General features: G+C 39.7%; 1 protein-coding gene across 1 annotated transcript; it reads left to right on the forward strand.

Moving 5' to 3' along the window:
* The first annotated feature begins 44,747 nt into the window (after positions 1-44,747).
* On the forward strand, positions 44,748-110,634 carry LOC126267892 (potassium/sodium hyperpolarization-activated cyclic nucleotide-gated channel 4-like). The gene is made up of 4 exons (XM_049973202.1): positions 44,748-44,834; positions 90,358-90,531; positions 97,402-97,620; positions 110,461-110,634. Exons 1-4 carry the CDS (start codon positions 44,748-44,750, stop codon positions 110,632-110,634), a joined length of 654 nt encoding a protein of 217 aa, XP_049829159.1.
* The last annotated feature ends 33,545 nt before the right edge of the window (positions 110,635-144,179 follow it).

The raw sequence follows: 144,179 nt of genomic DNA on the forward strand, positions 1-144,179 counted from the left end.
GGTCATATTGGGGATTTTCCAGTTTGTGCCTTGAAAGCGACAGGTGTTTACTTGTTGAGATATCGGAGATTTTTTCTGAACTTATCTGGCAGAATTCTCACAATTTACTAGACCATGCAAAACGCTCGTAAAAACTTAACTTCTTCTTGGGCAGTACGTCGGACATCATTATCTGCATAGTTCCTAGTCAATAAATTGATGCAATTGATATGTTGACAACCACATTTTTGAACCATAAGTCTTTAAAATCAAAGACTACATCGTAATACCATCGCCACTGCTATTGAGTCTGTGTCCTAACCATCAGATAGTAAATTTACGATGACAAGTTCAAGGCATCCTTCCATCTTCACCTCCAAACCAAAATCTTTTTCCTGAATCTTTTCAGTGCTCTGCACACAGCGTACCCATGCTGAAGGGCCAGGGGTTGTTGTCTACTGCTTCATGGCTCTGTACACTATGGGACTTAACATCTGAGGTCATCAGTCCCCTAGAACTTAGAACTTCTTAAACCTAACTAACCCAAGGACATCACACACATCCATGCCCACTGCAGGATTCGAACCTGCGACCGTAGCAGTCACGCTTGTCCGGACTGAAGTGCCTAGAACCGCTCGGCCACCGCTGCCGGCCTACTGCATCATGCAGAAGCGATTTTTTTCACTACCACATATCCTTTAACTTGTGCTATAACTAATTCCATTGGGTTATACTAACAGTAGGGTAATAGCAATTCTAGCACTCTCTTGATATCAAATTAATTACACAAATTAAATAACTGATCAATTAATTACACCTTTCCCCTGATGAAGTCATGGGTTTTCCCTCATTTGCATGTGTCCCCTTTCCCCACCAGCTCTCTGAGAAATGCCTGCCCCTTACCTCGAGTCCCCCCCCCCCACCCACAAAAAATACCTACAGTGTTGGCCATACAAACTACAGTCGGTTTCTGGCCTCACCAGTTAGCCTCCTCCAGAGTCCTCGGTCCATGTATTCTTCTTTAGACAGCCCCAGCTTACTCATATCCTCTCTGACCTGATCAATCCATTGGAGTCGTCTTCTTCTCTATGGTCTTTTGCCTCTAATATCTTACTCCACTACCTGCTTGATGATCTGGGCTTCTTGATGCATTATGTGTCCATACCACTTCAGTCTTCTTTCTTTGATCACTGCCATGATGTCCATCCACTTGTATAGCTCCTGCAATTCACATTTCTTTCTTTTCTTCCATTCATCTCCATCCTTCACTGGCCCAAAAATCTGTCTGAGGATGGCATTATCAAAAGTCACGAGTTTTGTTTCCATCTTTTGGGTGATGGTCCAGGTCCAGGTTGTATTACTGTCTTGTAGATCTTGGTCTTTGAGATTCTCGATAGAAGTCAGGACTTCAACAGCATTCCCAGCTCTTCTCCATATAAGACTACAGGTTGTATTATTGTCTTGTATATCTTGGTCTTTGAGGTTCTCGATAGAAGTCAGCACTTCAACAGCTTTCCCAGAGCAAACCTTGACCTGTTTCCTGCTTGTATTTGTGCAGTAATTGCCTGGTATGTCTCGCTTGTTTCATTGGTATAGCCCCAAGATATTCAAAGTCTTTTAACCTTTCAAAGACTTTGTCCTCCACCTTCAGGGGTTTGCCATCATTTTCTCTGCTAACTATGAGGTATTTTGTGTTATTCATATTCACCTTCAGGCCTGCTCTCTTTGCCTCTTTCATTAATGTTCTTGTCATCTGATCCAGGTCTTGCTCTTTCTCTGCTATTAAAACTACATCATCTGCATAGGCCAGGGTGTTGATCCTTCTTCCATGTTGCATTCCTGTCTCTAGGCTTGCTTCCTTTCTCAGGGCTGTGTCCAGAGCTACGTTAAACAGGACAGGGGAGAGGCAGTCTCCTTGTCGCACTCTATTCCTCACCTTGAACTTCTTTGATATGTTTCCATTTACTTTCCAGAAAAAATGGCGAGGAAAATCACTCACTCTGTATTGGACTGCTGAACTGAGAGTATCTCACAACAGTGGGCTAGTATTTAATCAGTCACATTGCATTAAATCGTTTAAGGCATTGGAACATTGTCCAAACATTTTGCAGTGATGTTGCTTATTTAAACAATTTTCAGGAGCCAAGGTAGTGCAGAACATTGTTTATTTAAACAATTTGTAGGGATGGCTTTCACACGGTTTGTTAATTTCTAAAATCGCAGTACAGATTGTCTTGACAATGTCACACACCTGGTGTTATCCTGCCAGAAAAAATTTTGCAATACTACTTGAAACCAGAAGCAGGCAGACTCAAAATAAACAGTAACTGTGCATAGGATTCTCCCTACACCTACAAATCGAAATAAATGAAATGCTGAGTGGATTTAATTTATACATTTCGCTGGAGTCAGAGGTGTTCAGGCTTTTATTTGTTATTTCCCTTACTTTTCGAAGCACATTCCCACAGTGGGAAACCCACACTGGTCTATGCACCGATGGGAAACTCAGAACTATTACATATTTAAAAGTTCATGATGTATTTTGAAACCCCCAACAGATCGTGAAAAAAACCCAGACATACAGCAGATCAGATGTCTAATAGATTCTCCTAGAATTCAGAGCACTGTTTTACAGACGAGAAAAATGGATGGAAATTTCCGTAAATTTTCGATGTGCTAGAAATGCTGGTCTGGAGAGGTTCCAAAGCCACAATGGCGGGTTGACGATAGCATGCCACGTGTCTGGACCAAATGTTGCTTGTTGCCTCGACTTTTCTCTGAATGGTCGAATAAAGAATACAACACATGGCCCTGTGACATCATAGAAACTGCTGTAGATACCTTGTTCTGTCCTTGTCTTGTTTGAACCAATCTGTAGAGACTACTATGCCTCCAGACAAAGGATGTCTTGTGACTCTCTGACGTCATGAAATTTCCAGTGAATGGAGCATCCTGACTGGTTCTTACTGAATTTACTCGCCGAACGTAACTGCTGGAGTGGAAACAGTATCCACCACTTTTTACAGATGGACAAATTACGAGAATTTTATAGAAAAACTATTTTGCACAGACCGAAAAGAAACATACAGCAGTCATATTGCACTGACGGTTAAAACCTGCAACAGCGGTCTACAGATCATGAAATATGGAAACTATTGCCAAAGACATTCCGTTAGATACACTGCTCTGCTACTGTCGAGAAAGGTTTGAATTTTTCGGCGTGAAACCGATCTCCAACCAGGCTATATCACCACAAACAGTTATACCACCATGCTATATCGCTACGTCGCTGCTGTAAACACAGTTGATAGCCCTCCCCATACAACGTCATCACCTCCTCATTCTGCAAAACTGTCGACTACCGGGCTCTTCTACATATACCGCGAAGACACTCAGATGTCAAAGACAGAAGTACATGCACCGCACATAGCCATAGAGCCAGATATCCACTGCGAGGTCGGTCGGTCAGGCACCGCGGCCAACAGCCACGAGGCAACTGTGTCTGCAGACGCTGGCCTGATGATGTGTGATTGGAGCGCCCTCTGCAGACAACGGCTACTCTCCAAAATGGTGCACAAAGGCTGAGATGGTTCCCCCAGTTCAAAGGCGTCCGCTAACAGTATTGTTCCTGGCTTGGACTGCTTACTGCTGTGCTTTCTGCAACAACTTGCGACAATGTCCAGATTTGGGTATTACAAGAATATTTACTTTCTAAGCACTGTCGATGAGAAATTCTTTATCAGTTGCGAATTAATTTAGCGATGTCAGCTGCAATATCCAATTTCACACGGCAAAAAACGACGATACTTCTTACACTTCTATGCAGAAATCATCAAGTAGCACATAAAAATGTCCAGTATGTAATGTATTTTCACTTAGATTGGCAGAATATCATACCATTTATCCTACCGATCACTTGTACACTATAATTATGAGGAAAAAGAGTGGAAATTATATCTCTAGAGAGACGAAACTTTTTACGTGGGATTTGCTGCAAACCACTGATTAACAAGAAACTTTTCTTGTCTGCGAAGACTTTTACAGGAAAATTCGAAAATAGAGGAAACTAGTAGTTCCACTCATATTATTTAACGATTACCAATGTTAATTATATCGCAGATTCCAGATCGTCATTGTACTTTAGACAGCCACCTTAGGTTTTAATACTCATAATCATATGTGTTTCTCATGACTATAAAACCAGCACGTATCTCTTCCAACTGTTTCACCATGTAGATGCAAACAGCACAGCACAGTCGATGTTCTCTCAACCAAATAAAGAAAGGGTAATGTATAGAATGGCAGTAAAAGTAGTCAACTGTTCCATTTAGATAAGGGGGAGGGAATAATTGTTCAGCAGAAACAATCGCCATATTGAATCTTCTCAAATTTTCACATAAAAATCGGAGAATACTCGCAACACACGCGAACACAAACGCTCCCAATACATACTAAGTATTATTTCGCTATGACCCACCCAAGGGGTAGCACGGTTAGGTCAACAGCATGCTTGTAACACGCTTGTCCCGTTTGGGAGACTCAGCTGTCACTCGTGCCTTAAGTCACAAACATTGATTCGTTCTGGTCACCGGCTACCTCCGCTATGCGCCTGGACGCCAGGCAGAGTCGTCCTAGGAAACAAGCCACATATTTATCAGTGTAATTACAATTAAATATTACGACTATAGTGCCAATCTGGTGATGTCTGACAAGTACTGGAAATACCTACTCCTTCGACTGTTGCTCTGGAAATATCAATCTCCCACATTTCAGACAAGCAGTCCCATTATCGTTTGTATGTGTGTAGCATCTGCAAAAATTATGATATGTACACACTGGTGCCGGCTCGGTGTCTCGATTTTCCTCAGTTCTAAGTAATTATCCGACGTTTAAATCTTCCAGTCAGTGCTTCCAGAACATGTTACATCTCGCCAAGACTACCTCAGACAAGTGTTGTAAAGCACAGGCGTCTGGCACTATGTGATAATCAACAATGTTCCCATTGACGAAAGGGTGTAAGGACTTTACCAGTATGGGTTGGTATACTGTAATTTGAAAGTGGGACGTCTATGATTCTGCTGTGTGCATAAACAAACTCTGAGTCTAAGATATTATTTTCGCGAGTAGTTGCGAGCGAGTTGTTGTCAAGGGGAGTTGGAAGCGGTTGGACGTATGGTGCGTTGGAGAGAAGCTGTGCAACATGAGAGGTCGAAGTCAGCCGTGACCATGCTAGAAGCGCTGGAGAAGACATTGGTATTAATTGTGGATTTTTTGTACTTTGCCTTTTCTGCTGCACGTAGTTTGTTGGTTGCTTGTGCACTGGAGTGATTTTGTCAGATTTATGTAGGCGTACAGTCAGAGTGATATTCGTATCTTTGGTGTGGCGATAAACGTGTTTATTTAATATAGACGTAGTGGAATAATTAAAAGTCTGCGTAAAGTTTGCCAGCATTTAAATCATCAGTTTTCTGAATGTAGTAAATTATTGCTTTCTTTCGTTTTTATTTACATCGTTTATGGTTAGTTGGCCAAACCCTTCCTCATTATCCAGGTTCTATGTATAAAAGCATATAAAAGTCCCCCCCCCCCCCCCCAAGAACCATAGGCCTTGCCGTTGGTGGGGAGGCTTGCGTGCAGCAGCCTTTTCAGTAGTTGCAGGGGCAACTGTCTGGATGATTGACTGATCTGGCGTTGTAACGCTAACCAAAACGACCTTGCTGTGCTGGTACTGCGAATGGCTGAAAGCAAGGGGAAACTACAGCCGTAATTTTGCCCGAGGGCATGCAGCTTTACTGTATGGTTAAATGATGATGGCGTCCTCTTGGGTAAAATATTCCGGAGGTAAAATAGTCCCCCATTCGGATCTCCAGGCGGGGACTACTCACGAGGACGTTGTTATCTGGAGAAAGAAAACTAGCGCTGTACGGATCGGAGCGTGGAATGTCAGAGCAGAATAACTGATGATGGTCGAAGTAGACTGGCAATGGCAAGGAAACCGTTTCTGAAGAGAAAGTGTTAACATCGAGTATAGATTTAAGTGTCAGGAAGTCGTTTCTGAAAGTATTTGTATGGAGTGTAGCCATGTACGAAAGTGAAACATGGACGATAAATAGTTTAGACAAGAATAGAATAGAAGATTTTGAAATGTGGTGCTACAGAAGAATGCTGAAGATTAGATAGGTAGATCTCATAACTAATGAGGAGGTGTTGAATAGGATTGGGTAGAAGAGAAGTTTGTGCCACAACTTGACCAGAAGAAGGGATCGGTTGGTAGGACATGTTCTGAGGCATCAAGGGATCACTAATTTAGTATTTGAGGGCAGCGTGGAGGGTAAAAATCGTAGAGGGAGACCAAGAGATGAATACACTAAACAGAGACAGAAGGATGTAGGTTGCAGTAGGTACTGGGAGATGAAGCAGCTTGCACAGGATAGAGTAGCATGGAGAGCTCCATCAAACCAGTCTCAGGACTGAAGACCACAACAACAACAACAACAACATGTATAAAAGTATGGCAGTAATTCTTGCAATTATTCCATGCATTGTGTTGTAGCATGTTGCTGATCACCCAGTTGCAGCAGCAAGACGAGGTAAGTTATTTGTTGCATACAGGAGCATTGCAGAACAGTTGTTAGGAGACGTTAGAGGGCATTTTAAAACTGGCAGACAGATGGCTGAGAATTGATTTCTTAACAATTCGTTGGAGGTTTATTTTTGTTTTCAATCATAATGCCGTTCTTTTCAGAGACAGAGTGTCACACACGTATTTCCGTACATATCTTTTAAAATAATTACCATAAGAGTTTCAGAGCGAAAAAGGACGTGTGAGGATCTGCTTAGGGGAGGCGATAGAGGACTTTCTGTGTATCCATTTTGTTACAGCTATACTGCATGGCCTCTTTGTACACTATAACAGATCCAGTTGAACCCTTGCATTGCTATATTGTGCAGCTGTTTACAAAATGAATCTATCATCAATTATGGTCGATATATTCCTCAATGCGTTCAAATCACAATTTCCTACGTCAAATCTATCCTCCCATAATGGCTAGACAAGTAGTAGGACAAGGCAGTGTGGCCCAACTCTGCATTGGTACCAAATTTTTCAAAATGGTTGCCATAAATGTGGCAACATTGCAGCAACGCCATGGCAGGAAGTTCATATTTTGGCAGGAAAATAGGTCAATTGGGCTACCACCATTAACCTAACCCACTAGCCTCCCCTCTCCCTTCCCCTCCCTCATCTGGAAATTGGCAGGAAATGGACTCAGTACTGGGCTGCCAGATATAACAGACATAGGTCTTCATTTTGCAACTATTGTGCCCCTGGTCTCCCCTCCCACACCTGGAAATGGTCAGGGAAATTCCTCAGTCTGTGGTGGGCTGGTGTATAGGAAAGATGTAAATATAGATTGTTTATTTAAACAATATATTAGCCTACTGCTGCGAGATCCCCCAAGCCCTCGTTGGCCCTTTCTATTAGAGCAAGATAAAGAAATAGAAAAAAGAAAACCAAATACCTCACACGAAAATGAAAAAATTCGGTGCAGAAAAAAAGTAATGTTGGGAGAGCACACTATACCTTATTTTGAGTATGTTTGTCCGATTCTTTGTTCTATGTATAGTTCTCATATTTCTAGTTTTGTGAATGTTAAGTGGTAGGCTAACTGTTGTTGACTTATCTGTCTCAGACTCAAAAAATGGAGGCAAGCTGCAACACATCTTATTAAAAAAACCTCCAAAGAACACCACATGCCATGACGAGCACATGGGGTGCCTGTCAAGGCTGAAAACAAAGAATGAGTAATCAATTAATGTTAAATCAGGTGTCAGATTCAGGACCTTCCAGTGAGAAAGAAACCACTACTGTAATAAACTGCTTATCAATTTTATTTCGAAATAGCTAAAATTCAACTGTTGATTAAAGGATCAAACTAATTACAGTAAGGAAAGAGACCTAACAACAATAATAATTTCCTACAAAGAGAGGAAAAGAAATCTGTAAACAAATTTCGGCTGCCGTCATTTGGAGAGGAATTAGTAGGATTCAAATTTAAATGGAGCATCTTCTTCGTATTGAGATACGCACAAATGTTGAAAAGCCTGCTATTCCAACAGCCAAGCCTATGCCAGATTAGGAAACGTCGGGAGCAAAGAGGAAGTGGCCAGTTCTATTACTCAGTTTGAGAGAACTAGGCATGTAACTATCCAGCAAGTTGGCAACGGAACTTTTTTTTCAGGTGTAGGCACACAAGCGTTAATTGTCAGCCAGATAATAAAACCCTTACCGCCGCCACACTAAGGCCATTCTGCGAATTCATGTTGGAAGGACCAGCAGTTGCCCACAAAAGTGTTTTCGCTACAGGCATGCGCTGATCTGCTGCAGTAAAATATAACTGTTCGTTACTTTGGTCACAGTTTAGTAATGGCGCTCGCATTCGATCGCTGTTTTTGCAGTTTGGCGATATCGAGGTTTTCGTTATACAATAGGAGGACAACACCGCAATCCATCTGGCAAGATTCATGTAAGTCTGCCACACACATTTGTTGCCTAAATCCAGTCATCTCAGATCAGAATTCCTTCTCCGATGTGTTCTCACTCAGCTTGTGTCATTATGGGTCAGTGCTCTTTCATTACATTGTTTTGTCAATGTGTTTGTGTCACTGGACGCAGCTCTCAGTTAACAGTACCTTGTTCTGTTCGAATTTCAAAATACATGGCTGTTGTAACACTTTTCTATATTTTTTTTAATGTTGTGATTTCTATATAATCTCTCCACGGTATCCATACAAATTAGTGCTCCCTGCATTTGTGCGGTACTGGATACGATACTAAGATGCAATCCCAATAGCCTAATGAATAATTTCACCCTTTAGCTAGGACAAGCTCTTTTCATTTATTACACCTGCACAGTCAGATTAGGTCAGGTGGCGCAGTCTTCACAAACATAAAATTACAGTAGAATCTTACCAGAAGCTGAAATGCTGTTCCACCAAAAAGGCATATAGACAGCAATGTATCATTAATTCTTTCAAGCAGAGCAGTATTGTAACATTTTACATATGGCAGCCAAACCATATATATCATGACTTTAGTAGAACTTGACAACCTGAAGATAGAAGTCAATGTATCCCCAATTCTTTGAAGCAGAGCAGTATTGTAACACTTTACATATGACAGCCAAACCATATATATCATGACTTTAGTAGAACTCGACAACCTGAAGATATTGTTAGAATGAAGCTAGTTGTAGCACAATAAATATGTAATAATACAGCTGTGAAATCATTGAAATAATAATGATAGTTGGGGGTAATTTCCACATGTTGACTGAAAAGCGGAGGATGTAACACAGAAATCAAAAAGTGGACATAGCAGCTTCAGAACCCATTCATATCAGTGCATGCAATATATATATAGTGTGTATGCCCCTCTGGGGTTAACCCAAATAACCCTCACTACTAAACAAAAATTAACTGACAAGTAATCACTAAGCAAGCCCACAGTATTACCATTTCAAGTCGTATTATTGTATGATAAACAGCACACTTCTCAAATCATTACATCATCGCAATATTAATATCTAAATAAACACAAAAATGTCTGGATCAGGTCTACCCAACTACAAATCATATCACAAATCGAAAATCATTAAATGATCAAAATACATCACATTTCCTACCATAAATAAAAGCGAAATTTATCACTGAATCACGCACCATAAATACCCATTGAATCAGCACAGTCAAAGACATTCACTAACTCTAATTATTACATGCCACATATTTCTCTGAATACTACTTCATGTAGACAAGCCATAGTCCTCTGATGATCAAGATGCAGCCTATTGTCTAACATTAATTAGCATAAAGTAAAAGTCATCTTCTTGAAGCCACTATAATCCGTCACAGCAGTTGTACAAATCATCACATAGGATGAACAGTATGTTACTTAGCATGGCTAACCCTCTAATTGTTATTACAAAAGATAATTCCTAGCAATAACTAACTCCTAACACAATCAGTCAGTCTCTCAGCATAACAAATTCCTCTATTGGCATTATGTCCAAAACATTTACTAGCATTAAACACTATTTAGAAAAATTTGCAAAATTAACCTGCTCAAATAATAACTTCTTGGAATGCAAAACATGAAAAATGTCCCATTAAACATTCTTACTACAAGCCATTACATAACATAATCTGTAAATCAGCCTACATTAAAAATCACCCAATCAATATGAACCATAAGTAAGGCAAATGCATTGAGTATCTGCAACATATCATTAACACTACTACAAAAGTATCAAAAGCTTGAACTAAGTAAAGTTCAGCTTAGAATTACTTCTTGAAACAGCTGCTATTAAAATTTTTTGTCATCAATTTTCACAGTACAGTTTAACTCCTAGCATTAAACTGTCGGGTGTAATGGATGAACTTTAATCATTCTTAGTAACAAACACACCTTGATTTAAACCTCAACATTGGAAAAAGTAGAAAGTTTTCTAACTCTCTCATGGATATAAATGTTTAAAAATCACTTTCGTTTCTTTATTACATATTAATCTTTTAGGTAGTTCCAAAGATTTTCTAGTTGTCGCTATCTGTGGTACCCTTTCCATGATATTACACATAATTATGATTCTACAGTTTACAACTAGTACCCTTTTCACACCAGATTTCAAATTGAAGCTGTTAAGCTTCTGCTTAGCGAAAAACATGCTTCAAATTTCATACATACCATTTGCATTTTATCGTAATGAGCTTGATAGGTCAAATTTTCGTAATTTGTGATTAGGACTATATAGGGTGGGGCAAATAAAAGTAGCCCAGAAGAGTGGACATGACTGCACTTGAAGAGAGAGTAATATGTCGTCCGACTATTCCCGGAAAGTGCTCTCTCGAAATTTCAGTAGAAAACCTCTATGTTATTCACATCGCCTCTCTTGTAACGTCTGCCAGTGGCGAGGCGTTTGTTGACCATCTCAGTAACGCCCTCCCACAGATCAAACGATCCCTTGACGAAACGCTCCGTGTTCATTGTATCTTCTGTAACTCTTATATCAGTCCTACCAGGTAAGAATCCGATATGATGAACAATATTCAAGAATCGGTCGAACAAGGGCCTTGTTAAACTACTTCCTTAAGAGTCTTCCTATGAATCTCATTCTGGTATCTGCTTTTCTTACTATTTGTTTTATGAGGCCATTCCACTTAAGGTCACTCTGGATAGTTACTCCTAAATATTTTACGGTAGCTACTTTTTCCAACAGTTTCTCATTAATAGCGGAATTGCACAGCAGTGGTCTTCTTTCCTATTTATGCAAAATATGTTACATTTATTTATGCTAAGGGTCAACTGCCAGAGACAGCACCATTCGTCAGTCCTCTGCAGACCATTCTTCAAAGCGACACTGTCTTCTGAAGTTACTACATTGTTACAGACAATCGCTTGATCTTGTGAACAATCCTAAAGAGCATCCGGCACTTTCTACTAGACCATTTATATATATTGTAAACAGGTCCCATCATACTTCCTTGGGGTACTTCGGCAGTTATCTTCACATCTGCAGATTTCTTACCCTAAAGAGCGACATGTTGAGTTCTGTTTGACGCCAAAAAACAAGCGGCGCCAACCTGAGTGCTATGGATCTCCTGAAGGAACAGAGCGAGTTCATTTTTTTAAGATATCTATTTGCGGAATCCATATTGATTTTTAAAGAGGAGATTTTTATTCTCCATAAATGGGTTTCGATTCTCCAACATATTACATGTTCCATAATTCTACACAGATTGACGTCAACGATATTAGTCTCTAATTGTGTGCATCTGTCCTACAGCCCTTCTTGAAAGCGGGAATGACCTATGACCTGCGCTTTGTTTCCTGTTCCTCTTATCCTTCATTGGTCCAGCGATCAACAATAAACTCCTGCTAGAAGAGCAGTAGGTTCTTTCGCATAATCTTTGCAGAATCTTGTTTGTATTTCATGTGGTCCTGATTTCTTTCCACTACTAATCGATTGCAGTTGCTTTTCTATTCTGAAGTTGGTCATTTTAATATCTGCAGTTTCGACGTTCGTACGATAATTGAAATGGGGGACTTCATTATGGTCTTCCATGGTGAAACAGTTTCAAAAGACCGAATTCAGAATTTCGGCCTACTCTCTGCTATCGTCCGTTTCGGTGCCAGTATGTTCTCTAAGTGAATGAATAGATGCTTTCGAACCACTTACTGAGTTTACATATGATCAAAATTTCTTATGATTTTTACGCAGATAGGCTGAAAAAATTTACTTTAAGTCATTAAACGCTTCTCGTATTGCTCTCGTTAACGCTCGTTTTCGCTTCGTTCAGCTTCTGTTTGTCAGCTAGGTTTTGACTTCTCTTGAATCTGAGATGAAGATCTCTCTGCTTTCTAGGAGTTTTCTTACAGCTCTATTAGACCATGGCGGGTCTTTCCCACCTCTTAATATTAATTGGTTGCTCAGAGCATATTTGTCTAAGGCATACTGAACGATGCTTTTGAAATTTTTCCATTTTTGCTCCACATCGTCGTCCTCCTCACTGGTTATTTGATGCTGCCTACTCAGAGCCTCTGCATTTTGTGTCCTGTCGCTTTCGCTAAGCAAGAATATCTTCCTATCTTTTTTAACATTCCTTGTACAAAAAATAGTCATAGTTGCTGTCACAGCCTTCCTCTGCATTAACTGATGCAGTACCAGTTAAGGCCTGTTTGTTTCTATATATATGCCTTACACTTATGAGTTACTAATAATACTAACACAAGAAATGCATATGGATAGAGTCTACATAATCTCTGCTCATTGTCCTATCTTGCTAGAAGGAAAATTAATTCTGAATCATGTTGTGTGCAGCTTTCTGTCCAGTTCTCTTATGTAAGCAGACAAAATAACTTACCTGAATTTGTGTTTATATAGTGAAGCTATTTTCAGTTTATTAAGGGAGAGCTTATTTACAGTTTTTAAATGAGCATTTGTGGAAAATATGTCCTTCTGAAGAGTGGCTGAGAATTCTATGATTTGTAAGTGTCCTGTTGTCTGTGAGCTTTGTAGGCTTGATGGGAAAGGGATTGTATTGGCAAATGTGCCACCTTCCTGCTGTATGTCATTGACAGTGAATTGCACAGTCATGTTATTGTGTTGTAGTCACTTGGTAGTTAAATAATTAATGACCAGAAAGTTACTGCTCGTCTCTCGTCATTGTGTTACTGGTAGACTGCATAAATCTCTTTCACTCATGCATTGCTCTCACTTGCAGAGTGGGCTGCACTGGCAAGGGGTGGGCATGACTAGGGAAATTCAGACTGTAATTAGGCCTGGCTGGCTTGTAGGTTACCTAAAGTGTGTTATCCTGTAGCAGTAGTAAGATCCACTGGACCACCAGTTCCAAGAAAAGAGGTCTTAAAGCTTTACCTACTCTTTACACAATAATTTAATGAACACATGAACTTGTATAAAAATGAATGAAAATAGCTCATTGACAGCATGAGTGATTTTTAATCCACTGATCTGCATTCAATCCCACCTTATGCCAATTTTTTCTTTAGTAATAATTAGAAGGATTTTTAAATAAAATGAATAACCAAAACTATCATAAATGATATAAATAATGATATTATTTTATACACTATGCAACTGTTTGCTAGACCTAATGAAAGGAGTTGAAAGTTATGTCGATTTTTAAAATGGTTAAGTAACAGTAAATTTAGTATTTTAGAGGATTTTCTTATTGAACTGTTGGTAGATGTGAAGAGGTGACCTTATTCGTTCACACCTTTTTTTAGCATGTTTGTTCCATGGAAGATCTTAATTGTTGATCTGTTATTGATAGGCAGATATCTCAGAATGTCTGAGTCACTACAGAATTAATTCAAATAATAGTACTTAGCACCTATAGTGTATAGTCACATTCTACATATTAACTGGTTATACTGAATAAACGTCAGACACCATATCTTTCGGCTGCTTAAAGATTCTCTATGGGGAACAGACTTTGAAGGTGATGAGAGAGTCAGTCAAGCAACGAAAATATGGTTATGCCTACACGACAAGAGCTTTTGCCAGCTCTTCCACAAAATTGGCATATGGTCACAGAACGTGATGGAGACTATGTTAAAAGATAGGACATGGAAAGAACATGCTGATATATATTGTCTCCAAATTCTGACTCTTAACGACAAATATGATGTGAGAAAAAAATGTCGGACATTACTTATTGAATGACTCTCGTATATCCAGATAAGAAGAAGAAACAAAAAAGGTGGGATTAACCTGTTAAATTTTCTGAGAGTGTTTGATGTGATTTTCACAACATCCAACTATCATTAACTTAGTTTAACATTTCAGTAACGTGAGCTCCTACTCTCCCCAAGCTATATGGATTACCTAAATTCCGAAAGGAAGGTATTCCATTTGGACCACTTGTTTGTGCTGTTGGCTCTCATATCTACAGGAAGTCAAATACTTAACTAATTTAATGATTTCGGAAGTTGGCCACTACAAACATCACGTTAAACACTGTCAGATGTTCATTGAGAAAATTAAACAGATCATAGTTGATCCAAATGATATTTTAGTCAGCCTGGAGGTGGTTTCATTATTTACAAAAGTTCTTGAGGCAGACACATTGAAACTGTGGGCAGAGAATTTTTCTTTTGAAAGGACAAAATTATTCCATTGTGCTACAATGACCACCTACTTCTTGTATAGCAGTGCATTTTACTACATGATGAAGAGAATGTGTTCCCTGTTGTCTCCAGTAGTGGCCAACATTTTTATGGATGTTTTTGAGGACTACATATTTAATTTCACCCCCCTTCATCCATCTTCATTATATTACTATATTGACAACATATTATGATCTGTTCACTCAACCTAGAAACTCTTGAGCATTTCTGGAACATATCAACAGCAAACATCTAGTTGACATCGAGACAGAGAAAGAAGGAAGGCTGCCATTTTTAGATGCTTTGGTACAACAAACGTCGTGCAGACGTCTCCACCACTCAGGGTACTGCAAGCTGCCTCACATTGATATGTATCTTAGTGCCAAATCCAGAAGAGAGGAGTCTTAAGTACATTGGTACATAGAACAAAAACTGTTTCTGATGAGGACCACTTGTATTCCTAAATAAATCATCTGAAGTACGTGTTCTGAAAGAAAGGCAGTGGTTCATGTGAAGTCAGCATTTTCGAAGTAAAAGAATGTGAGAATGTTGAACTTACATGATTGTATTCCTTCATTTCAGCGATGCTACATCCAGCAACGTAGGCAGAGTCTAGGAAAGAAAAGGTGGAAGACGGTCCTGAGAACATATAGGAGATTCTACACACTGTTAATATCACTCTTGGACTCTTATTCCTTGTGATTTATACCATCACTTGTGGGTCCAGAAGCAATTTCATAGGTCAATCCATCTATATCGTTTCTGACGTTTGTGGAGCACATAAAGCACATATTAAAAATCGAGAACTGTAGAAATTCGCAGTTGCTGAGCACAGCCTCACAAACAAACACAAATTATTGTTTGATGAAACAAAAGTGTTATGCCATGCGCCTACATACTGGAATCCTATAATTAAATATGAGTTGACAAGTAGAGCATTGCCTCTGAAATCATTGTCCCAGAGAAGTTGGGAAGTGCCATGGATCCGTTCAGCTACTAGTCTCTTTGGAAGTGTTTTCAAATCTTCATTGCCTTCCTTCTGAAAAGATATTAATTTACTTTTTAATTACAAGAGTGATTCTGATACAATTTCACCCAATTGTGGGCACAAACTTACATGTTATTTCAGATAAATATTTTGTGATTAGGTCATATATAATTTCTAAGTTGTTTAAAAATTTTCATGTTCTCAGACGTTCCGAAATGTAGCTTTATGTAAAATCGTAATAAATGGCAACTGTATCTATACTCTTTAAGTATAGTACAATAACATTTGTAAACTAGTGAACCATCAAAATCATGAATGACAAAAATTACCAGTAATGACAAGAAATACCAGTAATTACAAAAGTCGCCATTCCTGTCAGTTATGTACGATGTAATCCATTACTGATTATCTATAAGATCCAACAGTAAGTCAGAAACATGTCAGTGACATAGTAAGCTGGTTCTGTTAGTCACTTCTTCTACTAATCTAAAGAATATTGTGACCTGAGCGGTCTCCCAATAACTGGATACAATTTTTTGTTTAAGAGATGATTTTATTCAGTGACATCATCGATTCTTTGCGTTCCATGGAACCACTTGTGCTATTGAAACTGGGACAAATAACGCTGCTTACAATCTTGTATTAGCTGTGTCATACTACTTGCCTATACATGCTTTTTTGTATCTAATCTGCATCTGTCCTGCTCAAAATCTCATACTTACAGACTTTTCATTCCATACTGTTTATATTTCTCATTGTCTCTTTATTTCAGTTATTCATGATGGAGTATTTCGATATCTGGAACGATAAACTAAATATAAACGTCTTTCTTATGAAATCGGGATACATAACCATGTTTATATCAGTGGCACTTCATTTTTATGCATGTAGCTACCCAGCTTTAGTTGGTATTACATCACTAACTCATCTGGAAAATCTGTCATCAGGTATGTTCAATTGTATTCTGATGTTTCTCTTTAAATAACTAGTATCCGACATTATACGAAAATATGAATATGGGTGGAATTAAAAAACATGTCATGCAGTCGATATTACAACTGATATTCAATATGCACTGCAAAATAAATCATATTTAGTTTTCGCACTGAAACCTAACAGTTTATAAATGTTTGGATATTTTACAACTCTACAGTATAATTTAAAGGGAATGGGAAAAATGTGTTTTGATATTGAGAAACATCAACAGTTCCAACATTTAAATGATGTATGAAGAAATAACATTATAAGTACAAAATGCACAAAAAGGCATTAAATGAAGAATGCAGGAGACCAGTCTATGAGGTAGAGACTGGGTAAATGAAGAAGTGTATTTCTGACAGTTTGAGTTACTTATTTTATCAATCATCTATGTGCATCACATTAACTAAAAGAAATTTAGGAATGTGGATGTTTAAGGAAATAAATTGACGAAAGACACTCAAACCATAGAAGCTTAATCTGTCCATTGCACTAACAATTACGAATCAGTATGCGCCCCTACAGCTTGACGTTATTCATGCTTACATAATCTAAATGTAACTTACTGAATTAGAAGGCCAGCCACTACTTATAATATTCAGACAAATGCTGCTTCTTCTCCTGTTTTAAAATTTCTGCTGTTTATTTTCTTTTAGATGCTTTACATTTGCGTGATCACTTTGTAAACATTCCAAGAAAGTATCATATCTATAAAGACAAACACCTGTTTACAAAAGAATACTAAATCTTATACAGTCACCACAACCTACCAAGACACTAACAGACATATTAATTCCTTGAAAGTTTATAGCATTTCGAAGGAATGGCTCAATTTGTAATCTTTGATTTTGTTTTGATCTAGTAAAAATTCTCACTTTCCAGCTTTATGTCACATGGGGCCCTGATATATAAGTCTATTTTGATTACCATGGAATAATATAGATTTTACATGATTGTGTAACTTAAAGTACAGCTGAAACTGATACTGGCAGTAGAATAAATGTGGGGTTCTAGTGACAGAGCACATTTATTAAAATTTGTTGATAAAAAACCATATTTCAATTTTACTGTATCCCCATTTTAAAAAACTTGTTTATACCTATGAAAGAACTTTTCATTTCATTAAAAAAACAAAAATTCCAATACTTTTTCTTTATAAATAATAAGAAAAACTCACAGGTACATTTCAATGATACACTATTTAATTTTAAAAATCGCATTCTTTCATAAATAAATATATGGAAAAAATTGTATTCCAAACTAGATTTACTAAAAGGCTTATGAAGGTATTGTAAAGAAAAACACTTCACAAATTATTCTGATTTATAGAATTATTGTAAAAGTAAAGATCTCATAGAATATATTACAAATTTTAATAAGAATGAAATGAAGATAAATGACTTACACATAAAACTAGAAAACAAACCTTCAACAATATGTAAAACAAAAATTTAACAAAATTATGCTAACCTTGATAAACATTAATTAATCGGTTTTATCAAATAATCTGAGTGTAATATTAATAAAATTGATAAAGACAACTTTTTCAAAAGCTTCCAGTTGATAAAATCAAGAAATCAAATAAAAACCTATCAGACAAGTTTTTCAGGTTACAGCTTTCTAGATGATGATTTTCTTTAACAAAAAAGAATGAATAGAAAAGCTTCTACTTTCCAATCAAGAATAATAATTTACATATTTAATGATGATATTAATATTATTTAATCACAAGTATTTGTTAAACAGAGTAAAGAAGTAGTAATCACTAAATTTAAGAATATTTAATACAAAGACGATCGATTAAAGTTACATGCCAATTTATTCAGGTTTCAAAAGAAAAAAATTCATGAACTGCATTTTAAAACAAGTAACACAGCTTTTTAAGATTAACTGATTTATAAGACTATTCAGAGGGCAGTTATAAGAGTTGAGGGACATGAAAGGGAAGCAGTGGTTGGGAAGGGAGTGAGACAGGGTTGTAGCCTCTCCCCGATGTTATTCAATCTGTATATTGACCAAGCAGTGAAGGAAACAAAAGAAAAATTCGGAGTAGGTATTAATATCCATGGAGAAGAAATCGAAACTTCGAGGTTCATCGATGACATTGTAATTCTGTCAGAGACAGCAAAGGATTTGGAAGAGCAGTTGAACAGAATGGATAGTGTCTTGAAAGGAGGATATAAGATGAACATCAACAAAAGCAAAACGAGGATAATGGAATGTAGTCGAATTAAGTCAGGTGATGACGACGGAATTAGATTAGGAAATAAGACACTTAAAGTAGTAAGGGAGTTTTGCTATTTGGGGAGCAAAATAACTGATGATGGTCGAAGTAGAGGGGATATAAAATGTAGACTGGCTATGGCAAGGAAAGCGTTTCTGAAGAAGAGAAATTTGTTAAAGTCGAGTATAGATTTAAGTTTTAGGAAGTCGTTTCTGAAAGTATTTGTATGGAGTGTAGCCATGTTTGGAAGTGAAACATGGACGATAAATAATTTGGACAAGAAGAGAATAGAATCTTTCGAAATGTGGTGCTACAGAAGAATGCTGAAGATGAGATGGGTAGATCACATAACTAATGAGGAAGTATTGAATAGAATTGGGGAGAAGAGAAGTTTGTGGAACAACTTGACCAGAAGAAGGGATCGGTTGGTAGGACATGTTCTGAGGCATCAAGGAATCACTAATTTAGTATTTGAGGGCAGCATGGAGGGTAAAAATCGTAGAGGGAGACCAAGAGATGAATACACTAAGCAGATTCAGAAGGATGTAGGCTGCAGTAGGTACAGGGAGCTGAAAAACCTTACACAGGATAGAGTAGCATGGAGAGCTGCATCAAACCAGTCTCAGGACTGAAGACCACAACAACAACAAGAAGATTATTTCCAAAGTTCAGCAAATAAACTATTAAGTGAATTAACAGTGCAAAGAGCAATCAAAAATGTATTATATATTCAATAAAACCAGTTTTAAATAAAGCAGATGGCGGTGGCGAAAGAGTTAGTGTGTATAACAATATTTGGTCCAAAATAGATGAAATTTTTGAAAAACAAAAAATTAATTTTCCTGATCAGTTAACAGATATTCCAAAATTAGAAAAACAGGAAAATTTTGTTGTATATCTAATTTACCATAAAAAATTAACAAAAACCATATTTATCTTCTTTTAATTCGAGATGAAAAAATGCTCATTAAAGTAGAATGATAGATTTATCTAGAATTGTTAAGCCACAAACAGATAAACATAAAGAAAAAATTTATCCTTGTGATAGATGTTTGTGATGGTTTAATTCACAAGCAAAATTTGAATATCATGTAAACGTTTGTAATTAGTGAAAATAAGTTAAGAAATATGACCATAAAAAGTGAAAAAATTTAATTTAAAAATTATCGTAATTCCTTAAGGGTACCTTTTGTAATTTCTGCTGTTTTAGAATGTCTTTTAGGAGTTTAACAAATGTCAACAAAATCCTGAAAAATCTTATATTAACAATCATCAAACACATGTACCATTTTCATTTAATTACTGTACCAATTATTCTATAGGCCATTATAAATAGCCTGTAATGTATACTGGTAAATATTCAGTGGAAAAATTCGTTGAAATGTTAAAACAACAATCTACAGGAATTGAAAACTTATATAAATAAAATGTGCCAAACCTCTTGACTCAAGCAGATAAAATAATTATTAAAAATTAAAAAACCAGTTTAGTTTGTGAAGAAAAATTTATTAAAGGAGAAAAAGTGAGAGTTCATTGCTATTTAGCAGGAAATAACTGAGGAATTGCAAATGGAAATTGTCATCTTAAATATAAAAATGCTTCTATTTCATTTTATATTTGTCGTTTTACCAATTATGACACTCATTTATTTATTAAAGAAGTATCAGTAGATAATCATAATATTAATGCTATTCCAAATAATGAATAAATATATATTTCCTTTAGGAAAATGGTTGAAAATGGATATACATTAAGATTTTTTGATAGTTTTATCTTCATGGCCACAAGTACTGCGCAAATTGTCTTCCAATCTTGAAAAATATCAGTTGAAAGAAATGTCACATAGTTAATCAGTTAGATTTAGTAATTAAAATGGTGCTTATCCATGCAAACATATGGAATTGAAAGTAAAAAAGTACCTAAAAAGAATGTTTTTATTTAAGTCTTAATAAGTTTAATATTTCTGATGAAATAAAAAAGGCCCAAAATTAAGTTCAAAGAAGTTTAATATTATAATTGTAGATGAATATACAGATTTTATAACGAAACTGATATTTTTATATTAGCTGATGTCTGAAAATTTTGGAGATACTTGAATTAAACCTTATTAATTCGATCCAGCTTGGTATTTCACTGTTGTAGGTTTATCTTGGAATGCCATGTTTTAATCAGATTTATTAAACGGTTATGACGTGTTTTCATTTATTTAAGAATGATTTCTAGGAGGAATTTAACAAATTATTGAAAATACAACAAATGTATTATCAAGTACATCAAAAATTTTAAATTAGGAAAAGAGTCACATTACATTACACATCTGAATGCAAATCATTTATAGAGCTTGGCTATGTCTTAATTTTTGCCATTTAGTAATTTCTTGTGGTTTGCTCCACAAAATTGTAAAACTGAAAACTACTTGAAACATCAGATAATAGTTAACATGGTTTTATTTTAGAAGTTTGTTTAGAATTTCCAGTTCAATCACACAATTTACACGAATATTTACATCTAGCACCCAAGGAAAAAGGAAAATTACTTATATTTTAAGTAATAAAGAAATATCTTTTAAATTACAGAAATCTTAAACTGTGTCTAAATATTGGATTAAAAGTAAAGAAGTCCATAGAATCTTGTCACTTGAATATTCATATAGGTTAAAAAAACATTTATTTTAAAACATAAATGAGAAAAACTGCACTAATGAAACTGAAAAGGACATTTGTAAACTAATGAATAATACCGTTTTCGGTAATACGATGGAAAATATTACAAACAGAAATAATATTAAAATAAAAACTGATCAAAAAATAGAATTGTTATAATTCAACACCAATTTGTGAGCATACTGCTGTACTTTCAGAAAATCTAGTGGCAGTTCATATAAAAGAAACGATACTAAAATTCGATAGACTCATTTACATTTGAATGAGTATTATAAATATTTCCAAAATAAAAGGTGTGTTTTTCATTTTAATGTACTGAAATGGAAATAAGGTGAAAATAATATTTTGGTTTATGGACACACATTCCTTTGTTTCCATTATAAGAACTGAAATTTTATATAGACATAAAATTGATGATAAAAAATTTTGATGCAGATGATTATTATAATGAGAGAATTTACGAATTTCAACAAGTAACGAAGTTTTAGGAAACAATAGAAAGATACAAATTGTGGAAAAATTTTGTTAGATTGCACTAGTTCATGATCTGAAATGTATGTTTATAGAGCAAAGATAAGGATTCTAAAAAATCAAAAGGAGTTTAAAAATCTGTAGTTCAAAGTGAAATTACATCTAATGACTATAAAAGCTTTTTAAATTACAAAATAAAACAATATAGAAAAATGAATCTCATAAGAGCTGTTAAATGTGAATTATTTAGCATTTAATGTAATAAAATTGTTTCAAGTTCTGATGATGATAAATGGGTCATATTTCTAGATAGAATAAATGCTTCATCCCATTGTCAAGAAACAAAATTATTGAAATAGTTTCAAAATTTCTACGGTCCTGAAATATGCCTATCAAAAATATTCATCCAAATACAAAATTTATTAATGAAAAATGATTATTCATTAAAATCTGTTCCAGTGGCGTAATTATTGAATTGTGTTACAATACTTAAACATTAGGGAACTGTAATAAGATTTTTAACTCTTCTTGTTGATATAATTATTGAATTGGATTAAAGTAATTAAATATTTATTAATTCTAATGAGATTTTTTACATTCTAAATTGCTGATGTAATTACTGAATTGCTTAAAAATATACAGGTACTCAGGTATTCTACCAAAATTGCTTAATTCTTTTTCTAAATAATGTTCATAACAACATATTTTTTTCAATTGGTCTTTTAGATTCACTATACTTTCACCAAGAAAATTAACAGAACTTTTACTTCAATAAAAACTTCTACATAATACTTTATTAAATTGTTTCGTTAAAATTTCTGATTTCTTTATGAAATATAGTAGTTAAATTTAACAATTCTATATTTACATTTGATTCTAATGCTTGTTTTTTAAAATTCTGTATGAATCTCTTTTGTTAAATTTTAGAATCCTCTATTAACAGTGTTTATTTTTGTAAAAGCAATACTTAATACATTATATACTTTTTTCTAATTATTGAATAAATTTTTAAGTGTATGTAACATCCTTCTTATTATCAAAACTATCCATTTATTATGCTTCAAATTTAATTAAAGTTGATTCATTTGTTTACAGTTTTCAGACAATTAAATACAAATGGCAAAAAATACATTCATTAAAATTTAATATTATAATGTAACTTTTTTGCGAAATAATTTATCAGTTCTTTCGGTACATTATCACTGAATGTGTCAAATAAAATTTCGACTTTCTCGATTTGTAATAATAAATCCAATGATTTTTGTAAATTAACTATTCAATGTTCAACATATTTTGTATTATTGTCTAATTCATCAATTATGAATACACCTTTAAAATATTTACATTTTAAGTGCTTCTTTAATTCTTCTATATCAAAATTAGATAAAGAAATATTTCCTTTTTTGTTATTTCTTTGAAATTTGTTTTACTTTTTTCAGTTCTTTTCCTTTATTCTCAGTTACTATATTATGTCTGTTTTCTTCTTCTAAATCCTTATCTGCTTTTGTCATCTTTATTACTACATTTGCAATGGCTGCAGAACCACCAGCTAATGATCCAGAAGTTACCATATATGGAATGCCAACAGTCATGCTAACAGTCCTCCATAGTATTTTCTTTCTTTCTTTCTCTTGTTAGATATTCAAAAAATTTCAAAATGTGAATACCTAATATGATAAGGAAATTTCTACTAATTTTTATCTCTTTTTTAATACTATCAATATTGTTTAATTGTTCATTGTTTAATTTAACAGGTTTTTGTTTAATTTCTCCACTTGAAAGTAAAGTATCATCAATTGAAAAATTATTGATTTATATGGACTAAAAATTAATAACGAATTTTTTAACACCTTCCATCATCAGTTTCACAATTGCTGCAGTATCTGAACTGTCTCACATACCTAATTTTCTTTATCCATATATTATTCCTCTAACTGCTGTTGCTACCAATTTTTCATCACTCAAAGAATCGTTAGAATACATTTTTCCTTTTGCAGTTAATTGAAGTGCTTTATTAGATTGTGTTTTTTTTCAAATCTTCACTGTCTCTAGTATAAAGTCGTGATTTTACAAGCTTTATCTAATAAATTAATTCCTTCATCACCGCTAGATAATCTTCCTTATAACCTTGTTCCAGGACCATAATAACTTTAACCAGGAATATATAATTCAAATACTAATTTATTAATTAAAGTAGTAACTAACTCTTTTTAAAATTTTTCCGATATCCAAAACGTGAGGACGACTATCCAAAATGTAGTCAAATACGGGATTTCTTTTGGATTATTAATAATAAAATCACTTAATTTATTTATTAACAATAAAGTTATCCTAATTTTTCCATTGTGATATTTATTATTTCCACATACTTTTTCTCCATGAAGTATTGTTCATCTGTCGATTAAATCTTTAACATCATTTATCCAAAAATAATCAACTGGTTTTTGTTTACATTTAATCGGTGGTACATCGATAAATACTTCTAAATAATGTTGGTGATAACAAACCATTTGCTTTTCAGCTTCTGTGATTTCTTCATTCCCTTTTAACTCACTATCACCTAACTTTTATTTCTTGTTTAACTTGTTTTATTGTATTGACAACTAATTGCTCTTCTTCTTTCAGTTTTTCTTACTTCATTGTTTTTTTCATTCATGAAACTCTTCTTTTAATTGTACTTTTACTTTTCTATTTTGTTTAGCTTTTTTAACATCTGTCTTTTAATTGTACTTTTACTTTTCTATTTTGTTTAGCTTTTTTAACATCTGGATCGAGCAACCAGGTTGTATTCAGTCCTCTATAATCATCATATTTTGTAAACATTGATTAAAGATAAAAACATTAATCAGGTTTTTTAATGTTCAATGTTTTGTGTTCAACATTTATGATTAATGTGTATATTCAACATTTATGTTTAATATTTAACTTCAATGTTTAAGTTCAATATTTATTCACACCATTAACTTCAAAGTTGACATTTAATATTTATTTTCATTGCTTATGTTCAACATTTATATTCATTGTTTGCATTCATTATTTACATTCAATACTTACATCTGTCATTAAAAAAATTATTTATGTTTTCTCTGTATTTACAGTTATTAATTTTTTCGTCATATCTATTGTAATAAAACCGAATCCATCACTATTCCGATATTTATTCCATAGTTCTTTAAAACCATTGGATTTTTAATCAACTCAACAAACTAGTGATAAACGTGATTTAAATTTGTGTCATCTAGTCTGAAAATATTTTAAAATTTAAGATTGTCTGTGACTAATTTTTCAGTACATTTGAATAAGTTTGAATTAAATTATAAACAATCTATTCTTTTATATTTAACTCTAGTAAAATACTCTCTGATTACAACCTTATTTTTGAAGATCGAAATCGTGTACTACAACAACTTATTATGTTCACATTTATCTAACAGAATAATTTATTTGCTATTTCCAATAAAAGTAGTAATTTTTTTATTTTATTTTCAATATTTCACACCTTCCCATAATTTTTTGGCAGTTTATATGATCTAAGCTTGTAGAATAAATGTATACATGATCAATTTCATTCCAGTTCAATCATACTAGAGACAAAATATAATTATCCATCATTATTGTCGTTTTTCCACATCTGCTTGGACATGTGATGGAACACTGAATAGAATTTCGTAAAAGTTTACTGTGTTTATTTTTTGGTTTCTTCTCCGGAGTTCTAATTTTTGGTTCCCATTTAGTTATATAAATTTCATTATTAATAAATGAGTATGTTTTTCAGCTGAGTGCTAAATAATCTGATCTTAAAATTAGGTTAACAGTTCCTTTATAACTACTTATAATTATGTTATATTAGTGGTTTTTATACAAACTTTTAACACCAAATATTGAAATGAAAACTAATAAATATATGTTAATGAAGAAATGACAGTAATTCCTATCTCTCAGGAGACCTTGAACTACTTGGAAAAAAATTTTAATCTAAAAACCTAATATTCGCATTACAGAAGTTAAAATCTTAAGCAGAGCTAGTACTGAAAGTGAACCATGGACCTTGCCATTGGTGGGGAGGCTTGCGTGCCTCAGTGATACAGATAGCCATACCACAATAGAGGGTATCTGTTCAGAGGCTAGAAAAACGCGTGGTTCCTGAAGAGGAGCAGCCGCCTTTTCAGTAGTTGCAGGGGCAACAGTCTGGATGATTGACTGATCTGGCCTTGTAATACTAACCAAAACAGCCTTTCTGTGCTGGTACTGCGAACTATTGAAAGCAAGCCATAATTTTTCATGAGAGCATGCAGCTTTATTGTATGGTTAATGATGATGGCGTCCTCTTGGGCAAAATATTCCAGATGTAAAATAATAACCCATTGGAATCTCTGGCGGGGACTACTCAAGAGGACGTTGTTATCAGGAGAAAGATAACTGGCATTCTACTGATCGGAGCGTGGAATGTCAGATCACTTAATCGATCAGGTAGGTTAAAAAATTCAAAAAGGGAAATGGATAGGTTGAAGTTGGATATAGTGGGAATTAGTGAAGTTCGGTGGCAGGAGGAACAAGACGTTTGGTCAGGTGAATACAGGGCTATAAATACAAAATCAAAGAGGAGTAATGCAGGTGACAGTTTAATAATGTATAAAAAATAGGAATGCGGGTTAGCTACTACAAACACCATAGTGAACGCATTATTGTGCCCAAGATGGACACGAAGCCCACACCTACTACAGTAGTATATAGCAACTATCTCTGTGGATGACAAAGAAATTGATGAAACGTATGATATAATAAAAGAAATTATTCAGATAGTGAAGGGAGACGAAAATTTAATAGTCATGAGTAACTGGAATTCGGTGTTAGGAAATCGCAGAGAAGGAAACGTAGTAGGTAAATATGGATTGGGGCTAAGGAATGAAAGAGGAAGCCGCCAGGTAGAATTTTGGACAGAGCACAACTTAATCATAGCTAACACTTGGTTCAAAAATCATAAAAAAAGGTTGTATACATGGAAGAAGCCTGGAGATACTGACAGATTTCAGATAGATGATATAATGGTAAGACAGAGATTTAGGAAACAGGTTTTAAATTGTAAGACATTTCCAGGGACAGATGTGGACTCTGACCACAATCTATTGGTTATGAACTGTAGATTAAAACTGAAGAAACTGCAAAAAGGTGGGAATTTAAGGAGATGGGACCTGGATAAACTGAAAGAGCCAGAGGTTGTATTGAGTTTCAGGGAGTGCATAAGGGAACAATTGACAGGAAAGGGGGAAAAGAAATACAGTAGAAGAAGAATGGGTAGCTTTGAGGGATCAAATAGTGAGGGCAGCTGAGGATCAAGTAGGTAAAAAGACGAGGTCTAGTAGAAATCCTTGGGTAACAGAAGAAATATTGAATTTAATTGATGAAAGCAGAAAATATAAAAATCCAGTAAATGAAGCAGGCAAAAAGGAATACAAACGTCTGAAAAATGAGATCGACAGGAAGTGCAAAATGGCTAAGCAGGAGTGGCTAGAGGATAAATGTAAGGATGTAGAGGCTTATCTCACTAGGCATAAGATAGATACTGATTACAGGAAAATTAAAGAGACGTTTGGAGAAAAGAGAACCACTTGTATGAATATTAAGAGCTCAGATGGAAACCCAGTTCTAAGCAAAGAAGGGAAAGCAGAAAGGTGGAAGGACTATACAGAGGGTCTATAGAAGGGCGATGTACTTGAGGACAATATTATTGAAAGGGAAGAGGATGTAGATGAAGATGAAATGATAGTTACGATACTGCATGAAGAGTTTGACAGAGCACTGAAAGACCTGAGTCGAAACAAGGCCCCGGGAGTAGACAACACTCCATTGGATCTACTGGCGGCCTTGGGATAGCCAGTCCTGACAAAAGTCTATCATCTGGTGAGAAAGATGTATGAGACAGGCGAAATACCCTCAGACTTCAGGAAGAAAGCAGGTGTTGACAGATGTGAAAATTACTGTACTATCAGTTTAATACATCACGGCTGCAAAATACTAAGGCGAATTCTTTACAGCTGAATGGAAAAACTAGTAGAAACTGACCTAGGGGAAGATCAGTTTGGATTCCGTAGAAATATTGGAACACGTGAGGCAATACTGACCCTACGACTTATCTTAGAAGCTAGATTAAGGAAAGGCAAACCTACACTTCTAGCATTTGTAGACTTAGAGAAAGCTTTTGACATTGTTGACTGGAACACTCTCTTTCAAATTCTGAAGGTGGCAGGTGTAAAATACAGGGAGCGAAAGGTTATTTACAATTTGTACAGAAACCAGATGGCATTTATAAGAGTTCAGGGGCATGGAAGGGAAGCAGTGGTTGGGAAGGGAGTGAGACAGGGTTGTAGCCTCTCCCCGATGTTATTCAATCGGCATATTGAGCTGACAGTGAAGGAAACAAAAGAAAAGTTCAGAGTAGGTATTAAAATCCATGGGCAACAAATAAAAACTTTGAGGTTCGCCGATGACATTGTAATTCTGTCAGAGACAGCAAAGGACTTGGAAGAGCAGTTGAATGGAATGGATAGTGTCCGGAAAGGAGTATATAAGATGAACATCAACAAAAGCAAAACGAGGATAATGGAATGTAGTCGAATTAAGTTGGGTGATGCTGAGGGTATTACATTAGGAAATTAGACACTTAAAGTAGTAAAGGAGTTTTGCTATTTGGGGAGCAAAATAACTGATGATGGTCCAAGTAGAGAGGATATAAAATGTAGACTGGCAATGGAAAGGAAAGCGTTTCTGAAGAAGAAATGTTTGTTAGCATCGAGTATAGATTTATGTGTCAGGAAGTCATCTCTGAAAGTATTTTTATGGAGTGTAGCCATGTATGGAAGTGAAACATGGATGATAAATAGTTTAGACACAAAGAGAGTAGAAGCTTTTGAAATGTGATGCTGCAGAAGAATACTGAAGATTAGATGAGTAGGTCACATAACTAATGAGGAGGTGTTGAATAGAATTGGGGAGAAGAGACGTTTGTGGCACAACTTGACTAGAAGAAGGGACCGGTTGGTAGGACATGTTCTAAGGCATCAAGGGATCACCAATTTAGTATTGGAGGGCAGCGTGGAGGGTAAAAATCGTAGAGGGAGACCAAGATATGACTACACCAAGCAGATTCAGAAGGATGTAGGTTGCAATAGGGACTGGGAGATGAAGAAGCTTGCATAAGATAGAGTAGCATCGAAAGCTGCATCAAACCAGTCTCAGGACTGAAGACCACCATAACAACAACATGAATAAAGAAGCTAGTAGTAGAAAACGTAAGGTCTGAATGGACTAGTCTCTAAATCCAATCAGAAAAATGTTGGTAGTATTTAACGAAAATAATATTGTTCCAAATCATAAATTTTAATCTGGTTCATTAAGTCTGCTGATCATTTTAATCATGAAACTATCATCATTTCTTCATTTAAACCGAGGCTGTATTTGGAGGATCAATAATTTAAGAACCAAATCATCTTATACATGTATTTATTTTTGATACTATTCAGAATTTAGAAACTACCTTAACTGATGAAAATTAAATTTGACTGACTTTAATGGATCAACTGTAACAGATATTTTAAAAATGTCTTAATACATTTTTTTCTTTATACTGAATAGAATGAAGACTATCAATTTTACTCTTTTCCCGTTAATGAATAAATTTGGAATAATTTTAATATTCCACACAAGAAAAGAGAAATTAATGTTAATGTTGGGAGGCATGAATTCACCCTAATCATTCAAAGCTTTATATGAGTTTCAGTATTAAAGTAAGTGATGGAACAGATTATCCAACTTATGATGGAAAATCCTATGAAAAATTAATTGATAATTATCATTATTATATTATTACATTATATATTATTATAATTATTCGAAAATCTGTTTAATGTTATCACAATTAAAAAAAGAAACAATATTGTTTCTAAAATAAACATATGTTTATTTCCTCATCAGTTCTTATTTGATTGGCTTTATCAAATGAATTAATTATGAAAGGACATATTTTTAATAATGGCAAGATAAAAAGTAAGAAAAATAAACTACTTTATCTGTTAGAATTACTTGATAGATTTTAAAGATTCTAAAGAAATAAGTTCAAGTTATGGAGATAATTTTCTTAGATAGTGTGATCATGCTGATGCTGATGTTGAAGATACAATCACACTTCCAAAAATAGGTAAAATTGTTACTGAATCGATGGAAATCCATGTTCCAGTCATTAAATGTGAACTGTAAGATTCATTTGAACAATACAACTGAAAAATCCAAAATTCCAGTTTCTTTCTTTGAACCACAAACCATTCAAATTGTTACAGTAAGTGAAATAAACTGGATATATCCAATTCTTATTATTATGTAGAATTTGATATGCCCTACTTTAATTTCACTGCTTTCCAAACTAGTCGAAAAATAATCAATTAATTAATTCTTCTTTATTCGATCTTGTTAAATTACAAAATACCTATATAAACAATGGAAAGAACAGTGTTTTCCCCCAAGAATGATGAAATCTTGATCCACCGAATAACTTTTTTAAAGCTTACAATGCTTTTCAAGATTTTGATACATTCACGTAATGAAATAACGATATCAACGGAGGTCCCTTTAATTTTATTGAAAATTATCCTATCTATGTCATAAATATGACTATATGAATGAAGGTTATAACTACTCAAAAATGATGAAATTATATGCCACTTTTCATGAAAAAATACTGAATGACATTTGGGTATGTAATTATCTTTGGCATGAGAATTTAACTTCTGATTCACAATGCAGAATACTAACTGACAAAATTTTAAACTGGAAAATCCAGTATTTTCAAAAATTAAATTATTTCATTAAAGTTTTAATTTTTTTTAAATCAATATTTTTTATAGAAAGATAAAACTAAAATGTTATATATATGATAGAATTGAAAATCTATTAAGCTAGTATACCATTTATAGTAATCGTTACATGGAATTGTTTATTAAATTACCAAAACTGGCACTGCAGGCGATGTCAGGTCGCTACCAAAGGCACTTGTGTTATTCGTCTGTTGCCATAGCCCATTAACCCTAACAATGTCAATGTGTTTTCCACAATGCGTAATACCAAGGATGGAGGTGGATGCTACTTTGTGACCCCCACAAAAAAATTAAAGAAACAAACAAACAAACAAACTTTGTGTGTCGTAAGTAGGTAATGAGGTATTAACATAAATAAGGTACAGAAACTGATTTTAGCAAAATCACCAAAGTACTTTCCGTAATGTTTACATCAAGTGGACGGGTGCTTTATGAACATTACAATGAAAACTTAAAAAAATACAAATTTCGTTAGTTGTCGTTGATTTGCGTACACAACATACTTTTTAAAGTCATACAAATCTAAAAGGAGGGACCGGAATCTGAAAATATGTTTGTGACATTTGTTGTGAAAACCCGTATTCACTGTTATGATTTAATAGTTTTAGTTAAGTTTTATGAAAAAAAATTAAAACAGTTACAGAATGTGATGTAAGAAATCATTAAAAACAATAAATACTTTTGAAAATTCTAAAATATAAAGAACCAGACTAGATAACGATATTTTCAAATATGGGCAAAGTAACCCCTCCTCCTCGCTTGGTAATCAGATGGTTAACACCAAATTTTCGCCTGCCGCTGTGACCGAACGGAGCTAGGAGCTTCAGTACTGAACAGCGCGATCGCTACGGTCGCAGTCTCAAATCCTGCCTGAAACATGGATGTGTACGATGTCCTTAGGTTAGTTAGGTTTAAGTAATTCTAAGTTCTAGGGGACTGATGTCCTCATGCTCAGAGCCATTTAAACAATTTTTAACAATATTTTCCACCACTGTCCTAATTAATACGTTCGTCGTTCGTCCCAAATTGATTTCTGCAATTACTTCATGCAATGTTGCTTGTTTGTTAACAGTGATGACTCTGTACAAACGCCGCCTTTCTCGGCCATTAAGTGAAGGCCATCGAGCACTGCGTTGTCTTTGGTGAGAGATAATGTCTGAAATTTGGTATTCTTCACACACTCTTGACAATGTGGATCTCAGAATACTGAATTTCCTAATGTTTCCTGAAATGGAATTTCCCACGCATCTATGACTAGCTCCAACTAGAGTATGTCCATTGCCGTCGAGAGCCCGTAATTACTTATAAACCTCTTTACATGAATCACCTGCATACAACTGACAGTTCCACTGTCCATTTATACCTTGTGCATGGGACACTACTGCCATCTCTATATTTGCATATCGTTATCCCGTCACTTTCGTTAACTCAGTGTAATACATTACGGCATTTCAAATGGTGAAGCAAAGATACAAAGACATCCTCCTCGCCTTTTTAACTTCATCTGTCAATGAGGACACTTTCCAGATTCATGGCGGGAGGCAATTTTAATTCTGCTTTTAAAACCTGGGAAGGGTCGTTCATATGTGAATACTTGTCATAGTATCACAGTACTTGAAAATTTTTGGTATCTCAACTGCAGATTTTTCAGCACTCATTTAACTTTAGGACTTTGCATCTCAGAATGAACAAAAATGAACTTGTATCACTATTGAAATAAGCCCTTCATATGGTATAGCCACAGAGATTTTATACTTCTTCGAAATGGTTTCCTGTGCTTCCTTGCGAATTTTTTCAAATATTTCTCTTGCTGTCGCACTGTCGCTTCCAGGTAGGAGAAATGGTAACTTCGCCTTGACACCATGTCTTGCAGTGACGAACTTGGAGAATTAACTGCGTAGATAATAATTAAACGATCCACACATTTCCTTCTTTAACATTACAGATCGTCCCTTCTCTAACTGCTCCTGACAGTCTCCATGATCGCAGATTTTAACTACCATAATATTATCGCAAAATGGTTCTGTAATATGAGTAAGCACATTTAAATTCTTCTTGCTAAGGAGAGTACCATTTTCGGTATAATTTAAGTTACCAATGTCAGAAACAAGATTGCCCAGGTTCTCCAGTAGTAACCATAAACCAAAGCGTTCGTCGTTTGGTCTCGTCCTCCTCCCTAATAGCTGACGTGTGTTAAGCATTTTGGAGGATTCCATGTTGATGCTTTCAACGATCACAGAAGACTGATTGGATGTGGCCGTCATGCATCCTTTTATACTCTAAATATCGACGATGGCGGTACTTGCGGTCACGTGAACTTCCGGTCATACATCCTAAATTTGATTGTACATGCAGTTCAATAAATGAATTGCGCTATTTTGTGTTCAAGGTGTTCATGGGAGGGAGGGCGACAGGCACACACAAGTACCACCCTTATGTGTAGGTTGGGGCCTGAAAGAGTAACGCCTTTGTGCTGAGGGGAAACGAACAGCACTGCTTGTCTGAAATGTGTATATGTTGCAGTGTAAAGTTACAGTGGCTTATGTACCGGCATGTCCAGAGAAAATGTCTGTAGATCCAATCGTGAGAGAGATACGGATTTGATGTGAAAATTGCGACAGCCATAAGGGGAATGAAAGATTTTCTTTTTTATGTGCATTATTATGTGCAATATAGATACTGAGATTTGTTCCAGAACCACGACCGTCAAGAGGGAGGACTTCCAGCGCATCACTCGGTGTCAGACTGCAGCAGTCCTATTTAATTTTAGTTTCAATGATAAACATGTGCCTGCTAACCAATATACCTGTAAGTCTGGAGATGGCCATAGAAAGCGTAGCAACAAACAAGCAGGTCGAAGCCAGAAACAGCATCTCAAGGAAAACCTTTGTTCCAGGCTGGGGCTTGCCCATCCTTTGTACACTAGTTCAGAGAGTCAGAGAAAGCGTTCGAACTCTACCACTCAGATCCTCCTGGGGCAGGGGTCGTACATGGCTGACTAGCCTCTCCCTGGCTGACAAGTGCTTCCACGGCTGCAGTCATGGGCCGCGTTTACAGCGGCAGTATCCTCCATCGGCGCTGCACTGCGGCACAATGTGTACATGGTATGCATTTGACTATCTGTAGACCACTTTTGCAGGGTTTAACTGTCAGTGCAATATGGCGACCTGTACAAAATAGTTTTACTGATGAAAGTCTCGACTGCATAAACAAATGGCGGACAGTGCCCCCACTCTAGCAGCAGCAGCACTTTGGCAGCTAACTCCATTCATTCACATGACAGCCTTTGTGCTGGGATATAGGAGCCTCTACAGACTGGTTCTAACAATATGGGGACGAGGTATATACAGTGGGAGGCTGACCCTCATGTGCCATTGTGGCATTAGGACATCTCCAGAGGAGTAGCTATGCGACACTTAAAATTCCCGCCGTTTTTCTCTTCTGTAGAACAGTGCTTCGAGTTCTGCTTGCGTAATTGTTTTGTGCTTAGACAGTGTTTTTTTCCGAACAACAGGAATGCTTTTATGATCAACGGTGTTTACGCAAGTGTGCACAGACATGATGAAGGCTTTTCGTGGTGAGAAAGTTAACCATTTCTGGGACTATGTTGAAACCAAGACGTTATGATTTCTGGAAAGGGCAACGCGTGAATAGTCGTTAGGACCACCAGAAAGAACGCAATCGGTGTTATTCTGTACTATTTTCGTAAACAGGTCCTGTTAGGACAATAATTTCCATGCAGAAAAGCTAAGACATCACAAAAGCTCCTACAACAACAAAAGCGACTATTTCTGTGACACTTTAGAATTTCCGAGAGGTCGACCTGGCTGTTATTTACATAGACATATGACATCAGTATACCACTGACAACCTTTTACATGCGCCTGTGAGCAAACATATCGCTGAGGGTGAGCGCTATATGAACGTCTCACTGGACAGCAGGTACAAAGGCTACGCGTCATCGCACCAGCAATGGTACCTAGGTGAACACGTGTTTTGACAGGAATTTCTCAGGTGTCAAGTATGAAAGGGATGCTGCTGCCTCATGCTTGCGGGACTTGAACTGGCGCCTGCACATGTTCCGGCAGCTGACGGCCACATCGTCGCTTTGTGGGGGCCACAGGTGCATCCCGACTCACGGGAGCATATGATGGTGTTATGTGTGATGCAGTGTGGTGTGTGCTTCACAATCGAAAGATTTTTATCCGTGTAATTACGTGTGATAGGTGTTTTGTGTCGGTATTCCTTGTGTGATCAGCATAAAAAGAAGGGCATTCGATTTAATTACTTCTTACAAGACCATCTTTCTAAACAGTAGAGAATGATGGGCAAGAGAAATCCAGGCCCTGCAGACTGAATATTTTTTTATAAATAAACAATATACCCTTGAATTTCCCTTTGTGTGATCCTTCCTCTCCACTGCAGAGTCTCCAGTTTCCAGCTAGAGGAGGGGAGGGGGAGAAGTGGGAGAGGGAGAGGGGGTTGGCATGGGGTTGTTGTTGTTGTTGTTGTTGTTGTTGTTGTTGTGGTCTTCAGTCCTGAGACTGGTTTGATGCAGCTCTCCATGCTACTCTATCCTGTGCAAGCTTCTTCATCTCCCAGTACCTACTGCAACCTACATCCTTCTGAATCTGCTTAGTGTATTCATCTCTTGGTCTCCTTCTACGATTTTTACCCTCCACGCTGCCCTCCAATACTAAATTGGTGATCCCTTAATGGTTCAGAACATGTCCTACTAACCGATCCCTTCTTCCGGACAAGTTGTGCCACAGACTTCTCTTCTCCCCAATTCTATTCAATACTTCCTCATTAGTTATGTGATCTACCCATCTAATCTTCAGCATTCTTCTGTAGCACCACATTTCGAAAGCTTCTATTCTCTTCTTGTCCAAACTATTTATCGTCCATGCTTCACTTCCATACATGGCTACACTCCATACAAATACTTTCAGAAATGACTTCCTGACACTTAAATCTATACTAAATGTTAACAAATTTCTCGTCTGCAGAAACGCTTTCCTTTCCATTGCCACTCTACATTTTATGTCCTCTCTGCTTGGACCATCATCAGTTATTTTGCTCCCCAAATAGCAAAACTCCTTTACTACTTTAAGTGTCTCATTTCCTAATCTAATTCCGTAGTCATCACCTGACTTAATTCGACTACATTCCATTATCCTCGTTTTGCTTTTGTTGATGTTCATCTTATATCCTCCTTTCAAAACACTGTCCATTCCATTCAACTGCTCTTCCAAGTCCTTTGCTGTCTCTGACGGAATTACAATGTCATCGGCGAACCTCAAAGTTTTTATTTCTTCTCCATGGATTTTAATACCTACTCCGAATTTTTCTTTTGTTTCCTTTACTGCTTGCTCAATATACAGATTGAATAACATCGGGGAGAGGCTACAACCCTGTATTACTCCCTTCCCAACCACTACTTCCCTTTCATGCCCCTCGACTCTTATAATTGCCATGTGGTTTCTGTACAAATTGTAAATAGCCTTTCGCTCCCTGTATTTCACCCCTGCCACCTTTAGAATTGGCATGGGGTAGGGAATCGATTTCCTGAAAAAAATTTAAGAAATAAATAAACTATATTCCATACACTGCCTTGAATACTCTAAATTGTTTAAATAAATAAGTTCTCACCCTTTGTCTAAACTGTTGAAATTGTGTTTCAATGTTTCATACACCACAATCGAATTCCCTCCAAATGACTGATCAACTGAGTCTTTTTCCCACCAATTTCCAGAAGGGGTTTAGCAGTGGGGGAGGAGTTAATTAATTGATCAATTTGATTATGTAGTCAATCAAGTTGATAAGAGTGAGAAGGGCTATTCCAGTAACTCAGACCTGAAAGTGTACCTGTAGCATCGTGGGGAGGGGGTGGGTTGGAGGTTTCCTGGGGGATGGGGCAGGGGGATGGAGTGGTGGAATAATAGGTTAAGGACATGTCAACCAAAAGGAAGGACCCTTTTAGCAGAACAGTAGGTTAAGGACCTGTCAATCAAGGGAGAAGAATAGGTTAATGACCTGTCAATCAAACGAGAACAATATTTTTGTCCCTTAGTGCACACCTACCCCTAATGTAGGCAACGCACACTAAAAATTGCGCTGGTGCCTCTGTTGTCCCACTACTGACATTGTATAAACCATAAATTTCTTAATTAATGCCACACACCATTCCATGAAATAACTGAAATACCTTTCAGCTACAAACCGACATAATACTTTTGATTGTTAATTCCACTGTCTACCAAATTCTTCAAGCAGCAGCCGCTGGCCAAGACAAGAGCAGCAATATGGAAGTTATCGAATTTGCGATATTTTGCGAGTTCCTAAACAGGAGCGAATTATATAGTTTCATCTGTGAGCTTTAGTAGTTAGTTTTTAAATTTCTGTGAGTCGATTTAATATTTAATAGACACAATTCACGCGTTTTCGTTTTTGTCAGAAAGTAAACCAATTTTCTGACATGTTACAAATTGTATATTACAAGCCCCCAATCAGGAGTGAATTATTTAGTCTCACCTGTGTGCGCTGGTAGTTTAGTTTTTGAATGTCTGCATGTTCATCTAATTTATTAGACACACTATTTGTTTCTTCATGAGTGTCTACAGTAGAGTTCCAATGCACATGTCAATAGCACGTTGGTTGTCTGTGTAATGCAATTTTTCATATCTTTAGTATGGACAGGGACTGTGACTGCTGTGTGCAGGTGCGAGCTGAGTTGGTGAAATTTCCCTCTCATCTCCAGGCTGTGTTGGCTTTGGTTACACTGCTTGAGGCTGAGTGGGTGGGCATCATTGTTGTGGGCCACCTGTGGGCATCGAATCAGGTCCAGTGCGATCCACAAGTCCCCCAAATGGTCTGCACCGGTGGCCAGCCCAGTTACTGCTCGCATTGAAGTTGACCCCTCATGTTTGGTCAACTGAGAGGTCGCCTCAGGGCATGGCAGGCTGCAAAGACTTCTCAGGGGACCGAAAGTAAGGCCTCTCTCGTTAGTCTGTCAAGTAGGTTCCAGGTGCTGTCTGTAACGGACACTGTCCCTGAGCCAGTTGCAGTCACTTGTCCTGTTTCAGAGGAAACTGCAGGCTACAAGATCTGGGCAATCACAGAGGGTGGGGTATTGGTAGTTGGGAGCTCCAATGTTGGACGTGTTAAGTGTCTGTTTAGGGACATGGCTGCCAAGGAGAGGAAGAAAGCTAATGTGCACTCCATCTGCATACTGGATGGAGTTATTCCAGACATGGAACTGGGCTTGGCGTGGTGGCCGAGCGGTTCGAAGTGCTTCAGTCTGGAACCGCGTGACTGCTAAAGTTGCAGGTTCGAATCCTGCCTTGGGCAATGATGTGTGTGATGTCCTAAGGTTAGTTGGGTTTAAGTAGTTCTAAGTTCTAGGGGACTGATGACCCCAGATGTTAAGTCCTATAGTACTCAGAGCCATTTGGACCACGGAACAGGTCGTTCCAGATGCCACGAAGAGCACAGGGTGCAAGCAACTGCAAGTGGTGACTCATGACAGTGCCAATGATGTGCGTTGCTTTGGATCAGAAGTATGGCAACATTTGGCCATTGTGTACAGAAGCTCAACACCAACTCTTCTACACATTAGACGTGGCCAGTTTTCGTTCATTTTGGGGAACTAGTTCACTGGAGGTCATTCCTCTTTGGGAACCGTTCATATATACTCATTCACCGTTTCTTTTTTTCTAATTGTGCATGCTATATGGTCCAAAGAACTCGTTAGTGTATGGAATAGAGCCATAGGGAAAGAAGTTTAGTAGGACTTCTCAGAAAACATCACCTTAATCAGGTGATGTGAACGGGCCAGTGACTGCAAGCTAGGTGCTTGCAAGTTTCACATTTATTTCAAAGAGAGAATATGACACTAAGGAAGACTCTAATTTTTTAGTTTGGCTATGTCTTTGTGTGGGAAATGAAGACTTATTTGGAAAAATCCCAACTTCTGACACAGGAGCTGAGAGACTGCATACTAAAATTAGAAGCTTAGTATCAATGACTACATAAATATGCTGGAAGATTGTTGGAATTTCATATGTAAAAATAAACAAGACTTTTCTCAAAACCATGATGACATAGCACAAATTTTTGATTTGAAGGCCTTTACAAACGTTAAGGAGAAAACATGGAGGGGGGGGGGGGTACTTCTAGCAGTTCAACGCCTAATGTGATGAATGGGGATGCAAACAATGCTAGACAGGGTTACAAGTGCATGTGTCATCATGATGTCCAGGCAATTGGAACCAGCAAGATTCTCTCTTTTACGCATATGAACAGCATGTAATTGGATGGATTACACCATGATGACATGTGCAGAAGTGGCACCCTCTATGTTCATAGATTTTACTTGCTCTCTCTATCTAGCATTGTTTGCAGCGGCATCCATTACATTCCGATGTGAATGCAAGAAGTATTTCTCCATGTATTTTCCTTGTCAGATGCACACTTCCATACATTGGTAAGTGCACAGCCAGTGTCTCTAGTTATTTCGATTCAGAGCATGATGGTTGCCCCCTCCCTTTTCAGCTATTGGCTGGGTCAAAAACTGTTTATCTTTCTTGATGGTCAAGTTCTTGAAAGTAAAGAAATGTGCTACATCATCATGGTTTTGAAAAAAGTATTGTTCATTATCACACAGGAAATTCTGACAATCTTCCAGCACATTTATGTCGTCACTGATACAAAACTTCTACTTGTAGCATGCAATTTCTCAGCTCATGTGTAGGACATTGCTTTTTTTCTAAATAAGTCTTTATTTCCCACACAAAAACATAGCCAAACTGAGAAATTAGAGTCTTCGTTAGCATCATATTTTATTTTTGAAATAAATGTGAAACTTGCAAGCCTTATGTAAACTTTCATCCATTACAATTTAAAAAACTATTAAAAGTTATGTAGTTATTTTAATAATTAATCTTTAAATCAAGCAGATAAAAACTAAAAGAATTATGAATAAAAAATAATTGCCTTGTGACTGGTTTGTGTTGTAAAGTTGATCTAAATGACGAAGAGAAAAACAGATTTCTCTGTTTGTTGCCCAAAAGATACATATACGACATGTAATTTAATATTTATGTAAGTTAATATTTACTGGTCATAGACACTGAATACACAGAGTATGATAATGAGGAATGGAGGAACTAGAACAAGGAATACGACTGGCTGCAGAGAATGGTGAACAACCTTTCCAGAAACGAGACTGACCACAACCGCACTAAATGGTGAACGAGCACTCCTTAGAAGTCATCACTCACTTGTTCCATTCACTTTAGTGCACCATTCCTTTGGACCCGTTTGCTCACAAATAACTAGTCTATTGGACACACCAAGATGGCATGCATGCTCTAGAATTAGGGCATTATTGCCATTGTATACCAAGACAATGCACTCTCATAGAAAGAGCATGCACACCTCTGGAATTTCCAGAAACAAACGATAAGTAATAAGTAAAACATCAGTACATTATACTCTTAACATCAAATACAGCAGTAATCCTTACATATCCCCCCCACCTCCAGTAGAAGTTTTTCTAAAATGGAGGAAAATTTTTTGAAATTCCAAAGGGAAATAATACATATCCCACAGAAGTTTTGGCCTGCAACGAGATCCAAACAGAACAAATAATCGAAGAAAAATTCAGGAATGGTTTTCTCCTGACTGTTGTGCTGTAATACAGCAGAAATGTCAAATAAATTTTTATCCCGTCCATCCACTGAAAATTAAAATTTTTACGTTTTTGTTAATGTATGTGATATGCATACAATGAAGGTGTATAGAAATCAAATTTGCTATATATCTAGATTAAATAGCAACAAAAGTGTTGAAATGATTTTGTACAGACAGCCATGTAAAATGTGCCATGAAAGTTACATAATACAGCCTGTTTTAATGTCTACTTTAATCTTGTTACTGTTAATGCATTTCATGTAATTTAAAAAGTTAAAGAACACTTTTCCATGCTTTCCTGATTGTCTTACACTCGACCTGAATTACCACAACAATAACTACTGGTATTTGTTCCGTTTCTGAGTAGAAAGCACAAAACATACGCCAATCTAACTTCCTCCAGGCAACATCTGCCACCCGCCAAATAAAAGGATTTTTTTTACTGTAACTGTCGGTTGTTGTGTTGCGGTTTGATGCTGCAAACTGTGTCCCTCCCTTGTGTCGTCGTGATAGTCGTCGCAAACAACTACAATACAAGATGATGCAGAACTCCTCTTGTTGCCTCGAACCACTGCAATACCAGATGCCATAGATTTCAATTTCACACACAAGCTGGCGCACTATTGTTCGAAACTTATTATTGTATACCGCCTCCACACTCTTCTTCACCGAAAAAGCAATAGTTCACGTACAATATGCCAAACATAATATTTCTGTGGCATTGTGATAACAAAATATAAACTGCGTCCTGTTGTGCAGACAAATGTAATATGTCTGTCCCTGTCTCTTTATTTTTGATAATTTTTAGCTATAGAATTCAAGATTGGTGACTTTGCTGGGAGATCACGCATTATTATGAAACGTGCATAATACGAATATGTATGTCTTTTACTTTGCAAATATTAAAATTATTTAATTAAAGAATGAGAAATGTCACTTTGAAACTATAATAGTACAAGCCAAATTACTTTGGTTTATCGCTCCTTTTGATTGTAACACACTTTCCTAACAATGACTGTGCTCGTTCAGTATCACTTAATAGCTATGTCTGTTTTACAATCAGACTGAAATAATCGTTCCTACTTCGCATTTCCACAACATGAAAGCACTGATCGCAAAAGCCTTTTCATTTAATTTCTACTATCAGTATGTTTCTTCATGACCATGAGTGAGTCTCAGATGTGACACTGTATCAATCATAAATCTCTTGACTAATCCCACACCCCTTTCTGCAAAATAATGAAAGCATTTTTCTTCTACAAACCATCGCAACACTTTTAACTATTAATTCCATTTTCTATCAAATTCTGCACATTTCGTATCCATGGTGCAGCAACACATGACCACTTTGCAGGGAAGCTCAACACTGTATCTTCTGCACACGCCAGTATATCGCATGACTACTAGCTCTGGAGCATTGTTGTCATCATGCAGCAAGACAATGCTCCCTCATAGATAGGGCGCGCTCGGCTCCTAAAGTTCAAGAAGCCAGCGATGTTTATACGTTATGCTGTGAAAGATAGCAGAACTACTTACACATTCCTTACTAAGTCGTAAATTTTTGGGTTACATTTTGCTGAAAACTTTAAATCAATTACGAAATCTTGGATAAGATATCATTAAGAACAATAAACATTTTTTTTTCAAAATTTTAAAATGTAAATTGTATGAGTAGATTACAGTATTTTCAAAAGGTCAGCATAAAGTACCACCCGCCCTAGAGATTGTGAAGGTTAATTAACCAGCTGTCCCAACCTGCTAGTTTCATCTCCCCCACCTCCCTTTACAATCACAAACATATAAAATATGTCAGAGATTGTGCAATCATGATGATGCTCCTGTTATGAACTTTAATTCATTTCATCATCCCATTTTAATGATAAAAAGTAATATTTAACAAAATTTGTCATTTTCGCTTTAGACATAACATCACAGTAAGAGTTTTGTCAAAACTGTGAAGTAATTTTTTCAATAATAACCATATATATTTTTGTCAATGAGTTTTGATAATAAATTAGTTTTTTGTAATTAGATCGATGTTTTAACTAAATGTTTTACAAGTTTTTTTCTGCACGAGATCGGTGTAATGACTTCTTGGTAATATTTATTTAATACAGGCTCATTCTGTGAGTGATATTTCCCATGTTTTCTAAGTCCTCAGAACAAATAGTATCGAAACAGCATCGGTGTCAGGCTGCAAAGTAATGTGTTAATGTAATCATAATCTTTAATTGCGGTGGTGGCTGGACTAACATTTAAAGCTTGGCCTTTCTTAAGTGACTAGACTAAAATTTAATGTTTGGCCTTTCTTGACAGCTGTATAACTGACTGCACTAACATTTAAAGTTTGGCCTTTCTTGACTGATTATATATTCTGCTAGCATTAATATTACACACGCACACACACACACACACACACACACACACACACACACACACACACACACACACACACACACACACACACACACACACACAAACAAACAGAGAGAGAGAGTTTATGAGGCGCTTGTCCGCCTGATTCTTGAAGATCGTTCATCTATCTGGGATCCCTATCAGGTAGGGCTGATAGAGGAGATAGAGAAGATCCAACGAAGAGCGGCGCGTTTCGTCACGGGATCGTTTATCTAGCGAGAGAGTGTTACAGATATGCTTAACAAACTCCACTGGCAGACGTTACAAGAGAGGTGTTGTGCATCATGGAGAGATTTACTATTCAAATTTCAGGACAGCACTTTTCAGGAGGATTCAGGCAGCATATTATTTCCCCTCACATACATCTCACATATTGACCTCAAGGCGAACAAGAAATTACAGCCAATCCAGAGGCTTACCGACATCATCCTACCCACACACTATTTGCTAGTGGAACAGGGTTGGAGGGATCAGATAGTGGTACTGAAAGTACCCTCCACCACACACCATTAGGTGACTTCTGGAGTATGATGTAGATATATACTGCACATTCACGATAACAATCTTTCAGAGTGGAATTTAAAGAATTCAGTATGCAACTGGATGAATGAATAACACTAGAAACTCAGCAAAATAACAAAGTAATCAGGCTATCATCAACTTCTTTGCTTCTGAAGGTTTATCAACAACTGAAATTCAGTTGACTACTTATAAGTATTCTGCTTCTTAATTTTCCAGGTAAGATTTTATCAGCTGAATTCAAATGTGGTCTTGCAGAGCATCCTAAAACAATAACCAAACATGAATACATCAAGTAAGTTCTCTGTTTGGCAGTGACAGAATGTTCTATAGTTAAAAATATGTGAAAAATCTATGGCATATCAGAAGAAAATTAAGATTCGTTTTACATGGAAAATTTACTATGTAAACTTTTTGTGCAGAATTAATGATACTTTTTTATTATGACCAAAACTGAGAGTGAATACAAATTTCTTAGTAGTGTTCCATTCATTTTAAAAGACTCTGTGACATGAATCCATCATGTTAGCAAAACAGCTATCTTAGCTTAGATCCCTTTGAATTCTGTCTCTTTCCACAGTTAAAGAAATCAGTGGTTTGCAAATGTGATTAATCCAAAGATTAAATTATAGAAAGTGTAGATGGCCAAAATATTTGATGAGGCAAATATCCACAGTGGGCTTCAAAACTGGTCTTGCAATAAATAAGAAATTACTGGTATCGAAAGGGGATTTTTTTAGTTTTTTTAAGTGTGGATGAGTATTTTACAGACCTCTCAGAAATGCACTTCTGCCAATTGAATCAACTCAACGTATTAAAGTTGTTAAAAAAAGAGATCACATTCAAAAACGAATTCATTTTTTCCTAAAAAAATATTTTTTCACAGCAAGAAATATATTTTCATCTCATAATTTTAAATCAGAACATGTAAAACAGTATATTTTGCACAACCTTTGCAGTACAATCAGCCACTCATCATCTGTCACATAAAGACATTTTAACTGCATTATTACCATAAATGTGGAAAATCGTCCATATTGGATCTTCTTTACATTCCATTTCCACTATGATTTCTCACCTGTAGACATCAGTTACATATTAATCTATGTTTTTATTTCCAGGAACTAAACTGAGGATATATTGTGAGACAATGTTTTCATGTGTGCACATTTTCACTACTACACATTTTTATGGAACTATTCCACATAGACTGCCAACAACAATTTTTTTGACAATGATGATCCACTTCAGTCAACTGTCAACCATGATATTTATTGGTGAAATTTGCTCACTGACAGAAATAGTAAATCATAGTATGTCCAAATATGCCAGAAGTATTATTAGTATAAAGGTAAGCTATCTTCAGCTAATAAAACTAACAACCCAGTAGCTTCCCTACTTTCATTGTACAGATTTATTTGCCCGTGTAACAAAATAAACTGCTTGCACAAGTCCCATATCCTAGATTTTTAAGAAAACCCTCAACAAAATATTTATCGTTTATGTATCTGAATTGATTCTAAATGTTGTATGATAACATTGTTTTTTAGCTTCTCCCTCTCTAATTAAACTCTAAGACAAAAAAGTTATACAAATGGGAAACAAATTAATACATACAGGTATTGACAGAAAATGCAAAACCGTAAACCTTAGGGGAGGCAGATTGATGAATGTGTGACAATGTTGTGCAATTTCACTGTTCTGTTGACTAAGACAGTAAACAGGGGATATGTCGATTGGAAGCTACAGGTCTTTGTGAATTTCGTTCTGTGTACTCAGTTTGGCAGTAGCCCACGAAAGCCTGTTGGAGTAATTGGCGAACTCCTCGACCTATGAATATAAGCAATGCCACTTTTCCACATTTTTTGGAGGAATGGGTGAAATATGACTGAACACAGTGTCAAGAAGGAAGTGGTCGACCTAGGGAGACGACAAAATGTGAGGAGTGATCAGTCGTCACAGAGATTCATCATCATCGATCCTACATGCAACTGGTGCTTTAGTGACCACAAGGACCATTAATTGGTGGCTCACAGAAAGGACGCTGAGCTCATGACACATCTTGTGCCAACTACCATTGACTTGTATGGCAACAAGCCCATTTGTAGTGGTGTGTGGCACATTCGGACTGAATTCATTGGGGTATAATCGTCTCAGTGATGAATCCTGCTTCGAACTCAGCCATGATGACCAGGGAAAATGAGTCTGGGGACCTCCAGGACATGGTGGGATACCAGTCTCATTGTCACCCACCATATGGACCGAATACCAGCAGTGATAATCTTGGGTGCCATTTTGTTTCTTAGCAGGACTCCTTTCGATGTCATCCACACGCCTCGTACAGCACAGAAGCACGCTGACCATGTTATAAGCCTGGTTTGATACCCTTTGTAGCAATCCATCGTGGGATTACATTTCAATAAGATAAATCATGCCTGCACAGGGCGAGCGTTTCTACTGCTTGTATTCATGTTCGCACAATCCTACTTTTGGCAGCAAGATCATCAGATCTCTCCCAAATTGAGAACGTTTGGGGCATTATGGGCTGGGACCTAGAATCAGTTAGGGATGTTGGCGATCTAACGCTCCAATTGGACAGAATTTGGCACTATATCCCTCAGGAGGTCATCCAACAACTCTTGTCCATCAGTGCCACGTCGAACAACTGACTGCATAAGAGCCACAGACGGACCAACATATTACTGACTTGTTCAATTTCTGAAGCTCTTCCTCTTGAATAGATCATCCAATTTTTCTGAAATTCTAAGTCCGCCATATGCACTATCTGGCAACATTGTAGGAAGCAGAAGTGTGTGGAGGAAATGCTGTCATTCTTTGAAAGCCATGATAGAGCTTTATTTGCTCGTGGTCTAGTGGAAAACGTCCAGCATTGTAGAAACAAAGTAACGAGTTAGCGATTCCTCAGTGCCTTGCCTTTTTTATTTATTTGTTTTTTAATCATATTTCGGATGTCTGCTAAAGTTATGTCTGATTCAACCTCAAAGATAATTCGCTTCACTGTCTAACCGACCAGTAACAGCAAAAACTTCCATACACGGTTCCATCAGACAGCTCGTGGCTGCCTTAAGGTCAGAACAGATCGCATTCTAGAGTTTCTTTGATCCACAGCGGTCACCAGCCACCAGCTACCGGCCATAAGCTACCTGTCGCCTTATGCCAGAACCAAGCGTAAACGGTGCGGCACTACAACTTGCCGTATAGGTATTTATCTTGCAGTTACATATTGCATTTTGTGTGCTTGAAACTTATGAACATTGTTCAAGAGTTGTAAAACTGAATCGCAAGTGGAAAATGGTCTAATATATGAGACGTTTTATTCACTATGGATTTAATAGAAGGCTGGAGGCAACATAGCCAGCTCGGAATCTTTTTATTGTCCGAGGGGTGAGGGCGTTTGGGATTCAGTTGTACTACTAAAGGGGAGTAATACCAGCCAACGTGTTCCTTGAATTGCCTATAAAGTAACTATACATTCTGTGTCGGCAATGCAGCTGCTGAGGGGCAGAATACCAATAGTATAAGTCACTGAGTCTTATTCGAATTTCTGTAAATTGCTTTAGGGAGTAGACCAAGTTACTAATAATACTCAAGTTCACTGACTGCAAACTAAACATCGTAAATCAATAATTGTTACAATGATTTGTGTATTTCTGTATTAAGAATACAGCAAACAAAAAGCTCTCCAAAAGACATGATTCTCATTTTTGGAGCATAGCCATTGTTGATGCTATCAACTTTATGAGGAGGAAACACACCTTTTTTTTTAATTATAACTTCAGAAAACATTTTTCTTGGGACTGTTCTCACTGGCCCTGTCCCCAAAAGAGAGGAATGAAGAGGCATTGACTGCAAAACATTAACTGCAAACCAAAAACACCCACAGGGAGACTCTGCAAGCTACAAATGAGAAAGTTCCAATCAAGGAAGGCTGGTGTACAGGAAACCACACTCAATAATAGAAAATATTGGCTCAAAAAGCTATTGAAAATTAAACCAGTCACAGCTAGTGAAGCATTAATAATGTGAACATTCATTGCTACAGTAGAGTCAAAGGTAGAGAGAAGCAAATTTCCCACAATGTAAAAGACAAGAGACATTGTGATTTACTCGTAAAATAACCTTCTTGCAGTCGAAAACGCACATTTCAAACTCACTGACACTTATTTAGCATGGAATGTTCAGACTATTTCATCAAACTCACGAATAAGTATATAGCGAACGTAGTAGCATAATTCAGCTCCAGTCCTGGAAGTCCGCCGGCTGTCACTCAGGCGCCAAACATGTTATGGATGGCACTTTATGTGTAACTGTTTTTCGAGACGATACTAGTGATTTGCGAATTGTTTTGTGATGCCGTTAATTCAAATACATGTGAATCAGAATGCAGCGCCTATATACTCAAATAATTAAAAATCGGTATGTTTCAGGACATTAGAAACAGGATTTCAGCGAGCTTATTAATTGGCTAACTGTAACATATAAAACATGTGTAGTGGTTGGTTGTTTCGGGGAAGGAGACCAGACAGCGAGGTCATCGATCTCATCGGATTAGGGAAGGACGGGAAATCTGGATGGCCGGACGCGGGATTGAACCGTCTTCCTCCCGAATGCGAGTCCAGTGTCTAACCACTGTGCCACCTCGTTCGGTCATGTGTAGTGACTGTCATTTTAGTTGCATAGCACTTGCTAATATTTGTTAAGGAGTTATCTGCAAAATTAATGTAATCATCGCAAGAATCAACTCTGTGTCTGCTTCCTGGTAATTAGACAAGTGCTATGGATACTAGACTGAGCACATTGACGAGTGTTTCTCTTCAAGCGCTAAGAGGCTTTGGTTGCATTCTCTGCTTGTACCCGACGGAAACGTGAGCCATTGAAGCAGGGTATGTGTTCCTAGCCACACATCTGTGTATAGTGTATGACTGCTCGTAGGGAAGAATGAAGTAAGTAGATCTTAACCAGAATTGTTGTTCATAGGAAGCGTTATTGCTCCACGTTATCTCTACTTACTCGTAGGTAGTCAGCGCTAGAGTAAGTGTGTCACCACTAACTGTGTCATTCAAATCAGGTGGACAGCGTAGCATCACCACATTGAGCACCCATAGCTTTCTGATCATGCAGTCGTTACTATCATTTACATGCAACGGTTACAATACTTCGCCAAGAAAAACGAAAATTGGCTTATAATGGGGATTTCTATTTGCAGTACGCCTATGACTGACGTCCAAAATAAAAATAACAAGTTAAGGGGGTAGGACATTAAATGGGCCGACTTGTAGCAGGAGAGCACCATAGGACATTTTAATTTCCAGTGTCTATACTTTTACAAATAAATTCATAAAAATTAGTCAGAATGACCAAGAAGTATTCAGGATTCACACTGATAGCTGTGGACTTGAAAAACATAACAAAAGCAATTTGTTTTATATTTGAATTCGACCATTTTTTGCTTTACCATTGGCTGCATTAATTGCTTTAGGTACACTTTTCTTCATAAGTAAGAGAGATTCTTCAATGAATTTTCCACAGCATACAAATCATACTTAAATGACTATGTAACTCTAGAATTTATTTCATTTATGAAAAAATGACTGACTTATTACATTTTAAACTTCATGTTTAGAAAAAACTCGACTTTTATAGTTAATTATCCCAATTTTTACCACAATTTTTAATAGATTTGGAAAATTCTAGAGTTTTGCATTAAGGATTTTGTGTTTAATAAGCATACCAAGTTTGATAGTAATAGGATATTTATTTTGGATGCTACAAGTACCTAAGTACAAAAAATTGTGTTTTGCAGAAAATGACCGTTAAAGTTGTATTTGGCATACTTGTAGAACTGTCCAGCACGATAAGCAGGTTCTTTCTCGTTTTCAATATCAGTTTCCTTCCTCTTCACATTCCTATGATGTACTCTTCTTGATTTTATGACCTCCAAAAATGATTTATCTGCTTTCACTACACGCTCTCTGTCTATCACATACAAAGCTTTGATACAGTTCACTCTGGCCTTAATTCCCATTTTCTCTAATACATATTTCCTTCTTTGCACACAGTCATTAAAACGTGAAACCGCATCATAAACACCAATAGCATGTGTATTTCTTCCCACAAGATCGGTTTTTGGCAATCTTTCCCATAAACATTGGTTAAAACTTTCATTTGTGTTTTGGGTACCACCATGAAGGCATTTCTTCAGTAAGTTTTCATTTGCAAAGTTCCTGAATATAGGTTTGATGGCTTCCATTACAGCAGTTGGTAGAGAATTTCTATGATGATATTCTTCAGCACCAGCAATTGACCCTTGATAGCCACACCAATATTTACTTCCTTTTGGGCGTAAGTTGTGGATAGGGTTATTGTCTGTGGACATTTTGTGGAAGTATAAGACCCAAACTGCTTCCTTCATATTTTTCAAGTCCCCTGTGTTCCTTCTTATTGCCATTCTACATCCGTCAGTCGCCCTCTCCCTTTTATTCCCTTACCACCAGATAATTTTTTTTCCTGACAAATCTTGTCTCAGCCTTCTAACTCTAGTTCCAAGTCTTTTCTGTACATGTCCCACACATTCTAACTTCTGCATAATAGTGTCAGCTCCATATGGTGCACACTTTTGAACCTCAGGGAAAGCTTTACTGTCACCATCACCGAGGTATTTCACGTAACGCAGGCCATGGGAGGCAACAGATCTGGTAAACAAGGCTACAGCTCCCTGCACTTCCATACCTCCACTTGAGCCTTTATAGTTCATATTACATAAATGATCTGCAATCCCTTTCACACAACTATGACAAAATTTACTCAGCACTTCAACATCTAGTACCTTACCAGTGTCAACAGATGTTGCTGTTACATCACCATTCAATGAAGTGTGCCCTCTTTTTTGTCAGGTACCATCAAAAGCAGCCACTATGTCCCTGTCACCATCATTTTCGAGAATAGATTTCTTCTGCAGCACTTTTCATTGAAGATTCTGCAACTTCTTTTACAGCTTCAATCAATAAGCCATAATACCTCTCAAACTTTGCTGGAGGAGGAGAAATATTCATCACTGCACGAAGTGGTCTTGCTGTCTTCTGTCCCTTACCAATACAGCACATGCCGTATGCTGCCCTCAAATTCACATCATAACCTTTGTTTGCGATTTTAGATGTCATGCAAAACGCACCAACGTTGCATTTGCTGCATATCACAGATACGTTCGTAGCAAGGCCTTTTCTGGCACTCTTATCTTCCACCAAAGGAACACACTGAACACCAAAGCAATGCTTGAACATATCATTGTCCAATATTAATTATGACAGTACGTTAACATCCCCCCCCCCAATGAACCATGGACCTTGCCGATTGTGGGGAGGCTTGCATGCCTCAGCGATACAGATAGCCGTACCATAGGTGCAACCACAGCAGAGGGGTATCTGTAGAGAGGCCAGACAAACATGTGGTTCCTGAAGGGGGGCAGCACCCTTTTCAGTAGTTGCAGGGGGAACAGACTGGATGATTGACTGATCTGGCCTTGTAACAATAACCAAAACGGCCTTGCTGTGTAGGTATTGCGAACGGCTGAAACCAAGGGGAAACCACAGCCGTAATTTTTCCCGAGGGCATGCAGCTTTACTGTATGATTAAATGATGATGGTGTCCTCTTGGGTAAAATATTCCGGAGGTAAAATAGTCCCCCATTCGGATCTCTGGGTGGGGACTACTCAAGAGGATGCCGTTATCAGGAGAAAGAAAACTGGCGCTCTACGGACCGGAGCATGGAATGTCAGATCCCTTAATCGGGCAGGTAGGTTAGAAAATTTAAAAAGGGAGATGGATAGGTTAAAGTTAGATATAGTGGGAATTAGTGAAGTTCGGTGGCAGGAGGAACAAGACTTCTTGCTCAGGTGACTACAGGGTTATAAACACAGAATCAAATAGGGGTAATGCAGGAGTAGGTTTAATAATGAATAGGAAAATAGGAATACGGGTAAGCTACTACAAACAGCATAGATTGTGGCCAAGATAGATACGAAGCCCACACCTACTACAGTAGTACAAGTTTATATGCCAACTAGCTTTGCAGATGACGAAGAAATTGAAGAAATGTATGATGAAATAAAAGAAATTATTCAGATAGTGAAGGGAGACTAAAATTTAATAGTGATGGGTGACTGGAATTCGAGTGTAGGAAAAGGGAGAGAAGGAAACGTAGTAGGTGAATATGGATTGGGGCTAAGAAATGAAAGAGGAAGCCACCTGGTAGAATTTTGCACAGAGCACAACTTAATCATAGCTAACACTTGGTTTCAGAATCATGAAAGGAGGTTGTATACATGGAAGAACCATGGAGATACCAAAAGGTATCAGATAGATTATATCATGGTAAGACACAGATTTAGGAACCAGGTTTTAAATTGTAAGACATTTCCAGGGGCAGATGTGGACTCTGGGCACAATGTATTGGTTATGAACTGTAGATTAAAACTGAAGAAACTACAAAAAGGTGGGAATTTAAGCATATGGGACCTGGATAAACTGAAAGAACCAGAGGTTGTACTGAGTATTGCTGAGGGAGAGTATAAGGAAACAATTGACAGAAATGGGGGAAAGAAATACAGTAGAAGAAGAATGGGTAGCTTTGAGGGATGAAGGCAGCAGAGGATCAAGTAGGTAAAAAGACGAGGGCTAGTATAAACCCTTGGGTAACATAATAAATATTGAATTTAATTGATGAAAGGAGAAAATACAAAAATCCAGTAAATTAAGCACGCAAAAAGGAATACAAACGTCTCAAAAATGAGATCGACAGGAAGTGCAAAATGGCTAAGCAGGGATGGCTAGAGGACAAATGTAAGGATATAGAGGCTTATCTCACTAGGGGTAAGATAGCTACTGCCTGCAGGAAAATTAAAGAGACCTTTGGAGAAAAGAGAACCATTTGTATGAATATCAAGAGCTCAGATGGAAACGCAGTTCTAAGCAAAGAAGGGAAAGCAGAAAGGTGGAAGGAGTATATAGAGGGTCTATACAAGGGCGATGTACTTCAGGACAATATTATGGAAATGGAAGAGGATGTAGATGAAGATGAAATGGGAGACACGATACTGCGTGAAGAGTTTGACAGAGCACTGAAAGACCTGAGTCGAAACAAGGCCCCCGGAGTAGACAACATTCCATTAGAACTACTGACGGCCTTGGGAGAGCCAGTCATGACAAAACTCTACCATCTGGTGAGCAAGATGTATGAGAAAGGCGAAATACCCTCAGACTTCAAGAAGAATATAATAATTCCAATCCCAAAGAAAGCAGGTGTTGACAGATGTGAAAATTACCGAACTATCAGTTCAATAAGTCACAGCTGCAAAATACTAACGCGAATTCTTTACAGACGAATGGAAAAACTAGTAGAAGCCGACCTCGGGGAAGATCAGTTTGGATTCCGTAGAAATATTGGAACACGTGAGGCAATACTGACCTTACGACTTATCTTAGCAGAAAGATTAGGGAAAGGCAAACCTACGTTTCTAGCATTTGTAGACTTAGAGAAAGCTTTTGACGATGTTGACTGGAATACTCTCTTTCAAATTCTGAAGGTGGCAGGGGTAAAATATAGGGAGCGAAAGGGTATTTACAATTTGTACAGAAACCAGACGGCAGTTATACGAGTCGAGGGACATGAAAGGGAAGCAGTGGTTGGGTGGTTGGGAAGGGAGTAAGACAGGGTTGCAGCCTCTCCCCGATGTTATTCAATCTGTATATTGAGCAAGCAGTAAAGGAAACAAAAGAAAAATTCGGAGTAGGTATTAAAATCCATGGAGAAAAAATAAAAACTTTGAGGTTCGCCGATGACATTGTAATTCTGTCAGAGAGAGCAAAGGACTTGGAAGAGCAGTTGAACGGAATGGACAGTGTCTTAAAAGAAGGCTATAAGATGAACATCAACAAAAGCAAAACATGGTCGAAGTAGAGAGGATATAAAATGTAGACCGGCGATGGCAAGGAAAGCGTTTCTGAAGAAGAGAAATTTGTTAACATCTATTATAGATTTAAGTGTCAGGAAGTCATTTCTAAAAATTATTTGTATGGAAGTGAAACATGGACGATAAATAGTTTGGACAAGAAGAGAATAGAAGCTTTCGAAATGTGGTGCTACAGAGGAATGCTGAAGATTAGATGGGTAGATCACATAACTAATGAGGAAGTATTGAATAGGATTGGGGAGAAGAGAAGTTTGTGGCACAACTTGACCAGAAGAAGGGATCGGTTGGTAGGACATGTTCTGAGGCATCAAGGGATCACCAATTTAGTATTGGAGGGCAGCGTGGAGGGTAAAAATCGTAGAGAGAGACCAAGAGATGAATACACCAAGCAGATTCAGAAGGATGCAGGTTGCAGTAAGTACTGGGAGATTAAGAAGCTTGCACGGGATAGAGTAGCATCGAAAGCTTCATCAAACCAGTCTCAGGACTGAAGACAACAACAACAAAAAACAACAACGTTAACATCAAGGATAATAATACATGAACCTTCGGATTCATAGCCTCCATTTTCATTAGCACGAAAAACAAGCTTCCTTTTAGAAGCACTCGGTGGTGAATTGTTTACTGGCACTGAGAGGTTGCAGTCTTGAGCCACTGATGTAACATTTGTTGTAACACCATTTACTGTGTATCTGTTGCCGTGGTGACGTTGTTTACTGTTGAAGCAACGAATTCTAGGTATCCTGTGCGATAATATGCCACAAACGAACACAAAACAACACAGCAAAATGAAAATTGTGTCAAATACCACAGTACCACACTGCACGCCTTTCAAAACATAGAACAAACAAAAGCAGCAATCAAAACAATGCATGTCGATAGCAGCAGAGAAAGTATCGATATCGATAGTCCTTTGTTTCACATATGACTATCTTTGGCACAGATATTACATTCGAATTCTACAGAGCGAAATACACTTAGGTATGACAGAAGAATGCTGTGCAGAGGGGCGTGGCGCTGCATCCTTATACAGTTAAGACCAAATTACGTACCTTATAACTCCTCAAATATATATGTTTTACACATCAAATGATTCAGGAAGATGTGCGCTACACAATAAGCATATTTTTGAAAAATTATTATTTTTTTTTAATTTTTGGCATCCTACCCCCCTTAAAAAACTGAACGGGGAGCAGAACATATGCTGGTTGTACGCTCTTACTTGGTCCCTTTGAGGTCGATGGAAGTCGGCTGACTTCGAGCCGTTCAGGAATGATTTTGCTGGTTGCCAACCTTAGCTATAAGAGTATCGTTCGGCGTAAAGATAAGGTAACCATTGTGGATATGGTTGCCATATGTAGTGGGGACCTCGGTGGCACACTCTGAGATGGCGGTGTACAAAGGAACTGAAAAATTCATGTATTATAAGTTCTTTTTTAGAACACAATTACATGGAACTTGTTGCTGCTGAAATAGTTGGTACACTATGTTTTCTAGAAGATTTCACCTTTTTCAGCTAACAGATGGCGTTACTTCGGTTCTTGAGACAAGCTAGTAAGAGTATTTTGCAAAATCGGTGTAAAATTTGGTCTTGTTGGGATGTCGGGAAAAGAAAGTCCACAACAGCGACGGTCCCGATGTATCGGAAAGGATGGCAACCCTAGCCGTGAATAGAGTGTTGCTCTGTGCGCGTTGTTGCAGGTAGCGACTCGCCATAAGCTTGGGTGTCGCTTCTGCGACACAGTATTCCATTACAGTTGGTTTCTTTTAGACCTACACGCTAAAAGCTGCCTGCTCTTGTCTCATCAGCCAGTGTGTCAGGAGGCTAGCGCAAGCTTCCGTTCCCAGCATTCTCCACACAGGGGCCAAGCAAAAGTGTGCGATCTATAGAAATTTTCTCGAGTTCTTGTAGTTTGATTTTAATTAATTCCTGACAGTCGCACACTACCTGGTCCTTTCAGCTACCAGAATATTCGGATGTATATTATCAAAGTTTGATTGCTGTAACACTCTAATGCCTTAAGCAAGTCTCCATTTTGGATCGAATATTATTATGAATGCAACGTTAATTTGACTTTCAGTCCATCTCCAGACGACTCACAGAATGATGTCTGAAATATTCTGACAGTCGTGTTGACTTTCGCTTGAGCTCTGGAAAGAGTTGTGGCATCCGGCAGTCAGTGGTGAATGCAGATGCGTGAAAGAGATCACTGCTGTAAGGAGTACTACGCTTTGCTGCACATTCCCCATACCGTAGTTAGTAAATAACAAAAGGTTCAGTGTGATGACAGACCCAGTGTCCGCAGGTCCTTAAATAAAAATCAGTGAGCAGTAGTAATGCATGAAAGGAAACAGCCTGTTGGATGAAACAATGGAGAACTCCCGATTTCTGCAACGTTTCTGACTTGGACTACACTACGAATGTCCTGTCACATTATGCTTCAAGATCCTAAAAGTTTAACTTTCTCATTCCATACTAAAACAAGTGGAATGAGATGAGAGGAAGAAATGAATTATATGCTCCTGAGAAAAGTTGTCACTTGTGTACTACTACAGAGTGCAGAAAAGTTCCTTATTTCTTTTTTGTGTGATGTGTAAATTTTGGTACCAGCCCTTCTTACTTTTTCTTAGGATCAAAATAGAGTGGACAATCTGTCACTGGTCAGTGCTCTGGTGACCAATTTCGTGCGCTGGTCCCACTTGCTTAATTGAATCTGAGTTTCTCGTTGGCTACTCCACGAATGTGCAGAGCCTAGATTATGTCTTTCTGTTTATATCACAGCATCTACTGTGTAGTCGGTGCGTCACTCTACATAAACGAATTGGACACTGCTGATTGCTACATTTCTCATGAGTCACGACCCCAAGAACGCTCTCTATCTGTGGTAAATATATTTTACACGTAAAACACCCTCCAAGAATTTTGTGAACGTAACATGCAGGACACAGGCTGAATAAAAATTAACTTTTGTAACTTGCCATTGCATTAAAATATTTCACAGTGACATTAAATGCAATTTTTAGTGTTGCCTGTCTTTTGAATCTTAATGGCATCTGTTTATACAACGCGTAAACGTGAACAAATGCAAATCAGACAGATGTGCAGACACACACACAGTCACTGCTTCCAGTGTGACTGACGACCAATGTCTATTCGGCAATCCATTCCTTAGTTGCCATCAACTGGGTGAATTTCTCAGCTTCCTGGCAGTGCAGGAACCGTGAGGATGAGACTGAATGATTGCTCCGATACTGCTTAAAGCAACGCTTGACTGATTATCAGACGATCGACTGCATGGCACTTGCGGAAGAGTGTACTTCTAATCACCAACTGTCTACTATCATTACGTAGGATTCATCGAAGGTGCCATTGCATTGATCCCGCTAAGTGTGTGACATTTTATCTCCCAGCACGAATTTTCTATATTCGTCCGAATACCACTAGCTTTTATACATCCAGATGGAAATGACGTCGGTACCTCTGCCCACATATTCTCCATAGGGTTGAGGCCCGACAATTATGCAGTGGATGCTATTAGCTTTGTACTGTTCTGGCCCTGAAACCAATACTGAATAGCTCTGCTCTGATGGATGCGGCTATGGTGCTGTAAATAAGTTGTTATCTATTTATTTCATCTATCTGCATTTAAAAGTGTATTTCTAACTGGCACACTGTATCACCAGTTTCTGTTGTATTTCATAATGCAGATACTGTCAAAGCTGAGAGTTGTGGATTAAACAGTACGATGAGGAAAGTGGTTTACCGAGTCCATGATATGATGAGAGTCGTAGCTTGCTGAGAGCCAATTAAGACAAAACGGCTGACTGATATAATATCGAACTAAGAAATGTAACACATTAGACGATTTTTATCTCTGCGTGACAACCATACTGTGCGAAAAGAGACCCTCGATGTAGTAACAAGCAGAAACTTTACAAAAAAAATTAAAGAATTTGACTTAGCAGTTGCAAATTCACGAAAAAGATTAACGAGATAAACATAAATCCGAAAATGTCCGATACTACAGCTAACCAAACCTCTTCAACTATGTTGGAAGATGCTTAACAGATGTTAATAAAAGAGTAACAAACCAAGCATTTATGGTTAAGAAAGTCAAACAATATAACATATCAGAAAAAATACATAGCTCTAATGCAAAATAAAAAGTACACGATTTATATCACTATGAACCCTTAGGAATGAATCGGCTGAAAGCAACAGCAATGTACATTCAGAAGACAAAGTCTAGAACAGTCTAGATCAAAACAATAAACATCTGAAAGCTCTATGTCGAACAGAGAAGACAAAATGAACACAAAAAAGGAAGATGCAATTCATTCCGTACACCCTTAAACAAATCACTCTCCTCATCACTCAGTTTAGAACAATTATGAAGTTAGAAGCTATGCAGGTAACAGAGGAAACTACTTTCAGGGCATCGTGATCAGAACGAAATGCAACAACAATGTTGGGGACATCAGGAGAATACGAAACGACAAAGTAGGATGGTTGGTTCGAAAAGTTGTAATCTCTAGGATATAAATGGTTGAATATTTGAAAACTATCAATAAATTTTTGCGCTATTTGCTATTCATATCTGCAGAAAAATTGATCTTTGCTTGAAGATACAAAAGAACGACACTTGCTTTCATTATGTATTCTATAATATTAACATAGGTCTCTCCGGTGTGGTGCCCTCAATTTTCCACAGGTGCCCTGCTCATCGAGCCCAGATGTAACCTCAAAAGTCAGCAGGAAAGCGACCACTTCTCTCCATTTCCACGAGATACTTCCGACTGAAGAGCTCTCCCCATAACCGGTACACCTGGTAATATCAGAACTGTTTGCCTCTTAAGAAAACCGCTCACAAATTCATTTATTTTACAAATGCAAGATGCAACACGAACAATTTTATAACAAGGGAAACATTTTATAGCGGGTGTTCTTCGCTACGTTAACGTAAAGCCAATTTCATTTAAAACATTTGCATTTACGAGACTATATACTATCAATTTATTGATATCTCGCCTGATCTGCGGCATCGGTAACGTCAGAAAATATTTCCTGCTCAGAAAATATAACACTGCTTTAAAGTCAAACGCCACTCCGCAAAAGTCAAGCAGTCGATTTTCTGATAAAGAGTCAATCATTGCTTTATATCAGCTCTTCGGCATAAAATCATGCTATCGTTCAGTCTCCTTCTCACAGTTCTTGCACGTCCAGGAAACTGAGAAATCTATCTCTTTGACGACAACTGAGAAATGGGTTGACACTGAGTGGTCGAAGGCTGCAAGCTCTCAACTGATACACATCCACTGAGAGGTAAGTTACGTGTTTATCTTTTTCTGTGTTTCCAAGCAGTACATTTATTAAATTTCATGCGTGTTTCAAGAGGTACAATCTCGCGTTTTTTATGTGTAAATTCGTTCAGTCTTAAGCGCTCACTGAACAGCCAACTGAGTAGCTCATTAACGCTTCAGCGTCCACCAGGTGACACATCAGAAGGGTAGCTAGTTGCATGTCTAGGACTGCCTGCTTTTATAGTCGCTTCTTCAGTTAGCCTTGCTAGGATGGCTGTGTGTGGATGCAGGAAAAGCTGACCGCAGTTCGCCTATAGCTGGATGTACTTTTGGCTATGGTCACTCACAGTCAGGCTGCTGCCTTGGGGTGTAGCAGTGGCAGCGTGAGGGCCAATGTGGAGGGGACTGGTCATCTGGCCTCATCCAGTCACCCTATGAGTGGAGATCCGGCCAAGACACTTCGACTCGGACGATTTTATCAGTAAACTGTCAAACTATTCGTAATAAAGTTATAGGATTTATTGTCCTGCAGGAAAGTTCTCCAGCTCATTTTATTCTTGGGACCGACAGCTGACTGAAACCCGAAGTGGAAAGCTCTGAGATATTCAGCGAGTCGTGGAACGTATATTGGAAAGACAGATTAGAACCATAGGAGGGGAAGCATTCATTGCAGTTGACAAAAACATTGTCTCTTGTGAGGCCCAAGTTGAGTGACAGTGAAGTTATCTGGTCGCGTATAACAGGTGTGGGTGAAACCTAGATAATTGTTGGATTTTTTTACTGATCACCTGATTCTGCTGTGACAGTTATAGAATGATTCAAAGAATGTCTACGGCCAATTCGCGTAAATACCCAGATCACGCTATACTGGTTGGAGGCGACTTTAACCTGCCGAGTATAGACTGGGATGTCTCTGGATTCATTGCAGGGTACAGACAACAGTCATGAAAAATATTATCGACAATGTCTGTATAGAAACGGTGGTTAGTCATCATTATATCATTATAGCAACTATGAATACGAAAATTAAGAAATCATTCAAGAAGGCTAGAAGAGTGTTTCTGCTAGATAGAGCATACAAGCAGTTGTTAACAACTCACTTAGACAGTGAACTGACTTCACATAGTTCAATAAGATGGATGTAGATGAATTATGGGCAAAGTTTAAGCAGACTGTTGATGGTGGTCTTGAGAGTTGTGTGCCTAGTAAGTGGATGAAGGATGGAAAGACCCACTATGGTTTAATAACGAAATTCGGTGGATGTTGTGGAAGCAGATGCTGTTGCACTCTCGGTTCAAAAGGGAACACATGAATGACGACAAGCGAAGGTTAGTAGAGATTCGTTCGTCTGTGAAAAGACCTATGCACGGAGCATACAACTACCACCGTCACACCTTAGCAAAAAATCTGGCAGAGAACTCGTGAAAATTCTGGTCTTAATGTAAAATCGCTAAGCGGGTTAAGACTTCCATTCAGTCCCTTGTTGACCAGTCTGCTATGGCAGTTGAAGATAGCAAAACGAAAGCTATAGTTTTAAATTTCACGTTAAGGAAATCGTTCACACAGGAGAATCGTACCAACATACCGTCATTTGGCCATCGGACAGATTCCCGTATGGACGATAGTAATAAGCATAACTGGCATAGAGAAACAATTGAAAGATTTGAAAACAAATAAATCACCATGTCCGGATGGAATTTTACAAAGAATACTCTACGGTGTTGGTCCCTTACCGAGCTTGCAGTTATTGTGAATCTCCCGCCCAGCACAAAATCCCGAGCGACTGGTAAAAGCGCAGGTGACTCCAGTATATAAGAAAGGTTAAAGAATGGACACACAGAATTACAGAACAATATCCCTAACTTCTGTTTACTGCAGAATCCTTGAACATATCCTCAGTTCGAATACAATGAACTTTCTTGAGACTGAGAAGCTTACGTGCAAGAATCAGCATGGTTTTAGAAAGCATCGCTCGTATGAAACTCATCTTGCCCTTTCGTCGCACGATATACTGAGAACTATCGATGAAGGACTAGAGGCAGCTTCCACATTTCTAGATTTCCACAAAACATTCGACACGGTGCCGATAGCACTATGTTAACGAAGACACGAGCATACGGTATAATCTCACAGATATATCAGTGGCTCGAAGACGTCTTAAGTAATAGAACCCAGTGTGTTGTACTCGACCTCGAGTGTTCATCAGAGACAAGGGTATCGCCAGGAGTGCCCCCGGGAAGTGTGGTAGGACCACTGTTGTTCTCTATGTACATAAATGATTTCGCCGACAGGGTGGACAGCAATCTGCGGTTGTTTGTTGATGCTGTGCTCTTGTTTGTTGACGATGCCGTCGTGTACAGTAGGATATCGAAGTTGAGTGACTGTAGGAAGATGCAAGACGACTTAGACAAAATTTCCGGTTGGTGTGATGAATAGCAGCTAGCCCTAAACGTGGAAAAGTATAAGCTAATACGGATCAGTAGGAAGAAGAAACCTGTAATGTTCGGATTCAGTACCACCGGTCACGGTCACGGTCAAGTCGTTTAAATGTCTGCGCATAATGTTGCTAAGCGATATGAGGTCACAAACGAGAATGTGAGAATTGTTGTGGGGAAGGAGAATAGTCAGCTTCGGTTAATTGAGAGAATTTTAGGAAAGATTGGTTCATCTGCTAAAGATACTGCATGTAGGGCGCTGTTGCGACCTATTCTTGAGTACTACACGAGTGTTTGGGATCCGTACCAGGAAGACATCGATGCAATTCAGAGGCGGGCTGCTAGATCAGTTACCCGTAGGTTCGAACAACACGTAAGTGTTATGCAGATGATTCAGGAATTCAAATGGGAATCCCTGAATGGAAGGCGACGTTCTTTTCGAGAAACACTATTGACAAAAATTTAGAGAACCGGCATTTGAAGCTGACTGCCGAACGATTCTACTGCCGCCAATATACACTCCTGGAAATTGAAATAAGAACACCGTGAATTCATTGTCCCAGGAAGGGGAAACTTTATTGACACATTCCTGGGGTCAGATACATCACATGATCACACTGACAGAACCACAGGCACATAGACACAGGCAACAGAGCATGCACAATGTCGGCACTAGTACAGTGTATATCCACCTTTCGCAGCAATGCAGGCTGCTATTCTCCCATGGAGACGATCGTAGAGATGCTGGATGTAGTCCTGTGGAACGGCTTGCCATGCCATTTCCACCTGGCGCCCAGTTGGACCAGCGTTCGTGCTGGACGTGCAGACCGCGTGAGACGACGCTTCATCCTGTCCCAAACATGCTCAATGGGGGACAGATCCGGAGATCTTGCTGGCCAGGGTAGCTGACTTACACCTTCTAGAGCACGTTGGGTGGCACGGGATACATGCGGACGTGCACTGTCCTGTTGGAACAGCAAGTTCCCTTGCCGGTCTAGGAATGGTAGAACGATGGGTTCGATGACGGTTTGGATGTACCGTGCACTATTCAGTGTCCCCTCGACGATCACCAGAGGTTTACGGACAGTGTAGGAGATCGCTCCCCACACCATGATGCCGGGTGTTGGCCCTGTGTACCTCGGTCGTATGCAGTCCTGATTGTGGCGCTCACCTGCACGGCGCCAAACACGCATACGACCATCATTGGCACCAAGGCAGAACCGACTCTCATCGCTGAAGACGACACGTCTCCATTCGTCCCTCCATTCACGCCTGTCGCGACACCACTGGAGGCGGGCTGCACGATGTTGGGGCGTGAGCGGAAGACGGCCTAACGGTGTGCGGGACCGTAGCCCAGCTTCATGGAGACGGTTGCGAATGGTCCTCGCCGATACCCCAGGAGCAACAGTGTCCCTAATTTGCTGGGAAGTGGCGGTGCGGTCCCCTACGGCACTGCCGTAGGATCCTACGGTCTTGGCGTGCATCCGTGCGTCGCTGCGGTCGGGTCCCAGGTCGACGGGCACGTGCACCTTCCGCCGACCACTGGCGACAACATCGATGTACTGTGGAGACCTCACGCCCCACGTGTTGAGCAATTCGGTGGTACGTCCACCCGGCCTCTCGCATGCCCACTATACGCCCTCGCTCAAAGTCCGTCAACTGCACATGCGGTTCACGTCCACGCTGTCGCGGCATGCTACCAGTGTTAAAGACTGCGATGGAGCTCCGTATGCCACGGCAAACTGGCTGACACTGACGGCGGCGGTGCACAAATGCTGCGCAGCTAGCGCCATTCGACGGCCAACACCGCGGTTCCTGGTGTGTCCGCTGTGTCGTGCGTGTAATCATTGCTTGTACAGCCCTCTCGCAGTCTCCGGAGCAAGTATGGTGGGTCTGACACACCGGTGTCAATGTGTTCTTTTTTTCCATTTCCAGGAGTGTACATTGCGCCTAAGGACCACGACGATAAGATACGAGAAATTAGGGCTGATATGGAGGCATTGCGGCGGCGCGGTTCTTTCTGTCCTTTTACGACAAACCTGCACCTACCCGTGAACATTGTCTCAGCAGATCATCAGTAGGAAAGCCTAGTGAAACTTCGGCGTGAACCAGGCTGCAATTTAAGTCGCTGATCTACATTTCGGGAGAAAGTTTCACAAGAAACGAAAGGTTGGAAATTTTGTCCCCAATTAATATATTCTGAAACTTAGGTGACAAAGTATCACTGCCAAGCCCGTGCTAGTCTTAACACAGTCACTCACAGTCCCTTTCACTCACGTTAGCAAGTTTATGGTGTTGCATTTCCTGAAAACGTAATAGCTACAAAAATACTGATTGTTTTTTATTGAGAATGCTCGCCAAATATTACGTCTGTCGGTACCAAATGCAGTCACAGTTTTTAGCCACCGACCTTCTCAATACCCCACGCGGAATATATGTCTTTTCTCGTCACAAAATTCACTTAAAATTTCGAAATTTCTACACGCCCATCGGAATAATTATGCCGTCGTTTTACCACACTTTTGATGTATGAAACACTGCTAGATCGGGCAACTTACCATTTCCATCGGAACTACTACTACACACGTCCGAACTGTTTCATGGCTAGTCTCCCACTCTTCTCTAGAATACTCTAAGTCTTCTCTACCAGCAGAGAAAGGCACGCGAAGAATATTGCTTTACCTTTGGTCAGTTTATTCAACAGCCAATAGCAAAACAACATTCTCCCGCGTCGTCCGCGCTTTTCATCAATAACCAATCGCAAAATAGTAAACCTAACGACTACACTTTTTACCGACGTAATTATCTAATATACTAAAGTTTCGCTTATGCATAAAGTTATTTATTATTGTTATTTATACCTGAATTAACTTTCCCTTTACCATAAACTTACTTTCCAAATCTGTTCTACAAAAATCCCCTTTGCCCATATCCATACTTCTTCGAAATGTTCCCCTCACTAAACCCTACTACATAACTCGTTAAACAATTATCTTCATATTAACCTTAAAGCACACTGACGCATCATTCATACTGCTAAAACACATTTGTAACATTTTACATACACAAAAAGACATAATAACACTTTACGAAAATACTAGAACAGTTTATGAAAAATATTCTATTATTTTAGTGCACTCTAGTGGGCACAATCGAAACTAAAATCACAGTCCCTCTCCAGTATTTTCCTCTATTGGCTGATACATAAACTACGTGCGCGTCCAGTCTCGCGTCACCATCTGTCACTACCCAGGTCTAAGACACATCTTCCACTTAACCGCCTCCAAGGCAGGATCGCATGAAAGGAAACAGCGTGAGATGTGGCGGTGTACTGTCATAACACTGCGCACGTTCAAGCTGATACTGCCTGTCCAAAGATGGTACGAGATGTGGCATATCGAAAAGAACGGCTGGGCGTTGGTGGAGTGCCTGTGTAGAAACAGGCCATACCAGGCAGGATCAGCATATAGATAGTCGTTTTTCCATCGCTCTATTTGTGAGCGCAACAGGAAAGGATATTACAAATAGTGGTACAGGGAACCCTCCGCCACGCACCGTACGTTGGCTTGCGGAGTACAGGTATCTATCTAGGTATAGATGTAGATGTGGAAGATACATCGGTCGTCCCTCTCACTGAAAACACGGGGTCCATCACTGCCACTTTTCTGCCCGTATGGCCTGTTTCGACACAGGCACTCCACCAACGCCCAGCCGTTCTTTTCGATATGCCGTCTTTGGACAGGCAGTATCAGCTTGAACGTGCGCAGTGTTATGACAGTACACCGCCACATCTCATGCTGTTTCCTTTCATGCATTTGTAGAGGACAAGGGGTAATTTTTAGGAAACATGGTGCGAAATTGTGATTTAGTGTGTTTCAGCGTGCGATGCGCCAGCCTCACGACAGACGGTGGATGAAGGCTGGCCTGCGCGCTATGCAGGTGACACAGTTTTGCAATGAGCGTCGGTATGTGTGTACATGCGTGGCAGCCATCAACAGTCAGAACGCACCATTAGCAGAATTATGTAGGCGCAGGCCGCGTATGGCGCGGTTGCATTAGCCTACTCATCGAGAACGTTCTAATAAACACTGCGCCGTGTAACCGGCAGATTCAGCAACAGTCTGCACTATTTAAGGGCATCAGAGGTGGGCGTCGGCATTCGGTTCGACCGATTGGGCGTTTGGTCGCTGTTACGTCGTCGTCATCTGTGACGCTGTCCCCGAGGACCGGCCAGTGGAGGGCTTTGCCCGCTGCTGCACGGCGACTCCCGGCGTGTCACGAGCATCTGCAAGAGACGCGCTAGGCTGGGCTTCGTGCTGCTAACCTCCTATCGCCTGCACAGCCGCCGACCGAGCTCGGCGTCGCCTTCCCTGGCTGCATGCATCAGCACGTCTCCACCACGACACGAGCGGTGGGGCTGAGCTACCGGAAATTGTATTGGAAGAACCAACAATGAAGAGGAAGAGTGCTAAAAACAGCTACCCTCTTCTACCCAGCCACGCCCTACAACCCCAACCACGTCACCCGCTCCGGTCATCCTATTACACATTACTACCACTCGCAGGTGGAAGTCGAGTTCTTCAGCAGAATGAGCCTCTTGTCACTTTACTAATTACAGCATGGGGAACGTTCAGGAAAGCAGTGGAGATCTTCGCTCATATCTGCTTCAGCTCCGACTACCACATGCCACAACTCTTTCGAGAATTCAGCTGACAGGCAACGCCTCTGTCAGAACAGATCAGACATCATTCCGTAAGTCGTCGTGAGATGGACTGAACGTCAAATTAACGTTGCGTTCAGAATAGTATTCAACCGAAAATGGAGACTTGCTTAAGGCATTGGACTGTTAAAGCAATTAAACTTCGATAATACACATAGAATATTCAGATAGACGAAAGGGCCCGTTAGTGCACAACTGTCTAATTAAAATCAAACTGCAGGAAGTCGAGAAAATACATAGGATGTCTTCTTCTCTCACTCCATTTTTTAACCTCTTATTATTATTTTGGAACTCAGTCTTCGGCGTACTGCAAATAGAAATTCTCGACCATAAGGCAGTTTTTGCTTCTCTTGTCAAAGCATCAGAAGCAGTTATGTGGGGTGTTCAAAAAGTCCCGTCACAAACTTCTAGAACTTGTAGATGGGACTGAGTGCATAATATTTGGAGCAGGAACCTATGTCTGCATACGTACCATTTCCGTTCTATGACGGTTTCAATGCAGATGTGTAACAGGTCCACGTCTGCTGAGGAACAGGGGAAAGTCTCAGAGTTGCCTGTCCTGGTATAAAGAAGGGTAGACAAGTACTACGTCAGACGGACATCTCACGTCACTTAACATCTGCCTTGATGCCAGACCTACTCAATGTCTGTGCATCTCCTATGCAGTAAACAGGGTACGGTACAAGTTTTCGGGATACACACACACCCTCCTCCTATACGAAGAACCTCGAGGTAACGGAAGAGCTGCTCGTCCTCTGTATCACGGTCGTTTTTCACATCGTCGGACGACATAGCACGATTTTTTTCCCCAACTTACGCAACTAGTCCGAGAGACAGGTACCTTCGCCGTGAGGAGGCAGGACTGAGGTGCCCCATGGAAATGCCGCACGCCGAATTTGAAGAAGATGAGCTGCATCGCGTTGGAGAGAACGTGTCAACGAGTACCCGAACAACTGCGCGAGCAGTGGATGTTAGACGTAGTACCGTCTGGGACGTCCTGTGTGAGCAAAAGTACCAATTACAATGTATGCAAGCTATGGCTCCAGCCGATTTTCCACAACGCGTTGCCTACTGCACATGGTTCCTGCACCACTGCATTGAGACATTCCTGTTTCCACGTATGGTTCTGTTCACGAGAGACTGTGTTTTGAATTCTCGAAACAGTCATGTACAGGCAGACGAAAATTCTCGTGCACCAGTTTGGTATTAACATGTGGGTAGGTATTCTGCACGGTCATGTGACTGGGACATACCTGCTTCCACTCCAGCTAACTGGTCCTGCATACTGGAGCTTCCTTCAAAACGTATTGGCCCCGTTCTTGGTACCTGGGCCACTGAATATCTGGCAGGAGCTGTGGTTTCAGCACAACGGCGCACCACCTAACTTCTCACATGCTGTCTGGAGACATCTCAACAGATGATATGGTGAAAGATGGATAGGAGAGGTGGTCCAACCTCATGGTCGCCACAATCGCCAGGTTGACTCTTATGGACGACTACTTGTTGGGAGGTCACATGCAAAGTTTAATTTACGAGACTGCTCTACAGACGTAGAAAGATCTGCTGGTTCTCGTCCTGCCAGCTGCACTAGAAACTGAAGAGACACCAGGTGGGATGGAGAGTGTGTACCAAAATATGCTTCGTAGATCCAATGTCTGCAACAACGTTGGTGATCGCCACATCGAACCGCTATTGTAACGCATCAGTACTGTCTCTGTATGTACTGTGTGCTTGGTTCTTTTTTATGTGGAATAATGTAAACATTTAGTGTTTAAGCGTTGATACAAAGATATGTACTTGAGTCACAAATGTCTGTTCCATTATGTTTTCTTTAGAATTATTATCCAGTACTGTACTGTGCCACACCTAATTCAATTCCACAAGCAGAAGAGGATGAGTTAACATATCTAAATAGAAACCATCGTGGAACGGAAACGCTGCGTTTCCTGGCATCGGTTCCTGTTCAAAATATTTTGTATTAACTTCTCCATACAAGACCTAGAAGTTTGTAACGGGGATTTCGAAACACCCTGTTCAGTAACCATTGCATATAGAAGACAGTAACAATTGTGTGATGGAAAGGTTTGGGTGCTCAATGTGGTGATGTTACGCAGTCCAGCTGATTTGAATTACGCAGTTAGTAGTGACGCACTTACTCTAGCGCTGACTACCTACGAGTAAGTAGAGATAACGTGGAGCAATGGCACTTCCTATGAGCAACAATTCTGGTTAAGATCTTCTTACTTCATCCTGCTCTGCGAGCAGTCATACACTACACTCTGATGTGCGGCTAGGAACACATACCCTGCTACAACGGCTCAAGTTTCCGTCGGGTACAAGCAGGGAATGCAACCAAGACCTCTTAACACTTGAAGGGAGAAACCCGTCAATCTGCTCAGTCTAGTATACGGACCACTTGTCTAATTACCACGAAGCAGACACTGAGTTGATGCATGTGATGATTAGGTTAAATCTGCAGATAACTCCTTAACAAATATTAGCAAGTGCTATGCAACTGAAATGACAGTCACTACACATGTTTTGTATGTTACAGTTAGCCAATTAATAAGCTCGCTGAAATCCTGTTTCTACTGTTCTGAAACATAACGATCTTTAATTATTTGAGTATATAGGCGCTGCACTCTGATTCACATGTATGTGACCTGAATTAACAGCATCACAGAACAATGAATAAGAAAAGGATACCGTTAAAGTGTTATTACACGGATCGCAAGGCAAATGTTCGCAAATCACTAGTATCGTCTCATAAAACGTTACACATAAAGTGGCGTCCAGAACATGTTTGGCACCTGAGTGACAGCCGGCTGACTTCCAGGACTGGAGCTTAATTATCCTATTACATTCGCTGTATACTTATTCGTGACTTTGGTGAAATAGTCTGAACAGTCTATGCGTAATAAGTGACAGTGAGTTGGAATGTGCGTTTTCGACTACAAGAAGGTTATTTTACGAGTAAATTACAATGTCTCTTGTCATTTACACTGTGGGAAACTTGCTTCTTTTTACCTTTGCCTGTATTGTAGCAATAAACGTTCACATTATTAATGCTTCACTAGCTGTGACTGGTTTAATTTTCAACGGCTTTTTGAGCCCATATTTTCTATCATTGAGTGTAGTTTCCTGTAGGCCAGCCTTTCTTGATTGGAACTTTCTCATTCCTAGCTTACGGAGTCTCCCTATGGGTGTTTATGTTTTGCAGTCAATGTTTTGCAGTCAATGCCTCTTCATCCCTGTCTTATGGGGACAGCGCCAATGACAACAGTCCCAAGAAAAATGTTTTCTGAGCCTATAATTTAAAAAAAGATGTTTCCTCCTCATGAAGTTGATGGTATCAACACTGGCAATGTTTCAAAAATTTTAATCATGCCTGGTGATAAGCTTTTTGTTTCCTGTATTCTTAAGACAGAAATACACAAATAATTGTAACCAATATTGATTTAGGATGTTTAGTTTGTAGTCTGTGCACCTGAATATTATTAGTACTATGTTCTAGTCCCTAAACCTAGTTACAGAAATTCAAATAAGAGTCAGTAACACATATCTCCGGTATTCAAGCCCTCAGCACCCACATTGTTCAAATAGAATTTGTAATTACTTTGTAATCAACTGAAGCAACGTGTTGGCAACTATTCTTCCTACCACTAGAATAACTGAATCTTGGCAAGAATGTAGGATATGTTTAGCAAGTCTGTGAATGACGAGTTATTTCCTGGATGGCACCGAACTATCCAGCTAAATTCTCTTGATCTATTCCTTTCACTTTCACTGAATTACTTGAATGATTAGCACTTAAAGTGTGTTATCGATTTATGGTTTTCAGTCCAGGAGAGTCGTTCCATGTGGAGATTGCAACTAATCCCGCATTCCACAGTGCCGTTTAGCTGTCGTAGTGATCACTGAGACAATAAGGAAGAGCCGGATGCCGTTACTCTTCACAAGCTCTGAAGTAACATGATTGCCTGTGAACAAAGGCAGCTTTGCATCGTATTTCAACGCACGCTGAGGGTCAGATTTTTATCCTTTTTGTGAGAGAATTACAGGGAGTCGGATGGTGAATCAAAAAGGGAAACTTATGTATTTTATTTATGAAGTGCCACATTCGTATTACTACAGAGCACAATCTAATATCATTTCCCATTATTGTACATCAGAGAGATATTAATCAACAGATCATTCTCTAACGTTATCTTAAACAGTCTGAAGGGTTAAATATGTTCGTCAAACCAGGTTTGAAGTGAATTTTTGTTCAAGAAGGTGATTGTTTTCGAGAATGGTAAAAATATGAGGGTATAATATCAGAAGATTAAGAACATGAGGTACTACTTGTGGAATCAACAGTGTGCGCAGTTTTGTAGGTTGTTTTTCGTACATTGCGACAGAAAGGTGTCTTAGTTCCGACAGGCACGCCCCTAGGGGGGGGGGGGGTTCTTATTGCACAACACCCTTCCTGAGCCACTAGAAGCAAAATATAATGTTGAAATTGCCCTTCGCTCGGGTACGTGTCTTTTGTTAGGATTCAGCAATTAATTTTTTCTTAAGACGTTAACCAAGACATCGTAACTCATCACCAGCAACAAAATTTCATAGGAATTCTCAAGCAACAAACTGATGACGTTCACCCCTCTAGTAAACCCATGGTGAGTAATATGCCTCAAATGTTAGACCTTTCTCCACTTGCGATTCTAGTTGACAGCTCTTGAACAACGTTCATAAGTTTCAGTCATGCAATATCCAATGTGTGACTGCAAGATAAATACCGGAACTGCAGATAAGAAAATAACAGTTGATAATACTGTCACAGCGCTCCGTGTTGGACTGGTCTGACGGTGCCTGGCGCTAGGTGGTGAGCGATGTATGCCCTGCAGCCAGCGGTCGGTGACCGCTTTATTATGAATGTGAAGTGTTCTATTCTTGACGCAGCATCGAGCTGTTTGACGTAATTTTTTCTGGTAGTTTTTGCTGTTAGTCGTGGGTTAGACAGAGAAGCGGATTATCTTTGAGGTTCCTTCAGACATAACTTCAGCAAACATCCGAAATACGATTTGGAAGGAATAAGTCGTGGATGAGCCGGCAATTCGCTACTTTATATCTGCATTGCTCAATGTTTACCACTAGACCACGAGCAAATCGACTCTGCATCGCCTTGCGAAGAGCGTCAGCACTTCCTCCATACACTTCTGCATCCTATAGTGTTGTCAGATTGTACGTATGGTGGACTCTGAATTCTGAGGGTTGGCTGCTTATACTGGCCGCCTTAAATGAACGACTCGGATTTCGTCTCTGCGGCGGTTGGGTTTTATATCTATGGCTGTACACACTGAAAGCGTCCTTTTGGACTCTACAACTGACCAAGTAATGACTGTGCCTCATGTCCCACTTCACTCTGTTGACATACTACTCTCTGCAGTCTTTTTTTGCATTAATTCACACAAAGCATTCCATAACGACTCATGTCGTTGGGCAGATGCCAGGATGCAATAAATTGTGATGCTGTTCGAAGACGAACTGTCGTCCTACGGGACGGCTGTAATTTTACGGAAAATCGCGCAAGAGCTATTTATCTATGCCCAGAACTGGGCAACATTCCAGCCGTAAGTTGGTCGCGGAATTGTAGAGTAAATCCATGAGTTGTTGATAGTGCAGCTGAGGCTCTGCCATAGTCGATATGAACAGAGAGGATGTTGTGCAACAGGTTAGCCTGCCACAGTGTTTTCTGCACTGTGCAGGAGTCCAACATCATTCATGAAGCGTGCTATATAATCGAGGTTGCGAAATCTCCAAGGCCACGTATCCTTCGTAGGATTACAGATCGAATACGCAAAAGGTCGATGTTTTGATGTAGATAACGAGTGGTCTGCCTTCCATGTCGTAATTGAGCTGATGAACTGCTTTGTACACTGGTAGTAGTTCACAGTTGTAGGCCAACAACTTGCATTGTAAATCTGTCAGTTTATGTGAAAAGAATGAGAGCGAGTGATGTATGCCTGCCGTTTCTAGTTGCAGAATTGCTCCAGTGGTGATGTGGCTCGTGTCAGTAGTAATCGTCAGTTGTGGGTGCGGAAGTGGGTGTGCCAATCCCATAACATGCACGATGCAATCTTTTACTTGCTTCACGGCGTGCGGCATGTGAAGGGTCATTTTCCAGTAGTATTCTTGCCCATGAGAACTTCTGTGAATAGTACCTGCATGGTGACTGCATGAGAGAGGTGGCGACTATAGAAATTATCATCCCAAGGAAATGATGTAACTCATGGTGCGGAAGACGTTTCTTTGCCGCAGTGTATAGAAAGGCGACTTGAATGCCCTTTGTGATCTGGTGGGCCTATTCCAGACTGTATAAACCAAGTATCGGTTCTGGGCAGTGCCGCTGAATTGCGTGCGGAGGCCTCGAAACCATCCTCATACTGGCATCTCAGCGCGCACGGCGCAGTTGCCAGATCTACGGATGTTTATCGTGGTCGCATTCCCTGCAGCAGAGGTGACATCACATTCAGTGGATGGGTGAGCTCGGACCGGCTCGGGATCGACTGTAGCGGGGTTGTTGGCGTGGCAAGGGAGCTGAGGGAGCTGTGAGCTGTGTTCAGAGCTATTGTTGTCTGCAGTATTCACACATTGTCGATGCTGTAAAATCGTAAAGACTCTGTCCACCAGTTTCAACTTGCCGTACAAAGATTCATGTACATACAAAATCATTGCGTGTTTAATTCCAGGAGGGAGTTTGACAAACCACAGAGTCCAGAACATGTGGTCCGTCTTCAGTTTGGAACCCACTAGCATCCATAACCAGCGCATCTGGGAGAGATGTTAGGGAAGAGCACATTTCATGGAAATGTGTATATTATCAGCTGGTGGTGAAAGAATAAAGTCACCGATTACATCTGCTCGTTCACTGAGGTGACAGAGTAATGTAACGAATTTGGCACTGCCATTTTGTGTATCTCAAACAGCAAGGATGCTTTCGACAATCACGAAACAGGTAGGGGGATGATCCAGGCGAAAAGATGCCAATTTACGTTGAACACTATAACAGGTGATGGTGTCATTGGTAAATGGTTCTGCTGATGACCAAGGTGAAATTCGAAGTGGCACAGAGGATGAGTGCTCAGCACATATGTATACATAGGTGCAGCAGGAACATCTGTAAATTGTCTGTCTGGCTGCCCCAGATGGTATGGTGCAAACAGGCTGAACGAGTTTGAATGTGTTGAAGCTGACAAGACCAGTGAACACTAGTGAATGTGACCATTCAAGCAACTGATACACAGTTTTATCTGGTCCACGTGGGTACAGCCTGGAATGAAACCACTTAGTAAATAGTGTGTAGGATTCCATTATTCAACACCACTGTCCACTTCTGTGGCACTGCACTGATGAAACTCATATTTGTTTTTGACGAATATGGGTTAATGTGGAGTCAGCTGCAAAATACGTCTGTATCGAAATCATTGTTGAGCCTTAATGACTGTGATGGGCAGCAGCTGCACAATGATTGCATTGTCTTCCAGATACGTATGAACGTGAAAATAATCCATTCATAGTCATTACGGATCTCCAATGTAGAATCTTAACCCCACGTAAAATCAGGATGACAATTGGTAATGCGATGCTGGCTAGACGCGCTTTACTTATCACACAAAGCGATTACAAAAGGATGTCACACTGCTTGACAGCCAAAGAGCAAATTGAGTCCACCTTCCAAAGATATGATTGACGAGAACACAGGAGATGGTCAGAGAGGCTCCTCTTCTGTGGTGTCCCTACATAGCTACAGCTTGCTTTTGTTTTCAGCAATAGTGATGCAGAATGTATTGAATTCAATACTCAGTGATTTAAATTTGAATCGTCTCTCTCATGGGAACTTGTCTTCTTCTCCTTACAGAAGACTAACTCTTGTCTCTGTAGCTACAGCTTCCTCTCTTCAATAGTCTTCTTCATCTCCATATATGATTAATATCCCACCTCACAGATCACACATTTTTTTAAAATGGTGTGTTCTCCATTGTCTCCAAATTTTCTTCCCCACGATAACATTTCGAAAATGTTTTGTAGAAGAATATCTTAACTAAGTATCAAACGCGGTTTGTTTTGCTCTGGCTCTTTTTCATCTCCATTATTTCCTGTTGAACTATCTCATTGCAATTCTATTTAAAATATTTTGAATCTCATTCAACAAATTATAAAGTGCCGTTAGCAGTAGGCTCTACTTTATTGTATGATTATGTCTCTTCCTAACTGGTGGGTGTAAACTCTTTATAATCAGTGTTGTGTATTTCCTGTTGTCCTCCAGTTCTCCATCATGTCAAGTTCCAGTTCAGGAGTTCTAACTATCGACTCACAATTTTAAGAGAACAAGATCTTATACAACCTAAAATGAATGTCAGAAATAAGCTGGCTCGTAGAGTACGTTATAACAAGCAACTCTCACATAGCAAGCCATGTCTGAATCCCCAGCACCAGGCGTCATTTAACAGTATCACGTGCCACTGGGAAGGTGAGCACACAACCCACCATACAAGTCGACATGATAGCAGGTCTACAGGAGAAGGGTTTGCATATCTTTGTGAGATCAAGACAAAAGAGAGATGGAGTTGACGTTCCATTACCTTTACTACCTTTATTTGCAAACATTTACAAAAACTGCTTGAAATTACGCACTCCTGCTTGAATGGATACTGTGCAATAACGCCTGAGGAATTGTCACACCCTCTTAAACAGTCCGTCAAAGTGGGGACGCATCAGACGTTGCCGTAATTCGCTTTATCAGCTTTTCATCCGTCTCGATAAGTGTTTCGTAAGCAATAGTTGTCAGGTATCCGCAGATGTTGCAGGAACATATAGGCCATGCAACCGGCATATCGCATCCTATCCAGTTCTCACCAGACGTCTCATCCAAATGATTTTGCACCATACATGCGAAGTGCACAGGTGCATCTTCATGTTCGTACCACGTGCACTGCCACACTTTGACTGCGACATGTTCCAATAATTGTAGCAGTTATTCCCTTAAGAGGATTAAGGATCTGTTTGAATTCACTCGTCAGGGGAGTATTATTGGACCAGTCAAATTATCGCCTACCAAACCATCGCAAATATGACAGTGAAGTGCTCTTTGTGAGCATTTACAAAGGCGGCATGCAGATGTTCCCATACCCACACATGTTGGACTGTTGAACACACTTTCCATTGTGAAGTCGGACGTTAGTTCCCAGTGACAAGAAAACATTATTTGGACCTGAAGAACAAATTATCTACGTAATTCTTCCTTTAATTACTTTTATTTTCTCAATGAAATGTAATTAAATAATCTGAAATAGTATATAGATATATTCAACTCGAGCGTCAGGATGCCAGAGAAAACTGTGCTGTCAAAGATTAAGGACGAGTTACGAGTAGTCTTTGAATAAGATGGTTGTATCTCTGAGCTCAGTTATTCTTGCTGTGGTTGCTGAGCCCAGGCGGACGTCATGGACTGTCAGTCGTGAGTTGTCAGGTAGTGGAGCAGCATGGAAATGGGAGGCAATGTTGCCTCATATTGTGTATAACTGCAGCGGTGCATGCCGTTTCGAAGCTGATGTTGAAAGCGTGTACTTCCATGAAGAGAAATAACAAGAGGAGAGAAATGCGTATCAAAAATTATTTGAAGTAGTCTCCCAAAAGAGCCTTGTAGGAAAAAATTCTGCAACAAGGAAATGAGACCATATAACTGCACGGCGGCTGAAGTTTTACACAGCATCTGACGAACAACTCGTGTGTCATCGCCTCTTAAACAAAATAAGAAATACAAGATACTGCCGTAACTAATTAGCAAAACTTACAACAGCAGAGAATGTTTCTGCATTTAAAAAAGATACTCTGTAGGAAGCCAGTTTAATTACGCTGCGATTGGGAATCAAATGATGGTATTATAGGACTGTATGCACAGTTATCACAACTTCCAGTTCAACAAACTAAGTACAGATGTATATTCTCATTTGTATAATTAAATAACATCTTTCCATTAACCATTTTTATAATTTAATTACATTTTTATTAGATCTTCCTACACTTGCAAAGGGTGACTCATCTGTAAGTTGAATAGCACACTTCTGCAAAAACGATTGCCAGAAGTCAGTTCGATGTGAAAAATTTTCTGGGTTAAGGGCTTGAAGTTTCTGAAGGTGGAAAGAGTGCAAATCATCTAGATTCCATATACGCCAGACCATGGAATGGCTTACACCCATTTCTCGAGCAGCCAAGCTGTTTGGAGGCGTGTTTAGCAGCAGTGTTAGCGCCTCTTCTTCAAACTCTGGTGTAGGCACTGTGCATGACGACCGCTTCCATCCAGCCATCGCACGTCTATCATAAAATGAATGCATTTGGTTTTGATGTAGGCCTTAAATGTTCACACACCATTAAAATACCTTATCAGTGGACAACTAAACCTGAACATACTATTGTTGAGCAGTGAGAGCGTTTCCATCTGCCACCCCACAAGCACGGTGCACGTCTGTCCTTTCCTGCCAAGGAAAGTGCGCTGTTTCCCATCTGCTCCGCACACTACCCAACACAAGAGTGTCCCCTTTGCTGACACACTGACGTAAGGCGACCAAACTCTGCAGTGTGCACAGGTGCTGCCTTCAGTGAGACGTAGTTACACCATTGGTGGAAGTCACACCAATAAGAGACTTCACAGCTAGAACAGTAGCCAAAGCGTTCATTGATATCTGGATCTCATGATTTGGTTGCCCCATTTCTATTACAAGTGATCAGGCATGTCACTTTGCGCCCACCTTACTCACAGAACTGTGCTTCCTATGTGGCACCTACAGATACCCACACCACAGCATACCAGCTGCAGAGCAATGGGCTGGTCGAATGATGGGACTGGACCCTCAAGACTGCTCTGATATACCATGATGAATTGTGGACTGAGGCCCTTCCACTGGTGTTGCTGGGGTACACACAACCTATAAAGAGAACCTTTTTGTCTTCCCTGCAGTGCTCCTCTATGGTGAAACTTTATGCCTCCCTCAAATTTCCCTACCCCAGCCACTCCAACCTCCCACGACTAGTCGCAAGTGTGTGGCAGTATATAGTTTTTGTTCACAGCTCACAGCTCCAGGCGGTGTTGGCTTCTGTCACACAGCTTGAGGCTGCAGCAAGAGGCCTCACTGTGGGGGGTCGGGTGCAGGGATGCGAGGGACGTCGAACACGTCCCTTTTTCCCCCAATCGGTCCACTGCTGTGGCCACCCTGGGTGCTGTCTGCACTAAGGTTGACCCCTCACCCATGGTTGAGTGAGAGATCATTCCAAAGTCTGGCAGGCAGCAAAAGACTTTCCGAGGGGCCAATCATAGGGCATCTGCTGTTCGTTTGAAGAACAGGTTTCAGGTGTTATCTATGACTGACGAAATATCAAGCCAAATGCAGTCTGCCACTCTGTTCCAAAGGAAGCTTCTCAGCCCACAAAGTCTGGGCTTTCACAGAGGGTGGGTTTGCTGCTAGTTCAGGGTTCCAACATTAGGGAGTAATGGGGCCTCTTAGAAACTTGGCTGCAAAAGAGGGTAGGAAGCCAGTGTGCACTCCATGTGCATACCAGGGGTGTCATTCTGGATGTGGAAAGGATGCATCCAAATGCCATGAGAAGTATGTGGTGCAGCGAACTGAAGGTGGTTGTTCATATCAGTACCAATCACGTCACTTTGGATTAGAGGAGATTGTCTCTAGTTTCAGGTTGCTAGTTGAAATGGTTAGGACTGCCAGTCTTGCTTGCAAGATTAACGGAGAGCTCACTGTCTGCAGCACCACCGATAGAACCAGCTGTGTTCCTTTGGTACATAGCCGAATGTAGGTTCTGAATCAGAGGCTCAGGTGGTTCTATGACTGTGTAGGCTGCAGATTCCTTGACTTGCGCCATCGGGTGGTGGGTTTCCAAGTTCCACTTAATAAGTCAGGAGTCCACTACACACGGGAAGCGGCTACATAGGTGGTGAGGGCTGTGTGGGAGGGACTGGGTGGTTTTTTAGGTTAGAGTGCCCAAGGAAAACACAGAAAGGGCGTCTGTCTAAAAGCGTGCAGGTAAACACAGTATGGTACATTACATTACTTTTATCATTTTCCATGGATCCCTTGGAGAGGAGTCTCTGGGATGTGGAAAGAGCCAAAGAGTTTTTTTCTTTACTCAGATATATGGATATTGTACAATTCTAATGCAGACAGAGTTATGAGCTATAATCCTGGTGAAGATATTCATCGATGGAGTAGAAGGAGTTGGCCAACAGGAAGTTCTTTAATTTACACTGAAACCCATCTTTATCACTTACAAGATCTTTGATATTCTCTGGTAAGTTACTGAATGTATGAGTACCCATGTTTCTGGCTCCTTTTTGTGCTAATGTTAATCTTTTATAGTCCTTATACAAATTGTTTTTGGTTATGGTATTATAATCATGTTTTGCACTATTTTGTCTAAAAAGAGACATGTTGGAAATGGCAAGGGACTTCAGTAAGTATATGTACTGAGAAGTAGCAGTTAGAATACCAAGTTTCTTAAAGAGGTCTCTGCATTATGATCTAGGGCTGTAACCAGATATAATTCTAATGACTCGTTTCTGAATTTTGAAAATATTCGCGCTATGAGAGGAGTTTCCCCAAAAGATGATGCCATAACTCACTACTGAATGGAAGTAGGCCGAATAAACTAATTTCTTCATTTTTAAATCACCTATTTCTGCTATCATGCATACTGCAAATGTAGAAGAACTAAGGCGTTTCATTAAGTCTAGAGTGTGAGTTTTCTAATTTAGGTTGTGGTCAATTTGTAACCCTCAAAATTTTACACTGTCTGCAGCTTTAGTTTCATTGTTTGAATACATTATACTTATAGGGTCAGGTATTCTTTGTGAGGTACTAAACTGTATGTACTAGGTCTTGTCAAAATTAACTGACAATGCACCTATTGTTCATTAGATGAATGCTCAGTGAGATCATGGGTACATTGCAAGTAGACAAAATTTGCATTTTGTGACACTGCATATGGAAGGTCATTAATATATAACAGGGCACCCTTTGTCTGATGGTTTTATATTTTGAATTACTGCTGTTATGTCGTAAGCCTACAGACTCACACTGTTTTCTATTAAAAAGATAGGATGAAAACCATGACCCTGTTAGTCCTGTTATCCCATAATATTTTAACTTTTGTATTAGGATATCATGCTTTCAAAAGCTTTAGCCACATCACAGAATATTCCAAGTGCTAATAACTTTTGATTTATTGATTCTAATATATCATCTGTAAAAGTGAATATAGCTTGATCAGTTGACAATCTTTCCAAAATCCAAACTGATTGTGAATGAGAATATTTTTCTGTACTAAGTGTTTATAAAGTCTGTTGTATATAACTCATTCAAACACATTTGAAAACATTGCCAATAATGAAAAGGGGCAGAAGTTTTCCACTGGTGATTTGTCTCCTTTTTTGTGTAATGGTTTGACAGCAGCATATTTAAAGCTATCTGGAAAATTACCATTGTGAAGAGATTCATAAGTAACTAGTATGTCACAAAGTTTTGAGGAGCAATATTTAATTACTGTACTGCTGATTTCAATTTAAACACTGAAACATTTGTTTTTAATAGAGCTAATAATATTAGAAATCTCTTTCAGTGAGGTAGGATATAGTTGAATTTTGTCAAACTTATGCAGAAATGCTTTTTTTTAATATTTTAAGTTGTCTTCTGAGGAACTATGCAAACCTAAGTTGTCGGCAACCAAAACGAAAAAGTTGTTGAAAGTTTCTGCAACTTTGGACGTATCTCTAATCAACTCATTATTTAAATTTAACATAATTTCCTCATTTGACTGATTAGTTTTTCCTGTTCCACTTTTTACTATGTTCCATATAGTTTTTATTTTGTTGTTAGAGGCATTAATTTTTTTCTTGAAAATAAATACAATTTGAGGTTCTGATTACTGTGTTTAGAATTTTACAATATAATTTGTAATGTGATTTAACTTTGTAGTCATCGTTTTTCCTTGACATTAAGCACAGTCTTCTTTTTGTTTTACAAGATACTTTTATTCCATTTGTAATTCAAGGTTTTGAAACATTTAATCTATTTGCTTTGATTACTTTCTTAGCGCAGCAGGTTTAAATGTGACCTATGACCGTATTAGAAAAACAGTTATATTTTTCATTTATCCCAGGTGAATTGTATACATCTTTCCAGTTTGTATTCCTCTAACAGTTTTTTATACCTTCAATTTCTATTTCATTTATTATTTGTATAATTTCCCACTTCCTGTTATTAGTTGAATCATACCCCACAAAATTAAATGTATGTAACTGGGCATCATTATCTGAAAGGCAATTAAATATTGGGTTTATACTATGATTTGCTAGTGTGGTAGTAACTATGAAAATGGTGAAACTTCCTGGCAGATTAAAACTGTGTGCCCAACCAAGACTCGAACTCGGGACCTTTGCCTTTCGTGAGCAAGTGCTCTACGATCTGAGCTACCAAAGCATGACTCACGCCCAGTCCTCACAGCTTTACTTCTGCCAGTATCTCGTCTCCTACCTTCCTAACTTTACACAATGAAAATGTTATCAATAGCAGTGCTACTGGTACCCATTACCCTCGTTGGAAACTGTACGAAGGAAATAAGATTAGACGAAGTGGTAAGACACTCTAGTATGGATCTTTAGTGACTGTCCTCCTGAAACTTTAAATTAAAATCTCCACTTAGTATGAATTCATTATTTTTAGAAGTTAAGAAATTTAATACTGCATCAAGCTGTTTAGTGAATAGCTGGAAATTACCAGTTGGAGTACTGTAATTGTGACTATAGTTATTTTTCTTTTGTGTATTTATACTTGTGTGGCACATGCTTCAAAATGCTGATCATTACAGAATTTAAGAGTGTCAATGTTTTTATGATTGTGACCCTTTCTAATGATAATATCAATAGGATCTGTAGACTGTAGCTAATCTAAACAGATCTGAAATTCATTAATTTTGCTTTTAATCCTCTGATATTTTGATGTAGTAAATTTAATGTTACTTTTTTTTGTCTTCACAAGTATTATACTTAACATTTTCAGATACATCTTGTTTCAATATTGAATGTGTAGATAATAAGTTTAACCTAAAAAAGAACTACTTCCATGAGTTGCAGTGTCCCACTTTAAAGAATTTGCTATCAACCTAGCCTGTATATCCTTCCCTATTCTGTTGAGAAACAGGCCATGAGAAGTAAAGCCCCACCTACAAACAGTGTCAACAGGAACCAAGCCAATCCATGACCCAGCATCAGCCCGAAGCACTCTATCCAACTCCATATTGACCCTCTTCACAGAGCTGTTCAACTGGGATCTATCGTATCGCTTGAAAACAGGCACAAACTCAACATTAATATGGCTCATTGCTGATGCTATTTTTGCCAGTTTACTGTCAATACTGTAGCCCTGGTCCCTATCGATGCTGTTCCTTGCTCCACCCACTATTACAACATGATCCTCCTTAGTGAAACCTTTACACAAAGACCCTATGCTTGACAATCGGACTAAACTCTTAATTGGATTGTTTTACCGACCCCCCGACTCAGAAGATATAGTTGCTGAACAGTTCAAAGAAATGTTGACTCTCATTTCAAATAGGTACCCAACCCATACAATTATAGTCGGTGATGACTTCAATCTACCCTCGATATGCTGGAAAAGTTATACGTTTAAAGCCGGCGGCAGTCATCGAACGTCATCGAAATTTTACTGAATGCTTTCTCAGAAAATTATTTTGAACAATTAGTTCACGAGCTCACTCGAAGCGTAAATACGTAGTTGCGAAAGCATACTTGACCTCTTAGCAAGCATACGTGACCTGTTAGCAACGAATAATCCTGGACAAATAGGGATTATCATGACGGATACAGGGATAAAAGCGTGCCAAATTTAAAAGAACCGAATATCCCTAAGATCGGTACAGTTTTGAAAAAGTTCGAAATATAGCGCTTACTTCAATGCGAGATGCTTTTAATAATTTCCACAACGAAACTCTGTCTCGGAATCTGCAGAAAACCTGAAGAGATTCTGGCCAAACATAAAGCACACCAGTGGCAAGACGCAATCAATACCTTCACTGCGCGATAACAAAGGTGAAGTCACTAATGACAGTGCCACTAAGTTATTAAACACGGTTTTCGGAAGCTTCTTCACTGAAGTAGACGAAGTAAATATTCCTGAATTCCAATCAAGAACTGCCAAGATGAGAAACATAGAAGTAGATATCCTCGTCCAGATTGTTTACCAGTCAGGTTCCTTTCAGAGTATGCAGATGCAACAGCTTCGTATTTTGCAATTATATACAACCGCTCTCTCACAGAAAGATCCGTTCCTAAAGACTGAGAAATTTCTTAACTCACACCAATACCCAAAAAGGGAAATAAGAGTAATCCGCTGAGTTACAGGCCCATATCACTAACGTCGATTTGCAGTAGTGTTTTGGAACATATACTGTGTTCGAACATTATGAATTACCTCGAAGAAAACTATTTATTGACACATAGTCGGCACGGATTCAGAATCCATCGTTCTTGTGATACACAACTAGCTCTTTAGATTCAGGAATTAATGAGCGCTATCGATAGAGGATGTCAAACTGATTCCATATTTTTAGGTTTCCAGAAGGCTTTCGACACCGTTCCTCACAAGCGTCTTCTAACCAACTGCGTGCCTATGGAATATCACCTCAGTTGTGCAACTGGATTCGTGATTTCCCGTCAGAAAGGTCACAGTTCATAGTAATAGACGGAAAGTCATCGATTAAAACAGAAGTAATATCCGGCGTTCCCCTAGGAAATGTTATAGGCCATCTATTGTTCATGATTTGTATTAACGATATGGGAGACAATCTCAGTAGCCGTCTTAGATTTTTTGCAGATGATGCTGTCATTTATCGTCTTGTAGAGTCATCAGATTACCAAACCGAATTGCAGAACGATTTAGATAGGATATCTGTATGGTCCGAAAAGTGGCAATTGACCCTGAATAAAGGAAAGTGTGAAGTTATTCACATGAGTACTAAAAGAAATCAGCTAAATTTCGATTACTCGATAAGTCACACAAATCCGAAGGCTGTAAATTCAACTAAATACTTAGGGATTACATTTACAAATAACCTAAATTGAAACGATCACATAGATATTGTTGTGTGTAGAGTAAACCAAAGATTGCGATTCATTGGCAGAACACTTAGAAGGTGCAACAGGTCTACTAAAGAGACTGCTTACACCACGCTCGTCCGCCCTATTCTGGAGTATTGCTGTGCGGTGTGGGATGCGCATCAGGTGGGACTGGCGGATGACATCGAAAAGACTGGGTGTTCTGTGATGTCCTTGTGTTAGTTAGGTTTAAGTAGTTCTAAGTTCTAGGGGACTGATGGCCATACATGTTAAGTCCCATAGTGCTCAGAGCCAAATGGTTCAAATGGCTCTGAGCGCTATGGGACTTAACATCTGTGGTCACCAGCCCCCTAGAACTTAGAACTACTTAAGTCTAACTAACCTAAGGACATCACACACATCCATGCCCGAGGCAGGATTCGAACTTGCGACCGTATGCGGTCACACGGTTCCAGACTGAAGCGCCTAGAACCGCACGGCCACAAAGCCAGCACTCAGAGCCATTTGAACCATTTTTGACATCGAAAAAGTTCAAAGAGGGCAGCTCTTTTATATTAGCGCGAAATGGGGGAGATAATGCCACAGACATGACACGTTAATTGGAGTGGCAATCATTAAAACAAAGGCGTTTTTCGTTGCGATGGGATCTTCTCATTAAATTTCAATCACCACTTTCATCCTTCGATTGCGAAAACATTCTGTTGGCACCCTCCTACAGAGGGAGAAATGATCATCACGATAAAATAAGAGAAATCAGGATCTGCACAGAAAAATTTCAGTGCTCGTTTTCCCCGTGTGCCGTTCGAGAGTGGGACGTTAGAGAGACAGCTTGAAGGTGTTTCGTTGAACCCCCTGCCAGGCATTTTATTGTGAATAACACAGTAATGATGTAGATGCAGATGTAGACTGCTGATGACGCAGCCTCTGCCATGACCCCATCTCCTGTGGTCTCATCCCAGACAACGGCAGATACCAGCACATCTCGCTTCAGACAACAACGCCGTTTAACACAGCACTTGCAAGATAACCACCTTAACATCATCTACCAATTACAGCCGGTTTTTCAACAACATACATCACAACCTGAAATGCACCACATAGATATTGTTGTGGGTAGAGTAAACCAAAGACTGCGATTCATTGGCAGACACTTAGAAGGCGCAACAGGTCTACTAAAGAGACTGCTTACACCACGCTCGTCCGCCCTATTCTGGAGTATTGCTGTGCGGTGTGGGATGCGCATCAGGTGGGACTGACGAATGACATCGAAAAGACTGGGTGTTGTGTGATGTCCTTAGGTTAGTTAGGTTTAAGTAGTTCTAAGTTCTAGGGGACTGATGGCCATAGATGTTAAGTCCCATAGTGCTCAGAGCCAAATGGTTCAAATGGCTCTGAGCACTATGGGACTTAACATCTATGGCCATCAGTCCCCTAGAACTTACCACTACTTGAAACTAACTAACCTAAGGACAGCACACACATCCATGCCCGAGGCAGGATTCGAACTTGCGACCGTATGCGGTCACACGGTTCCAGACTGAAGCGCCTAGAACCGCACGGCCACAAAGCCGGCACTCAGAGCCATTTGAACCATTTTTGACATCGAAAAAGTTCAAAGAGGGCAGCTCTTTTATATTAGCGCGAAATGGGGGAGATAGTGCCACAGACATGACACGTTAATTGGAGTGGCAATCATTAAAACAAAGGCGTTTTTCGTTGCGATGGGATCTTCTCATTAAATTTCAATCACCACTTTCATCCTCCGATTGCGAAAACATTCTGTTGGCACCCTCCTACAGAGGGAGAAATGATCATCACGATAAAATAAGAGAAATCAGGATCTGCACAGAAAAATTTCAGTGCTCGTTTTCCCCGCGTGCCGTTCGAGAGTGGGACGTTAGAGAGACAGCTTGAAGGTGTTTCGTTGAACCCCCTGCCAGGCATTTTATTGTGAATAACACAGTAATGATGTAGATGCAGATGTAGACTACTGATGACGCAGCCTCTGCCATGACCCCATCTCCTGTGGTCTCATCCCAGACAACGGCAGATACCAGCACATCTCGCTTCAGACAACAACGCCGTTTAACACAGCACTTGCAAGATAACCACCTTAACATCATCTACCAATTACAGCCGGTTTTTCAACAACATACATCACAACCTGAAATGCACCACTCACGCCCTGCCACACAACCAGCCCCAATATGCGCTGTCATATATGGCCACAAGAAGCACCCCAACACGACAATGCCCAGCGCCACCTATCCTCCATATTGTGGGGGTGTGCCTTTGTCGGAGTGAACTAATAACATCACTGCTGCAACGGAAAAAACCTCTCTGGTTTGTGGTCACATTTTGTGTATGTTCTTATACTCATTAATAAATTGTCATGTCTAACAGTCATATGTGTATTAATTACGTTTCTAAACCCACAATCGTGGCTAAGAATTACATAGTCTCTCCATGCCACTTACATCTTCAGTGTCACATAGTAGTTTCCCATTTTTGTCTCCCATTATGTTACTGTTGGTTCTCCGTCTGCGTTGCATAAGTTTCATCTTGAAATAAGCTTCAGCCCATTCCCTGTGTTTAAAATCATTTTCCATCTCTTCATTAATTTTTCCAAGCCACTTTTCTTTCTTAAGGATGTTATCTTGTTTTTTGTTGCTGTATACTGACCAGGGCTTTTTTCTTTCAGAGTGTTCCTTTTATCAAAACTTACAACATTTCTGGGGCCATCAAAGGCATCCTAGGTTCTAACTTCCTTATGCCTAATACAGCTGTGGCTCAATTTTTTATATTTTACTTGATAATTTTCCAACTACTTTCTTCTCTGCCTGATTCCATTGTTGCTCGCTTGAATTCCTTTGCAACTTAGATATCTTTCAATTTACACAGTGGAAACTTCTAGAGATATTTCAACTGGCACTTCTTATATCTGATATTGCACTTTATTGCAAAAGTATGGCCACTAACAGTATTATCACATGGGTAGCTATAATTAAAGTTTACTCCCTTCCATTATCTCAGTTTTACTATTATATAATCAGTCACATATATCCCATTATCACCATGTGTCCTCTACATGTAGCGTCTTGTCTTTGGATCTTTATAACACGTGTACATTTTAATAACTGACTCACGTTGTTCACAAAATTCTAATAATTTATCTCCTCTTGAATTCATTCTATCCAACCCAAACTCACTAGCACATTGATTGTTCACTTGTATGCTTATTGATGCATTTTCTTTTTCCTTTGATGTTTATCGTTTCCATTAATTCTTCCTTGGAATCATAAATGTATTATATCTCTTCATCGTTACTGTTTGTCATTGGTAAACACACCTGAATTGTTGTTACATCAACTGACCTTGGTTTTAACTTTTTCAATAATGTCCTATCACTGACATGGCAGGTGTTCATAATATTATGCATCTATTTCTTTGTTAATACAACAGCTATTCCATTCTTTCCTGACTGTTGGTTTCCACTACAAATTATTCTGAAATCTTCTTATCTAAAGTCACCATTTGCAGCTCATCTTCTCTAGAACTGTTCCAAATTATCCATCTGACACTTTGGCATAATCTTATGACTTTCTCCAGTTTTCAAAGATGTAAGATTATTGGCATTTCCCATGTGCCAAGGTTAAATTTAGTTCCTTCCTTCTCTTTCTCGTCTTCCTGAGCCTTCTATGAGAGCATTTCTTGGAACAATGACCTGAGAAGCCTCTCTACTTCTCCTGCCAGTTGGCTCCAATACCCATGATCAGTGAGGATACATGCACTATTAGATTCTGCCATGGTTTCTACGGATCGGACATCCAAATAGATCTTTTATATGATAGTTTTCCATTGCTTCCAACATCACCTTGTCATTGGCCTTGGTTGCTCAACCGCCTACAAGGAACAAGGGTGTACCCTACTTCTACTCGCTCATCTGCCCTCCGGGGGCAGAGCCTAACGCCACATTCTGGGAGACTTTGGTCCCCACCTACATTGACAGCAATTTATTCGAAATTGCAAATACGATTAGACTGGAGCTCCACAATTTATTAGCGAGAAATGAAAATCCATGCCGGACCAGGACTCAAACCCAGATTTCCTGCTTTACACAAGCGGTCGCTTGAACCACTTTGCCTCTCTGGGCAAGCCTCCAGGACCAGTCCTAATCTTCATATCTTACTGAGTGTCCATCGCTGTGCTCAGCCCTTGTGAGACAAACTGAGGAGCTACTTGATTGAAACTGACAAAATGGCCTGGTGAGCGGCGTGCTGGCCACATGCCCCTCCATATCCGCACCTAGTGATGCCTGTGGGCTGAGGGTGACACGAAGGTTATTGTGTAGTATGTTGAAAAACACAGACACTGCATGCATACACATCGAAAAGAGATTGCACAGTACATGAAAAATACGACCGGTACAAGTAGTATTACATGCCTAGACAGGTTGTGACAGTAATAATAAAGTCTCTCACTGTGTGGGAATTACAGAAAATGTGCGAGTGCAATACATGGATGGTCATTGAGGTATGGAGATTTGGGTCGGTCCTCGAGGCCCGCTCAGATAACTAAATTCGTTAAGGCAAATGCAGGTGTAAAGGGGGAAATCCAGGTTTGAGTCCTAGTTTGGCTCAGACTTTCATTTGTCACTAATAAATTGTGCAGCTGCAGTCTATTCACGTCCGTAACTCTGTATACATTTGCATAGTACACCAGAGAACAAACGGTGTCAGTGGCGCACCTGCACTGGCTACTTGAAGTCTTGCCCATCCCCCACCACCAGGAGGTGCAGGTTGAGATTTTCCTCACACCTCTCATCAAGGCAATGAATAACATTTGTCTGAGTGTATTAATTCATTCCATGCTTAACAATGCTGTCAGTTGCCTTGCATTTGCTGTAATTTTTAATTTTTTATGCATAGCATATCATGTTTGCCTTTTTAATGTGACGCTAAATAATTTTAATATACTTTTCATATGGCAATTTAAGTCTTGTTTAGAGCTAGTCTTCTGCATTAAATAAAGGTGAAATGGCTACTCCATTTATAAAGGTCAGGAAACATGGTTCCACTGAGGAAGGGTGCTGGACGAAAATTTTCAAAACTAAATTTTATTTCAAAATGCTTTCATGATGGGCTTTTTCTTTTATTCCTTGATACTTATTCGCTACAAACACAAAGGCACCTAACCTCTACTGTAATTTTACGACAGCTTCCATCATTCTAAAGGTAGTCATCATTTCAATTATTAAGAAAGATTCACTTCGAATTATTTAAAAAATCCGAATTCGCTTTAAGCAAATATTAAGAACAGGCATTCACTTTAACAACTGAAAAAAAACCTTCAATAAAATCTACACGTGGCAAATTTCAAGGGAACAACTGTCTTCATAAACGTATGTTCAAACCACGTTACTCCTGAACAAACACGCTGGTTGCCTATAGAATATTTTTCCTTTCTTTACGACCAGTACTGGTTTGTTTTGAGTGCGCCCTTTTCCCTCAGGCCAGACACAGAATAATCAAGCCTGTCCTAGGTCACCTGCAATCACAAAAAACCGGTGATCACACTGAAGGCAAAATAGTAAGGCTTTTAGAACACACAGGGAAGGGACATTAGTTTAGCAGACTTGACACACAAATGTGCTTCCTCTCGTGCATTTGGATAATTCAGGAAAACAGTCTTTGGGAAAAGTACTGAGGCCACAAAATCGTAAGAACAGCTTCTCCCCTGTTGAGCTCAAACGCTTGACGATTTAGCAAAGGTTTCTGACAAGTCAGCACACCACACAGTTTCTATTTGAGGCTACTGGTAAAAATTTCATCTGCTGCAATCAACACCCGGTATATGTTTAACCAAGTTAGCGTGTCGCCACAAGTCCACACAGTTGTCAAGAGCAGCTCACCAAGTTATCAGTTGTCTGTATCTGCAATGATGTCCTGCTGGACGACACGGACTTGCACAACCTCGTCCCAGCCTATATCCATGCATACCAAAACTGAACGCTGTGCCCGCTTCGCAGCCGCATCTCGCTACTTCTGCAGGCCGCCGGTCAGGTCAACCGCCAGCACTAACGCGTTCCGCGTCTCCTCGCTGCCTCCTCGACAACAACTGACCGCCCTCTGTGCATGTGGCTTGCTGTTTCCAAAGTTTCGTGCTACACAGAGCCTATGTCCATGAGTGCTATATCACCGATATCACATAGTACAAATCGATAGGGCGGACTCGATGTGGACACAGGAGAAGGTCTTCTCTCCTCACACAACATTTTTTGATTCCAGAAGCTAGCAACTCGTTTTGGGCTTGCAGTGTAATTTCCCCTAACTTTTGCAAAGTAAAACTTTATTCGCTGTGTTTCAAGAAATTTTTTAAGGAAACAATCAAATTTCTCCTCTTCTGTTTGTCCCTGATAAACATTTTCCTATTTTTCGTCCTGTAAATCATCCCTGAAGTGAGTCAGCATTTACAATTGCGTTAAATTTTAGTTTTTCTTTTTTAGTGAAATGAGACTGCGATATTGTTGCCATTTGAACAATGACTGACAATTTGAGAATCCTATATCAAGGTTTCTCTTAGCTCATCATCACCTGTAGGTTCAATGCTGTCTGACCCATAATCATGCTGCCAGCAGTACTCATGCTTCCTCCATCAAGGTACTCTGCCCCATGGTGGGAGCAGCTGGATGGTGGCTCATTAGCTTATGTGCAACAGATTTTCAAGAACAGTTAATAACAAGATTTTTCCACACTGCCAGCCTTTAGCCCATCACTTAGTAAACATTTTCAGTTCATTCCTGCAATAGCACATTTTAAGTTAACCCTTTCCTGGGGAATAAAAAAAAAACATCAGGCATGGAGAATATAATCAGAGCACAACAATGGCTTAAAAATAATAATTACTGTGTATTACCTAACCATGATGTCCTGTACCAGACTATGACTACTCACTAACAGAAGCACCTATTTGGTCTTTTTCACATTCTGACTGTAAGTAGTCTTAACTTTAACTTTCCTCCTGTCTTCTCAACGCAACTTCAGTGAACCATTGCAAAAAACTGATGAGCTTTTACCTAACAGCAATGAAGTGATACACCATGAATGATAAGTAACACTCAAGAATTCAGAAATATGAAGTCATTAAATGTTTGTGGAAGGATGAACTGACACTTTCTTCCAATGTTTTAGAAGTATGTGTGCATATTCTGTGGAGTAGATAATAAAGTTATTTCTACTCTTTTTCAGGGCTTTCTGAAAGAGTACAATGTTTATCCAGCTGTAATAAATCAGTATTGGAAATATGTATGTCATTTGTGGGAAAGTACAAGAGGAGTACAGTTTCCTACATTTTTAAGTGAAGCTCCATACCATCTACAAGAAAGCATCAAAGTATCTGCATATGGATATCATATTTATTCTGTAAGCATGTAGTCTGCATTTAATGAAATGTATAAAATAATTTTAACTTCATAATACTCTCACCACTATAATCTAGACATTAGAATGCATTTTTAAAATTGTAAAGAAATGAGAGTGAATTTATTTGGAAGGATAAACTCTTTTGTAAATATTTGTGAGAGATATTCAAACAATCTACTAAGAAAATATTAATTTCATTTTTCTTTCTCTTGAAAGAGTAAAATAGATTTTGCTAGTCAATTTGCACATTAAAGATGTCTGTGTGGTGTTAACCATGAAAGAAAATGTTCATGCATTATAAAGATAGGAAAAAATTATTGTCTCAGCCTTGGCAGCTTAATACATTCCTTCAATGCCTGTAAGAAGTTCCACATTTTAGCAAACGTCACTTGTAGCATTTTGTGCTTACTGTTATGCAAGTATTCAAATACAACATCATTTTCAAACACCACCAAACTTCTCCTGTTCATCATTCTGTACAGCTAAATATAGAAAAGTATGTTGATGTCCAACAACTACTTCTTATGTTTCAAATTTAAAAGTAAATGAAATGTGTTACAATGATATCATGACCTGAAAAATAACAAAAAAATTCTCATAGCAAAACAAGAAGGAAGCACCAGCTACAGCTACATGTTAACATTGCAAAGAAAAATACTAAGTGTATTGTCATATCTGTGTAATTCAACTTTTCATATCTTTGTTACATTATTTCATGGAACCTTTGCACCATTCAAGCTAGTAGCATTTTGGTACTGTGTTGTTGTTAATTATTCCTTCCAAGAAGCACCGTTTCCTATTGCTTGTTTTTTGGGCATTAAAGTAAGTAATCTCTAACATGTTATGGCTCAACCCACACATTGACAGCTGCAAAGCATTTTTTTACCTGTAAAGCTTTTGTTGTTACCAGTAAGCAAGTTTTTGACATGAATCTGCCCATCTCTATACAACAATAATGTTTACATTCATAGATAACTACAAAGTACAAATGAATAAACTTGAAGCACGTACAGACTGATGAAAATGAAAGTGGCACGTAGGCCTATTAATGTTATTGTGATCATTTGTACTTGAAGATATTGTTTCCAGTTCAGATTGTTTATTTGACATTGACAACATATAGTGGAATAGGCTGTACTTGGATTACACGATATAATAGCAATCACGTTGTTAATTAATGTGTTACATGTATAAATTATTTGTCCTGGATTAACCACTTGCACAGAATTGCAATAATATCTTAAAGCTCAGTTTCTACACTGCAATTATCCAATAATTTCCTCAAACTGTAAAATAGATTGTCTATTAACTAGTTATACAACTTAGTATTAAAATTATAGTAAGGCATACTGAGTGCGGAATGTGGCATTTTATTAAAAAAATTCAAACAGTTCGCTTTGTGAGAGCTGCCTGTTTCTGTAAGGTATGCCTAGAAATATCAATATTCTTTTTATTACCAGTATCATGACAATGTATATTCTCTCATGTGTAAAACTCTATTATGTTGTTTTTAGCATGTATGGTATCAGTGATGGATAGATGTAAGAATTTATCACTGTCAATATTTTGATCTAAATGATGAAGGACGGTAGTGTTTCTTTGGACCAATCTTACACACTATTTGTAGCACTTCTTTCTGAATCAGTGACATTACATGAGGAACCCCTTAGCGGAGTCTCATAAGATATGGCGAGACTTAAGAAGTTCTAAGATATTTATTAATCACTAGATTAGCTAATTTCCATCTGAGTTAGGACATCCAAAATATGTTTTTTTGCAAACTTGATTAATGTGGGGTTGCCAGTTCAGTTTGGAATAAATATGAATTCCAAGCAGTTTTACCGAATTTCATTCTTAGCTAGTTCCAGCTGTAGATGCTGAGTTTTCCTTGGATTAGACAGCAAGTTTCTTAAATGAGAACCAGTTTAGTGCTAAGGAGAAAGGATCCTGTGATTTATGGCGTGAAATTTATATATTTCAATATGTGGTGACTGAAGTTGTAGTGTCCACATAGCAGATAACTGACTGAAGCCCAACAGAATGTGGCAAATTTTTAAATATAACAATGAAGAAGAATGTTCCAACAACAGAGCGTTGAGGCACACTAGATGAGACTTTCTTCAGGGGAGAATGCCTATTTTCAATTGATACAAATCTTCATCTGTTTTTTATACAATAATAAATTATTTCTAATGCTGTGTTAAGTATTCCCACTGGTAGCACGAAACTGCCCCATCCTAACTCTGCCCTCTCCATCCCCATTCTCCACCTTGTCTATACCCTCACCGCCCACCTCACTAAAGACTGCTGCTTATCTCATACAAAGGCATAGTAGGGTCTTAGCACTTACAGACAACAGTGTACATGTGTTTGTAAGTTGTACTTGTGTGAATGAATGTGAGTTTCCTTTGTCTGATAGGGGAATTCTCATACCTAAATATAGCAAGCATTTTATAATGTGCCTGTCTGTTACTCACTTTTCCTGTGTGTGGTGAGGAGCAATACTTTTTTTGTATTGTTGTTGTTCTTTCCTAGGTTACCTATTGTTTGAATTCCTTTAATAGCATCCATATTTTTAAAACAAACTGTGACAATGACGCATTTGGTTCCCTTATTTATGAAATGTATTTATTCTCTATTTTTAGACAGTCAGTTGGCTTGTAGTTTTCCTAATTGGATAATGTTTAATAAACTTACGAAGCACATCTACCATCTAATAACAACAGGACTCTCGTTCTTCTTTTATACAATATTTTGCATTTGTCTCTGGCACATTTGATTATTTGCTCTCACCAGTACAGTTGTCACAGCTTGAAATTTACTTCCTTATCTTCTTTCCATGGTATAAAAATAAACATTTTGCTGTGATTTTTGGAAACATTGTTGTGCACCAAAATGACCATAACTTCATTTGTGCAATTTATCAGTTTCTCTATAAACTACTCTGGTCAACATAACTTCCAACAGTCTTAATCTATATGTGTTCATTTGACAGGATACCTTTGCAAACTTTATAAAATGTGTCTGCTTTCTCCTCCACCCTCTTTCGTTAAAGGCTTTTTCCAGTTTCCAATTGTTGTCATGGTTTTGGTCCCTTGTGATGTCACTCCATATAGCCATAATAGTTTTTTCATATTTTACAGCCTTCATATAAATAAACTTGTTTTCATGACTTTTATATACTTTATTTCGTAAATAACGAAAATAATTTTTTAAATATTTTTTAAATATGTTGTAATTGGATAGATAAAAAACTACTTACCAACTGGTGATAGGAGAACATACATATAAAGGTATTTAAATTTGTAAGCTTTGGCCGCCAGTGACTCCTTCTTCTGGCAGAAAGGTTGAAGGAGAAGGAAGAGGGGTGGCCTCTGTATGAACACATTACATATGAACTGTTAGGTTACATATGAACTGCTGATGTAAAAGACGTTTACACCAGCATGACTACCACCATGTTATCCGTTAGGATGAATGGGAGTAGACAAGGATGAATGCTAGCAACATACAATATCATGCCGCAGAGCATGCTCTACAACATGACAGTTGTGACCTTGGTTCTTGTTTCACACAGGTTCCATCTCGATCCTCCAATCCAACATTAGTTTCTCAGAATTCTGCAGGTGTACTGGCATTACAACATGTCCATCATTCTACGCACTCACCTGCCCTTAATTTACGCTAATTTCTTCAGTCTTAGAATCTCTTCACAGTAACTATTCCTTTCTTCAATATCTTTTAATTTTCTATATCTTTCAGTTTTGACCTGTCTATGTTTTCTTGGCCCCACCTCTACCACATAAAATGCATTTAGTTTTCCACTCTTATTAGCTTGTGCATGATGTTTTGGTTGTAATCTCTGTCTTGTGTATTACCCTATCTTCCAAATTTAAGCTCTCAGGTTTTCAAATCTGACACAATGTATACCCTTCCTTCTCATCCCCTCCAGTAAGTCTCCCCTAACCTAGAGTTCTAGGAGACTTTTCTAGACTCTCCCCATTTCCTAAACCTCAACAATTGTTTTCATTCACCCCTCTTCCTTTTCATTCAATCCTTCTGCCAGAAGAAGCAACCACTGGCTCTGAAAGCTTCCAGATTTAATTACCCTTATACATGTGTTCTCCTGCTACCACTTAGTGAGTAGATTTTTTTTATCTATACATTTATTTCATAATCAAATTGATGCAGGTATATGACCCACCTTATCAATCTGTTATGGGAAAACCCCACATTCTTGTGCATAATGTAATGCCTTATGTTCATAGTATACTGAAACCTTGTGTCCCATTATGTGGTTTGTTAACCTACTAAAGGCCTGCTGTACAGCAAGCAGCATTTCTTCAGTCATGTCCTATCGCCTGTCATGTTTTGGTAAGATTCAACTAGTAAACACAATAGTGTGATGTTTTGTTTGCTCATTTTCTAGTTTTATTTGGAATTACAGGACCTCAACTCATAATTATTGGAATTGCAGCATAGACACAACACTCATGCAAATTTAGTTCTAGTCAAGGTGTTATAGTTACATAAATTTTGTTTTACTGTGTCAAAAGCTTCTTGATAGTTCTGGTCTCATTTCCAAACCACATTTTCATCGAAAGGTTTCTTAAAAAAGGACCATTCTTAAATTGCCCACTAATATATTTTAGATAGGATCCACGTAACTGAAAAAAGATTTCAGCTGCTTTCTGTTCTTAGATGCAAGGAACTCCATAACGGATTTCACTTTATCTGGCAGAATACCCTCTTCAGGAATGCAGTGTCACAGAAATTTTAACTCAGTTACTCCAGCTCTACATTCCTCAAACTCCAAAGTCATTCCCAGTACCTAACTTCATCAAAAATTTTCTTTATGAGACAATAATGTTGTTCCCAGTTTTGACTACATGCAAGAATATCATCTACATTGATACTTAGCTTAGACTTCAGTTCTTACCCTAACACACAATTCTTTGCTCCCATAAACTCAGCTAATGATACAGTCAAGAAAAAGGCATGACTTGGTACTGATAACATGTCCTATTCAATAAGAAAGCTATACATTTTCTTGACTCAGAAGCTAATGGTATTTGGTGGAACTCTCCAGTCAAAGCCACGACAGTCATTAGTTTTACACGTGGAAATTTATGGAGTAATTCGTTGATATTTTCAGTATGAACATTTTACTGGATTTAAACATCTGTTGAAATATCTGGAATCCAATACTAATCTAGCTTCACCATTATTACTTAGCAGCTACAGATAATAGGTTGTTGTATTCACTGCTATTGCTCTGTTGATAAACAAATGGAGAAAACATGGAAATTATTTATTTCAGACTGAATGTTGAGACATTTCTGAATTTTTTGCTTAAATTATTATTTACATACTGTGATTGTTTCCATTTAGGAGCAACTGAAACTATGTTTCATAAAACAGTAATCCAGTTCATTAGTTTGCGCTTTGAACTGACATATAGTCAAAGTTGATTTCAAAACCGCTCTAGTCATACTCATTGAGGTATTTAATGGTTTTATTTAAATATTTTATATGAATGATAAATGTTTGTTCAGCAATGTCTTTTAAATCACTCATCATGTTCTGTTTGATCCTGTCCTCTTTTCAAAACATGCTGTACTCATTTGATGGTTTATATGTAAAAAAAGCAGTTGGAGGCTGTCAGCTGTCCTCTTGCTGGAGGCTTTTTTTTTAACACCACAGCGCCTTCAAAGATATAGTCCTGTTGCCATTGATATGCTCTTGCTTTCGCCTGGCTTTAGAGCTGATGCAATTTAATGTGCACACCTTACCAAGTGGCAATTTGGTATTTTTAGGTTAACATAATCATTGTCAGAGGTGAAAGTTGTGGTAAGTGACAAAAATATACCCCAGGCTTAACTGAGGATATAAAGTCTTGCATTTGCCACTAAGCCACCAACTCGAAACATGTTTCTCTGTCTAAACTTAATATATTCTCTCGTGAAAAATGTTGGTACTTAAAAGTGTATGTCAGCACACAGTTTGACAGTCAGTTCACTTTTTCTATCAAATGAGTGCAATAATTTTCACTTTCACACATACTGTGTCAGTAACAGCGCATCTTCTGGACAGATCTGTCCCAGTCAAATGACAGCCTCTAGTGTCCACTCCACCTGGCCTCTGACTCATTTGTCTTCTAAGGTATCCATAGTACCAGAGATAACAGGAGAGAGCCCACTACTAACAACCTCTAATTTGCTGGTTACTCAGACCAGCTGACCACCTTTAAGTTAATTCTTAACACAGCATACAGAATAGTTTCTATTATCTGGTAATGGTAGATCTCTTTGTTTACATATATCTTCCCTAATTCTACATCACTGGAGATTCTTTTTCAAGCAGGATCAAATAGAATAGGATGAGCCTGTTAAATGACACTGCTGAACAAACTTTTTATAATTCGTTTGAAGTAGTTCAGGAATATCATCAAATGCTAAAATGAGGATGGTCAGATAGGTATTTGAAAACCATGTTGGCTATCTATGAATTCAGAACCCGAATTAATGAACTGGATTACTTTCTTATGAAACCTAGTTTCAGCTGCTCCTAAATGGAAACACATTAAATCAATAATAATTTTTAAAAAGTTCATAAATCTTTGAACAGCCCATCTGAAATAAAATGTACCATTTTGTTCATTTGATTATCTCAGTGTAACTCTTAACTGAGTCCGCTTTGGGGTTTTTCTGATCTATTTATCCCATGTTACATTACCATCTTTCCTTATTCATGGACCTGGCATTAATTAAATTTTGTTTCTTATTTACTTGTATAAAAATGATCACACAAACTAACTGTAGCGTGATATATCAAAAAAGGATTAACAAAAAATTCTTGTTTCCCTCACAGAACTACGTTTTTGGTCAATGTCATCCAGATTTTCTGCGCCAGTTGATTGCACAACTGAAATACGAAGTATATTTTTATGGAAATTACGTTGCTTTCCAAGGAGACATTAATAATTGTATCTATTTTGTTCATTCTGGCCAAATCAGTGTAATACAAGAGCATCAAGACAGGTCAGAAAACATCGTAGCTGAACTGAAGACTGGTGATGTATTTGGAATGGTAAGGCAGTGAGATATTAATATCATACATAAAAACACAATATACAGGGTGAAAAGTATTTAAACCGACAAACTCTGGGAGGTTGTAGGGGACATCAAAACAAATATTTTTCCCTATGAGGATTATTTAAACTGGTGGAGGCCTTATTACGATCTTCAGTTGTTAGAGGCCATATTACGATCTTCAGTTGTTAGAGGGTTGTTAGAGGGTGTATTACGCTCTTCAGTTGTAGACAACTGCCGTACACCAGTGCAGTAGTGCATCGTCTCTGTTTAGTAATGGAGCGATACACCTGGAGTGAGTACACTGATATGGTTGGTGCGTACTACGTAGCGCACCACAACGGACGAGCTGCACAGCGGGTTTATCAACAACAATACCTTAATCGCCGAATCCCGCATCATACGACCTTTGCTGCTGTGTACCAACGTCTGCGTGAGTCCGGGTCATTTAGCAGTTTCCCTGGACAGGGACGCCGTCTCACGGTAAGAACGCTGCGATTTCAGGAAGCTGTCTTGCAGCATGTGGAGCAGGATGCTTCAATCAGCACTCGTGCAATTGCACGTAACTTGAGGACGAACCAGACGAATGTAAGAACAGTCCTTCGAGAGCAATTGTTACGTCCATTTCACTTACAGCATGTCCACAACCTGGAACAAGTTGATTATCCACCCAGAGCACAGTTTTCGCAGTGGTACTTGGAACAGTGTGAAATGCATCCTACATTTCCATCCTCTGTGTTGTTTACCGACGAAGCAACGTTCGGTCGTGATGGAGTCATCAACATGCACAATTCGTATGTTTGGAGTAAGGATAAACCACATGCCACAGTTACCAGCACTCATCAAGTGTAATTCTTCGTTAATGTGTGGGTCGGTGTTGTTGGGGACTATTTAATTGGGCCATATCTGCTACCTATACTATTAAATGGCAAGCACTATTGCAATTTTCTTTCCAGGGCATTGCGAGAATTGCTGGAAGACGTCCCGCTCCCTAAAAGACAATTTCAACATGACGGGGCGCCGGCACATTTCAGTCGTCGTGTGCGTCGATTCCTGGACCGACGGTTCACAGAAACGTGGATTGGCAGAGGTGGTCCTGTACCATGCTCTGTTCGATCCCCAGATATGTCCCCTCTGGACTTTTTTGTGTGGGGAGAGACGCGCAACCTTGTTTACGCAACTTCTGTTGCATCAGAAGAGGATCTGGTTGCCCGGATAGTAGCAGCAGCAGCAGCACCAGGAACAATTCAGAATACTCCTGGGGTTTTTGCCCGTGTCAGACAGAACACGATCCGACGGTATAACCTTTGTTTACGTGTCAATGGAGGCTTTTTGAAAATCTGCTGTAATTGAAATTGGGTTGTGTTAATGGGTTGTCTCTTGGTTATAAAAATGGAAAAATGTTTGTTGGTTTAATTAATTTGCCGCCAGAGAAATCTTCCTCTACCGGTTTAAATACTCCTCATAGGTAAAAATGACATTAGGGTAAAATATTTGTTTTGATGTCCCCTACAACCTCACAGAGTTTGTCGGTTTAAATATTTTTGACCCTGTACGTATAAAGATATAAAGAAAAGTTAAGAAAGCATTATTATGCTTCAAACTGTAATAATCCAAATGATATACAGGTTGTACACAGTTAAAGTTCTAACTTCAAAACACTGTAGAAAGAGAAACACAGCTCATAATTAGGTCATATTCGAACAGCATGTTATTGACACAGGCGGAAACGTCATGGAACAAAAAAATTAACGAAAATTTTACCAATTAGATGGTGCTGTAAGCATCAGAATAAGCTCACTTAAGAGATGCGCAGCACACAGTTCTTCCTCATTTTGAGTCCGAGAGGCCCAACATGACTGTCTCCATGAAGGATCATGTGCTGCCGAGGCAACGATCTTTTAGAAGTATGGAGATGGTGCAGCACTAGCCCTTGAGAAGTCCCAGGCACTCAGGGGTATGAAAAAAGGCATTGGTCAAATGTCTGCAAAGTTAGAAAAGACAGGTTCTTTTCAAGTTCAATGTGGCAAAGGCAGGAAAGCTGTTGATTCGATGTCTCTCGAAGATGTGGCCACAGAAATGCAGTAACAGTCGAGTGATGGCGTGCCAACATGCGGTGCACGGGGCATTGCCCGAACATTGGTCATTCCTACAAGCACAATGAATGAAATCTTACGAAACATCATGAATTGTTATCTATACAAAAGCACCAGTGTTCAGGAGTTGTTTCCTGCTGACCTGCCAGCAAGACAAATGTTCATTCTGGAATTTATTGCTCGCATGGGAGTGGACAATGAGTGGACAGATGAAGCCCATTTCCGTCTCCGAAGACATGTCAATTACCAGAACTGCTGAATATGGGCAACACAAAAGCCGCACACATATCAACTGATAGCGCTTCACTCTGCAAAGGTGACTGCGTGGTGTGGATTGCCCGCATCGTTTATCGTAAGGCCGTATTTTTCCCAGGAGTTCTGTTACATGTACCGTCACAAGTAAACATTATGAAAGTCTTCTGCACACCGAGGTCATTCCAACTCTTCGACAGCATGGATGTGTGGGGAGGACGATTTTTATGCAAGTTGGCAGTTCCCCAGGCATTGCACAGCATGTTATAATAATAAAAAAAATGCGTTATTATAAATGTGTGCTTGTACGATTTTTGGCTAATCGGACTTCCTCTCTTACATTTCAATTGCAGATGCAGGCAGCAGACTTCAAGGACACCAGTGGGTGTCAAAAATAAGAAAACCATTCTTACTTGGTTCCATTTCAATAAAAAATGCTTAATACTGTTGTTAATTATACTATTATTCCGGCACACATATGATACATAAAACTCGTAATACTTCATACTTAAAGCTGTACATTTTCATCGTTCTTCTAAATACGAGAGAGTCAGAAACAAAAACATGTGCAATGAAAATTGAATGATTTTTTTTTCATTTGTCTGCTCCTTACCGCGCATTCATTATTAACATCTTAGCCAACGCTTATCGTCGATCGGTGTGTCATTTTTTTTTAAATACATTTTAACTTTACGATATCCTGGGGGTCTTTCGCCATGTACCTACACAACAGCCAGTGAAGTGGGTGCTGCAGAGGCTTTCCCTAAATTCTAGAACTATCAGCTGTCATTCCCCTACAGCCTGGCCATCCAGTCTGCGTGACTTCTGGCTGTGGGAATACCTTGAAGATATTGTGTTTAGTGCTCCCATTACGAACGCAGCTGAGCAGAAGGCACACATCGCGCAACGCATTCTGAAAATGACCCCCCGATACATTCCAATCTGTTGTGAAACTTACTGATCCTCGATTTCAACTGGTTATAGAAAACAGAGGACAGCATATTGAATATGAATAGCGTCAGTCGCATAACAGTTTATGTGCCTGTTGGCCCCACGACTATTAAAAGTGGTGCGATTTTGCTTTTTATACGGTTTTTGGCCTCAGCGGAATTAATTAATATAAATACAAAAACCTATTTTTCCCGCCTGATGTGGTACGAGCTTGCCATGGTGGACAGTCTAACGTAACTAATAGCACCACAACTGTTGACTGCCAACACGATGGATGGCATAATGTGCAGATCAGACATAATCGTCGTGTTACGATTCATCTGTCATCTGTAACCGAGCCCATTCGCTTTAAGACGCTTACAGCGCCATGTATTGGTAAAATTTTCAATAATTTATGGTACCATAACGTTTCCCACAGCGTCAATAACATGCTGCTTAAATTTGACGACATTCTATGCAGTGATTCTCTTTCTACAGAGTTTTGAATTCGGAATTTTAATTATGGACATCCTGTACGTTAAGATCATATCCCCTGATGTCAGAGAAAGAAACAACTTAGGAGTTATCATCATTGAACTTTACGAGTTGTTATTTCCTTTGTATGTTAACCTGTAGGTAACAAATTTGATTTTAACGAGACTGAGAACGTTCATAAAGGATATGTGAAGTTAGTAAATGTATATTTGAACAGACACAGTTATGTATGCAGTAATAATGATGACGATGAAAATGGTGAAAATGTCCTCCAGTAGACAGACACGTATTAACTAGCAGTAGTTCCTGACAACAAACAATCTGCATCGTTCAATATTGGCAGACGGTGGTGTGGCTACAATCCTGACCTGTAATTTGTTGGCAGTAATATTGATGAACAATGTACAAAAACGCACGCCAATCCGAAACATCCAACATCGACCAAGTTACATCAGTAGCAAGACAACAGGTAGTACCATTCTCTTGAAGGTTTAATTTCAGAAAGCTAATTGGGTGTAATTCAAAGTCAGAGATCAGACGATAAGTGAACTAGTCGCTCCAGCTGAGTCCTATGATCAGCTTGTTGAAAGCTTTAGCAACTTAATTACTGAGGGAGAAGTGGATAGAACTAATGGGAGAACCAGTCCCTACAGGAGTAGTCAGAAAGTGTGAAGACAGCTGAAGAGATTAAATAATGATCTGACTGAGATAACTATACATGCCAATGTTTCTCCTGATCAAATAGTTATTATCCTGTGAGACCTGAGCTTCTCCTGGCGTAAACTATGTTCAAAGTACTTACGGGAATTCAGCCAGGTTGAATGCCCCTAAGTACTTTGAACAGTTATTATCCTGCTTTTGAATGCTATACTGTCACGTTCATAACTCACTAAAATATGCAGATCGCTATAAGAGAAACATAGCGATGTTTCTAAACAATTTACTTGCTGAGACAACAATCACAGCATAGACTTCGCAAACCTGTTGAGAGGTACACAGGTGAGCTGCCTACGAAATCCTGCTGCTGTGTGGCAGAATATTTCTGCTACAGCACGGAAATCCTGCTGCTGTGTGGCAGAATATTTCTGCTACAGCACGCTGAAAGACCACAGTCTGCTGCGGTGGTGGGGTGAATTTCCGTATTACATGGTACAATCTTTACTTCTGTGGTCACCTACATGACCAGAAGTGGGGTGCCGTCGTTATGTAGTTGTGCAGAACGACTATAAATACATGCAGCACAGCTCCTAACAGGCACATGTATTCACACCACCACGCGCTGTGACTACAGCCGACACCATGTCAGTGATGTCAGCCAACAGTCCTTTGTGGAACCGAGCAGCCTCAACTTCACCTAACAGCGTCATCAGCTAACTGCTGGTCCACCAGCTAGGGCTAAACCTGATGGTACTGGGTCTCGCACTGGTCGCACTAAGGGAAGACCACGTCCAACGCGTCTTCATCGGGCATCCAGGTGTCTACAAAGGTCCTGGGTTCAGTGCTCGCTGTCTGTTCACCAGGCCTGCCGCTCATGGCCACTGAGAATAGGCCCACTAGCTGCCAGAAGCATATACCTCACATCGGCATACCCGCTACGCTTGCACAACCGTCCACTGCGCCATGCGCCACCATCATGTGCGCACACACTACCACAAGCTCAGAATGCAACTGCTACATGGATGCCAATGAGACACCTTCACTGACCTCTGTACAGAAGACTTACAGAATAGGGAATGTTATTACTGACAGAGCCCTCCTGATTCTGCACTCGCCACAGTACTGGTGACGCAACCGACAGGTCTTGCACAAGTCGTCCTGGGGCAGAAGCGACCATCCTGGCCGATAATGTTGTCTGCATCCCTGATTCCGTTAAATTTGGTGTCAGAGGAATGCGAGTAAAAACGAGTGACGTTGTGGTACAGCGATCAGCAGTGTAAGTTCAGTGTGGCAAGTGGAAAAAAAACTACTTTTACATGCAGTTGCGTTGTCAGTGCCCTTAATCGCGTAGATGTGAGGCTTGGACGGTAGGTGCAGCTGGCGAAAGTGATTTAAGTGACTCTAGAGGGCGCACTAAGGAAACAGGTAGTGGTTTGTGCCTGGTTAGGTGTGGGCAGTACAACTTGGTAGCTACAGTACCTTGTGCACTCAGTCATTAGCAGTGATTTTGTTTCAAGTGTAGGAGGCCTGTACATTACACCAGCGGACATAGAGAATGCAGATGGTTTGCGTTCAGCCATGCAGATTAGAAGTCTAATGGTGAGATTAGCATTAAGTCCATTCCTGTTCCATTCTTGCATCTGTTGTAGACAGAAGCTTTGCAGTGAGTGAAGCAGGTGTACAGGGGGTTAGCACTACAAAGGCTGTCCAGACCTTGCTGAATAAGATGGCACAAATGTAGGAGGACAATGCGAACTTACATAAGCAGTTAGATGCATTACGAAGTGATAGAGCCTTGTCCTGTATATCAGTACACATCATAAATGTCAGTTTAGCTACCCCAGTTTTTACCCAAGTTCCTCATTTTTAGGCTAAAGCAGATGTGGACATGTCAGTGTTTACCAGCAACCTATTAATAGCTGTGAAGCTGTGACATACATCGAAGGGGCACTTCCTGCATATGGCCAAGTTACATTTGGTAGAAGATACAGAAACATGTATCACAAGGAGATGAGGAATCCTCAAACATTCAAAGCTTTGAGGAAAGACTTGTTACAGTGGTACATTTGTCGATATTAGTGGGAGCAATTGAATAGTGTACCACAGAAACAGGATGAAACCGTCGAATGTTTCGTGGATCAGATTAAAAAGCTTAACGCCAATACACATGAATCTATGGAAAGTGATGAAACTATCAGGGCCCTTCTGGAAGAGGAAGAACAAAGAGAGTTGGGCTCATTTTTTGGTGTTTCCGTCCAATGTGTCACTAAAAGGACGGGCTGAGCTCCCTGAAGACTTAGTTGGAGCCATAGAAACGACAATAGCATTGGAGGAAGTAGATGCTTTGAACCCAGTCCAAGGTAGAATGGGGATTTTTTCTGCTGAGGTCAAGTGTTATTGTTGGCAGTCAGGCTTCATACGGCGAGAGTGCTGTCAGCTTCAGTGTCTGCAGTGTGGGAGGGCAGGCCATTGAAAACGAGACTCTAGACAGAGTATGGGACATGATAGAAAGACAGAGTGGAAATGATAAGCTACTGTCAAACGACAACGGAGGCTCCGTGACCACCAAGTACAGATCCCAATAAATTCTAGCGTAGCTAAAAAGTGTGCAAAGGTGAAATATTTCTTAAGTTAGACAAGCTTATAGATGGCCGTGGCAAGTTTTGGAAAGAGGATACTGGGTGCACCACGATATAGGTACTGTGGAGCGAGTGGTAGTAATGAGTAGTCACTGGGATCCATGATACAGGGTAACAGCTATTCAACTACATGAAAAAAAATCTTAATAATTTATGAACTGTTTGCGTTAGGACTTTCAAACTGCTCTGATGGCCGCGGGGCATGGTGGGAATTAGTGTGCACATGATTTGGCTTTGGCCATTTTCGTTTGGATGGGTTCGTCAATAAAAAATAAATTGGTGTATTTGGGGGACTGAGAATCCGCATTTCGCGACCAAGAAGTCTCTTCACCCTCAAAAGGCGACAGTGTGGTGCGTAATGTCCAGTCACCGAATAATCGGTGGTACGGTGGTACGGTGACTACCGAATGGTACCTGAAGGTTTTGAAAGATGATTCATCCTGAAACTTCCTGGCAGATTAAAACTGTGTGCCCGACCGAGACTCGAAATCGGGACCTTTGCCTTTCGCGGGCAAGGGCTCTACCATATGAGCTACCGAAGCACGACTCACGCCCGGTACTCACAGCTTTACTTCTGCCAGTATCCTCGAAAGGCAAAGGTCCCGAGTTCGAGTCTCGGTCGGGCACACAGTTTTAATCTGCCAGGAAGTTTCATATCAGCGCACACTCCGCTGCAGGGTGAATATCTGATTCTGGAAACATCCCCCAGGCTGTGGCTAAGCCATGTCTCCGCAATATCCTTTCTTTCAGGAGTGCTAGTTCTGCCAGTTTCGCAGGAGAGCTTCTGTAAAGTTTGGAAGGTAGGAGACGGATACTGGCAGAAATAAAGCTGTGAGTACCGGGCGTGAGTCGTGCTTCGGTAGCTCAGATGGTAGAGCCCTTGCCCGCGAAAGGCAAAGGTCCCGAGTTCGAGTCTCGGTCGGGCACACAGTTTTAATCTGCCAGGAAGTTTCATATCAGCGCACACTCCGCTGCAGAGTGAAAATCTCATTCATGATTCATCCTCATTGTAAAAAGTGACTCTGATTTCGGCAATATGTGGTTCATGCAAGACGGAGCTCGACCCCATCGAAGCAGGGGAGTGTTTGATGTCCAGGAGGGGCACTTTGGGGACCGCATTCGGCTCCGGGGTACTTAGAAGCCACTGGCAAGGGTCTCGATTGGCTGCTATATTCTCCAGATATGAACTCATGTGACTCCATTTTGTGGGGCTATATTAAAGACAAGGTGTACAGCAATAACACCAAAACCATTGCTGAGCTGAAAACAGCCATTCAGGAGGTCATCGACAGCATCGATGTTTCGACACATCAGCGGGTCATGCAGAATTTCGCTATTTGTGTGCATCACATCACCGCAAATAATGGCCGGCATATCGAACGTGTCATAACCTAAATACGAATATCTATAGTGGCGTTTAAATGTTGAATAAAGTGTTTATACACCGTAGTTTGTAACTAATTTACGTTTGGTTTCATATAGTTCAATAATTGCCACCCTGCAGTTATTGGGCGCGGTAAAACATTTCTTACATAAACATCACGCTAAAATCGGCCTTGGACAGCATATAGAGGAAAATTGCTTCCTTTCAGGCTGAGTTAGATGAGGTTAGGCGAGAACTAGGCAGGTTAAGGGGGGAGAAGGATAAACAGAGGTGGGAAGTGGCAACAGGCATAAGGAACAGGCCAAGAAATTCTTCTGACTGCTTTGTTATTAATGTACAAAATAGGTTTGACCTGTTGACTCAGTCAGAAACTGATGAGCCTCTCACAGAAGTAGATGTAGACAGGGCTCAACAAGCTTTCAGCAGCATATTGAATAAGAAGGTAGGGAAGTCTTCAAAGAGAAAGAAAGTCTTGTTTCTAGGTAGTTCGCATCCTAGGGGTGTGGGCCAACTTCTGCAGGATGAATTAAGGTCAGAATATCAGGTCACAAGTTTTTTCAAACCTAGTGCTGGACTGGGTCAGGTTACAGAGGATTTAGGTTCACTATGTAGAGGCTTTACTAAGGAAGGTACCGTGGTTATTGGGGGTGGGCCAGGCAACAGTATTGACAGAGATCTGGGGTACAGCAAAGAGTGTCACCTGGCAAATATTTCATCAGCATCGAGTCATACCAGTGTTGGGTTTGTGTCGGTTCTGGAGCGCCACGACCAGCCTCATTTGAGCTCTTCTGTGAGAGGAGTTAATTTGGAGTTGGAACGGCTACTTGAATCTGGTGCAGGGTCACACATTGGTGTGGTTCCTGTTGATTCACTCAGTAGGTGGGACTATACTAGACATGGCCTACACCTCAACAGGAAAGGGAAGGGTAAACTGGCTGGGCCAATAGCAGGAAATTTAAAGGGGGGAGGAACTACATCTCATGGTGGAAACTCTTTTTTAGTGTAAATCAGTGTCCAGTGGGAAACTCAGCCAGGCAAGTACTAAAGATGTTAAAAAAAGTTCAAGATACTCACAAAAGTAAAGTGAAAAATGTTACTATATTTCATCAAAATATTGGGGGATTGAAGAATAAAATTGATGAGCTTCTGCTTTGTTTAGAAGATATAGAAACTGAGAATGTAATAGATGTACAATGCCTGTCTGAGCATCACATTGTCACTGATATGCAAAAGGTTAGCATCAATGGGTACAAATTAGCTGCACATGCAAGTAGAGATAATATGATGTGAGGAGGAGTTGCCATATATGTCAGAAGCTTCCACAGTGTAAAAAATTTAGAAACTAAAAATTTTTGTGTAGAGCAGCATATGGAAGCATGTGCCACTGAACTAAAACCAAATGATGGCACTTTCATAATTGTAACAGTGTATTTCCAGCTATTTCTAGAAAACTTGGATGCTTTGTTGTGCTATCTGTCAGACAGGGGAAAGCAAATTATCATTTGTGGGGATTTCAATGTTGATTCCCTGAAAGAGTGTAATAGGAAGAATGACCTTGTAGTATTACTCAGTTTTTTCAATTTGAGCTCCGTCATTGATTTTCCTACTCAGATAACAAAGAACAGCAAAACACTGATAGATAACTTTTTTTGTCCAAGATATATTTAAGGACATAAATGCTTATCCTGTTGAGAATGGTCTTTCAGATCATGGTGTACAGTTAGTTACAGTACATGACATACCTCCATGCAGTATATCAAATCAGAATTTCAAAGCAGTGCATTCAATTAACAATATAAATATTGCAAACTTTAGAGAAAGCCTAAAGCAGCTAGACTGGGATGAAGTGTATAAGGAACCTGATGCAAACTTGAAATATAACTTATTTCATGATTCATTTTTAAGGGTATTTGAAAACTGTTTTCCCAAGAAAATAGTTAAACATAATTCCTAGAAAACATATAAAAAAACCTTGGCTAACTAAAGGAATAAGAATATCTTGCAACCATAAAAGAGAACTGTATCTAACAGCAAGAGGGAGAACTGACCCCAAAATTGTTCAATATTATAAAAACTATTGTGCAGTACTAAGAAAAGTTATTAAAAAGTCCAGAAGCATGTGTATCATGTCTGAGATCAGTAACTCTGATAATAAAATTAAAGCAATTTGGAATATTATTGAAAGGGAAACAGGGCAACCAAGATCACAGGAAGACTTTATTGCCATAAAACTGAATGACAAGTGTACTAACAAACAATCAGAAATTGAAGATATTTTCAATAATCATTTTTTAAATGTTGTGGAGAAAATAGGATCTAGATCTTCACTAGAAGAGGCAAGGCTTCTAATAGAAGAGGCCATACCTGTGCAGTTTGAAACAACTGTATTTCCACCAACCACTCCCTCTGAAATCAGTAAAATAATAAACTCACTGAAAAGTGAAAGCTCTTACGGAATTGATGGCATTTCCAGCAAGATACTTAAAGCTTGTTCCTCACAGATAAGTAGGATTCTCAGCCACGTATGTAATAGCTCTTTGGAGCAGGGTGTTTTCCCCGATAGACTGAAATATGCCATTGTAAAACCATTGCATAAAAAGGATGTCAATAACTATCACCCAATCTCTCTTCTGACAGCTCTATCAAAATTTTTTGAGAAAGTAATGTATTCAAGAGTAGCCTCCCATATTTGTAAAAATAAAGTACTAACAAAATGTCAGTTTGGTTTTCAGAAAGGCTTTTCAACAGAAAATGCTATATACCCTTTCACTGATCGAATATCAAATGCTCTGAATAACCAGACATCACCCACTGGTATTTTTTTGTGATATCTCAAAGGCCTTTGATTGTGTAAATCATGGAATTCTTTTAGATGAGCTAAATCATTATGGTTTGAGGGGGGGCAGTGCACAAATGGTTTAATTCATACTTATCTGGAAGAATGCAGAAAGTTGAAATAAGTGATTCATGTAATGTTAAAACAACAGCTGATTCCTCAAACTGGGGGGGGAGGGGGGGGCTATCAAGTACGGGGCCCCACAGGGTTCGGTCTTAGGTCCTTTACTGTTCTTGATATACATTAATGACTTACTATTCCATACTGATGAAGATGCAAAGTTAGTTCTTTTTGCTGATGATACAAGTATAGTAATAACATCCAAATACCAAGAACTAAGTGATGTAATTGTAAATGATGTTTTTCAAAAAATTATTAAGTGGTTCTTAGCAAGAGGACTCTCTTTAAATTTTGATAAAACACAGTATATACAGTTCCGTACAGTAAATGGCACAACTCCAGTAATAAATATGGACTTTGAACAGAAGTCTGTAGCTAAGGTAGAATTTTCAAAATTTTTAGGTGTGGCCATTGATGAGAGGTTAAACGGGAAGCAACACATTGATGGTCTGCTGAAACGTCTGAGTTCAGCTACGTATGCTATTAGGGTTATTGCAAATTTTGGTGACAAGAATCTCAGTAAATTAGCTTACTAAGTCTACTTTCATTCACTGCTTTCGTATGGCATCATATTCTGGGGTAATTCATCGTTGAGTAGAAAAGTATTCATTGCTCAAAAACGTGTAATCAGAATAATTGCTGGAGCCCACCCATGGTCATCCTGCAGACATCTATTTAAGGATCTAGGGATCCTCAGAGTATATATATTCACTTATGAAATTTGTTGTTAATAATCCTACCCAGTTCAAAAGCAATAGCAGTGTGCATAGCTATAAAACCAGGAGAAAAGAAGATCTTCACTATGCAGGGTTAAATCTGACTTTGGCACAGAAAGGGGTAAATTATGCTGCCACAAAAGTCTTTGGTCACCTACCAAACAGCACCAAAAGCCTGACAGAGAGTCAACCAACATTTAAAAATAAATTAAAAGAATTTCTAGATGACAACTCCTTCTACTCACTGGCTGAATTTTTAGATATAAATTAAGGAAAAAAAAACTTGCTTAAACATTAGTGTCATGCAATATTTTGTGTAATGCAATATCTTGTACAGACATCTTTTATTAACCTGACATGTTGCAGATCATTACGAAGTGTCATATTCATGATCTATGGAACAAGTATTATTCTAATCTAAACTGCGTGAATGCAACAAAACTTCAGTCAAGTTAATTGACTGAAGGCAGGTCATAGGTATGTTCACTAGAACACAACCAATTCTTCTTCAATAATAATATAAGCAAATTACTCGTTTCCTGCTACAGTTTGGAAGCTTAACACAATACTGTTTACAAACCATAGATAGTATGAATATTTATCTTAAGACAGATTAGAAATAAATTGTCTAGTGTTTAAAAACAATTAAAATTTTTGGAGAAAGTCAGTTTCTTGTTTCTGGTTGTAATGCACATTTTCTAATGGATTTTCAGGTGCAAGGTTTATATGAAAATACACCATATAACTACACTTACCGTGTTGCGAGACTTAGTGTTATTTTAACGTTGAAATTTTATGACTGGAATTACCTGCTACCGTTTTTCCTACCTTCAAGAGAGGAAATCTACAAGAAGGTTAACAGTATACCTCAGAGTGAGTGGTTGTAAGTTGTTCACAAGTTTATAAAATAAAGTATCTTGTTACAACTTTGAAAATTGTGTCAGTTCCTATTTTAGTGACTTCAGTTGGAGAACATAACCTAACAGGAAAATTTATTCACTTCTAGAAAGCACCACTATCTCGTTTTGCCTTCAAAGTGAACCGTCATTTGCATCTGCAAATTTCACTTCTTTATGTATTAAACAACTCAGTTAACAGAATGTATCGCTTGTACAAATAAAGAACACCTCTCTCTCTCTCTCTCTCTCTCTCTCTCTCTCTGACACACACACACACACACACACACACACACACACACACACACATACCCACACACGCACACTCACACACAGCGAGAGAAAAAGAGATGGGGGAGGGGGGTATTTCACGTGATGTAAAGCGCAGAAACTTGAAAATATATATATTGCATTAAAAATAAATAACGTAGATTTTTATTGGAACAGTGGTTTTAGGAGTTTTTCAAGTTTGTTTTTATTTATTTATACGTCAGGCTCCGTGGAATAATGCGAGCCAATGCTACTTGATCATGGAACAATACATACACAGTTTACAGACTGCTTATTAGAAATTTATGAACAAAATAATTAAATAATTAATTAAACAAAAATAAACTGTGAAGGAGTATATTAATAAGTAATGTATTGTGGAGAAAAGTCTTCCCTGGGTACAGTACGTCATTGTGCACTGATCGTGCAGGCAGAGAGGTTTTCATGTTCAGCAAATCTAAAGGCTATGCCCATGTTAGCATAGAAACTGGTAGGGTCTCCCCTGCCAGACAGGTCTCAGCCGTTGAACCTGACGAAGTATGCAAAATAATGCCGCATCCCTTCCAACATCGGTTTCTGTAGTCCTTCCCCAACTTCCTAGCACCCAACCCAAGGTGTGATGTGATCCTTGCTGAGAGGTACACAGCACATGGGAAGGTATGTTGTGTACGAACTCACAGCGATACAGGGCGACCTGCCTGAGTAATCGCCCTTATACTAGCGTGGAACTCCGCTGCTGTTGACGTGATACATCCCTAACTGTCACATGACCGATGCGGAGAGCGCAAGAAATAATTCAAAAGCTGTGACAAGAAATAGGGAAACAGACCTATAATACTGCACTTTCAATATTTAGAATGGCGGTTACTCAACAGGGTATCTACCGGTCAAAATCACGTCACAGAAGGAGGTTATAATTAAGACGGTCTTATTTAGAAGACGGTCTTTTTTAGAAGACACAGTTCTAGGCCCTAAATTCAGGACGCTGTCTGGACAAAAGTGCGCTAATCTTTCTATGAAGGGACGGGAATAGTGGATCAACGTAAACGGACGGTGGCTAAGATAGCTCCATAGGAGGACGTAAGGCTCGTGTTCTCTCTTGTGTTTACTTTTGTAGGTTAATTTAGCAACTATGAGACTGTCGGACTCGAATTTGGAAGCTTCACACAGAGAATGCAGTTCCTTAGGAAGCAAACCTGACCATAAGCCCTGTATCTCTTGTTGTTGTTGTGGTCATCAGTCCAGAGACTGGTTTGATGCAGCTCTCCATGCTACTCTACCCTATGAAAGGTTCTTCATCTCTCAGTACCTACTGCAGCCCACATTCTTCTGTATATGTTTAGTGTATTCATCTCTTGGCCTCCCTCTACGATTTTTACCCTCCACGCTGCCGTCCAGCACTAAACTGGCGATCCCTTGATGCCTCAGAATATGCCCTACTAATCGATCCCTTCTGCTAGTCAAGTTGTGCCACAAATTTCTCTTCTCTCCAATTCTATTCAGTACCTCCTCATTAGTTATGTGATCTACCCATCTAATCTTCGGCATCCTTCTGTAGCACCACATTTCGAAAGCTTCTATTCTCTTTTGTCTAAACTATTTATCGTCCACGTTTCACTTCCATGGATGGCTACACTCCATACAAATACTTTCAGAAACGGCTTCCTGACACTTAAATCTATACTCGATGTTAACAAATTTCTCTTCTTCAGAAACGCTTTCCTTGCCATTGCCAGTCTACATGTTATATCCTCTCTACTTCTACCATGATTAGTTATTTTCCTCCCCAAATAGCAAAACTCATTTACTACCTTAAGCGCCTCATTTCCTAATCTAATACCCTCTGCATCACCCGATCTGTATCTCTTATGCTTCCGTAATATTAAAGTTATTCCGTTAAAAAATAGAAAATGTCACTTCGAGATAATAATAGCTCAAGTCCAATTACTTTGTTTTATTACCCCTTATTATGTAACACACAGCCCTATGGATGGCTAAACTTATCCAGTCTTGTGTTCGCATTTAAGCTAGCTTCATATTCATACAGAAGAAACATTAATTAGACTGGTAATTACCGACCACTGAAGGCTTTTTATTTAAGTTATACTATGAATATGTTTCCCCACGAGGCTTACTGATTCACAAACATGACTCGTTTTCGGACACAAATCTCCTAACAAATCTCAGGTGCCTTTCTGTGAAATGACTGAATTGCTCACACACTTTTCTCGTACTAACCAACATAACACCTGCAACTCTTCATTATATTTTGCAGCGAATTCCGCATACTGATTTATCAATGACACAGTTCTCTCTCTGCACGACCGCTCCACGCTGAAGCCCAGCAATGACACATACCAAGACGACGTTTGACAACTAGCGCTGGGCACTGGTGGCGTTATACAGAAAGGCAACGAACGCTTCCTCGGAGAAGAGGCATGCGTAGCAGTCAGTACCTCTTACATCACCCCAGCAGTTCTTTTAAACGTGAGAGTGAAGTTTTTTGAAAGCCTAGGAAGAAGACAACAGAAACCCCCTAAGAAATTTTGAACCAGCAGCTAGATCACCAGAAAAACAAATAGTCGCATATCAATGTACAAACCAGTAATGGTTCCCATCTGAGTTAGTACATACAGCGTCATACGAAGATAATAATAATTTTAGATGGTTGAATGCTTGCTGCAATTTCTGGTATTTGGTAGCTAACGCTTCTTGCACGGAGGAAGGCCGGATAGACATTCCAGCACCCAGCACATAAAGAACGTTGTGTTGCTTAACCTCGTCATGCATCTTCTTGTCACTCTGTTACATTTCCATTATTTGTTTAACAATATTCCTTTTGTCTACAGTCATACACTCCTCCATTATCATGCTTTTCCCATTCCTGATGCAGAAAGCTTTCAGTATATTTCTCTGACAGATGTTTGAACAAATAGACTTTTTAAATTCTTCCTTGCTCAACACAAGTATCTCATCAATTGAACACATGAGACTTATGCATACATACAGACAGTGAAGAAAAGATGGTTTTATGTGTTGCATATTAAGTTATTCTCATGAGAACATTATTGCAGGCTTTAACAACTCGCAGCTTCTCTACAATGCAGAAGTGGCAAAACAAAACTGCTTGCAAATTAATTCTGCATCGAGTGGGTGAACAGAGGCGCTGGCAGCAGAGTGACTGGTGGGGGCACTGAGGGTGTGAGGCTGGGTGAGGGCAGTTGTCAGAGGACAGTGACATGATGATGTCAGAACTCCCGGAGTGGCCTTGGTGCACGTGGCCAGATGTGATGATGGCCGAATTCTGGGAACAGCCTTGATGCACATGGCCAGTTGTGATGATGTCAGAATTCCCAGAATGCTGATACTGATGTCAGCGCAACTCCTGCTAGAAACCACAAAAGCCCTTTATTGTGATGGCCTTCCACTCACCATCATTTCTTGCCATATAAACACAGCCCTGCGCGATCCGGCGATGCACCAAGCGTTGTTCCCACTATCCAGCAACATGAAACGTAAATAAAACCCATTTATCCACAACTGTCCACAAACATCAAACACAATAAGGTGCACAAAATACATGCACCTTCTTCCATTAAGCCGTTCCAAAAACAAACCTTACATTATGTCAGCTTCGACACTAAGAGGCTCTAAAATTTTGGGATACTACAAAATGTGAAGTGAGCAAGAAGAAGCTATTACAACTCAGATGCATGATAGGACTGCCAAATATAATGTTGTCATTCGAAAAGAGAGCTATGATGAAACTGGATTAGCGTTTAAGTAATTTCTAGATCAACTGAGGAAGTATTGTCAGATGTTGTAGAAAATCTGAACAACACGAAATAAGTTTTAAACAGTTAATAATTGAATATATGAGGGACGGGAAGAATTAGTAACTTTAAAGTCAAACGTAGGTGGGAATTGGGGTGTGTTAACCATAATTAAATCTAACATCATAATTGTGTATTCACGTCACTGTGAGGATGAAATGGAAAACGAAAATTTGCGCTGCCATGTCGAACACACAGAGGACATTTTACAATAAGTGTGCGAACTGATACGCAATATCTCCATAGCCCACACATTACTAAAAGTAATTCTGAAACGAGAGTAGAGGAAATAAAAGGAGCATAATTTAACTAAAATACTAGTAAACTAAAGTGATAAAAACTTTACATAGTTTCTTCACCAGTCTAATAAAACGAAGCAAACGTAGTCTACTGAATGCTAGGAGGCATTTAGGTAGTATTTGACATATCTGCTTGCTAGTTTTAATCCAGCAGGGGACGTATTAACTATTATTTTTATAAAAGGACCTTTATGTTCCTTGTAGGAAGAAGAAACGAAGATTCAGTTTTTTGTATGTCATTTGAAAGAGGATACGGCTGAATAGGGAGCTCTATACACACAGTATTTTAAAAACTGGGGAGACTGTACAAAAATTCAAGGAATAATGCTGGTCAGAAAGGGAATTATAACATTTAAGGTGGGACTATTAGATCTGGGATCATTCAGTAGGCGGGGATGATTTAGAAAACAGATTGAGCGGGATTTGAATCGTAGGAAGGTCATACATGAATCCAGTAGTGAATGTCATTTTATTCATTAATAATTAGTACAGTATGGTATCTGTGTATATAACGGAGAAAAGTGACTGGACGTGAATGGTATCATAGTTGATGCTTTTCTTAGTTATCTGGAGGAGGATGAAATTAGAAACAGCCAGAAAGAAAATTATGAAGAATATGTAACAAAAGAAAACCAGGATAAAAATGCTCCTATTATAGTATAAAAATGGAGAATTTGTGCTGGGCAGAGTTAGGGATGGAAAAGAACTGAAGAAGCTTTTCGACTTATCTAGACATTTAAAGCAAAGTATCTTGACATATTCGCACTTTTAATCCACCCCCAGACATTTTATCCTCACCAGAATTTTTTTTAGCTCGTACCTCTATGCTGTTCAGTCGTATGCAGGATGACAATTATCGAACTGCATGCAATAAAAGCGTAGTAACTACTGAACAGTTTCTGTTACGACGTTCATACTGCACGGTTGGCGGTGAGGCATGATGGGAATTAGTATGCGCTGTATGGTTTGGTTTAGCGATGAAGCCCACTATCATCTGGATGGGTTCGTCGATAAGAATAATTGGTGCATTTGGGGAACTGAGAATCCGCATTTCGCGATCGAGAAGTCTCTTCGCCCTCAACGGGTGACTGTGTGGTACGCAATGTCCAGTCACCGAATAATCGGTGCGATATTCCTTGATGACACGGTGACTACCGAACGGAACGTGAAGATTTTGGAAAATGATTTCATCCCCATTATCCAATGTGACCCTGATTTCGTCCAGATGTGGTTCATGCAAGACAGAGCTCGACTCCATCGAAGGATGAGAGTGTTTGATGTCCTGGAGAAGCGCTTTGCGTACAGAATTCAGGCTCTGCGGTACCTAGAGGCCACTGTCATGGGCCTCTATTGGCCGCCATATTCTCCAGATCTGAACACATGTGACTCTTTTTTTTGTGGGGCTATATTAAAGACGCGACTCCTTTTTGTGGGGTTATATAAAAGACAAGGTGTACAGCAATAACAACAAAACCACTGCCGAGCTTAAAACAGCCATTCAGGAGGTCGTCGACAGCATCGATGTTCCGAAATTTCAGCGGGTCACGCAGAATTTCGGTATTCGTCTGCGCCACATCTTCGCCAATGATGGCAGGCACATCGAACATGCCATAATCTAAATCCGAATATCTATAGTGACGTTTACATGCTGAGTAAACTGTATGCACTCGGTATTTTGTAACTAATTTACGCTTTTTTCATATATTTCAATAATTGTCATCATGTATGATTATCGTTCCCCTAAGCTCTGTCAAAAGAAGCATGGGGCTTCATTTCCATGTTTACTGTGGCAGGTTATCTTGGGGGTTTTGGCACAGGGTCCGAGACTTTGCCTATAAATTGCAAGATGCACTTGTGCCAACACCTTGCTGCTAAGAGAACTCCTAAAAAGCTCGAATGTGTCAAAATGTTTGATATCAATGTTGCTGCAGCTGCTAGATACGTCGAAAAGCTAGTTCCTGTCTTTTACAACCTCAAACAATTTTTACTCTACCACAATTTTGATATCTGACCGCCATAACTTGCAACCGACGTAAAGTTTTGTTCATTCAGGAGACGACTGATATGGTATAGGTTTTTTATTGTCTGTCGCACCATGTTACTTCTATCGCGGCAACGGATAAAGTTTTCACAAAACAATAGGCCGACCATTAATAAAATGTATTTGTCTATCTTCCTACAAAACTTGAACCGGATCGCACATGTTTGAAATAAAGAAATTGCGCACGTAATAGAACTCGTGAAAAACATATTTTTTTCTCTTAAAACCCGAATGAAGCTATTTTTTTTAAAGTGAGTTTTCAATGTTATGGTAAGAACGAATTTTAATTTATCTGATTCACTTTGAACCGTTTCCGCGCTTTCAATTCACGGAAGAACGAATCTTACGTCCTACATTTACTCCGACTTTAAAGCATCGTATCTCAACAACGCATGAAGGTCATTTAACAAAAAATTCGTTATGACTTTATCCATTTACCTATCTTCGCGCAAAATTTGAACCGATTTATACAAGTTCAAAGTATAGTAGTAGAGCGCTTCATGAAACTCCCAGAAAAACGAGTTTTTTGCACGTAAAATCCAAACGAAACAATATTTCCTCAAAAGGTTAAAACTTTAGATCGAACTCAGATACACCGGTGGACCAAATCTGAACCATCAGTCGCGCTCCAGCCCGAAGTTATTTCAGGGAAACTATTTTTGTACGTGAATTCCTAGTGAGGGTGACTATTTTTGCACTAAAATCCGAAGAGCGCACATACAAAACGTGTCGTTAGCTGAGCATTAATTTCAGACCAACTAAAAACTTTTTTAAAAAGATTTAATTGATTCGCACAGTTTACCAGGGCGCCAGCGCCGGTTTGTCGTTCAGATTTTGCTTAATATACTGTAATACAGGTACAGCAAAGACATATGTTCGAACGCCAATAGAAATGGCCGCTGATACGTGGTGTAACGTTTGGAATAACAATATGAACAGCCGATTTTGTCATGTGAAAAGACAATGCCCTAATAATTGGCCAAGGAGGGAAGTTGTTAACAGTCCTTAAGTTTGTAAAATGCAGGGTAATAAATTTGGAGACGAAAACTTCTATCCCATAGGATTCGGGAAACGAATAACGTCCTGAGAAAGAGTCCATTCTCGGATATTGTCATTCATAAACAACAAACGGCTTATTTTTATCAATTTCATTAGATATAATGAAGAATGGTTCCTTTGAAAATAAATATTAGCGGAAGACACGAAGTTGAGAAGATAACAAAGAACAACGCCTATAGTCAGGGGAAAAATACGGCATGCGCGGGTGAAAATTATTCTAGAGTCACGAAAAGAGAGAAGGATTCTTGCAGAGGTACTATATATCAGGTACAACCAGTGGGACACTCCCGTCTTGATAATTACCAGAATCAAAGTTGTTAGCATCATGGGGTTCAAGGGAAAGTCAGTGCCTCAAAGAGTATTTCTCACTTTTATAGAAATAATAACTTGCCAATTCAACTACGCGTACGCAGCGAATATTTCATTGACACTTTATTCCTACTAATTAGTCTTAGTAAGTGAATACACTGGAAGCACACAATAGTAGCATATACCCTATGCGAACACGAAGAAGACAGACAAAAAAGAGATGACTTTTATATTATTCTGATATCAAAGATAATTCGTTGCGTGAATGCTTGCACTCAATCTTGTATCGAATCAGGTTCTATCAAGGTGATGACATCATCCCCCCCCCCCCCCCCCCCCCCCAACAGGTGCACCTCGACCTGTGTTTAATTGGCTGATATGGTCCTATTTTCTTGTCGCTATCTGTAATTACAAACGGAGGAGACTCTTTCATCAGATGAAAGTTGCAACACACCTGTCTTCCAGACTGCATGAATACTAATGCTTGTTTTGTAGGAGATACAATCCGTGATCGCGGAACTTCTGAATCCAGTAGCAGTTCCGACACGTCTCTCACTATTACTTGTGCTCGAAGTGCTACGTGAATGGTGGTAAGTTCATACGGGGCCAAACTGCTGAGGTCATCGGTACCTAGGCTTACACACTATTTAATTTAACTTAAACTACCTTACCCTAAGGACAACAAGCACGCCACGCCCGAGGGATGACTCGAACCTCCGACGGGGCGAGCCGCGCAAACTGTGGTACGTGAATCAGAACGCTGGTAGTTGCAGATACAGTACCCCCTAGGTATGCTGCTTTAAGGCATTCAATTGAAATGGTATCTAGCTTTCCGTTTTGCTCTATTTTGAACATCTTACCAGTTCTTTTAATCAGCCCAAAGGGTCCGTTACATGGCAGCATGAATGGAGGTGGCATCGTCCCTCAGGCACGCACATTCACACTTAAATAAATCCTTGAAAAAGAAAATTTTCCTTTCCCCATGCCTTACAGGCTTTTGAGGCACAAGGAGATGAATACGGGAACATAACTAGTGGAGGAATGCTGCCAGGTCACGTTTGCTCAACTGAGCAAAACATGTGGTTGCGAAGAATTCTGCCAATACTCCTATCCGTTCACTATACATGTCGGTCGAACAACCAGTCTTCTTTTATTGCTGTGTGCAGTCCCAATAGCACCAAAGGCAATGTGTCTGACCAGGCTTCGGTGCAAAATAACAATGCTTCCTGTAAAGAGCGACGCATACGTTATAGCACCCCATTGATTGCTGGATGGTAGCCCATAGCGGGAAAATGTTTGCATCCACATAACTGTAATAGTTACTCGAATATTTGGCCCTCAAATTGTGTGCCCCCCCGTCCGTAGTGATTGTCTACAGAATTCCAAATCTTGTGAACCCACATTTAACATGCTTGGACATCCTGTCCTCAAATTATGTACCACTGTCCATAGTGATTATCTGCAGAATTCCAAATCCCGTGAGCTAACAATGTACAAGATCATGGGCCACTGATTCTGCAGAAATATCTATGATAGAAAGCCTTAGGCCATTTGGTAAATCATTCAACCATAGTAAGAAAGGAGCGAAATACGCCAGAGTATGGGACGCAGCCCACAGTATCAATAGTAATATGCGAAATTTTCCTGAAGAGTAGGAAAAAACTCTACAGGTGCAAATACATGCCTGGAAACTTTGCACCTTTGGCACATTCTGCTCTAGAACGCTCCCATTTCTGGCAACCCCTTTGGATCTACAGCCAGATCACCTTATCTGATGTTAGGTTTCTAGATGCTTTGTGCTGTGTTGGGATAGGTTGTGCTAAACTTTGAAATTTTGCGTCAGCATCTCGTAGGAATGAATGGACATACTCCATTTGCCTGATTTGCTGCACCAAACTTCTCGATGTATGCCCTGCATCAGTATAGGCTCTAACTTAACAAACTGGATTCTAACTTAGCTGTAACCTGCTGGAGGACAGCATTTGTTTCTTGTTCTGCAGCCAGCTGCATTGAGGCCTGCACAGTTGCGGGTCATACATTCAGCTACGACATTGTTTCCCCCACAGTGTGATGGATGTCGGTCGTGAATTGTTCGACAAATTCAACATGTATGAACTGGCGAGGCGATTTGAGCTCTGTCACTTTTTGGAAAATCGAGGTCAGAGGCTTGTGATCCATAGAAATTTTGAAGTGCTGGCCTTCCAACCTGGGCCCAAAATGTTTCACAATCAAGTATATTGCTAATAATTCTCTATTAAATGCGCTCGATTTTTGGTGTTGAGGCGACAGATTTTTAGAGAAGAAGGCTAATGGTTGCCAGCTTGCAGAAACGAGTTGTTGCAACACTGCACCGACAGCTGTCTCACTGACATCAACCATGAGCCATGAGTGGTATGGTGGCAGCGGCAGGCAGGTGTGCTAGCATGCTTTTACTAATGAGCAGTCTGTTCAGAGGTTCGCTTATCTCCTCCACATTAAACATGTCTTCTATTATAGATCACCATTTCTTAAAATCTTCTTAGGCCTTTGTACGCAGAGGGCACAGGCATCTGTAGATTGTTGTTTACCCGTGAAAAGGTGAGAAACCTGTGTGATGTACTGCACAGCCCAAAAACTGCACTCCATCTTTGCCAAAGTGGCACTCATCGCAGTTAATCATTATTCCATAACTCTCTGGTCTTTCAAGCAGAACCTGTAAATGCATGATGTGCTGCTTCCTAGCCAAGATGTATCCATGAAGCACAAAACGGAGGCAAAGTCTTGCAGCACTTCGTTCATGAAGTGGTGCCATGTATTCGCAGCGTTCGAAAGGCATAGTATTATATTCAGATCGCCTAAATGGAGTGATAGCTAGTTTTCTGCATATCTGTCTTTGCCATCGGTGTTTGTGAGAATGCCGTCACACAATCTATCATGGTAAAAATAAATTCATCAGACACATTATTGTTAAAATTAGCCACATTTGGAACTGGATGTCTGCCCGGCATGCTACATCTACCTCTACATCTACATGACTACTCTGCAATTCATATTTAAGTGCTTGGCAGAGGGTTCATCGAGCCACAATCATACTATCTCTCTACCATTATACCCCCGAACAGCGCCCGGGAAAAACGAACACCTAAACCTTTCTGTTCGAGCTCTGATTTCTCTTATTTTATTTTGATGATCATTCCTATCTATGTAGGTTGGGCTCAACAAAATATTTTCGCATTCGGAAGAGAAAGTTGGTGACTTAAATTTCGTAAATAGATCTCGGCGCGACGAAAAACGTCTTTGCTGTAATGACTTCCATCCCAACTCGCGTATCACATCTGCCACACTCTCTCCCGTATTACGTGATAATACAAAACGAACTGCCCTTTTTTGCACCCTTTCGATGTCCTCCGTCAATCCCACTTGGTAATGATCACACACCGCGCACCAATATTCTAACAGAGGACGAACGAATGAAGTGTAAGCTCTCTCTTTAGTGGACTTGTTGCATCTTCTAAGTGTCCTGCCAATGAAACGCAGCTTTGGATCGCCTTCCCCGAAATATTATCTATGTGGTCTTTCCAACTGAAGTTGTTCGTGATTTTAATACCCAGGTACTTAGTTGAATTGACAGCCTTGAGAATTGTACTATTTGTCGAGTAATCGAGTTCCAACGGATTTCTTTTGGAACTCATATGGATCACCTCACACTTTTCGTTATTTAGCGTCGACTGCCACCTGCCACACCATATAGCAATCTTTTCTGAACCGCTTTGCAACTGATACTGGTCTTCGGATGACCTTACTAGACGGTAAATTACAGCATCATCTGCGAACAACCTAAGAGAACTGCTCAGATTGTCACCCAGGTCATTTATATAGATCAGGAACAGCAGAGGTCGCAGGACGCTTCCCTGGGGAACACCTGATATCACTTAAGTTTTACTCGATGACTTGCCGTCTATTACGACGAACTGCGACCTTCCTGACAGGAAATCACGAATCCAGTCGCACAACTGAGACGATACCCCATAGGCCCGCAGCTTGGTTAGACGTCGCTTGTGAGGAACGGTGTCAAAAGCTTGCCGGAAATCCAGAAATACGGAATCAACCTAAGATCCGCTGTCGATAGCGGCCATTACTTCGTGCGAATAAAGAGCTAGCTGCGTTGCACAAGAACGATGTTTTCTGAAACCATGCTGATTACGTATCAATAGATCGTTCCCTTCGAGGTGATCACATAATGTTTGAATACAGTATATCCTCCAAAACCCTACCGACTGGCGCCATTTGCTCTTAGCCAATACCTGCCCCATGACTGGAAGTTTAGGAGCAGCTGTTCACAGAGGTCATCACCCGCAACTGTTGCGACCTTGGTTCAAATGGTTCAAATGGCTCTGATCGCTATGGGGCTTAACTGCTGAGGTCGTCAGTCCCATAGAACTTAGAACTACTTAAACCTAACTAATCTAAGGATATCACACACATCCATGCCTGCGGCAGGATTCGAACCTGCGACCGCAGCGGGCGCGCGGCTCCAGACTGTAGCGCCTAGAACCGCTCGGCCACTTCGGCCGGCCGCGACCTTGGTAGCTGGTCTACATGTATCATATAGCTCTGAGCACGGGACTCAGCAAAGCGGTGCAAACGCTGCAGTAGTTTCTTCGCTTTGTCCGTCTCAGCCTGCACAGCAGCCACTTTCGCTCTAAGGGCAGCATTTTTCTTTTGTAAGTCCTCTGTGACAACATGAACCTTTGTATGCTTCACTTCGATCTCACAGATAAATGTCTTTACTATCTGATAAGTTTGTCTCCATATTGAAGTTTCATTTACACTGGGTGTGGTCTGTTCCGAGTCCTTCTAGCATAACATGATTGTCAGTTCCATCTTGGGATGAGTGAATTAACGAATCACTAGAACTGGCGTGGAAGTGGCAGACTGACCGGAAATCTTCTTGCAATGTGTGTCTGTGCCATCACACACAACGTGGCCTGACATGGAAGGACGGCTTGGAGAGAATGGAATTTTAATTAAACAGCCGTTTCCTAAGTCTGGCATGATGTAAAAATGGCGAATGAAGTCTGCTCCAAAAACTGCACCATGCATGTCCTCTATCACAAAAGTCAGTGTGGGGCGCGAGGGGTAGTACTGCCTTGTCGAAAAAGCCAACCAAAGCTGGTAACCACGTATCCTGTGGTATTTTTGCAGTAAGTCATTTACAGTTGTTAGTCGTGCTTTCACGAGCACGTTGGTCTGCTGGCAACCATCGCTGAAGTGTCGGTGATGACATGGGCTTGTGCATTACCTGGCTGTACCAATTAGAGATCTATCGTTTAGAATTGCTGGAAGGGCGATTTTTTCTACCATCCACGCGTTTCTCTAGCATGGCTTTCAGCATTGCAAGGTTATCGATGAGTTGGCTAACAGATGGCTCTGTCTGCATCGTTAGCTGTTGTCGTGGAGTAATGCGCGGATCTGGGCCACCCAGTATGGTAAGTGTAGTAATGTGCCAATTTGGGTATTCCCACCACAACTTCCTTAATCAATCCACATGAACTACCATCCATACAAGAAACAGCAATGTTATCTCCTTTAGGTGCCAGATCATCAATTGTAAGGTCTGCAACTGTGGACTTCCGTGCACTAATGATTGCAGGCAAGATTTATAGCCAAAAGATCCATGGTGACTGTTCTGACAGAAGTTCATTTTCCAGCCATTGCGTGCAGCGATCGAAGTATCTGAGAAGAGGAACTACTGATACAAGTTTCGCTTCCAATAATTTTATATAGGTTAGACTGAGGTGGTAGTACAAAGCATTGCAGCACGGTCTTATTAAGAGCTGAATAAGACTGCTGTTGTAGTAGAGAGAAGTGTAACAACAGGGGCGCCACCGCACTCTCCATTGTCACCAAATTTATTCAAGATGGCGGGTCTAAGATGGTGGCCGTAGATAGGGCAAAGTTGCAATGATGTCATGGAAGGACGTTAAGACTTTGGTGGGAAAACAGGTCAATTGGGCTACTTCCACTAACCTACCATCCACCTCCCTCCACCCACCACTCCCCTTCCCCCATCGCTCCCCCAGAAAATGGCGGGAAGCTCAAATTCCAGCAGGACAATGCAACACATCACTAACCTAAGAAAATGGTGGGAAAATAGGTCATGTGGGCTACCTCCACTAACCGGAGTCATTCGACCGCCACTTCTCCCTAGGAATTGGCTGGGAAAGAACTCTGCCTATGCTGGACAGGATGGATGTAAGTATTTATTTCGCAGGTAGTCTTTATTTACACAATTTGAGACAGTAGCTCCATCCAGTGTGTTCACCATGAGGTTTGGGGTCCAATTGACCTAGTACACAGTACTGCCACCAGAGGGCGCTCTCGTCCCAAGCGGTCTTGGGGGGGAAAAATTGTGGGAAAATGACTCAGCGTGTGCTGGGGTACTGGAGAGAGGAAGGAGTGTACTTCATTTCTGTTGGAACAATTTATTTAGGGACGGATTTCATGTAGTTCATTTATTACACTGATAAGAACACTCGCTCCGATATGCTTGATGTCACAATACACAGTTTACAGACCTGCAGCCTATTCGTAAACTGTAGAAATAATGCAGTACACTGACATACAGACACGCAAACAACTCGTAAATTACCGAAATAATGCAGTACACAGCATACAGATCTGCAAACTACTCGTAAATCACCGAAATAATGCAGTATACTCATGTGCAGACACGAAAACAACTCGTAAATTCTCAAAAAATAATGCATGTTAAAGGCTCTGCAAACACACTCACAACGCTTAAACAGCCGAAAATAATGCACTGCAAAAAACACTCACTGCACATAAAAAATGCTTTCGAACTATCGTCAACCGCAACTATCAGATACTCCAAAGCATGCAGGTGCAGACGCCGCCACAAGCCACTGACGGATGCAAGCCAGTGCTGGAGCACGAGCCATCACTCTTATGCTGCTACCGCCTATAGCAAGCCAGTGAAAATTGCTTCTATTTCCAGGTATACAGTTAGAGTTCTTCGAGTGTTATACTGATGACACATGAGAGACAAGTCACCCTCTGGGTATGCGCACGTGTTTACCATTGGTGATGTGGAACCCCTCTACCTGTGGGTACTGACGTCCCACGTCCCGAGTGATCCTAAAGGACACATGAGCTGCATCTAGCCATGCACACATTTATCTGCCAAACATTGCTGATGCATCGCCACAAAATGTTCGTGTGGCAACTCACCATCTAAAAGGTTCTCAAAGTTATACAGACGTCACATAGCCATGTAAATAAGAGGCTAATCGATCTCTCAGAGATTGTAAAGTGCTGCAGAAATGGTTAACGATCGCTTTTGTATGAGCTTTAGTGATGTCTCAGTTTGAAGGGAAATTCTTGTCCTAACAGAACCTGTTCCGGAAAATAGCCCAGAACAACACAGTTGGCATTCTTCCTCATAGTCCTAACGAGGCACCCCATCCATCACATGTTGCCCTTCCTGGAAATCGTTAAGTCCTGCTTTCAACAAACATCTCGGAAACACGAATGTACTCACTGTACTGTAGAGGCTCCTATACCCCAGCGCAAAGAATGTCTTGTAAATGACTGGAGCATTCTGATTGGCCCTTACTGAATTCAACCGCTAAATTACTGATGCTGCCGGTGTGGAAGCACTGTTCGCCTTTTTTTTTTTTTTTTTTTTTTTGCAGACGAGACTTTCAGAGGCAAAAACTATTTTGTACAGATCGCCTTACTGCACTGACAGTTAAACCTTGTAAAAGTAATTCTTGAGTTTCTCCCGGCGTATTTGATAATCAAAATATCCACGGGTGTACTGCCGGTCTATAGTGTCCAACGGGCACAATATTTCGGCGATCAAACATGTCGCCATCATCAGGTGAACTGACGGACTGAGCTCCTGTGAACGTGCCGGCACGGAGATCCGTACGCTATGGCTGCTCAGGGGGAATTGGGTTCGGTCGCGGCGGCGGCCGATTTAAATACCCTCCGCCCGCGGCGCGCTCCCTCCGCCGTCCGCGCCCCGCGCCCCGCGCCACGGTCTCGCGGTGGAACAGATTGCGACGGCGTCTGAGATGACGTCGGTGTGATGGCTCTGTCCGCCGTGGTCGTCACAACTATGCGTTTGCTCGATTTACTCTTGATTAACCCAATCGCTGGTTCCCAAGCCTTGCTAAGATTATAGCCACAGTCACGGTTTATGAGGTCGTCATTGGTGCGAATTTCAATGGCCTCTCTAACAACGCTGTCCCAGTATCTCGACGTCTGTACCAGAATCCTCGTGCGGTCATACTCCATAGCGTGATTTTCCGACAAACAATGTTCTGCGACCGCCGACTTGCTCGGATACATTAGTCGAGTGTGCCTCTGGTGTTCACGGCATCGATCCTCGACAGTACGCATCGTCTGACCAATATACGACTTGCCACATTGACACGGAATCTGGTACACGCCAGCCTTCCTCAAACCGAGGTCATCTTTGGCGCTCCCCACCAGTGCACGAGTTTTATTCGGAGGACAAAACACAGTTCTGACACGGTGTTTCTTCAAAATGCGGGCGATTTTTCCCGAGAGTGCGCCTGTGTATGGAATAAATGCAATGCCTACCTCCTCCCTCGTGACTTCATCCATATCAACAGGTTGTGCTGCAGTGGTTGGGCGGAGAGCACGTTGGATCTGCCACTCTGAGTACCCATTTTTTCGAAACACAGTTCTCAGATGTTCCAGTTCCTGGGGTAGACTCTCTGTGTCAGAGATAGTGCGCGCCCTATGTACTAGAGTTTTAAGTACCCCATTCCTCTGTGAAGGGTGGTGGCAGCTGTCTGCGTGCAAATACAGATCAGTGTGTGTTGTCTTTCGATACACCCCATGACCTAGGGTGCCGTCAGCCCTTCTCCTGACCAAGACGTCAAGGAAAGGTAATTTACCCTCCTTTTCAGTCTCCATTGTGAATTTGATGTTGGGGTGTATGGAGTTTAGATGTGTAAGGAAGTCGAGGAGTTTATCCATACCATGTGGCCAGATGACGAACGTGTCGTCCACGTAACGGAAAAAGCAAGTGGGTTTCCATTCGGATGACGACAGGGCTTCCTCCTCGAAGTTCTCCATGTACAAATTCGCCACCACCGGTGAGAGTGGGCTACCCATGGCGACTCCCTCCGTTTGTTCGTAGTATTCTCCATTAAAAAGAAAATACGTGGAAGTCAAGACATGCCTGAAAAGTTCAGTGGTATTCTCGTCAAACCTCTGACCAATCAACTCTAGCGACTCTCGCAGGGGTACCCTCGTAAACAAGGAAACGACGTCAAAACTCACCATGATATCTGACTCATCCAACCTGAAGCTATCAAGGCGTTTAACAAAATCCACGGAATTACGGATGTGATGAGGGCATTTACCCACATAAGGACTTAATATTCCCGTCAGGTATTTGGCCAACAAATATGTAGGTGCCCTGATGTTGCTGACAATGGGTCGTAATGGTACCCCCTCTTTGTGAACGTTCGGGAGTCCATATAGTCTAGGCGGTACCGGACCTTGGGGTAACAATTTCTTAGCGTCACCCTCCGGTAAATCTGCGTCCTTGAGAAGAACCCTTGTCTTGTTCTCCACCTTCTTTGTAGGGTCAACGCTGATCTTCCGGTAGGAATCGTCATTTAGCAGGCTCTGCATCTTATCAGTGTAGTCCTTACGGGAGACAACAACTGTAGCATTGCCTTTGTCAGCCGGTAAGACAACAATTTCAGAGCGTTCCCTCAGATCACGAATGGCCGCCCTCTCTTTACTGCTGATATTTGACTTCATCGGCTTGGATTTCGTCAACGCACGACAAGTTTCACGACGTATTTCCTCGGCTGATTCTGGCGGAAGTCGAGCTGCAACCTGTTCAACAGCACTAACAATTTCTGCGACCGGAGTGAACTTGGGGGTGGGAGCGAAGTTGAGACCTTTCTGCAAAACCGAGACCGCATCATCACTCAACACCATGCCACTCAAATTGATGACAGTCTTGCACGGAACCTGCAGAGATGGTTTGTCAAGGAGACGTGAGAACTTAGCTGTTTGACGTCCCGTAGCCTTCTTATGAGCGGAATCAGCTGACACCCAGGTGACACCATCAATCCAATCCCAAGAAAAAGAAGTGAACTTAGTAGCCAGTTGCAAATGTAACTTGAGTAATTCCTGTGAGATAAACTCAAGGCTCCGGCGGGTGAATTGCACTCTCTCACGTACCAATGCGAGGCTGCGGTGGTCTAGCGGTTCTAGGCGCTCAGTCCGGAACCGCGCGACTGCTACGGTTGCAGGTTCGAATCCTGCCCCGGGCATGGATGTGTGTGTTGTCCTTAGATTAGTTAGGTTTAAGTAGTTCTAAGTTCTAGGGGACTGATGACCACAGATGTTAAGTCCCATAGTGCTCAGAGCCATTTGAACCATTTTTGAAGCTATTTGTACAGTCATGCTCAAAAGCATCCGAGCGACCTGAATTGCATTTCGCCTGATTCGCATGCAACTCACATAACGCAGCTGTCTAGCAGGTCCTCTAATCGTTCCTTGGTACAGTCGTTTGACTATTGCAAATGGTTCCAACCACTCAGCACTAGAAAACACTGCTCTGTATCGCAATAACTCAAGATGTAAAGTAATACTACGATACTACAAATATCAGGGAACACCTTATCACAAGTAAGACTGTCCTTAAGGCTTGTAAGCTCACATTTATCACAATAAATGACATACCTGAAATGTTACCACTCTCATTATTACGTCAGACAGGTAATGCACGTAGTAAGTTCGTCGTATTCATGATTTCCTCTTCAAAGTAACATACCGTACCTATTATTTAACTTTTGAAAGGCCGTGAGGTAAAGCTTTGTGTTGGACAGGGATTCGGACCCAGAACCTAAAAAGATAGATATCGAAGCACAATCAACTGTGACATATCGGATTTTCTCGGCAGTAACTAGATGTTTTAACTGAAATGACGAGACGAAACATTAATTTTTTCCTTCCCATAACTCCAACCCGGCACCTACCGCTGTTGTATTCTAGAGAAAACGAACGTTAAATATGGGTTTGTTGCACCAGCAGCGACATCTGAGCGTGTTTGAACTAGGAATAATATGACGAAGAGTTCAGTGCTGACTGGGAATAGAGCTCCACGCAAATCGTTGTCGACTACACACAAAGAGACGTCAGCTACCGATTTTTTCTCCACCAGCAGCTCGGAATAACATCTTAAATTTACAGTGATCTCGCAAATAGTTCTGTGTCCCACTGGGAGTCAAAAACGTCAAATATCGTTAGTGTTGACAACGAATGAAAATACATTAAAAATCGAAATTATGATCCACCAGCAGATAGGTGTTCTCATGCTAGAACTTGATAATACATAATGAAATCTTTAGTGCCGGGCCTGGATTCGAACCCATTCACGCGCAAGATGTGGAGATGTTGAGGAATCTGCAGTTTTGAACAAACAACAAACTGCAGCCGAGCTGTATTATCACGAAAGGATCAAATTCCGCGTTAAGGGCGGTTTGAGTTGCATTCCCAGTTCAGAACCAATTTTATCGACATACAGATGCTCAGATAAAGGATGGAATAAGTGTCCTATGAGCCTACAAAGCGTTTGTTTCGTCACTCGAAATAAATAACTAGTACAAGAAAGGTTACTGGTGATAGAGTTTCTATATGACGTCATTACAGACTTTATTGTGGCTCAACCTAACGTCTACTTGGTAGAGAAGGAATGTCATTTTTAATGTGAATTTCAGACTACAGTGCCATTATATGTTCTTCGCTTGGTGTAGCCAGAAGAGAATGGAATCTGTCTCTCCCTATCTAAAATCATTGACCGAATTTGAAATCGAACCCAGACCATAGATATATGAACCTATCATCAGCCCAACAGACCACGGAATCCTCTTCTCAGTGGCTCTTTTTCTATCATAACGCTGTTGTACCACACTGGCTGAGAATTCTGACCAAAGGTTCCCTGTATCTATTTGCAGTATGTTCAGTAAATTCATTTATTTGTTTGACCGAATCACCATGAACTTGTTGCCTCGGCTACCCTGTGCATGCATTCATCTTTATTTTGTAATCACCAAAATAAAATAAAATAACTCCCACCAACACAGAACTGCCAACTGTGTAGGATGCAGAAATTAAAATAGGAAGTGTTCCTTGCCACTTGAGCTAGTCTATTGCGCTATCAGTTTGTTGAAAACGTCTTGCAGTGCAAAAGAAAAGGTGTAACTGTTTGTCTCACATAAGTTTGACCTGGCGATATGCATTGTCCCACAGCGCTGTGGAATACAGAAATTCTGGAGGAATTGTTCTTAACTTCTGGAGCTGTTGTAGTTAGGTGTCAGCTAGTGGCCTAATGGTAAGTATAGTGCACGGTAGATGAGATGTCGTGAGTTCGAGTACATTCACTGCTATATTTTTTAAAACACAATTCTGCTGTCTGCTAAAATTATCAATCTAATGGAACTTGTAACATAATTTCCTTCACTTTTCAACCCAAAATAGTCGTGTGTGGAAAAAGGGCTAACTTGTGCGACATTTTGTTCATTTCAGGTTTAATAGACAGCCAGACAGTAGATGCATCTCGAAACTTTTCTATTATGTATGGGTTGAGCGCATCGTACCAAAATACGTCGGCAAAGTATTTTCTACATTAGCTGTCGTCTGGTAGTGGCATTTTATTCTTCTTCAAACCTTGTTTGTCAGCTTTAACTCAGAACAAGTTTTCTACATGCATGTAATCAATAAACTGCACGTACGTTTTCAGACTGTTATAGAAGACATCAGAGAATTCGCATATATATTTGATGATTAATTTCTCTATCATGTTTACTATTGTTTTAACAACATTAAAGTAAACCTTACGAAAATTGTGAACTGTATTACAAAAAATGAAATAAAACTACCGACGATAACCTTACGACGAAAGCCTGCTCTAATAAAACTGAGTATCTGTACACAAGCGTGCCTCTATCGTCACGAATTGGTAAAATACTACTCACTTACATTTTGATTGGGTCTGTGTTTAATTGGTGTGTTGTGTCATACTCAGGAGGTATGCAAATGTGGCATTTCATAAATAAAGTTACGTATTCCTAGAAACCGAAAATTTGTTGTCAGCAGCTGAAAGAGGCGTTAACTGTTGTGCAGCATTGTAAGTTTTCACCATTGTACTATGAGCTGAAAGTATTTTCTTGCGATTTCCTTATCGATGTTTGATCTGACTGCTTATAATTCTTTCACAGAAGGGATAACAACGCTACACACAATGAGACTGGAACTGCGATCCATATCAGACGCCTTCTCACAGGTCAGCACGTTACCACAGAGCTGGCGAAGAAGTACGTGTCTTAGCTTCTTCTTACGAGACCAATAGTGGCTAGAACTCGTAAACCGCTATTTGAAGGACGAGATTAGTTGCGATTTCCACGTGCAACGACTTTCCTGTGCTGAAAACCGTAAATTTACAATCCTCAAGCGATAATAACTCAGATTATTCAATGAAAATGACACGTAAAATCAAGTGAACTTTGAGGCTTAATTCGTGCATACCAGGAAGTAACTCGTCGATCACAGAGTTGCCAAACATACATTGCCTTGTAGTGAATCTTCAGGTTTTGGCGGCGCAAAGACTGTTCCTAGAAACGCCCGAAACTTAATGGAACATACATTGCCTTGTTGCCAAATCTCAGTTACAATACCAGCAGGAAGAAGACGAACCGATGTGATCTTACAGTGGGCTGGAAAGTGACCATAGCTGGTGTCTCCAAGTAGCGGCTGCTATGGCCTGGAATACGTAATGCGACTGATTCGCATTTCTGTAACTAGGTTTAGGAACTGGAGCGTAGTTACTAATAATACTCAGAACTGACTGCAAACTAAGAATCATAAATCAGTAACTCTCATAGTTGTTTTTATATTTCTATCGTAAGTGTACTCAAAACGAAGAAATTCATTGACAGACGTTTTCATGCCTCGCCGATAGTCGAGCACAACAAACAAATAAAAATAAAAAAAGAATGTGTGTGTGTGTGCGTGTGTGTGTGTGTGTGTGTTGCCAAAAGGCAAAGATATCTTACTGCCTTCCGATATACGTCGATATACGTCGCTGTCATTCTTCCATATGATTTGGTCAACATGACCTGTTTCAAGTTGTGTATGACAGACAATGTTTTAGAAAATCAATTGTTTTCCTTTGCAATAAACAGAAAGATTTTCATTCTAACTCATCCAAGTACAAAATATTCGCAACATTAGTTCAAATTTAATATTCGCTCCTATAATGTAGGAAAGTAGTTCACAGTTGCAAAACTCGCATCCGACTCATTGATCTTACACTTAGTCGCTGACCATAAATTCTAGGTCAGAATGACACCAGATTAAGTAACCTAATGTAGCGAAGACTGTTTGCCAGTGCTCTTTCTCACCGGAAAATATGCATCTCACTCATTGGGCTCCATAAGTACACTGTAACAGTAATTTCTATGTGTATGCAACGCATTTGGATTAGAATTTAGTGGTGCTCTCTCTTCCACTTCTGTATACAATATGCCTGACCTGAACGGGCCCTTTGTCATTACAGGCCCCGGGCAGTGTAAAATCAGACTGACAACAGTAATGTGCTTATAGTGACAACCTGAGTGTTCGTTTTACCTGATTCTGCAATCATTTAAATAAAACAACATGACCTTTCAGTGGGAGACATTTCGTCCCTCTTTTCCTTCTGTGGAATTTGTCAGTAAGCTTTTTGCCTTTCAGCCAGCAAAATGCTGCAGAGTACGGCCGGTAAAGATTCACAAACCACGATTTAGTGCCGTTAAGACGATTTCTTTAAACATTGTCGTAGCTGAAGGAATTTAGTTTCGTCCTAAATCATCTCAAGCAGCAACGTTCACAGACATCTCAAATAGGAAAAAGCTCATCATCCAGGTACGAAGGTTGTAAAACAAACTCCCCACAGTTTGTGTCAAGTTGATCTTTTCGTCTGATAGCACTGCGTAAGTATTTTGTCTATGAGGTATCGCAAGTAGTGTTTCTGTAGATGTGGGAATCATTGGTTGCAAACGAGTTTAACACCGATGGGTACAGTGCTGCTAAATATTCAAAATGATTATCAACCTAATTCTGAGTTCATCCGAAAACTGAGGCGAATTTATAATATTTAAGCTAGACTGTGTATCCTTGTCTTCCTTGAGTGGGAATTGGAAGGCATTTACACACACTTATACAATACTATGAATACTTCGAACGCTATAGTTAACGTTGCTCTCATAAACTACTTTTGTTTTTCAATTCTTCTGGTCTTCAGCGTGCAATATGTGTTGTAGATACAGTCTTAGAGCAATAAATTGACCGCCGAGTCGTTCACGTAAGGTGGGCAATACAGTTGTGCTCCTCTCAGAATTATGTACGGCAATATGCTCGATCTGGCAACATTTTAGACTGGAGCACATCCCAGAGGAAGTCTTGACTTCAGTCTTAGTACTTTATTCTTGACTACGACCGTAGTCTTGAGGTAAAACGCGAGAGTAGCTAATACGACGTCTGGTAATTAAAAGCACACGTCGACAAAGTTTTTATCGCCCCTTTCCTCTCGGTGCTGAAGCTACGAGTGTAATTCAAGAGAATCTACAATAGATTTCGCTTTCTGTCACACTGGTAATAATAGTTTGGTCCAACAATGCTTCAGCGAAAGATTTCTTTGCCGACCATCTGCCTCTGAACACCGCATGCGTCTTGAGTTCTCTGGGACCCGTTTACTGCCTACCTGCGGGGGCAGTTCCTAATTGCTACTGTGGAAATTTAGCATAGAGGCCCTATAGTAATCAAGAGGTTCATTTCCTTCATACTTATCACCCTGGCATGTGAATCTTAAGTGAAGAACGATACTGAAATTCGTATCGCTGATGGTCGATTCGAATTTCTTCAGAGACGCTGGTATTGCGAAGCAGCTTGGCAGTCACAAGGCCAAGATCTATGACCATTAACGCAACTTACTGAGTCGAACTACCAAGAGGATTTGATGTGTAAAGGTTTTCTCCCGATTTCGATACAGAATTTTTTCTGGAAATTCGCAGCTCCATAAAATATATCAGAAAAAAAGCTCGCACACGCTGGCCCCTACCACGGTTAGAACTGACGACTGAGCCTTTCTGACCTGAGACACGGGCGGTACCACCGGGCTACGGACACACCTACGCCGCTCTCATCATGGTGTTGGTCGCTCAGCCTCATAACGCATAGTGAAAGATAGTAAAAGTTGTCACTTATGTGGAGAATAGCATTTCTTTAGGCAAAAAATGGAATTTTCTGTCTCAGTGTCTTAGTTTACACGAGGATTATATAGCACGAGTCATTCAAATGGAAAGGGAATACCAGGTAAATTTAGCGAGTCAATTCAGTACAATACGCGGAAGTGATTGCCTTGTCACAGTGTTGCCTAATGTTTGTGACGATGTTGCCAATTCTCAGTTGTGCTAGGAACAGCTCTGCACCGGTATGCGAGGAGAATCCCGTGCTCGCGTCATAGGAGGATACGGAGAGGAGGCGCGGGGTTTGGTTAATATGCAGAGTTTTCTCCTACCAGTTGTGTCAAACATTCAGGTGTATAATCTTCCATCACGATTACAGTTTCCATAAAATAGATACGAATAAAACACTTACCTTGTTACTTTGTGACAAAAGACTATTTCCGTACAATAAAAAGTCTTTGGAAATCGCTTACTCCCACCTGTCACAAAAGTAAGATAACAAACACTTTGCACCTCGAAATCAATTGCACCTATGTGCAGTCTTGTGACGTTTAAATAAATCGTCTTAACGGCGCTAAATCGTGGTTTGTGAATCATGTACCGGCCGTACTCTACCGCATTTCACTGGTTGGAAGGCAAAAAGCTTACTGACAAATTCCACAGGAGGAAAAGGGGGATGGAATGTCTCCCATTGGAAGGTCATGTTGTTTTATTTAAATTATTACAAAATCAGGTAAAACGAACAGTCAGGTTGTCAGTATAAGCACATTACTGTTGTCAGTATGATGTTGCACTGCCCAAAGCCTATGATGATAAAAGGCCCGTTTAGTTCAGGCATGTTGTATACAGAAGTGGAAGAGAGAGCACCACTAAATTCTAATCCGTATGCATTGCATACACACAGAAATTACTGTTACAGTGTATGGAGCCCGATGAGTGAGATGCATATTTTCCAGTGAGAAAGAGCACTGGCAAACAGTCTTCGCTACATTAGGTTACTTAATCTGGTGTCACTCTGAGCTAGAATTTATGGTTAGCGACTAGGTGTAAGGTCGATGAGTCGGTTGCGAGTTTTGCAACTGTGAAATACTTTCCTACATTATAGAAGCGAATATTAAATTTGAACTAATATTGCGAAAATTTTGAACTTGGATAGCTTAGAATGAAAAGCTTTCTGTTTATTGCAAAGGAAAACAATTGATTTTCTAAAACATTGTCTGTCACACACAACTTGAAACAGGTCATGTTGACTAAATCATATGGAAGAACTGACAGCGACGTATATCGGAAGGCAGTAAGATCTGTTGTTTTTTGGTTTGGCAGTACTCGATAGCCATTTCTAGGCGCAAGTAAATGAAGAAAGGCAGCGCGTTTTTGTTATCAAGTAACGTCTTCATCAATTACTTTAGTTTTAATGTAATCTACGAGTTATTACTGATGTGTGATATTAACATGAAGAGGATTCCGTAGACAGGGAAAGAACCTGTTCTTGGGAAACTACATCGAGCCTATGATGGCTAGAAGAGTCTTTACACCTGCTGACATGAGAATAGCATAATCTCCGCTTCAGAAGCTTGCTTCTACTTAACCATTTAATCATCTCGCGTTTTTTCACCCTGACTAATTCTGTAAGCTAAGCACATCACCTGTTACAGCACACTCCTGGGGCTGGGAAATGTGGCCACAATCACAGGTGCAATGCATGGGTTCAGGCATTTACTTTTAAGAGGCACAAACAGATTTACTTTACCCCCGATAACATCAAGAGAAAGACGTTATAATCCAGAATCCGCATTAAACATCACGTTCCTTCATTACCAACTGGGCAGAGCCGGTTTACGTTTGGAAATTACATAGCGAAAGTCATGGTAAACAGAAATACAGTCGCCAGTAAACTTACTTACATTAGAAAATTTTATTTTATTTGATGAACCGATAGCCATTTAAAGGAACAGAGCTCTTACTTTACTTGTACTTGATTGAACTAGAGACGTTGAAAAATTTAGTGCTGTACTGTGACTCGAATTCGTATCTCCTCTTTCGATGATCTGAATCTCTCGGAACATTATAGTTCAATCATTTTGTTCCTTTTCTCAAGACTGCAGTCTTCTCTAGGTCTCCTCCAAAGGTAAGTATATGGGTCCGAATTCTGATCCAGTACAAAATTATTCATAATTTCATTTCAAGCCCTATCACATACACACCGGCCTGTTAGTGAAAATTAACGTGCATTTTAATGTCTGTTCATGTCCTGCAAACAGTCGCAATAGGTGTCGTTATTTCTGGTCAAACACGCACACATCTTACTATTGGTGAGTAAGAAACTGATACTTAAGCTATACTCGTGGATGCACGGTAGGTGAGCAGTTCGATTGTCGCTTGGGCACAAAAGTTTGTATCCTTATTTTAGAGTCAAGCACCTAGCAGCTGGTAAGAAAAACCGATACGTAACAGTTGATTTCATTTTCTTAACAATACGATTACGTGGGTTCGTATCTCCGTCACAGAACTTCACAAGATGCACTTCATCTTTAAATGCATGCACACTTTGTTACTTCAGAATAGAGGTATATCAGACATCTTTCGTGGTTAGTTAACAGGGACGAAAGGGTCTTGACAGAAGTCCCAGTTTATTACAAAAACTTTCGTCTTTTATCTTCAAGTTTAGATTTGGTTACTGGTATTGGCAAAACTTCGGTAGTTCATGACTCTTCATGGCTAGGCATCAATATGATATGATTAGATTAGATTACATTAGATTAATTCTTGTTTCATAGATCATGAATACGATATTTCGTAATGATGAAAAACTTGTTATTTTACTGAAAGATTTCTTTACATACCATGATTCAATTTCTTTACAATTTTTTGCTTTCTCTCTCTCTCTCATTCTTTTTGATTTTTATCTCTCTCTCTCTCTCTCTCTCTCTCTCTCTCTCTCTCTCTCTCTCTCTCTCTCGCTGTCACACACACACACACACACACACACACACACATTCTTTTTTATGTTTATTTGTTTGTTGTGCTCCACTATCGGCGAGGCACGAAAACGTCTGTCAATGAATTTCTTAGTTTTGAGTACACTTACGAGAGAAAAATAAAAACAACTATGAGAGTTACTGATTTATGATGCTTAGTTCGCAGTCAGTTCTGAGTATTATTAGTACCTACGTTACAGCCCCTAAACCTAGTTACAGAAATGCGAATCAGACGAATTACGTATTCCATGCCTTAGCAGTTGCGACTTGGAGACACCAGCTATGGTCACTTCCCAGCCCACTGTAAGATCACATCGGTTCGTCTTCTTCCTGCTGGTATTGTAACTGAGATTTGGCAACAAGGCAATATATGTTTGGCAACTCCGTGATCGACGAGTTACTTCCTGGTGTGCACGAATTAAGCCTCGAAGTTCACTTGATTTTACCTGTCATTTCCATTGCATAATCTGAGTTATTATCGCTTGAGGTGAAACAAAAGATTGTAAATTTACGGTTTTCAGCCCAGGAAAGTCGTTGCACGTGGAAATCGCAACTAATATCGTCCTTCAAATAGCGGTTTACAAGTTCTAGCCACTATTGCTATCGTAAGAAGAAGCTGAGACACGTACTTCTTCGCCAGCTCTGTGGTAACGTGCTGATCTGTTAAAAAGGCGTCCGATTTGGTTCCAGTCCCACTAAGTGTAGCGTTTTTATCCCTTCCGTAAAAGAGCTACAAGCAGACTGATCGAACATCGAAAAGGAAATCGCAAGAAAATATTTTCGGCTCATAGCGCAATGGTTCGACAATGTTGACTGAAATACTCACTTTCAAATTCTGAATGGTGGCAGGGGTAAAATACAGGGAGCGAAAGGCTATTTACAATTTGTACCGAAACCAGATGGCAGCTATAAAGAGTCGAGGGGCATGAAAGGGAGCAGTTGTTGGGAAGGGAGTGAGACAGGGTTGTAGCCTATCCTCGATGTTACTCAATCTGTATATTGAGCAAACAGTAAAGGAAAGAAAAGAAAAATTCGGAGTAGGTATTAAAAGCCATGGAGAAGAAATAAAAATGTTGAGGTTCGCCGATGACATTGTAATTCTGTCAGGAACAGCAAAGGACTTGGAAGAGCAGATGAACGGAATGGACAGTGTATTGAAAGGAGGATATACGATGAACATCAACAAAAGCAAAACGAGGGTAATGGAATGTAGTCTAATTAAGTCGGGTGATGCTGAGGGAATTAGATTAGGAAATGAGACACTTAAAGTAGTAAAGGAGTTTTGCTATTTGGGGAGAAAAATAACTGATGATGCTCGAAGTAGAGAGGATGTAAAATGTAGACTGACAATGGCAAGGAAAGCGTTTCTGAAGAACAGAAATTTGTTAACATCGAGTATAGATTTAAGTGTCAGGAAGTCATTCCTGAAAGTATTTGTATGGAGTGTAGCCATGTATGGAAGTGAAACATGGACGATACATAATTTAGACAAGAAGAGAATGGAAGCTTCTGAAAGGTGGTGCTACAGAAGAATTCTGAAGATTAAATGGGTAGATCACATAACTAATGAGGAAGTATTGAATAGGATTGGGGAGAAGAGAAGTTTGTGGCACAACTTGACTAGACGAAGGGGTCGGTTGGTAGGACATGTTCTCAGACATCAAGGGATCACCAATTTAGTACTAGAGGGCAGCGTGGAGGATAAAAATTGTAAAGGGAGACCAAGGGATGAATACACTAAGTAGATTCAGAAGGATGTACGTTGCGGTAGGTACTGGGAGATGAAGAAGCTTGTACAGGATAGAGTAGGGAGGAGGGCCGCATCAAACCAGTCTCAGGACTGAAGACCACAACAACAACAGCAGCGCAATAGTGAAAAACTTACAATGCTGCACAACAGGTAACGCCTCTTTCAGCTGCTGACAACAAATTTTCGGTTTCTAGGAATACGTAACTTTATTTATGAAATGCCACATTTGCATACCTCTTGAGTATGACACAACACACCAATTAAACACAGACCCAATCAAAATGTAAGTGAGTAGTATTTTACCAATTCGTGACGATAGAGGCTTGTGTACAGATACTCAGTTTTATTAGAGCAGGCTTTCGTCGTAAGGTTATCGTCGGTAGTTTTATTTCATTTTTTGTAATACAGTTCACAATTTTAGTAAGGTTTACTTTAATGTTGTTAAAACAATAGCAAACATGATAGAGAAATTAATCATCAAATATATATGCGAATTCTCTGATGTCTTCTATAACAGTCTGAAAACGTACGTGCAGTTTATTGATTACATGCATGTAGAAAACTTGTTCTGAGTTAAAGCTGACAAAGAAGGTTTGAAGAAGAATAAAATGCCACTACCAGACGACAGCTAATGTAGAAAATACTTTGCCGACGTATTTTGGTACGATGCGCTCTATCCATACATAATAGAAAAGTTTCGAGATGCATCTACTGTCTGGCTGTCTATTAAACCTGAAATGAACAAAATGTCACAAAAGTTAGCCATTTTTCCACATACGACTATTTTGGGTTGAGAAGTGAAGGAAATTATGTTACAAGTTCCATTAGATTGATAATTTTAGCAGACAGCAGAATTGTGTTTTCAAAAATATAGCAGTGAATGTACTCAAACTCGCGACATCTTATCTACTGTGCACTATACTTACCATTATATTATTTTGGTAATTACAAAATAAAAATGAATGCATGTACAGGGTAGCCGAGGTAACTAGTTCAGAGTGATTCAGTGAACCAAGTAAATGAGTTTACTGAACATACTGCAAAGAGATACAGGGAGCCTTTGGTCAGAATTCTCATCCAGTGTGGTATAACGGCGTTATGATAGAAAAATGAGCCATTCAGAAGAGGATTCCGTGATCTGTTGGGCTGATGATAGGTTCATATATCTATGGTCTGGGTTCGATTCCAACTTCGGTCAATGATTTTAGACAGGGAGAGACAGATTCCATTCTCTTCTGGCTACACCAAGTGAAGAACATATAATGGCATTGTGGTCTGAAATTCACATTAAAAATGATATTCCTTCTCTACCAAGTAGACGTTAGGTTGAGCCACAATAAAGTCCGGAATGACGACATGTAGAAACTCTATCACCAGTAACCTTTCTTGTACTAGTTATTTATTTCGAGTGACGAAACAAACGCTATGTAGGCTCACAGGACATTTATTCCATCTTTTATCTGAGCTTCTGTATGTCGATAAAATTGGTTTCTGAACTGGGAATGCAACTCAGACCGCCCTTAACGCGGAATTTGATCCCTTTGTGACAATACAGCTCGGCTGCAGTTTGTTGTTTGTTCAAAACTGCAGATTCCTCAACATCTCCACATATTGCGCGTGAATGGGTTCGAATCCTGGCCCGGCACTAAAGATTTCATTATGTATTATCAAGCTCTAGCATGAGAACACCTATCTGCTGGTGGATCATAATTTCGATTTTTAATGTATTTTCATTCGTTGCCAACACTAACGATATTTCACGTTTTTGACTCCCAGTGAAACACAGAACTATATGCGAGATCACTGTTAAGTTCAAGATGTTATTCCGAGCTGCTGGTGGAGAAAACTTCGGTAGCTGACGTCTCTTTGTGTGTAGTCAACAACGATATACATGGAGCTCTATTCTCAGTCAGCACTGAACTCTTCGTCATATTATTCCTAGTTCAAACACGCTCAGATGTCGCTACTGGTGCAACAAACCCATATTTAACGTTCGTTTTCTCTAGAATATAATAGCTATAGGTGCCGGGTTGGAGTCCTGTGAAGGAAAAAAATTAATGTTTCGTCTCGTAATTTCAGTTAAAAACATCTAGCTACTGCCGAGAAAATCCGATATGTCACAGTTGATTGTGCTTCGATATCTATCTTTTTAGGTTCTGGGTCCGAATCCCTGTCCAACACAAAGCTTTACCTCACGGCATTTCAAATAAGTTACTTGTTAAGAAACAATATTTAACATCTCTCGTAGTTCGTTAACAGGGACAATAGGTGATGGGTAGGGATTCGCGTCCGTTAAAAATGTTTGCGTTATGTAATTTAAAGTTGGTATTTGCTTACTGATACTGTCTAAAATCGAGGTATATCACTCTCTGTATGCCTAATCAGGAATGACTGTTAGTTTCCGTCAGTCACGAAATCTTTGCTTAGTATGCATGACCTGGGTTTGAATCCATATGCAGAACGAGACGGTTCGTCGTGTCATTTGAAGTTCATACATATTCTCAACTAGCTGCTCGTGAATAACTTAAACTTTTAATGTCATTTTGTGTTAAATAATAGGTACGGTATGTTACTTTGAAGAGGAAATCATGAATACGACGAACTTACTACGCGCATTACCTGTCTGACGTAATAATGAGAGTGGTAACATTTCAGGTATGTCATTTATTGTGATAAATGTGAGCTTACAAGCCTTAAGGACAGTCTTACCTGTGATAAGGTGTTCCCTGAAATTTGTAGTATCGTAGTATTACTTTACATCTTGAGTTATTGCGATACAGAGTAGTGTTTTCTAGTGCTGACTTGTTGGAACCATTTTCATTAGTCAGACGACTGTACCAAGGAGCGATTAGAGGACCTGCTATGTTATGTGGGTTGCATGCGAATCAGGCGAAATGCAATTCAGGTCGTTCGAATACTTTTGAGCACGACTGTACATGTATCAGACAGTGATACTGGTGTTCGGAAGTAGTTTTTTTCGTTTTACAGTTTGTTACCACAGTTTATCGTAGAGAAACATGAAAGACGGATGTATGTCATAAGGTGGAAATACATTTCTTACATTGGAATATTAACAGCGCTTGTTCTTCTTAGCCGTCTGCTATTACATCACAACACTTTCAAATCTGTTACCATCCATCTGTAAGGAGTGCTAACCTCCTTGACATAGGACGGGCACTCAAGCGATCTAACATTATAGTCTGTTTTTAAGTGCAGAACCGTGTTGCGTTAGGAGTGTTTGTGTTTATGCTCTCTCTTACCAATACCCTCCTGGTACTGATCCCAGACACTATAACAATACTTTAACATTGATAGCGTAGTTGATTTACGTAAAATGCTTCGAACTCCATCTGTCTGGAGCTCCATCATGCATAAAAATCACCCGTTTCTTGTTCTTCTTAGCCGTCTGCTATTACATCACAACACTTTCAAATCTGTTACCATCCATCTGTAAGGAGTGCTAACCTCCTTGACATAGGCGCATCTGGAGAAATCTTTTGCACTTGGATGGCCGAGGACTTGGCAAGCTCCATTCATTTATGAGATGTGGAATGTGGCGGTCTACTTCTGGTCGGCTGCAGATTGAATCGGTAACGGTGGTGCAGGGCAGCATGTTTCAAACCGATACATGCCACAACTAAAAGTACTGTTCAAATGGTTCAAATGGCTCTGAACACTATGGGACTTAACATGTGAGGTCATGATTCCCCTAGACTTAGAACTACTTAAACCTAACTAACCTAAGGACATCACATGCATCCGTGCCTGAGACAGGATTCGAACCTGCGACCGTAGCAGCTTGGTGGTTCCGGACTGAAGCGCCTACTTATGGCATGTATCGGTTAGAAAAATGCACCGAGGATGACTGATATCAGTCGAAATCGATTTGTAGCAAGATAAATAAATCGTTTCCGCAACTGTTTGCTACATTCTTTATAATTTTACATCATTTTGATCCTGCTAGCAAACAGCAAAGCTCAGTGGGGAAATCTCCTTCATCACCAAACCACGAAAAAGCAAAAATGGTTGCTTCTGCTGGGAAAGTTATGGTCATCTCATTCTTAGATATTCATGGAATATTTCATTAGCATGTTGTACCTGCACACACATTAGTAACTCAACAATACCACACGGATGTCCTGAAAACATTGCAAGTCCATATCAGGCGCAAAAGACCACATTCCAGTGAAGTAGGCTGGATGCTGCACCACAATAATGCGCGGCCGCATATTGCCAATGTTGTTGCTGAATATCATGCAAAAATCAAAGTGAAGTGCATCCCTCACCCTCCCTATAGTCCGGATTTAGCCCCATGTGACATTTTTCTATTTCCTAACATGAAGAAAAGCCCTCGTGGGAGGCATTATCGATCATCAGAAGCAGTGGTGAAGGCTGTGGAGGTGATTTTGAAGGAACTCTCAAAAATGGTCTCTAGCATGTATTTGCAGACTTGCAGAAACACTGGGACAAGTGCATCGTATTCATGGGAGACTACTTTGAGAAGGACCATCAAAATTATGAGGATGAGTAAAGGTATGTAGTCAAAAATATTATCATCATTCGTTGCTGGAGAGCCCTCGTAAAAAGAAGTGTATTTATCACAATTTCGAAAAGTTCCTGAGCGATTTACTTCAAATTTTTAAATGGCACTCCAACTAATACCTGGATGGACATTCGTAGATAGGCTACATATTTTTCTAATATATGTCATATG

Source organism: Schistocerca gregaria, chromosome 4, assembly GCF_023897955.1.
Source record: "Schistocerca gregaria isolate iqSchGreg1 chromosome 4, iqSchGreg1.2, whole genome shotgun sequence".
Classification (NCBI taxonomy): domain Eukaryota; kingdom Metazoa; phylum Arthropoda; class Insecta; order Orthoptera; family Acrididae; genus Schistocerca; species Schistocerca gregaria.

Bases quoted from the DNA above. Each gene is read 5' to 3' on its own strand.
- LOC126267892 (XM_049973202.1), top strand. From the start codon at position 44,748: ATGATATTTATTGGTGAAATTTGCTCACTGACAGAAATAGTAAATCAT. The intron at 44,835-90,357 runs GTAAGCTATCTT...ACTCTTTTTCAG, and splicing joins GAAGTATTATTAGTATAAAG to GGCTTTCTGAAAGAGTACAA. The intron at 97,621-110,460 runs GTAAGGCAGTGA...ATGGATTTTCAG, and splicing joins CTGGTGATGTATTTGGAATG to GTGCAAGGTTTATATGAAAA.